The following is a 121896-nucleotide window of genomic DNA, read 5'->3' as shown; positions in this document are numbered from 1 at the left end:
GTAAGGTGCACTGTCTACTTTTGGAAAAATTAAAGGACTTATAGTGCACAAAATACTGTTAACTTTTGAATAAGAAAGAAGCGGTGAATGTGCAGGTGTCCCATTACTTCTGTCCATCTGAGGTAATGAACACAACCTTACACCAGTGATAAGGGTTAGTGAGAGAACACATACCCGGAGCAGTGGGCATCCAGCTCAGCATTCAAAAGCACTTGGAGTCCAAAGCTCACTTCTTCTCTAACCTTTAACCCTTTAGATGTTAATATGAGAAAAACGAGATGTGAAACACAAGACTTTACAGATAATTATTGATAACCCGTTCATTTATTGCATGAGAATAAGCTTTTATATAAAAACAAGATCATTTAAAAGTTCTGTATATCTGTATAATATATTAACATACATGGCTTAAGTTATTGCTAAAACCTACCCGAGTTCAGGTGATTAAAAGCATAAAATATACAATAATGATGAACTTTAGTCAAACCTTACATCTAGATCTTTCAGGAATATCTGTAAGGCAGTTATCATTGGCACGAGAAACACAGTGAAAGACAAGCTGCTCTGAGTACAATGGTTTACATGCATCTGGATATTTTAAAAATATGTTTTAAAAATATTCCTGAACACAAAGAGGACAAAACTTCATTAGACAGATCAGCTATTATTATTATTATTATTATTATTATTATTATTATTATTATTATTATTTGGGTGGTGGCTCACTATTCTCAGCACTGCAGTGATTAGCACTGATTAGCATGGTGGTGGTGTATGAGGTGTATGTTAGTGTGTGTTGTGCTGCTGGTACAGTGATTGGATCAGATACTGCAGCAGTGCTGCTAGAGTTTTTAAACACTGTGTTTAATCATCTTTCACTGTCCTCCACTCTATTACACACTCCTACCTACAGCTGAAACACCCTGTAGATAATGTAAAGCCAGAGACAGAAGCTAAACTCTGTAATTATAGAGCTACAAAGTGTTAATATATGTTCAGTGGAGCTGTGCTGTCTGTGGATAGCATATATCCAGATATATGTGAAAAAAAACATGCGTAAAACTGTCAGATATGGACTGTTGATATTCAATTTCGTTCTAATCTGACATTAAATGAGACAATCTGGATTGAACCACAAATAATAGTACAAATGAAAGCCAAAAGTTTGGACACACCTCTTTTTCTTAATTCAATGTGTTTTCTTTCCTTGTATGATTTATTTTTACATTGTAAATTTAATATTGAAGACTATATTAAAGCTATACAGGATCACATGCTGAATTATTTTAACACAAAAAGTAGAATATAAATAGAATATGGTTTAGGTTTTACTTCATACCATCTCAGTTGATAACACTTTTTTTTTTTTTTTTTTTTACAGTTTACTACCCAATTCCATACGTGCCCCTTAATTGTTTTTATGTCTTTAATATTAATCTACAAATGTAGAAAATAAATTAAATAAAGATATAAAAGAAATAAAGTGTCCAAACTTTTGACTGGTACTCTATGTGAAGGGATGCACTGAAACTGTTTGCCACTGATTTTTATGACTGCATGAATTAAATAGCTTAATTTTTTATTATTTTATTATTTGGTGAAAATCTGTCACAGCAAAAATAATGTTTTTTTTTTCTCCTACACATTTTTTCACCAATTTCTTTTTGACATGCGGTAATTAAGTAGCCTACATTTAGTTTTTAGTTACTTTTCAAAGACAATGTCAATGTTGATATAATTTATTTAGCATTTTTACCTATTTTTGCTGCTTTTTCCGGCCAAAATATTGAATTTCCTAATATTCAGTGCATCCCAATTGTGTAATTATATAATTGTGAAAAGTTAAAATTAAGGTTAAAACTGTTTAAAAAGTATTTAATTAGTTCATAGCAATAGTTAATTCATGAACAATGTTGTTATACAATATGAAAATGTGACATATTAAACAGAAGGCATTTGGGAAAGTTTTTTTTTTAAGCATTCTGTAAGGAAACGGACATTAAACAGACTGGTTTAACTTCTAATATTTAAACTGAATTTGAACTTTGAACAGTGAACTATATTAGTGATAAGTGAACAGCTTTAACACTATAGACATATAAACATATTAAACTACACCCTTTAACATATTCCCAAAAACATATCCCTGGTACAACCAACCAAACAATTATCATCATTACATACAAATTATTTACAATTAATAACATTTAGGTCCCTTTTAAAAAGAAAAAGCCTGCAGATCTTCATCAGATCTTGCATGTTTCAGCGCATGGCTGGAGAATTAATGAGCCTCGCAGTCAGCAGTGCAGTCAGCGCAGGCGTCGCAAGCAGCGCAGTGTGAAAGCCTTCCATTTTGTCCACGATGTCAAAGAGAGAGATATGACGAGATATGAAGAGTTTCAAAGGGTCTAGGCAAACAGTTTGAAGTGTGCACTCCAAAGCCGCGGCGTCTTTGAGAGACGCTTCCGTTCTCCAGGTGCCGAGACCCCGGCGGACAGCCCCTGAGCAAGTACTTCAAACGGGTGCAAGCCAGAGCTGCTCTGTGAAGTGTCAGTTCCAGCCAGTTCCAGAGAGCTGTCTGAACACCCTGGAAAGCCCTCCACCATCCCCTTCCATCCCCTTCCATCCCCTGCCCCCCATTCCCAACCAATATCCAACCCTTTACATTTATCCACTGTGATTTGCAGAGCCAGGAGTCTTCAGAGGGGACTGTGACAGTGCTGTGATCATCCTCTGAGCTGCTGATAATGAGAGCAGAGGAACGAGGAGGATGAGCAACATATGACTTGAAGAAGAGCTAACGACGAAAATATGAGCAGCGATTCTGCTAATCCTAAAAAATTATATATATTTTTATTTCTAAGCCATTTCTCCCTCTCAATTTAGAAGGCCAATTATACCCAACCCACTAATTAGGACTTCGCCTCTTTTCCAAACTTAGAGGAAAGCTCTGGAGCCCCAGCTCTGATACTTTAGCCAATAGATGTCAGTTCTTTCTCTGACTTCGGCTGCTGATGCAGCACGATGCAAGATTCAAACCAGTGATCCTCTGTTTTTTCATGCTTTCACAGGAATCGAGTGGGGTGGATGTCCATTATCGTCCATTATTATGCATATTAATATGCCTTTGTTAATAAAGGGGGTGAAGGAGGCTAAAAAAGACCCAAATAATTAAAATGTTTTAAAAAAATTATCCCATTTCTCTCCCTGAATTCAGAAGGCTAATTACACCCAACCCACTAATCCCGCCTCTTTTCCAACTGATACAGAATCACTGGGTAGCCGACGCCAACTTAGAGGAAAGCGCCAGAGCCCCAGCTCTCATTCTTTAGCCAATAGATGTTCAATAGTGTCCAATAGTGCTCTCTCTGACTTCGGCTGCTGATGCAGCATGATACAGGATTCAAACCAGTGATCCTCTGCTGTTTTCATGCTTTCACAGAAATCGAGTGGGGTGGTTGTCCATTATCGCCCATTATTGTCCACTATCGTCCATTATCATCCATTATCGTCCATATGAATATGCATTTGTTAATAAAGGGGGTAAAGGGGCTAAAAAAAAGACCCTCCCTCCCTTTTCGTGCTTTTACAGGAATCGAGTGGAGAGGATGTCCATTATTGCTCATTATCGTCCACATTAAGGGAAGGGGGGCTAAAAAAGACCCAGAACAAGTCAGGATTAAGTAAATCATCTGAAGCAGAACACACAGAAGAATGTCTCAAAATAGTCCTGTCCAAGCTTCTTCACTGTGAGCTGCTTCGTATTAAAACTCGTCGTCCGTATCGATCAGCATGATCTTGTCCGACTTCTTCGGGCTCTTGGTGACACTGGGGCCGGGCTTGCCGGGCTTGCCGTTCTGGCTGGGCTGCACCACCTCCTGAGTGGACTGCTGCGTGTACTGCTGGTAGGCTGGTGAGAAGTTGTGGATGGCGTCCTGGACCATGTCTCCGGGGTTGATGGTCTCCTTCAGTCCACTGGAGATGCTGTGCATGGGGGCGACGTTATCTGTAAGAAGTAAAGAAAAAAGGAAAATTATGTTTAGAAAAACATAATTGGATAGAAGCACCAAAAATCTACAGTATGTCTCTTTTTTCTTAGTACTATCCCTGATTAAATTAGGTAAGGGTTAGACCAGTCTCTCAATTTTATTACCATATTTTTCTATAAGACACACCATCAATAAACGTCTATTTTCTGGTCTATTTTCTTAGATTATAAGGCGCGTTTTGAGAGACACTATACGGAACTTATATATTGTATTAATTCAGCAGGTCTTGCCATTGGGTGTTGGTGGGGTGGGGTAGCTCACTAAGTTAAGTAAAGCTAAGCTAAGTAAACAAAACTGTAATAAAAAGTACTTTCTTTTAAAGTCAAACGAGCGCAGGATGTTAATTTACACAAATTTCTTTCCTAAAAAAAATTAATTGGTTACGAATGCGTTTTCATTTATTTACAGAAAGCTTAGATTCCCAAATTTCTCCAGCACTAAGGCTGGAGCATTAGCATTAGCGACTAACTGCTAGCAGGTAATGCTAATGCTGTTCCAGCAGTGCAAGCCAGGGTTAGGAACTGGCTACATGCTGATAATACTCACCTCTGAATAGGGAAAGGGCTAGCCCAGTTAACGGGTAATGCTAATACTGCTCCAGCAGTGCTAGCCAGAGTTAGGAGCAGGCTACAGGCTGATAATGCCCATTTCTAAATGGGGAAATAGCGGTTAGCTGCTAATGCTAATTCAGCGGCTTTACTGATCCTTACAAACAGACTGGTAAAACTCATACACAAGGCGCACTGAATTGAAAGGCACACTGTAGACTTCTGGGAAAATTTAAAGGATTTTAAGTGAGTCTTATAGAGTAAAAATGCGGTATTTGGGTGGTGGGCCACTCTCAGTGCCACAAAGTGTTTCAGCTGTAGGTTGGAGTGTGTAATAGAGTGGAGGACAGTGAGTGACTAAACAGTGTCTAAAAACTCCAGCAGCACTGCTGCATCAGGATGTTTACTCAACATTTACTAAAGAAAAGTCAGAAAAGTTATGACTAGTTTCTTCATGCAATGATCTCATTTAATGTAATTTGCATTATATTGAGTTTAAGCTGTGGTCATTTGGTCTTCTATGTCACTATGGAGGAACCTTATTTAATTTCACTGGAAGCTCATCTAGGATTATTAGCTCTTGTCTTTCAGGACCTAATGACGCAGAAGGGTTGGAGGGTTGGAGCCCTGGTCTTTGAAAGCATGGGAAACTTGAACAGGGATTGGTAAGACCCTGGAGGTATGGTAAGAGAAATTGAAGAGAAATTGAAGAAAGCAAAACAATGCAGTAGGGTTATGCTATTATTAAGGTGACCTGGAAACAGAACAATAGTAATTCTACTGGTTCTTCTGGTCCTGGAGTAGCCCTGTCTTAGACAATCTGGCATTTTCTCACTCTAGGACACTTGGAGCAGTACAATGTGCAGAGAAGGCTGCCAATACAGAAATCCAAAACACTAATTCCATTATAGCGAACATATGGCAATTTTCATAGGGCACATAGTACACGTAAGCTATACATTACAGTGTCCAAATGTTTGTGAAAATCCTTTCTAATGAATGCATTCAACTACTTATATATGCCAACAGAATGAGCAGATAAACATTAATTTACTGGCCTCATGCAATGCTCAAAAAATCTAGGAGAAAGCTTTCCCTATATTTTCTATATTAAGACACAAAAACACTTTAGTTTTTAAATCAGTTTCTCTGATTTTGCTATTTATAGGTTTATGTTTGAGTAAAATGAACATTGTTGTTTTTTCTATAAATTACAGACAACATTTCTCTCAAATTCCAAATAAATGTATTGTCATTTAGAGCATTTATTTTCAGAAAATGAGAAATGGCTGAAATAACAAAAACAAAAAAAAAAAACACAGAGCTTTTAGTCTTTAAATAATGCAAAGGAAACAAGTTCATATTCATAAAGTTTTAAGAGTCCAAAAATCAATATTTGGTGCAATAACTCTGATTTTTAATCACAGTTTTCATGCATCTTGGCATGTTCTCCTCCACCAGTCCTATACACTGCTTTTGGATAACCTTATACCCTTACTCCTGATGAATTTAAGCAGTTCAGTTTGGTTTGATGGCTTGTGATCCTCCATCTTCCTCTTGTAAGTAATCACAGTAGGCGTCAAAATGTCTTGATGAATAAAACAACAGTAATTATTCAAATTACCTGCAATAATCTCTTTTTACATAGACTTCCGCTGGAAGTAAAGAAACGTTAATCTCACTCCTGCTCTTTTTTTAAGATCCATTTTTTTTAACAGCAACAATATGTACATATATGCTAAAGGTTATAGGAAATAAGGATTTGAGAACTTCCACAGCCAAATAATTGACAACGTCTACGTCTTGGTTATATAACCCCAGTCAAAGCCCTTTCTGAGCGTACATCACAGGGCCTCATTACATAATCCCTCAATGTCACTAACATTCTGCTACGCACTGCAGCCCTGCCATTATTCACACGTTAGTGAGCATGTTCTGCCACAGGCGTTGCCAAGGTACAACCCGAATACTGTCAAATAGAAACTGCGATTTATATATATGCTATATTTATTTATATATATATATATTTATTTGAACAGATTTCATATGTGGCTCAGTGTTCCCTGATGTGTACAGTACATCACTCTTCTGCTTCATTTCTCCGTTACTGCCGGAGACGCTGTGCTCAGTGACGGGAGCAGAATCCCTGACCCCGCTGCTCCTGTTCAGCGCTCAGCTGCAGATCTATAAAAGGAGGTTACTCAGAGCACCTGATGTAGCGCTGCATGAGGATCTCCAGCTAACCGTGCCTCTGCTGCTGCAGGTGATGGATGAGGGCCTGGATAGAGGTTGCCAGGCACTGTTGCAGAGGTGACACCATCTGTCATGACTTCTATGCCATCTAGTGGACGGCACAGCGGGAAACCTCTGCAGCCTGCAGGGAGCCTTTAAATTTTTCCATACAACTGACACTGGGAGAGTAGCAATATTATGCAGTATTGTGTTTTGCAATAATGCATAGATTCTGAAAAAGACAGCATAAATTTATTGAATCAACACTATACATATACATGGGTCAGTCACCTGTCAATTTAGTGCAATACACACAACATTATGGGTGACATACCAGAGTTCAAAAGAGGACAAATTGTTGGTGCACGTCTTGCTGGCGCATCTGTGACCATGACAGCAAGTCTTTGTGATGCATCAAGAGCCACGGTATCCAGGGTAATGTCAGCATACCACCAAGAAGAACCAACCACATCCAACAGGATTAACTGTGGATGCTGTAAGAGGAAGCTGTCTGAAAGGGATGTTCGGGTGCTAACCCGGATTGTATCCAAAAAACATAAAACCACGGCTGATCAAATCACGGCAGAATTCAATGTGCACCTCAACTCTCCTGTTTCAACCAGAACTGTCCGTCACCACAATCAATTATAAAAAATAAATCAGGTGTTTCAGTTTCCTTGTACAACCCCTGTAATAGTATGTAAAAATTGGTGGCAGACATTGTTTTTTGTACATTTTGTATTGTGTTTAAACCCCAAGACCACTAGAGAGCAGTATTGTACAATTGCAATGTTGTACAATTCAGACTACATTGTTATGATTGCTTAGAAAATGTTACTTTCTGCAACTCAGCTGTATACCCCCATCACTATTAATGCCACAACACAAGAAGGGTGAAGACTAGTACACGCCTCCTTTGACACATATGAATTCAGACTCCGCCTCTTTTCAAACTGCAGTATTACAGAGTAGCATCACAGCACACTCGGAGGAAAGCGCAGCGACTTGGTTCTAATACATCAGCTCACAGACGCCTTGTGCTGATCAACATCACCCTAGGAGTGATGACGAGAAAGAGCGCCATCTACCCACCCAGAGAGAGCAAGACCAACTGTGCTCTCTCAGGGCTCCGGCAGCTAATGGCAAGCTGCATGACAGGGATTCGAACCAGAGATCTCCCGTTCATAGCGGCAATGCTTTAGATCGCTTGGCACCCCTTTCTTTTCTTTCCTTTTCAATATTGTTTTACTACTATTTGATTTGTAGAAAAAAAACCAATGTATTGCCTTGCTTACAATATCACAATATGTTGCAAAATATGGAATTGTAACCCCTGTATTGTGGTATGCATCATATCACCTGGTTTTCTCCAATATACAACCTTAATTTACATTAGCAGAAAACACTAGCAGTGATAAGCAATCACCAAGCTACGCAATTTGTAGTGCCAACCAGCATGAAGCAAAATGGCGACAAATGTTCAGGCACCTATGTTTTGGCATACTTTCTTGGCAACGGAAAACACAGAAGCACCACTGACTGAAACCAACCCAGATGTCAACATTCAGATGGTTATTGGTATCAGCTGAATATCATAGCAGAACCCTGTTCCTATTCTCAGCAGCGTGTTTCTGAACATGGAAGCGAAGCTTAGCCCCAGTGTTTCTTATTTTGCTGTTTTATATATTATTCGTTTTTTCGCACTGTATTTCCACTTGGGTCCCACTAGATCACTTGAATATCCACCATTTCGACAGTACACCGCAGGATAAGCCAGCCATACTTCGTCTGAGTGTAGGATCTGCACCTACTGTCCGTGCCAAGTCAGCGGATGAAGGAGAGTTTTGTGTTTCTATCGCATGAATTAGCTTGTTTGTGTTTTTTGCCATTTAGGACATGCTTTTACTTATATGTGGTAAACACTCAGCGTAAACATGGCGTGGCCAACAAAAGCTTATTTGCATAAAAGTGACAGAGCCTTTAAACGGCTCATTCTGAAACTGGCATATAGAGTATAGAGCTGGTGAAATCTCTTTATGTTAGAGATGTTTTTTTATAGCCCATAGACCTATTCTAACTCGTATAAAAATATGCATATATGTCACCTTTAAACTGACAGTATATATACACAGTACTGTACGAAAGTTTTTGGCACCAAAGCAAATTACACTAATCCATTTATCTCAGCAATATGAGTGTTTTTGTGAAAAAAGCACCACATATGATTTGAACAGTATGAACATGTAGTAAAACGTAACAAGGAATTCTCATTTTTAACTAAGTATGTTAAATCCTGTGAGCCAAGCTGAAGAACAAAGTGTAGATTCTCCAGATTTCTCCTGTATGCTCTTCCGCCAGCATGCGTATATGTATATGTTCAGTTCCGTCAGCAGCTCACCTGATTTACCACATTTACCAATTTACCAAACCAGGTGTTGATTAATATGATGAGAACTAGAAATAACTCTAATAAACTCAGATTAAGAGGAGAGATTAGATGTTTTAAGGAAAACAGGGCTGTAAAATGTGCTGCTTTTTGAAGAATTGCTGTCTGTATTTATTATAATGCTGTAATGTGTTTTACTGAGCTAATAAACACTTACTGCACAGATAAGAAGCTTTTTTCTTTACTGAAATTCCCACAGGTGCCTAAAACATTTGCACAATACTGTAAATATGTATACAGTACATGTCAAAAGTTTGGACACACCTTATCTCGTTTTCTTTATTTTCATGACTATTTACATTGTAGATTCTCACTGAAGCATCAAAACTATGAATGAACACATGTGGAGTTTTATGTACTTAACAAAAAAAGGTGAAAACACTAAAAAATATATAATTTATATTCTAGTTTCTTCAAAATAGCCACCCTTTGCTCTGATTACTGCTTTGCACACTCTTGGCATCATTCTCTCAATGAGCTTCAAGAGGTGGCCACCTGAAATGGTTCTCCAACAGTCTTGAAGGAAGGAGTTCCCAGAGGTGTTTATTACCATTTGTTGCCTCTTTGCCTTCTTCACTCTGTGCTCCAGCTCACCCCAAACCATCTGGAATGGGTTCAGGTCCGGTGACTGTGGAGGGCAGCTCATTTTTTGTTAAGTACATAAAACTCCACATGTGTTCATTCATAGTTTTGATGCTTCAGTGAGAATCTACAATGTAAATATTCATGAAAATAAAGAAAACGCATTGAAAAGGAGAAGGTGTGTCCAAACATTTGCCCAATAATGTAAATATATATCTAAAGGCACTGTGCAGGGATGTGTTCCTTCAGCCCTGGAAGTGCCTACACCTGCTCCAGAGGCTCATGTCTTCAGTGCTACTCAAGCTGACCACTCCAATCACCTGCTGTGAGCGTTTCGAGGGTTTAGAAACAGGGTTTGATGTGTGCTAGAGGGCTGAAACGCCTGAGTCAGCGCATCCTCCTGAGCTTTGGAGACATCTTAATAGAAACTCCTAGCACACTAGCCTAGAGGTGCGCCCGACCCCACGTCCCGCTGAGACTCACTCACTCACTCCTGACCTTTTACCACCCCATCAGTTAAAGGCCATCAGATCTCAGCAGCAGCATTTACCCTCTGGTTTCGGGGTTAGACAAGGCCTTACATCCAACTAGCAGGAAAGTGTCACCGTACTCAGCCATAATTGAGGGTTTCAAGGAATACAAATGGCCGGTCAAGGAAACTCTCAGATCAATTTGCCGGCAGCATATTCCATCAGATGGTTCGTCAATAATGTCTAAGGTACACAGAGTGACAGCGGACCACCCCCCGAGATTACATATTGGCATTCAGACCCAGTCGGACTCAGAGCCACCGTACAGATGGAGGGACTGGAGTGGAGCTATACGTCATACAGACCACACTGAATCATAATACAACTCTAACAGAGCGTTTAACATTCAGCAGCCGCCAGGTCATTAGCGCTCAAATTGGAGAATATTAAATAGTCTATTTCAATGCAGCCTTGGAAAGCGAATGCCACCAAACAGGACCGATTCGTTTCAAATTAAGATGCTTTTGATGCTCTCTGTGAGATGAGGAAAGGGAAGGTCGGTTAAAATGAAATGAAGACGAAACCTCTACATTTTCAAAGAATGTACCAAAATGATATTAATGCTGCTTATGCTGCAAGTGGTGGAGGTTCAGAATTATCATCACCCGTAGATGTGGAGATCTGTGCAATCGTAGTAGCCTGACGAAACTGATAAAATAATTTTTTTGTGCATAACTGAGACTAAAGGAAAACTCTGGTGTAAAATGGACTTGATAAAACGTGATAAAAAGTTCTTACCTTTGATGAATAGCACACCTTCGTTCTCCCACAGCGTTCTGAGATCCAGAAATTCTCGGTGACACGGGACATAATTTGGCCCAATAAATAGCTTTTTCCACCGTTATCCAGCTCAAAGTAGCTCCATACCTCCTTGCTAGAATCTGGAGAGCCCTGACATTTAAAACGAGGCTTCAGCTCCGAGCGTCGCCATTACTGAACTGAAAATAACATGGACATGTATATACATAGACTCCGCATAGCCGCATAACATGGACATGTATATACATAGACTCCGCATAGCCGCATAACATGGACATGTATATACATAGACTCCGCATAGCCGCATAACATGGACATGTATATACATAGACTCCGCATAGCCGCATAACATGGACATGTATATACATAGACTCCGCATAGCCTGCCTCCTGGTGCTGGCTTGCATGCCTCCTGGTGCTGGCTTGCCTCCTGGTGCACTATGCAGAGTCTATATATATCTAAATGTCTATGACTTTATCAATACAAATATGGCGGTGCAAGAAGCTGAAGCTAGTGTTATAGGATGTAAACAGAGGTTTTTAATAATGTTCTTGTGCCCTTTTTAAGTTATTAAGGCCTCATTTTAAATGTCAGGGCTCTCCAAATTCTAGCACAGAGTTGTGGAGCTACTTTGAGCTGGATAACGGTGGTATAAGCGATTTATCTGGGCAAATTATGCCCTGTGTCACCCTGTCTGAAGGGTGTTTGCACAAACTGTTAATTTCTGGATCTTGGAATGCTGTGGGAAGGCGAAAGTTGGCTACTCATCAAGGGTACTTTTTATCATGTTTTACTACAACAAAAGTCCATTTTACACCGGAGTTCTCCTTTAACTAAATGCTGAAACTATTAAAAACTTTTTTTATTCGATTTTGTCAGTGATTCATAGAGATAGGAGTCTGCTTCTGTGTACCAGAGATAATAGTCTAATGGCATTGTAAAGATGGTCGCAGGGTGGACTGCTTGCTTATAAAGACTTTTTTAGCCTTTTTTCTTGACCCAGGTGAGCTTTTTCTTCAAGGTTCATTTGGTAAAATGTGTAAGTTGCTTTGGAACCTGGAAGCAGTCCAGAGTACAGATGTAGCATTCACTTCAGTGAAGTGGACTCTGGTGCCATTAGTCCGCTGCTAGTATGGAAGCTATCCGCTCCCTGTGCCTCGTGTAGGGTTGAATGAATGGTTCTTTTTGAAACATAATGCTTATACTTATTGCCGTACTTCCCTTTCCAGCTTTTCATCAGTATACCCTAATAAACCCAACACTGTGATAGGACTGAAGTCCTATATATAGGGCTATCAATGTTAAAGCGCTAATACACACGATTAATTTGGAATCAGAAAAGCTCCAATACAGACAACAAAATGCCAGAGGAGATATCACAACTATTAAATATATTCCTTTTTATTTGAGCTAAACTTCGGATAAGGCACAGTTTAATCTGCTATATTAGCCAGATAATATACTGCTGTGAACAAATGCGGTCTCTGCTGCTCCATGCTGTTTACACACCAAGAGCGCAGTATGTGCAGCATTCACTGCAAACACTCACTGTTTTCAGTGTTCTGTGTTAAAGCAGTTTCACACTGCACAGATACACACTGGAACACACTATATTTGCTTTCTTGCTCCTGCACTAGACAGCTCTGACCAATCAGAGGAGACAATGTGGTCACATGGTTTATTAGTGCGCTTTTTGGTGCGTTTAGGTTTATGCCTGTGTGAAACCAAACCAAACAGAGGGAGAAACACTCCAAATAAATAAACTCATCAACTGATTCAGACCATAGAAACTTTCACAACTACAGGTGTGAAAACACTCTTTTATACTCAGCTAATCAAGTTCTAACTCAGAAATCTTCACAACCAAGCTGAGATGTTTACAATTAAAGTAAACCTAAAAAGTAAATCCTAAAGTTTCCTCTATACAATTTATCATGCATTCTTTATTCCAGCGCCACACTTTGGTTTTACCTCCCCTCAAACATACAAGTATATACGAGTATTTTGGTTGACACAATACTCGTATAAAAATATAATTGCATTTACTTTTTTTATATTCATTCTTTTATTTACATTAAAATATCCACTACAGAATCTTGCATCTTAAGAAAAACAAGTGTGATTAATCAGTTTATCACAGAATATTGTTCTGATTAATTTAAATATATTTTTTAATCGATTGACCCCACTAGTCCCATCATATCCAAAAGCGCTGATCCTCACTGATCAATGTTTGTTATATTCAATAAAAAAAAAAGCGATATACAGGATTGTGCAATCGATCCATGGTTCAGACTCACTTATTAAAAAAAAAAAAGGGTGAAAACACGGATCTAAACAGATCCAAATTTCTCCTCCCCTCAAAAAAAACACTCTCTGGTTTTACACCCCATGTTGTTTCACAGGTCTCTCTCTCACAGGTCAGAAAACAAAGCGTTTAGTGAAAACTCTGGGAGCTCCAGAGGAGAGCTGCAGTTTACAGAGCTCCTCTGAACCCTGACTCACAGCTCTGACTCCTGCTGTCTGCACTCTCCCCACTGAGACACATTACTCCCTGTCCATCTCCTCTGAAGCAGCCTGGAAAACCCAACAACGCATCTACAAAGCTGTGGAGGTGTGAACATGTGATCTGAGCACGAGCTGCTGCTGACCCTAGTGTGTACGGGGTTTAGTGGTTGGGTGTAAAAGTGGGGCGTGGGGTGTATATGTGTACTAGCTGTCTAGCTGGAGACAGCATGTTAAATTGCAAGTATATTTCTGAGGCTACTATGATACATTTTGGCTGGATCTGAAAGCAAACAAATGTTTACATTTGGCTAAAGGGTGAATACCAAATAAGTATTTTTTTATCATATTATTCTATGAGCTGTTTGGATGCTCCCTTATTGTCATGTCACAATAAGGAAACCTGAATAAATCCACCCTGGCACCACCCATTACCCATCAACCTCCACCCATTACCCGTCAACCTCCACCAGAGCCCCACCCATTAGATCAGTTGAAGAAAAAAAGTAGACTTTGACATAGAAAGATGTTCTGAATGATAACTGTTATTTTTTGTTTAAATCAATAAACATACAATTTAAAGGAAGAGATACAAACAGATACAAATAAAACTAGATTGCAGATTCCGCAGAAACTGAGTGTGATTGCAGTGCTAATTGTGGCTGGTTGCTATGGTATTGCTAAGCGAGTACTAAGCGGTTGCAAAGGTGTTGCTAAGCAGTTGCTAAGTGGTTGCTATGGTATCCATAGTGGTTGTTATGGTGTTGCTAGGTGGTTGCTAAGGTTTTTGTAGGTGGTAGCTAAGGTTTTGCCATGGTGTCGGTAAGTGGCTGCTAGGTGGTTGCCAAGGTGTTGCTATAGTTTCTGTGGTGATGCTATGGTGTTGCTAAGTGGCTGCTAGGTGGTTGCTTAGATGTTGCTAGGTGGTTGCAAAAGTGTTGCTATGGTATCTGTAGTGGCTGCTATGGTGTTGCTAGGTGCTTGCTAAGGTTTTTGCAGGTGATAGCTAAGGTGTTGCCATGGTGTTGCTAAGTGGCTGCTGAGGTGTTGGTAAGTGGCTGCTAGGTGGTTGCCAAGGTGTTGCTATAGGTGTTGCTATAGTATCTGTGGTGATGCTATGGTGTTGCTAAGTGGTTGCTAGGTGGTTGCTTAGATGTTGCTAGGTGGTTGCAAAAGTGTTGCTATGGTATCTGTAGTGGCTCCTATGGTGTTGCTAGATGGTTGTTAAGGTGTTGCAAAGTGGTTGCTAAGATGTTGCTAGGTGGTTGCTAGGGCATTGCTATAGTATCTGTTGTAGATGCTATGGTGTTGCTAAGGTGTTGCTAGGTGGTTGCTATGGTGTTGCTATGGTATCTGTGGTGGTCACTAAAGTGTCCGTGGTGGTTGCTATGGTGTTGGTAAGTGGCTGCTAGGTGGTTGCTAAGGTGTTGCTATAGTATCTGTTGTGGTTTCTATGGTGTTGCTAAGTAATACAAATAAAACTAGCCTTTTCTCTACACTGGAGGGAAATACCAGGCACAGTCACTGCTCTCTGATTGGCTGACTGGCCAATGCATGGTGTACAAAAGCTAAAAAAACATCAGAACTTTGCTTGAGCATGCGTATCAGCATAAAATCTATCTGCTCTGTGCATCCCATTGCACCCCAAATGTTGGTCGGCGCATGCGCAGTGCCGTAAAGATGCACATATTGATGGGTAGCATAACTCGACATACAGACCCCAGGCTACACACAGCGTCTCTCCCGCTAACCGTATTAAACACTGCTGGGCAAAGTTCAGCTGCGCTGCCATGGAGAACAAAACACTTTTTTTTTATTAAACAACTAAAAAAAGGAAAAGGAAAAGAAAAAAATTAAATTAAAGTAAATTTTTCATGTTTTTTCAGTGTGAAAGCAGCTTTACTAACCTGGGGCGTGACTCTTCTTCTGCTGGTATACGTTGTATGTGAAGGCATAGCGAAGAGCGATAGAGGCGAAGAACATCTCGATGCAGATGATGAAGTTCTGCCAGCCGGCTGCCACTGTTCCTGCACCCACCTGGTGGCCGTCTATGACCAGCGCCTCTGGAATCACCCCACAGCGCTCCAGGATGGCCAGAACCATGCCTGAAAACACAAGATAAGAAAGGGTTTTAACCTTCTCTCTCAAAGACAAGCCATGGAATATTCTCATACCTGGCTCTCAGCCACAGGAATGATCTCTGAATGCCAAACCAACACTTTTACCTGACAAGGACAATGCTCCTGGAAAATTACAGATTTTTTTTTTTGTCAGCAGGTTTAGATGAAATTATTAATTAAATATTAAATATTTAAATATATAAAGATTAAATATTCCTATAATAGATGTAGTGATAGAAATACAGTACATCTTGCAACTGCACATAAGCAATACACTCAGATCTTGACTTGTCTTGGTTAAAATATCATACAGTAATACATTATATAAGCAAATTTATATGCAGAGTACAAACACATAAAAACACAATGAAAGCAAAATATCTAAATTAAATATAACAGAATGAATCATTAAAAAGCAAGAAAACGAATCAATAAAAGTACTCAAATTGTGCAAGAGTGCATACTAGTGCATCTCAAAAAAATAGAACATCATTGAAAAGTTAGTTTATTTGAATAATTCAGTTCAAAATGTGGAACTCATATATTATATAGATGTATTACACACAGAGTGACCTATTTTAAGCGTTTATTTATTTTATTGTTAATGATTATGGCTTATAAAAACCCAAAAATCAGTGTCTCAAAAAAACTAGAATATTTAATAAGACCTATTGGTACTTTTGGCAGTGTGCCAAGTCCTGCTGGAAAATGAAATCCACACCTTATAAAAGTTGTCAGAGGTTTGGAGAGACATGTCATCTGCTGGTGTTGATCCACTGTGTTTTATTATCAAGTCTAAAGTCAGTGCAGTTTTGTTTTCCCACAAAACCCTACAGAACTTTATGCTTCCCTCTGCTACTGACAACCTTTATGGAGATGAGAATTTCATTTTCCAGCAGGACTTGGCACATTGCCCACGCTGCTAAACATAGCCTAATTCAGGTGTTTCAGTGGGTTAAAAAAAAAAAATCAAGCCCCTTTTCATCTGAACTCTAAATGACTATTAAAGTCATCACGCTGCAATTATATTAAAAAAAGCTAATGTGCTGAATAGTAAATGGTAACGAATGAAACGTTGATGCAGTGATGCTGTCAGAGTGTATTAAAAATACATATACAGATCAATTAAAACATATATTATAGATTTATGACATCCTTACTGAACACTCACACTTGATTAAAGAGAGATGATTCAATAGATGCCAATAGTTATTGAGCTGACAAATGAATGCTTTGAGCTACGACACATATCACAAATAATGAGAAACATGAACCTCACAGTTACTCACCTTGCCAGAAGGACAGGAAGATGACTGATTTGATGGTGAGAAACTTGAGCACAGGTTCATAAGGTCTCAGGAGGTCACTGGTGGCGGAGTAGAAGAGGAACAGGGCATACAAGGCCAGGCTCACAGAGACGTTATAGATGATGGTGATGTAGAGGTAACCTCCCGTCACGCTGAAGAAAGACAAATGAGAAATTCTCACTAAATGTTGTACATTATATTATCTTGATATGTTCATGTAAAAAAAAAAAAAAAAGTGTAGCTTACTTGAAATCCCCATCGTGATATTTCCCAAAGGCCTGCAGGAGGATGGTGATGACGGCCATGATTGGTTTCACGACACAGAACTGAAGAGTAGCCTATAAGACATCGTCACAATGGAACAACATTAAGAACTGCATGACCGTAGGTCTGCTACACTAATCAGCCATAACATTAAAACCGCCTGCCTAAGATAGCAAATGTGTGGACATCCCTGTTAGAGATTTAATCCTAAAGGCAGCATAGGTTTCTCTAAGATCTTAATGTATTACTCTGCATTAATTCTGCATCACAGATGTTAATTGACACACCCCCATATGAGGAATAACCCTGGCTTTCAGTCTAGCTGTGATAGAAGATTCTACAAGGGGCGCCGAGTGGTCCAGTGGTCTAAAGTGCTGCCACTATGAGCGGGAGGTCGCAGGTTCGAACTCTGCCATCAAGCTGCCAGCGCTCAGAGGGAGCAAAATTGGCCCTGCTCCCTCCAGGTGGGTTGATGGCGCTCTCTCCCCACATCACTCCTAGGGTGATGTCCACAGCACAGGGCATCTGTGAGCCAATGTACTGGAACCGAGCTGCTGCGCTTTCCTCTAAGCTCGAAAAGAAGCGGTGGCTGACTTCACATGTATCGGAGGAAGCATGTGTTAGTCTTCACCCTCCTGGTGTGTTGGGGCATTACTAGTGATAGGGGGAGTCCTAGTGAGTGGGTTGGGTAATTGGCCGGTAATTGGCCGTTTTTTATTAAAAAAAAAAAAAAAAAAAAAAAAAAAGAAGACAGCAGTGATCACGTTTCTCTGTCTAGAACGTGAAACAGTGCTTGACTGACTGCACTGTGCCTAGTGTAAAGTTTGGTGGAGGGGGGATTATGGTGTGGGGTTGTTTTCTAAGAGTTGGGTGAAAGGAAATATTATTGCTCATAAAACCAAAAGATTCTGGACAACTTCAGCCTATCAGCTTTGCAGGGACTAATTGGGGATGACCCATTTCTGTTCCAACATTGTTTGTGCAGCACTGCACATTGGTAGCCCACAATTGCACATACAAGGTTCATAAAGACATGGATGAGTAGAATTTGGTGTGGAACTCTACTCAGCAAGACAACTTTAAGATGAATTAGAGCAAAACTTTGAGGCACACCTTCTTATCCAACATCAGTGTCTGACCTCACAAATGCGCTTCTGGGAGAATGGTCAAAACTCCCCATAAACACACTTCTAAACCTTGTGGAAAGATTTCCCAAAAGAGTCGAAGCTGTTACAGCTGTAAAGGGTGGGCTGACATCATAATAACCCCTTAACAGGCCAAGATTTTAGTCAATTTTCTGCCTGCTTAGCACAGTTAGCGGCTAATGCTAATACTGCTCCAGACTCCTTTATAACGATGCATTTCAGCAGAGCGTATTTACTGTTACTTAATACCTGACTGGTAGAATTCATGCATGAAATGCACCAGATTATATTTTACGAACATCTTATAGTGCAAAAAACATGTTAAAAATTGTATATACATGGTTATTTACTGGGCACCTTTAATAAAATGCTGAATTCAATTCTACTACTTTAAAGCCATTCGTAATTTGCAATGCTGGAGATTATAATTATAATAATAATATTATTGGCACAGCAGTAAAAGCTCATGTCTTGTTGGAGATTCGCCAAAATGCAGGCAGGATGTCTTAGAGCTCATAATGAGGTTCGTGAGAAAAAGGTACTTTCTAATCAAAGTCTTTTCTCTAATGAGAAACAGAAATTATAATTTAAAAAACAGCCTCACAAAATAGACTGAGCTCTGCTGTCTGAATGTACAGCGAGAGGTAGACGAGCTTCTTTGAAAAACCTCCACGTCGGCATGCCATCAAACAGCAGCACATGTTTAGCGGTTCCCATTTCTCGACAAAAAAGTTCATTTCACAGACTCTTCACTGTTTTCTGAAGACAGAGCGCTCAAATCCAATTTCCATCAGTATTATTGTGTGAGTGCAGGCAGCTCCCCCGCTCCCTCAGCTCAGACAGCATCAGCCTGACAGCTCCTATTATTTCCCCATGTTTATTACTAAGCTGCTCACACCTAGTCCTCATTGTTTTTATTCTCCAGCTTTTTCTCTGCTAGATGTTATCTGAAAGAAAGTGGACGAACAATCGTACATGGCAGCAGTCTTTTAATTTAGGAGACGAACATGCCGGATGGAAATAAAAGGACGGGCCGGCCAAATCCGCGCCGATATCTACATGTAAACATTTCCTCTCCATTTTCAAAGATAACAGCGGAAAAAGAAAACAGAGACAGTCTGAGGCGGAGTCAGACTGACAGATCTTCACCGATTCTCTAACATCATTTTGCCAACAGCGCACTCTTCCCGATCAAAAGGTCCCTCTGTAATAGGCATGGTACAGACAGTGACAGCAGCCCTCCTCCAGAGATTAAATACTGGCATTTAAAACCAGACAGGTATTGAACTGTGTAGATCTACGCAGTCCAGCCAGAATATTATGACCACCTTCTTGTTTCTACACTTACTGTCCATCTTATTTTAGCTCCACTGATCGTATAGGACACTTTGTAGTTTTATAAGTACAGACTGTATACTTTATTTTTATAATATTCTCTATTATTATTATTTGGGTGGTGGATCATTATTCTCAGCACTGCAGTGATTAGCACTGATTAGCATGGTGGTGGTGTATGAGGTGTTAAGTGTGTGTTGAGCTGGTGGTACAGTGAGTGGATCAGATACAGCAGCAGTGCTGCTGGAGTTTTTAAACACTGCACCTTGCGTTTATACTGGAAAGCGACAAAGCACAAGACGATCATTCATTTTCTATGACAGGACACGATTTGTTGCCACGACTCGTGAAAAGCGGGAAGCAACAAGTAACACAAAGTTGCAAATATATTATATAAATATATTATGGAGGAGCGAAGCGATATTCTAACTCGATTGGCTACTAGCATTTCTTTGGACTTATTTCATACAAGGTGGTCCGAGGTCCTCAAGCTTCTGCTCTCAGAACATTTGGTTCCTTTCGCATTTTGTTCCTAACATTGTAGAGAAAACATGAACGCACAGGTAAATCATAGAAACAGCCAGGGGTCTAGCAAGCTTGGGAGTCATATCTGCAAAATAAAGTGGCCAAGCGATTCCCCATATTTATAAACAACTTTCCCTCCAAAATGTATGTTTTTCAAGCGGGACTAGAAATAACTGGATGGACAATGTTATTTAAAGAAACAAACAAAAAAAATTCACCATTTCTTATTAAAATCTATTTATTTTTAACCATTTTAGTGACCTTAATTTAGTTATCAAATACATATTTAACACAGAAACACATTTAATAAATAATATATATATTTCTTAGGGCCGTTGAAGCAATAACTGTTTTTTTTTTTTTTTTTTTTTTTTGCCTTTTTTCAAGTCAGAAGCTGGACCATGATACACACGCATGTTGAGCTTTGACACGCCCTCAAGCGACAAACACGGGCAATGCGAGCGATTCCTTGTTGTGTGTATAACCTTTTGTTTTGTGTGTGCACGGCTAGAGGTAGGGTGTCCTGATTCCTGTTAGGCTTGAAGGGTAGGAGGGGAAGTTTTAGAGCTACATGACTCTTAAAACAGCTCTCTGTTTAGAGTGTTCCTCTAAATAATCTCTATGAGAATCACTGGCACAAGTTACCAAAAAAAAACAACACAAATTATAGTATGTGAAAAATTAAAATAATCACTATATGACCATATTTTAATGTGTAGTTTCAGTGTTTTAAGGTAAGTTTCTTGATAACAAGCATAAAAAAGTAGTTCAGTATCTCAGTAGCTAGCTAGCTTACTTACCCGTTCCACCTTAAATAGCGCAACAGAAGACAGAGGCTGCATCATTTAAGGTGGAAAAAAGGAAAAATAAAATAAAAGCCAATTTGTAGCTCCCCATCAACGAAAAATAACAAAATAATCAATTATAACTAATTGCTGCACCACCTGCCCCCTTTCTGAAGGCACACGCTGACCATTGAAAAACAAGGTAAAAGGAGGATAATAAAAGTATGCAGAGAAACAAAGACAGGACTCCAGTCTGTACAGTAGAGCAGATGAGAGGAATAGTGAGTGTTAAAACAAGTAGGTGGTCACAATATTCTGGCCAGGCTGTGTTTGAGCTGAACACCATGTGGAATACAGCTCTATCTTTATTAAAGAGAAACAAACCTGTTTGCAGAATCTGAGGAAACCAATGGAATAACTCATTCCAGCCAAGCAGCAGGTACCATACAGGCAACTGGACCTGAGGACAAAAAAAATAAATACAGTTTTGTTTCAAAATGCATCAAATACCACTGATATATTCCTATATTTATGCACTATACCCTAAGGGCCCTATCATACACCGTGCACAAGGTGTGTTGCAATGTCCATTGCTATCTTAAACCCCATTAACAGTCTATTTTTACGTCTTTTGCCCGTGCCTTTAAGATAAGGACAGAGTTTAGGAATAAATCTACATTTGGATGGGTGTGGTGGTCTGGAAGTGAGGTGTGTTCAGGTAAATTTCTGGTGTGTTTCTTTTTATCTTGGTGGTGGGAAATACAGGTGCACCACTGCCTGATTAAAACCCTGACAACAGTCAACAACCAGCAGACCAGCTCCTATCTCACCCATGCAGAAGCGCTGTGCATGCTGCATGCCCTTAGCATGTGTACAGACCCACTTTTTACATTCAGACAAAACTAGGTTTTACATCAACTTTAAACAGAATAAAGAATAAAATAACATTACTGTTCCCTAAAATTAGCTGGTAATATACGAGCATGCCAAAGTTAGAGCGCACCTGGCTCTTAAAGGGAATGATGACTATAACACTGATTGGTTTATTATCCGTTACGACCAAAACACACCCATGATTATTTAAGAGAAATAGCTAATGCCTTTTGCATTCCAGCTGAGCAAGGTGAATATTTTGCTCCCTTACGAAACCAAAGACACACCAACATGCCTTAAATCCAGCTACGCGATACGCAATTGACCGGTCGGTGCACTATAGATCACTAAAATCTGGCCCTATATGTCCAAATGTTTGTAGACGCCCCCTTCGCTGAAGGCATTCAGATACTTCAAGTTGCATTCATTGTTGTTACTGAGGCGTTAATACACTAAGTAAACTAAGTACTGCCATCATGAACCTATAGGAATCATACCTAATGAGTGGGTTAGAGAGGTACAAAGGCCCCAGAAATAACCTGTGAAGCACAGCAGGAACTCTGATGAACTTATGCTGTGCAACAAAGGAAACTCTTGCTCGACCTTTCCTGGGACGGTCCTGATGAGAGCCAGTTTCATCATAAAGTTTTTGATGATTTTTGCATCTGCACTTGAGGATACTTTTAAAGTTTTTGCAATTTACTGACTGACACCTATATTTCTTAAAGTATTTATTTACTTAGTTGAGTATTTCTTGCCATAATATGGATTTGAACATTACTCAAATAAGGCTATTCACTGTATACCTGTAACCCCTCTTCTTCACTACTTTACAACTGATGCTCTCAAACACATTAAGAGGCAAGAAATTCATGTAATTAACTCTTGATGAGTTCAGCACAGCTGTTAACTGAAGGCCTGAATTCCAGGTGACTCTACATCATAAAGCTGACTGAGAAAATCCAGCAGAGATGTGCAAAACTGTCTGTATCTAAGCAAGAGGTGATACTTTGTAGAAGCTAAAATATAAAACATATTCTGGTTTGTTTAACACTTTTTGTTTAACCAATAATTCCATATGTTGAAAACCTCTGAATTTAAGGATGATAATATATTGAAATAATATATATATATATTTTTTTTTTGATCTGGTAATCACACAGTTTTAGTACTTGCCAAACAACCAAACATCCTTACCTTCTGCTGCTCTGTAGGATTACAGCAAACTCTATTCTAATTCATTCATAACTTTCATATACATAGTTCGGAATCAATTACATTCAAACCAAGCCAAAATAATTCACTTCCCAGTAGCTGTAGACAAAAAGCAAGAAGCAAAAATAAACCGGGGTTCTGACTTGGAGACTTTTACAACCCCCTGAACTGTAAACAAGCTGAGAGGTATCTAATTTCCTTCCAAATAACAAAATGCTAATTAGCCCCATCTGTGTTCAACTGTAGCGGTTTTGATTAGAGCCGAATAAATCCAGCTGTTGCTGAAGAACTCCTTTGGTGGGTAGCGCTTCTTAAAGTAAAGAGGGCAATGGGGAGCTCTTGGAGGCTCTCGGAATAATGTTGTGGAAAGGCACAAAAGAGGATACGGCAGCCAAAAGAATTTATAAAGCCCTTAAAACAGCAATTCCAGGATCTGATCACAGAAATCTACCATCCTGTCAGAGTTCCAAGACATACAGAAGTTAATCAAGGTCTTTCAGGAGGGCCTGGATGTTATTGGATTAGTAAGATATGGTGAAATGTTCTGTACAATTATGATTTAAACTGATAAAGCCAGTAAAAGGGCTTTTTTCGTCTATTATTTCATCAGCTCCTTTTACACAGACACCATCAAATTTGCACTGTATCCAACGGCACTGAATATATTAAAATAATTTTATTACCAAAATTAATGTTTACTTAATAGTAGAACTGAATCTATACGTTACTCAAAAAGTGAAGGCAAGTGAATCTGATGAGGATTGCTCTCATTTTCTGGTAGTGTGACTGTCAGTGTATTTACAGTGTTAATAGTGGTGTAAAGATCACACCATGTTTTTATTTGTCACAGATCATTTGACTTTTTGATCGGGAGACAAATGTAAGAAAGTAATGATAGCTTTTATTATAGATAGAAAGTATTGTCTTCTACTGCTTTATTTGTATTAGTGAATTTAATTTTGACATGGTCAGTTTGTTTCAATTAGTAACTTTTATTTTTACACTGTTTGTTCATGTGTTAGTGACCTATTCTGACACAGCCTGTTTAATTATTTCTATTAGTGTCTTTTATTTTGACACAGTTTCTTGGTTTGCATAAGTGTCTTACAGTGACAGTTTGAAGGTTTCTATTAGTTGTTTTTTTTACACAGTATTTGTAAATTTTTTGAAAGGGCCTGTATGTTTGTTTGTTTCTATTAGTGTCTTTTATTTTAACACATTTTGCTGGTTTGTAGTAGTGTGTTTGACATGTGATTGACATGGTCAATTTATTGTTATTATTATTTATTTAGTTAGTTTGACTTTTATTTTTACACTTTTTGTTCATTTGTGTTAGTGACCTATTTTGACACAGTTTGTTGGTTTGTATTAATATTTTAATTTTGACACGGCCATTTTGTTTCTGTTAGTGTCTTATTTTGACAAGGTCTTCTGGTTTGGTTTTATTAGAGTCTAAATTTTAAAACTGTGTAGCACTTTTACAGAATACAAACTAAACAAAATTATTTTTGAAAAATCTATTTAAACATACATATGCATGCAAAGTGAATTTAAGAGCATTTTTTAAAGAAACTGATATAACAACTACATGTATAAAAGTTACTATAATAAAATTAAATATTAAAGCTGCACATAATTAAATAATACCATGAAATTAGATATTTCTACATTCAGAGTACTTTAGTAAGAAACTTCTCTTTTTCCCCGATATAAAAGACGAGTAAAAAAAAAAGGGATATGCATCAATTATTTTGAATTAAAGTTTTATTTGAATTAATTTATGTTTTACAAGCTGTCCGTGACCCGTCCAGAATGTGTTTGTTATCCACTTTTGGGTCCGGACCCACCAGTTGAGAATCGCTAATCTGGAAAATGAAGTCCAAAAGTGTTCGGACGCCACCTTAAGCATGCTGTGTTTAAGACTGCTCACTTATTCCACTACCAGGGTCTGTTTTTGCTTATGCACATAATAAGACATCCCAGAATACTCTGGATATGTGTATAAGTGCACTGAGAAATCTAAATACTGAGCTAAAGTCCAGATCTCTTTATTAGATTTTTTAATCTGATTTCTTGACCTCACTCTGATCTAAGAAACTGGATCATGCTATTTACATTTCTACCTTAATAATCAGATAATTGCCAAAAATGAATTGCAAAGGGCATGAAAGTACTTTCAGAGTTTAACTCAAATTGTGTGCATTTCTATCCCACTTTATTCCACTTTAATGCCTCAATTCCCTAATTCTCTCCTGATTCTCTGCATTGCGGAAATGATAGGGTCTTACAGTATTAAACAAAGCCTGAATGCAATCCCATTTAAAGTGTCCAAAACGATGCTGCAGGGATTAAACATTGTATATTGGGTTTATTGAAAATAACATTGAACATAATACTGAACAAATGGTGCAATATAAGCAAAGTAATGCTTTTCGAAAAGACCTTAACACTTTTTTTTAACGTTTTATTGGTAGTTTTTGCTAAAAGTGCATGAATATTTAATACTGAAAAAAGGAAAAGAAGGATAAAGTTCTGTGTTGGATATTAAAGCTACAACTCTCTTTGATAGCTTGGTGAGTTTTGTGAGGCCAATTCTCAGAGGAGAAAAGCTGGGCCCACTTGTGAGAATAAAGGCAGAGCTGGACGCTGCAGACAGGGATCCTGAACGCTGCGGCACTCTGACTGAAAACTGAGATTAGAAGGGAGGCACGCTGCTAAAACAAGAGCGACGGGCTGAAGAACAGAGCAGGAGATGTCCTCAGGTGGCCTTGGCAGAGTTCAGACTTCAATCTGACTGAAAACTAAGAGACTGACCTAAAGAACAGCAACCAGACACTTCTGACTCAGCTGGAGAAGAAAGCCAGACTAAGGATAAATATAAATGATACAAACACCATGCTGTATAGATCACTGGCAAGCTGATAAAACACCAGGATTTTAACTCATCTCATTACTAATAAAATACTCACACTACTGACTAAAAGTCTTTTTACATCTTTTTACATCTGTAGTTGGTTTCTAAACCTAAAAGCACCAAAATGCGCACCAATAAACCACATCGTCTCCTCTGAGCAATAACGTAAAAAATAGTGAGAAAATTCTGTGTTCCAGCATTTATGTCTGTGCAGTGTGAAACTGCTTTAACACTAAATAACTGCACTTTTAAACACAGTGTTTTTAATAGGACGTGCAGCGCAGATGTACACGTAGTAAACGGTAGGGGTGTCACGATATCGATTTTATGGAAATCGATCGAAATTATGTCATGGTCTCGAGCCTCGAAGTCAAAAAGAGGATCGCGATCCCTCCCTCTAAGCTACGCAAGCACACACGCGCTACGCTAATGGCGCAGCGCGCTACGCAAATGGCGCATTGGACATTGTGACTGCTCAAAGAGCAGCCCTTTCTGCAGAGAATGTGGACATTCTCATCTCGAAATATAAAAATAACAGTTGTTTTGTCTAGCCTCAAATATGTTAATAGTTTTGGTACCTTAAGGAGCATCTTTCTCTTGGATAAAGTTAATAATATATCTTTATTAAAGAAAAAAACTTGTCATTCTCAGGGACCGAGTCTTATTTTTCATGTTTAACTGTTACAGTAGGATAGAGTTCAGTTTGTTAAGGCTCTAATTGTTCTATTATTTTGTACATGGCTGTTCCTGTATTTTTTTATTATTTATTTTGTTATGTTGCACATTGCTGTTTTAATAGTGCACACTGCTGCTACCACAAAAAGCCACTAGAAGGCATTACATATATATCTTAATTAAATTATTTAAATTTGACATTTAGTGCCTAATGTGGTGTATTACAGATCAGTTGTATCTCTTCGCATCACTTATATCAATCCCACCTTTTGAAATAAGATATTGTACATTTGATGAATCAATGACTGACCATAGACTAATCTAAAACTGGCATAGGCCTCTCTGCTGTAAAAAAATAAATAAGTAAAATCGAGAATTGAATTGAATCATGACCCTAAAATAAAATCGAACCGAGGATTTAGAGAATCGTGACACCCCTAGTACACGGAGTCACGTGGCTGCGAGCAGTGAACACAGCACATACCACACGTGTAAACAGCATGGAGCAGCAGCAGAGACTGTGCCTTATCAGCAGTTTAGCGCAAATAAAAGGAGTATATTTGATAGCTGGGTTGGATCGAGATCGCATTACGTTCTTACCACAAGCAAACCGCTCCAGAGAACATTTGTTCGTCTGTTTTTACACCTGCTCAATTGACCCGCACTAAGAGTACAAACGAACCAGGTTTTAACCGGACCGAAAAGTGCTGGTGTAAAAACGTCCTCAGAACACACATTTTTCAGGTCCTGTAAATGGCTAGAAATTGTACAAAATCCAGTGTACAAAATTAGGTACTTAAAGAAAAACAAATCAACTAAAAACTGAAAAATAAATCATTTTACTATTGCAAAGGTATATTGTAAAAAAAAAAACAAACAAACTGAAAACATAAATTATTGTTTAAAAAAGAGGGGATTATTAACACAGCTGGTAAGAAGCAACGGACATAAACTGAGCTTAGTAATAGATTTTATAAAAAAAATGTCTGTAGTAAACCAGTGCTGACACAGACAGTGTTACTGCTGTTACTCTCTACTGCAGCATTTACATCACATTCACAAACACAGAAACACAGAGAACTCTGTAACTATTAAAAGTAGAAATCATTTCTTTAGAGAAATTACAGATGAAGTCAGAGAGCGGTGAGTACTGTTTCCTACACTTTTAAAAGACTCTTAGAAACTGGAGAAAACTGATACAGGAAGAGTCACGTCTGGCTGACCCACATGGAAACAACAGCTTTAGCCTTTAGCTCTTTAGCTTAACATGTTTGGACTAAGACTCAGTTTCAGCAGTGAAGAGAAGAGTTGACCAATGCGGATGGGCACACATGTAAACCGCAGATTAACAGCTGAAGTTTAACCACAATAGTAATTAATACAGTTTTACTGCTGCTGCAGTCTTTCCTTATATGACTGAGGTAATACATTGAGTATAGGAGGACTGACATCTGAAGTGAAAATGCTCTGCTGTGTCACTGGAATACAAACTACATAAAAGCATTCGTTTTAAGGGGGTTCACATTTATTTATGCTTATTTATATGTGTAGTTACTTGGATATCCATTGGATAAGATGTTATTTAAACACAAAGCTAAGACAGAGCAGTTGAATCATCAAGCCATGGTATATATATAAAAAAAAAAAAATTAAACTTACTGAATTTGCTTCCCTCGTATTTCTGCCATGATGGCACTCTCTCCCCCCAGATACTCGAAGGACAGGCTCAGAAAATTGTAGATCACAAACGCTGAACAAGACAGAAACAAAAACACACAACAGGTAAATACATTATAATTATTCTTTTATTTTATCTCACTTTTCTCCCTAATTTAGCTATGCCAATTATCCCACCCACAACTGTAAAAAAGTGTACCCTGATGTGATAATTAGGATGACATTTCGGGGTATAATATCATTCACAACATTCAAAAATGTTTTTTCTTTATTTCTTTATTTAATCTATTTTCTACATTGTAAATTTCATAAAACATGAAAAACAGTTTAGGGACACATATGGAACTATGTAGAATGGACGGGACGAGCTGGAGCTTCACAGCGTGAAGAAAAGGCAGCAACTATTGTTCAGCACCTCCAGGAACTCCTTCCTTCAAGACGCTGAGAAAACTATTCCAGGTGACTCTCCCTCATGAAGACACTGAGATTAAAATTAAACGAAGCGTGTGCAGATCTGTCCTCAAAGAGAAATGTGCTGCTTAGAAGAATCTGAAGTAAAATAAAACATATTCTGGTTTGTTTAACACTTTTTATTGTGTTTACAGAATAAATTCTGCATATGTTCCTGTATAGCTTTGATATTTATAGTCTTTAATATCAAATTTATTATGTAAAAAATCATAAAAAGGAAGAAAACACACTGAATGAGAAAAGGTGTGTCCAGACTGGTACTGTACAGGTGTTTAAACTGAACAGAAAAAAGGCTGAAACTGTATCGTCCTCTATATTCTGAATGTAATACAGGTCAAGCTTAATGGAATAGGTTGTCCGTCCAGGAAAATCCATCTTAATCCTTTGTTGCTATTTAAAGAAGGCTTAGATAAAGCTAACAGAAGGACTGTTCACTCTCTCACTCGCGGTCTCTCTTTCTCTCTCTCTCTTTCTATCTCTCTATCCGTCTTTCTCTGCCAGAGCGCTACAGCAAAGGTTGTTCTACAGTCATACGATATGAGCTATTTCTGGAATCAGTCTGGTCATATCTGAAATTAAAACAGTAGATAATGCACTCAAACATTAAAAATGTCTCAATTTCTACTACATGTTACTTATATGATTCATTACTACCTTTATTCCTGCATTAAAAGCTCTACATTTCCCCTAACGCACCGGTGCATGCTGCTTTTATACAGCGCAAAATACTTCCAAGCAATTCACACAGCATGAATATTTTACGAAGAGCAGAAACTAAAAGAGCCTAATAAAAATCTGATTCATATTAAAACTACAACTCCCTCAGATGGCTTAACTATTTTGGATGATATTGGTTTAATAAAAAAAGGAAGAGAAAACGATGCCCTGAGAGGCGTAGTCCCCGAAAGATAACTCAGACTCTGGCTACAGAATTCAGTGTGAGGATTTTTTTAAACTGAGAAGGCAAAGCTCTGATAATACAGCATAATAATAATAATAATAATAATGTGTTCATCTTCTGCTGCATAAAACAGAAAAGGCTTGGCTTGAGGTGAAGAGTTCTGTGCAGCTCTGTGTGATTTTCTGTATGAAACATTTAATCTACAACATAAATTACCAACAAATACTATAAAATAAATTAGAGCTAAGTACTATATTTACTACTATATGTAACAGCCAAACAAAAACAGAAGTACAGAAAAAAAAAAAAAAAAAAAAATATATATATATATATATATATATATATATATATATATATATATATATATATATATATAAATAAAACATCCAATAAAAGTTACAACAACTCATGAGTAAAGCTCAAATCTATTACATGTAATTTTATGGACAATAAGGAACAACTCTCAGTGAATGTCTATTTTCTGGTCTATGTTATGAGGCATATTTTAAGCGACAATAATAAGGAACAGGGGTGTCTCCCCTGTTTTCCTACTAACTCAGCAGGTCTCGCTGCTGGGGGTGCCTAAGTAACAAAACTGTAATTCTTTATATATATATATAAAAAAAAAATCTTACAAAGTCAAACAAGCACTGTATGTTAATCTACACAGTTTTCTTTCCTGAAAACTGTTTATTTGGGTGAGTAAAGTGCTTCTGTTTACTTACAGTAAGCTTAGATTATTTTAGCAGCAGCACTTAGCGCTAGTAAATGCCGCCCGACAGCGCTTCACTGAGGAACCCTGAGTGATCCAGTAAGTCAGGGCACTATCAGCTAGCAGTTCTAACATGTAGGTTATTTTAATACAGCAAACTTGCAGACTACAGTCCTCTCCTCTCTGACCAGTGAAATAGCTAGTGCTGCGGTTAGCAGCTAATGCTAATACTGCTCCAGCCTTAGTGCTGAAGAAACTTCACTGAAAACTCACCCTTATAACTCTGTACTTCAGCAGAGTGGCTTTACTGCTCCTTAATATCTGACTGGTAGAATTCATACATAAATTGCACCAGATTATAAGGTGCAATGTCGATTCACTTTTAGGAAAGTTAAAGGATTTTTTTAGTGCGCTGTATAGTGCAAAAAATACGGTTTCTGTAATTGTCAAAAGTCTACATAAATGACTAATTAAATTTACTAAACATATTTTTAAAGCTGAACTGCTTAATTTTTTCTGCAGCAGTAGTGGCATAAAGTCACCCAAAAGCAGTGTGTAAGACTGGTGGAGAAGAGCCACTAAATACTAAAACATGAATATTGTTGTTTCTAAATGAATATGGAGGACAACATAAGGAGTAGGGGTAGGCGATATGGCTCTAAAATATATTTTTTTATATTTTTGCGATAACTATATACTTGGTGATATAGGAAAACTAAAATAATTCATTCATTTCAGGAATATAGTATAATAGTATAACAGTATAATCATAATGTGGCAAAATAAATAATATAGCATAAAATAATATAACGCAGCAAAAAATATTGCAGAAGATTTAGTGCATGCATATAAACTGCAAACTAAAACAATTATACAATAAATAAACCTAAAGCTTCACAGTAAATAATAGACTACTTTTAAGACAGAACAGCCCTATTATCACGATATGGATTTTTAATGTCATGATATTTCTGTGTGACGATATAATATTGCCCACCCCTAATAAGGAGGACAAATATATACCTACAGCTTCTCCCAAACAAACTATTACACACCTTCATAGCAGTCCCGCACCGAGTCGAAGTAGACGTAGTACTGGTTGTTACTGATGAAGAGGAGGCTGAGCCAGGAGTCGAAGGCATAGATGGGGACGATGAACAGGATGCGTAAAATGTATCGCTGCTCATTCGGTACTGTGTACGACCTCAGGTGGGAATAGATCTGAAACACAGACACAAACAAAACATTATTTTATTTAGTTAAAAAATAATCACTTTACTTCTTTAATCTACCAAAAAAGCAAATCCAGCAAAAAAAAAAAGAAAGAGAGAAAACAAACACATTACCAGCAGAGGCATCAAGTAATAAAGTACAAATACCTAGTTATCATACTTAAGTAGAAATGTTGGTTATCTATACTTTACTGGAGTAATTATTTATCAGATGACTTTGAAAAATAGCCTCTTTACTCCTATTTTCTGTTTCATTTCAGCTCATTTTTATTCCGGCTTCTCGTCGTTCAATAAAACCCCTATCCAGATAAATCTCTCCATCCAGATAGAGAGAATCTGATCGTGATTGGACGTAGACAAATATAAACATCTACCATTCTGACACCCTATTGGTTTATAATGTGATCCATCACACCCCCCCCCCCCAACACTCCAGCTAGAACATAGCAGACGTATGTAGTCTAGTATGAAAATGATCCGTGCAGAGACTCAAGAGAACTCCAGACAAACTCCAGTCCAACTAAACTTCTTTAATATATTTACTACTAAATATTCTACTAAAATATATTCATTTACAATCAGCATATATGCAGCTAAAACACAAGGGAGGATCCTAGTACAAAATCCCAAATTATATTATCAACATTAACATTTTAATAAAACATTATAGTCATTATGGCTTTTAGAAAAATGTGTTTTAGGGAGGGGGGGTGCACTATAGTGCACTATAGGACTCTGTGGGCGTGGCCTAAGCTTTTGTTCTTAATGGCTTTATTTTTCCTCCTTACATTACTTTTACTTTTATACTTTAAGTAGTTTTGAAATTAGTACTTTTACATTTTTACTTAAATGGCAAAAAGCTTGAATTGATTCTTCAACTTCTACAGAAGTGTTTTAAACCCTATAGTATCTATACTTCTACCTACAGAGTAATAAATGTCTCTACTTTTCACTCCTTTGAAAACAGTGTTTTTCCAATGTATTGGGGCAAATATACAGGGCCATCTCTTTGGCTTACAGCCAATGAAACCCAAAAATCAGTGTATCAGAAAATTTAAATATTGTATAAGACCAAATTGGTACTTTCTGCAGTGTGGGCAGTGTGCCAAATCCTGCTGGAAAATAAAATCTGCATCTACATAAAAGTTGTCAGTAGCAGAGGGAAGCACGAAGTGCTGTAAGATTTTGTGGGAAAACAAAACTGCACTGACTTTAGACTTGATAATAAAACACAGTGGATCAACACCAGCAGATGACATGTCTCTCCAAACCATCACTGATCAGCAGTAAATTTTACATTTCATTTGTAAATCAAGGGAGCAGAGTCTGGAGGAAGAGTGGAGAGACACACAGTCCAAACTGCTTCAGGTCTAGTGTGAAGTTTCCACCAATCAGTGATGGTTTGGAGAGACATGTCATCTGCTGGCGTTGATCCACTGTGTTTTATCAAGTTCAAAGTCAGTGCAGTGTTTGAAATGTCATCTAATACATTCACAGTAGTTTTATTAGTTAAAAGCTTAAATCTACACAATTTACAGACATATGCAAAAGTTTGGACAGTTCTACTATAGTTACATGTACTACTGATTCTCACATGTAAACCTATACAGCAAAGATCTCAAACTTCAGCAACTTGTGGCCCCACAATTAACCACAAAAGCTTCCGTTCACTTAAAGAAAAAAAAAAACCTTTTTTGGCTAGCTGTGCTCAACCTAAATGTGAGGTTTCACTTTTGTTTCAGTCTGGTTTATCACTGCTATACAGAATACATTTTGTAATTAATTAAGTTTGGGAAATGTATACTTTTTGTTCAGCTACTCCATATAAAATGAAAAGGAATTAAATGAAATATTGTATTGTTTTTATTTCACAAACCATCTCTAAACATGATTTAAAATGAGTTTTTTCCAGTGCAGTAAGTGAGGCTAAGCTACTGTTACATTTGCTTGTTCACTGGCTAATTCATGATCTACTCTGATGGACAACATGGTCTCAATTACTGTTATATGCAACAAAAGAAAATACAGGATTACCACTGTAATAGATGCAGGGCCTGAAAGAGTTAAAAGGACAATAATATAGTTTATTGCAATAATTTACGCAATGATATACAGCATCAGTTTCTGAATCAGTTTCTCTGATTTTGCTATTTATAGGTTTATGTTTGAGTAAAAGGATCACTGTTGTTTTATTCTATAAACTACAGACAACATTTCTCCCAAATTCCGAATAAAAATATTTAGTCATTTAGAGCATTTATTTAGAGCAAAAAATGAGAAATGGCTGAAATAACAAAAAAGATGCAGATAAAAACAAGTTCATATTCATAAAGTTTTAAGAGTTCAGAAATCAATATTTGGTGGAATAACCCTGGTTTTTAAATCACAGTTTTTATGCACCTTGGCATGTTCTCCTTCACCAGTCTTACACACTGCTTTTGGATAACTTTATGCCTTTACTCCTGGTGCAAAAAATTCAAGCAGTTCAGTTTGGTTTGATGGTTTGTGATCATCCATCTTCCCCTTGATTATTTTCCAGAGGTTTTCAATTTATATTTAAGTGGTCTTTTATTTTTTCCAGAGCTGTACATAGTACAAAAAAGATTTTTATCATGGCAGACCTAGATGGAGCTAAGAATATGGATAAAGAGTGTATAATATATATATATATATATATATATATATATATATATATATATATATATATATATATATATATATATATATGTCAGTCCCAGAAGTGAATGAATAAAAGATATTAAGCTTAACATATGAGTAATAGGCTGCAGTGTAAGGGGTTAAATGTAGTGCACTGATGACGCATCAGGTTTTGAATAAAACAGGTTATGAATAAAAGCCATTTCTCAGAATTTTTCCTTAGGTGAGATTCTGCACCACAGGTGGAGAAGAAGGAGCTGTGTGATAAAAGGAAATTTAAATGATTAAATTGTATAATCAGGGAGCATGCTGGGACTGGGGTCAGGGGGTGGGTGAGGATGTGGGGCAAACGGAAATAATCATCAAAAATTCCTCAGGTAATAAAGGAGGGGGTGAAGTGATCAAGGACAGGCAGAAGAGAGGAGAGTAAAAACGCAGAGTAATGGGTTTAATGATAACAGAAGAGAGAGAGAGGAGAAATCCAACAGATCTATTCCAGTACAACCACTTTAATTGCGACCGGTTAGCTTAGCTTATCTATTATACTGCTGTTATACAGCAGCCCAGATGGACTGTGTGGTTAATTATTACAGGTGAGGTATAGCTGGGTAAAGATGGCATTATTGCCTTCGTGTTAAATGTGAGCATAATAAATCAGACCATACTCACAACGTGCAGATATACTGTTTCAAGATAAAAATCTCTTTTGTCTTCTGAACAACTTTAAACACAATGGGTTCTATCGTACACCCTGAGCAGAGAGCGTCGCAATGCTCTTTGCTATCTTGTCCCTACCTTGTCACGCTTTGCACCTAGAAAATACATTTTGACAGCAGACAACTCCGGTGCGCCACTGACTAAAATAAACCTAGACAACAGTCAATCGTCAATTCCTATATTTGAGTCCAGCATGCATATACCCCCACTTGTTAAACACAAACACAGACGCGCTGCAGAGCACAAACCCGACATTTTACTCAACAATAAACAAAATAAAGAATAAAATAACATTGCTATTTCTGTAAATGAGCTGCTGGTGTATCTTCACAGCGTGAACGAGCAGGTCATTATCCTCTGCTGAGATGCACAAAGCACCACACTCTTAAGCGCACCTGCCTCTTAAAGGGAATGTCTAGTGACACACTGATTGGTTTATTTCACAATACGCCCAACATAAACCACACCCATGATTAATTAAGAGAATGAGTGCAAGGCATATTTTTCGCGCCCTCACAATACCAAAGACACACAGACATGCTCTTTTTGACAGTATATTGACAATGTTATTTTATGATCATAAAAAGAAAAACTTTGGATAGAGCTGTTCGGACAACTCTCCATTAAACTCTCTTAAGTTTACACTCCACTGTTCTTAATTTATCTTGTAGCTACATAAAATTTGGAGGTCTGTAGTGACTAAAGAAATTTGGCTTTTGGCAATATAATGTAAATTATAGGGGTGTGACGAGATCTCGGGGGAGGAGGGGGTGGAGGAGATACGTTCTGTCATTACTAGCCCACCGCTTTCCGCAAAACCAGCAAGCTGATTGGCTGTTTCTCCTGAGAGAAAATTTATTTGGGGCTTTCATTTGGCGCCCGCTTTAGTGCAGCTTTTTGGCTCCAGTGGAAACAATAAACGGAATTTTAGGAGATTTATGAGGAAAAAAAAAAAAAAAAAAAAACACAAACCATAGTCTTAATATGACTGGTTGTGGCTTGCACTTATTGATTGCACTATATAAATTCTTGAAAAGTTTTTTTTAATTTTTTATTCTTATTCTTATTTCTATTTTTTATAGAATCAATGTGTGAGAGAAACCAGTCTGTTAAGTTTGCGTTATATGATTGTCAAATAAAACTCATTTTTCATTTTTGACGTTTTCTTAAAAATGTTATTTTTAAATCTCGTCTCATTCTCGTGATATTAGTGTCTCGTCACACCCCTAGTAAATTATATTTCTTTTAGTGGTGTCAAATAATAACTCTGTTGGGAGTTTTGATACTTATTACATATTAGTTGTATCTATGGAAGATATTTAGTAGCAAAAAAATGTCCAGGAAGCTGAACTGAAGTTTTTGTTTTGTTTTATAAAGCATTATTAGATAATCTATACTGTTGAGGTTACCGGCAAAACAAAACGCAACAACTCATTTAAATGACATATCATTCACAACAATATCATTAAAGTCATAATTCATTTTTTAAAACTGGTACATCTCTTGTAAGCTTGTTGGGAGCTTAGGCTAAAAGCGCTGTACTTCAGAATGCTGGGGGTGAATGTAGGTGGGCTATTTGACAAAAGTTTGTACTGGTTATCCAGTTTCACTACAACCCAAGTACATTTCAAACCAGATATCTCTAGAGCACACATCATATACATTCTCAGAATAGCAGGTCGAATCTTTTTAATGTCTTATATACATTTACAAAAGCATCTTTAAAAGTTTCCAAATCCAATTTTACCAAAAATTGACAGTGTGCCTTATAATCCGGTGCGCTTTACATATGAATTCTACCGGTCAGGTGTTAAGGAGCAGTAAAGTCACTCTGCTGAAGTGCAGCATTATAAGGGTGAGTTTTCAGTGAAGTTTTTCCAGCACTAAGGCTGGGTGCAGCAGCATTAGCATTAGTTCTTACTAGAATTAGTACTTTTTTGTATTGTTTTACATGTACAGTTTAATAAACCCTAACAATACAGACTATATCTTCTTGATGCATTGTTTGTTTAACCTACGGTACTAAAAAGAAATAAAAGATAAATATAAATAGCAAATAATGTCCACAAGGTGTTATCTCTAAAAAAACGCTTTTTTTTTGTATTTTTGGGCAGTAATAAATCCCTCAAACAGTCAGAGCTCTGAAGTAACTTCAGATTGCGCACAGATTGTGACTCACATGAAATTAGCTGTGAGATTTTTCATGGCTCAGTCAGTGTGTGGGAGGAGGAGTGATGTATTTGGGCACTCTGGAGAAGCAGGGTGAGTCAGCTCCTAGACTGATGTGGTCCATTTCTCCTGTACAGGAGCAGGAGAGAAATAAGCCCACGGCCCCGCCGGATCACTGAGCTCCGTTCAAGGTAATGGCTCCTGTCATTGATGCGGCCTTTTTTCCTCCAAACTGACCGTCTCTAATTGCCAGTGTCTGTAAATGCCCGCATGTTACCGTGAGTCTTCCGTGCACCATGAGCAGTTCATTATGGTGGAGGCAATGTAATTTTAATTTGTAGTTCTGAGTCCCAGGCCACAGATAGCCCAAAGCCTAGGCTTTGAAATGCAGACAGCATGTGGCTAAACGTGGACTTCTATCTGTAATGCTAGTCACACTTTGACACTGCTGAGCCATGACCTTAACTACGGTACTCTTGCAGTTAGTGCTGGGCGATATGAGCTCGGATCAACATCATGATTAAACAATTATTTAATTTCATTTACAATTAAAAGAGCCAAAAAACCCCTAAACCCTAAAAATATTTTGTTTTTCCATTAATAGATGAACCGTGTTCCTTTAAAGTAATGAAAAACGCTTAAAAAAACGCTTTAAAAACACTTTTACTGTGGTAATTTCCGCCTCTGCAGCGCGGGTATTTTGGTACGCAGACACATCACAATATGCAAATCAGACAATCAGACAATCGTCCCAAGACATCAATAATACCTTTCCCTGCTGACGTCCAACCATCTGTGTTTCACCGTTATCAGAGGCACACTGCTGTTGCTGCAGCTCAGCCAATCAGCTCTCCCTACTGCCCCGCCTCTAAACCCATACATCACCCAGTGCCTCTCCCAAACTACCCCTTCCATTTAGTTTTTTTTGCCTTTTTCCAATTTTAGGGGGGTTTAGTATCCCTTTAAAGAACAAGTGATTAGTTCTTGCAACCAGTGGCACAAAAGGACAATGCTTGTCCACATACTGCTGCACTTGAGCTTGCCTTGATGACACAAATGCTGTGTCACAGCCAGAAGCATCATCAGACCCATCAATCACCAGACTTAAAAAGTGGGTGTGGGATGCTATTGATACACCGCAAATCTGCAGGAACTACACGAGTATTCCCAGGAGACCATTAAGAACCTGTACAACTTGATGCTGAAATATATGGCATGGTGTCTTACACATATTACACACTATTTAGGTATGTTTAGCTTAATAAATATGACTTGAGTTGATGAGAAGAGTTGACAAGACAATGTTGAATTTGAACTCTGCCTTTAACCCATCAGTGCAAAGGTTATTTATACTAAATTCTATGGTTGTGTATTGGCAAGTGTTCCATCACATTTTTTAGCAACATAACAACTCTCCCCTAGAAACAACTAAGCAACAAAATATCAACCACCTGGGAAGCCTTAGCAACTACTAACCAAATGTTAAGCAATACCATACCAAAAAATACCAAAAAAACATTATATGCACAGAATCTGAGCAGAAGTAAAGTTCACACATAGTGCTTTTCCAAAAGAAATCTGGCTTCTGAACCAGTTCCGTTTGGACTGTGGTGTTTTTCAGCAAACCTACTTTTGTGGGTGTAAACACAGCAAACCAGTTTAAAATTATGCTTGTGGACCAGAATGGTGCTGGTCCCATGTTGGTGAAAGGGTAGGTGCCTTTTCTACTATTCTGGCAAGATACTGGACTAGTTCTGAATGGACATTAATTCATTAATTCATATATATTGAATTCGTTCTGAATGTTGAAAGACTACTTCTGGATCAAACTCGATGATTAATTTATCCTCTTTTGTGTCCCAGGTATTCAATGCTAAACTGACATATCAGATAAACATCACACTGCTCCACATTAGCCATATTCAGTAAATTCAGTAAAGTCCTCTATGGTATTCCTCAAGCTTCAATGCTGGGCCCTCTTTTGTTTTCTCACTACTCTCTACACTCACTTTCCAAATGAAGAAATATCTCTATATGAATTTTTCTACCACTGTTCTGTTAATGATACTCAACTCATCCTTTCCATCTCTCCTTCTGACACCCAAGTTTGTACCTGAATCACTGCATATCTGGCTGACATACCATCTCATCTTGGATGACAGCCCACCACCTGAAGCTCAACCTCAGCAAGACTGAGCTTCCACCATCTGCTTGGAGAACTCCCTGGTTACTCCAGCTGTGGAAGCAGGAAGCCTTGAGGTAGTTGTGGATGACACGATATCATGCTTTACTCATGTTGCAAACCTGACTAGGTCATGCAAATTATGTTCTACAACTTCTGGTGAAGTTGACCCTTTCTCTCGTGGGAGGAAATCCTGGTGCTTCTTTAGGCACTTAAGAACTTAAGACTTGAGTGATTTAGTTTTTTCTAGGCTGCCATGACAAATGATCAAACTCAAGACCTAAAGAAAGCTTACCCTATGTTGGTAATCTTGATCAGCACAGATAATGATGTATTTCATTTTTGGTCATTTTTGGCCAAGATGGACAGATGGTCAGTTGACTAAGCTGACATATATTTGACAGATTATTATTACATCGATTATTCAATGATTATTTCTTGGTTACAAGACTGATGCAGGGTCTTTATGCCGGTCCAACGCGGACCAGCTGGGGCAGACCGGGCCTGCATGTCATGTTGTGGGGCCGACCCACGGTTTCCTTGCTTCCGCACATCGCAATGTGTATATATATATGAATGAAAAGTTTACCAAGTTTATTTGTGTAATTCTTTTGTTATAATATTAAGTTCTCATTATGCTAGTGCCATTTAATGGTCTTAAAATGCCAACAATATAGTTTACCGCTATAATTTCTGGGACATATTATTTAAAAAATAAAATTGTTATCGTGACAGGCAAACTGTTAAATAAATAAATAAATAAATAAAGTAGAATGCTGAGGGTCTCAGATCAGAAACTTCTCCTACTGATAGTCTGATCCTCTCCTGGGGCAGTGTTCCTAGAACAGCAAACAGCAGAAAAACTATTCTTGGATTAGCATTTGCACTTAAGCACATGGTGAGAGCTTAGAACCTGATCCTGATCTCCTGCTTGCCTACACTGAAAACTCTATGTCAGCACTGATCCTGCCAACAAGCAGCAAGACTGTGATGCAACCGCGGGTCTGTTTATAGATGCCCATTAAAAAGGGCTTTATTATTATGGTGGCAAAGCAATGTGCAATTATATTGATATTCGATCCTCCTTAGGCTTCCTATTCATCCTTCACACTCTGGCATCCACTTAGCAACACCGCAGCAACCACTATGAAATACCATAGTCACCATTTACGAACAATACATCAACCAAACTTGGATCCTATAACAAATGCTGAAGAAAACCACAGCAACCACTTAAAAACATCACAGCAACTGGCTTGGACACCATAACTAAGGCTTAAGAACACCAGAGTAACCACCTGGAAAACCACAGTAACCACTCTAAAACAGCACAGAAACCAGCTTGGATCCCATAACAAGGGCTTAAGAACACCACGGTAACCATCTAGTATTCTACTGCAACCACTTAAAAACAGCATAGCAACCAACCTAGTTACCATAACAAATGCTTAAGAACACCACAACAACTACCTGGAATACCACAGCAACCTCTCAAAAACAGCACAGCAACTGGCTTGGACCACAGCCACCACATAAGAATACCACAGCAACCACTTAAAAACAGAATACCAACCAAACTAGTCACCATAACAAATGCTTTAGAACACCACAGCCACCACATAAGAATACCACAGCAACCACTTAAGAACAGCATACCCACCAACCAAGTCACCATAACAAATGCTTAAGCAACCACCTGGAATACCACAGCAACTAATTAGGAACAACCCTGCAACCACTTAGGAACAGCACAGCAACAAATTTGGATACTATAACAAAGGCTTAAGAACAACCCTGCAACCACCTGTAATACCACAGCAACCACTTAAGAACAGCATAGCAGTCAACCTAGTTCCCATAACAAATGCTTAAGAACACCACACCAATCACCTGGAATACCACAGCAACTAATTAGGGACAGCCCAGCAACCACCTTGGATACCATACCAGAGTTATCAGTTAGGAATAGCACAACAACAACCTTGAATACCAGTGTTACCACTTAGAAATAGCACAGCAACCACCTTGGATACCAGAGTTGCCACTTAAAAAATAGCACAGCAATCAACGTGGATACCACAACAAAGGCTTAAGAACACCACAACCACCTCCTAGGATACCACATCAACCACTTAGCAACACTAATGTAACACAGTTTAATGCTGGGGGCCTCTAGCACACCTGGCAATAGGCATGATGCCAAGAGGTTCATGCTTATCTGATGGCAAGAAATTAATAACTTACAATGCAGGAATGGATATGAATTAATAAATTAAATAAAAGTTAAGCAAAGTTAAACCATGAAACAGCTCAAGCTCATACAGTCTGCAACCAAATAAAAGTCTGTAGAAAAAGAACTGAAACACACTGTTTTTATACCCTTTTTTTTACTACTCCAACATTTTTGTTATTTGGGGTTGTACTGTATATTAGCACACATGACCTCTGTGGCTCTTTTCATTTAATAAAAGTTTAGATACAATACAGAAAGAGAGACAAAACAGGATTCATAAGCGGAAATCTCTATCTGTGGGGCAGTTTCAGGTTATTAAAAGAATTTGTCTAAGCCTGTTATATTGCCCATTTACAAATGGAAAAAACACAATACACCACTTGCTTAAATTCTCTTTTTAGAATGGACTTTTTTTGCATTACTGCATTATGTGCAAAAATCGAATTATCCTATTGGATGAGGATTTTATTATATTATCAGCAATCTATTACATTATTATGTTCAGTAATTACATTTGAAGTTAGTACAGGCAGTAATTACAGTTAGTAAGCAGTAAAATAGGTTAACGAAAGCAAAACCGCCAGAACACAGAAAACATCAGCGTTTTAACCATGAAAAAGGATTGTTCTGTGGTTTGTGTTTACATAGCAGAAATTCAAAAGTGCAGAGAATTTCAGGGAAGACTTTCTACTAGACTTTGCCCTGTTACTATAGCATTGCCGTGAGGATCTTATTAAATTCAGTGAGAAGAGTGTTGGTAAGGTCAGGATGTTGTTCGATCTTCACAAAAACCATCCCAAAAAATGTATGAAGCTCCACCATCATTCCAGAGAACAATGTTCTGCTGATTCACAGCTCAATACTGGGGGTTTAAAAACTCTCTAGGCTAAACTACACCTGGCATAAGATATGCCAACAGGTTCATGTTTATCTGTGTGTGTACTTTAACTTGATATTAAAGCATATTATGCATGCAACATTATGTGAAAAAGCCTTATAATACATATTATATATTTATTATATATATATATAAATTATATATATATTTATTTATTTCCCATTTAACCCCTTAGCCCTACCATTAAGCCCTACCACTAAGCCCTTTCCTCTGTTTTGTGTGTGCACGCCTAGTTGTAGGGTGTCCTGATTCTTTTATAAGCTGAAGGGGTAGGAGGGGAAGTGTTAGGACTAATTGGCCCTTTCAACAGATATTTTCAAAGAAACATTTAAAACAGAGGGCTATGAGAATCACTTGCAAGATGGCAACTAAACAACAACTAAAGAAACCCACAAAACCCACAAAAGTATATAATGTAATTTCCTCATTAAAAATTATGATTAGCACTATATTACCATAGTTTAATGTGTAGTTACGAATCTTGCTAGTAGTTTGTATCGGTAGCTAGCTAGCTAACTTTCCCATTCCACCTTTAACTATGCAAAAGAGGAAATAAGGAATGGACAATAATAATTAATTCCTAAACCACCTGCCCCCTTTCTGAAGACATACGATTCGCTAAAGTTTACTAGTTAACTAGAAGCTAACGCTAGGTTGCTGAACTTTAGCGCTTCACTGCTAGAGCTAGCTATATCTGATTCAGGTGCTTGAAGGGTTGTCCCATAGACTGTGTGTAGCTGGACAGAGAATCGTCTCTCAAAAGTGAAGCCACCACAGGTCGGGCGCCCCCTGCTGTTCGGTTTCAGAAAGCTGTGTAACCCCACCCATCCCCATAGGTTTCACTGACAAAACAGACAACTTTCAATCACGTTTTTTTTACAACATACTGCAATTCTACCTCCTTTATTTAAATACAACAGCTAGTGTAACCTCTGTTTATATTGTCAATTTTTTATATCCCCACAGAACTCATTTTTTAAAACGTTATTCAGCTCTATTCAAAAAAGGTGTGGTTATTGTAAAAGGGCTGGTTATGGGCGGGACTAATAACAGACCGTCAGCTCCGTTCCGCCGCTCTGCAGTCTGTGACCGCGAGGCAGCCCTCAGGGGCGGGGTTATTTAAATGAGGAGGCTGTTTCTCCACAGTCTTTCTCCCTCCTCTGGTCTCTACTGCGCAGACTCGGGTTTCAGGATCGCCAACATGGCGGAAGATTTTGGCTTCATTTTCACTGAATGAATGGGAACGGCGACACGGTGTCCATCTTTTTTACAGTCTCTGGGTTGTCCCAATTCTTAGGAGGAGGATTTCAATGGAAAACAAACGGTAGGGGTACAAAAGAGAAATGGAACTATATGTTGGTAATTCAATTAGGCTGCAATTCAGACTCTCATTTTATTACACTTTTAAATGCCTTAAAATTAGTTCCTGTGATTCTGCTGGTGGAAATCTGTTATGGGTTCTAAAGCACTGGGATTTTATGATTGCTAGTTAATTATATATAGAAAAAAAAAACATGAATGAACAGTGGAATGTTTATACTGGTTGGTTGGTACAGCCATAGAAAATGTTTTTATATCGTAAGCAAGTTATTACATCACGCGCAGCTATTATTCCATTTTGAGTGATTTGCTACAGAGGGCTACAAAGCAAGATGCAAAAATGCTGACACACAAGAAAATATCAGCTTTTTAACAATGAAAAAGGTTCGTTTTTGAGACTTATGTTTGCATAGCTCGTATTTAAGAGGGTTTGGGCCTCTGAGTAGAAGAGCTCGCGTCCTCAGAATTCTGAAGTCTGCACCGTCGGCATCTCGTTAAATCGTGGGCCGCGACTGTAATTCGGTTGATCCAAATCAGCGTCTGGAGAACAAAGTGTTTGAGAAATACAATCTCAATCTCCTGTTTTAGTATGCAAAGAGAAGTGAACATCACTGCGGGAATCTTTCAGAGGGAAATCGGGAAAGACAGCAGAATACTAACACCAACGAGCGACGCTTTAATCTCCGCGCAATTTACATACGTTTTCCTCACACGGGCCCTTCCTCGCCTCTCGACGGGCAGCTGTTCTCCGTGCTTCAGAAGAAATGGCGCTGGACAAATTGCCTGGCTGCTGGTCTGAGAGGCGAGACGGGACTGCCAGGAATAAGATCGTAATTATGCGCAGAGGAACTCCGTTTCATGGAGATTTATTTTCAGTCGCCGAACGGAAGACGAACATTGTTTCGCCGCTTCAGAAGCTCCAGCCTCTCGGAGGCATTAGGGTTTCAGAGGGAGGAGCAGAAGATTCGGAAGCAATCAAAACATGTCCTCCAGGTGCACCGCAGGCATTCTGTGGAAGAAATTCTCCTCCTGACCCTCTTCTCCCAGCACCACACTCCCAGCAGTCCAATTACATAACACCCTCCTCCAGAACCATATTCTATATTACAACTTCTTCATGGGTCAGGTAGTCTACATCAAGAAGAAGAGCATGCGGGATGTGTCAGCAAAACCAGCTGAATTAAATTCCAGTCATCCTCTGACCCTCAGCTGAATCAATACCCTAACAGATAATCACTTCAGCCAGAAACACTGGGTGTCTATTAGGGCTGTTCATCTGTTGCCAAGAACTGATACACTGATAACAGCATAACATTATGACCACCGCATACAGGATGACCTGTAATCACCTGTAAACTACAGAGTGTCTTATATGATCACTGGAGCTCATAAAATAGATAATGGGTGTAGAAAACTGTAAAAAAAAATTATCAAGATCTAAAAACACATTTAAAAATGATAAAAATTGTAAATAAGAACAGTAGGATCTAATGACAGTAGATGAGAGTACAACACTGCTATCTAGTGGGCGGGGTTTGAACAAAACATTAAATCAATCAATATCTGACGCAAGTTTAAAATGTTCACTAATAATTAAAAAGCTGATACTGTTTTAAAACACTGCAACAGTATTGCAAAACAAAATATGCCATAATTATGATATATTCATACTTTCTTAACTCTTATTTAAACAATCTGTTCAGAAGAAGAATAAGAAGAATAAGAAGAATAAGAATAAGACGAATAAGAATAAAACAAATAAGAGTAACGCGAATAAGAAGAAGAAGACGAATAAGAATAAGACGAATAAGAATAAGACGAATAAGAATAAGACGAATAAAAATAAGACGAACAAGAAGAAGACGAACAAGAAGAAGACGAACAAGAAGAAGACGAATAAGAAGAAGACGAAGAAGAAGAAGAAGAAGACGAAGAAGAATAAGACGTCAAAGAATAATGCGACGAAGAAGAAGAAGACGAATAAGAAGAAGACGACGAAGAAGAATCAATTCCTTCCCCCAGTGTACAAGCCTAAATTCATCGCTCCTACAAGATTCTTGATCTGGTTGCAATCAATGCTTAAATTTTGATCAATGCATTCAGAAAGTTCTTGTTTTGAATGTCAGGGCCCTTAGAATTCTGCAAAATGGAGTTTGGAGCTACTTGGAGCTTGTTAATGGTGTAAAAATATGGGCAACTCTATGCCCCAATCACTTGCATTGTAAGCCTGTTGGGAGCATTGGCTAAAAGTGCAGTATTTAGGAATGCTAGGAGAGAATGAAGGTGGGCAATTTGACAAAAGTTTGTACTTGTTATCTTGTTTCACTACACCCAAAGCCAATGTCACACTATAGTTCTCTTTTAAATCCCTGCACAACATTAGAAATGAAATGCTCCATTCATCTGAAACACAACTAGGCCTCACTCCCATAATAATTTGTGGCACCTTTAAACACGGCTATCACATGACCCGCACTCCTTTATATTTGTTTAATACATTATGCATTAAACAGATCACACACTTACCTCACCTTACTATATTATATAATGTGCAAATATTTTATTACATTATTAGATCAGGATTTTACTACATTATCAGCAATTTATTGCTCACTATGAGCTTTTATTACATTATGTCACAAGTTGCTCCAGGCTCTCCTAAGCCGTCTACAGCGACAGCTCTTATCACTGGTTATCACTGGTTTCATCAGGGACAGTGAGTGAGTGTACTTTACATTTCCAGTATGAGATCATTCCAACACGTGAGACTGTGTGATTCAGTTACACCTACACCTACTAATCCTTTCAGACTCCATTCAGCAAGTCACTACTGCTCACAAAGATCCTCAGGGATAGTTTACCGCCCAGATTAAGCCCAGCTCAAAACCACAAAAGGCCTGTTTCAGTTTTTTTTAATGGAGATGAGACACTGATTTTGTAGCTCAGCCAAGAATACACATGATCTTGGGCTTGAAAAACAGTTGCTAGTGTAATTAGATATTTTTTACAGTCATTTTTAAACTGAAAACAGAAGCATTTCTGAGTGGAGAAGGGACAAAATATTGTGTTTAATGGTACCAGTGTGCTGGAACGACCATATATTAGCTAAGCATAATATATTCATTCTAAAAACTGGGGTGTCAAGTTGCTTTTCGTGCGAGTTCCTCTGGCCACGTCACGCGTTTTTACGTACTTACGTCACACGTACAGCCTCTAAAAGAGGATCCAGCTCAGTTTTACTAAATGCGAGTGGCTGGTGGAGCATTGGAGACTTCAGAAGGGGAAACTCAAGAGCTCAGTAGCTCCTCCATTCACTTATAGTAAAACCAAAGAAACAAATGAGTGAAGTTTCTGACTGAGCACTCTCTCCCTTTCTCTCTGACTGAACATAACCTGGAATCGGATTTACCCACTCTGAAAGGAGACTGCATCACACCCGCCCAGTTTAAAATGATTCTTCCACATTCTTGGTGCAATTACCCATTCTCACCAGAGAGGGCCTTAAATCCCCCAAATCCCAAAAAAACTTAGACATCAGCTTTAACATAGTCAAAAAAAATAAAAAATAGCTTACCCCTTTAAAAAATAATGTCTTTTTAAACCATATAGAGAGATGGAGATAACATGACCCACACAATTGAATAAATGTATTTAAAAGAGAACATATTATACCTCCTCCTACACAAGTTTAGAATAGCTCTATGGGCTATACAACGTTATTTGCACATAAATCACCTTCACATAAAAAAGAAAAGATCTCACCAGCTCTATTATTGCCAGTTTCAGTCCCTTTCAGATGGAGCCATTTAAGGGCTCTGTCACTTTTATGCAAATGTGCAGTTGTTGGCCATGTCATGTTTTGGCTTTTTTTCCCCTACATTGTAAATGAAGACTGAAGAGATCCAGACTATGAAGGATGATAGTATGAAGGATGAAAGTATGATAATACTTTTTTTATAGTCCAATTCCTGAAAGTCTGAATATTTCTAATAATTAAAGTTCACTGCTCTTTGAAATAGTGTAATTGCTTTGCTTTGCTATTATATTTTCATTATATCAGTGACATTAAATGGTCTTAAAATGACAATAATATCTTTTATCACAGTTATTTCTGGGAAAATAAATCCTCCAAAAAGGTTATTGTAATATGCCTACCACTAAAATGTCCAGGGCAGAGCGTTCTAGACTAATATTAAGGTTGCAACCTTTCTTTCATGAGAAATTTGTATTTCTTTTACTTATATTTTTAGAAATTGAGTTTAAAAGGCATATCTTCAGTTGGATATGATTAGTTATATGACTAATTTTGCTCACATGAATTTGTTTAAATGTCTATATAAAATTAGGGAATCTAATACACTATATAAGATTCCACCCATCCAAATCACTGAACTCAGGTTCCAATGACTCCTATGGCCACAGGTGACACAGTTAAAGACACTCATGGAATGGAGTTCCCATGGCCGAGTGGATACTTTTGGCAATATAGTGTTTTTTCATAAATTTGTACGTAAAGGCTTTCAACATTAAACTTTCATCTGAAAACAGAACTGAGATAAATCATCTCAGGCATGCTAGTGTTAACAGCGACTCTTGAACACACCAGCATCTACAGTGTTTACACTGTCCTCTTATCAGCACTCTCCGTCAGCTCTGGTTGCTCAAGGACAGCGAGCGGCATTCTTAATGGAGAACACTGCAATAAGGAAGTAACAATGCCCGCCTGGCACCAGCTGGCAGCTATTTATCGATCACTCAAATCAACTTTTGGTCACCTGGAGCTGCAGAGGAACAGGGAGAAAAGACTGGGAGGGGAGCGACGGAGTGTGTCCAGATTTAGAACTAATAAGTAACTAGTTTTTGAGCATGCAGTATGTAGTGTAGATAAAGGTGTACAAATACACGTGCAAGCTATTCTTTTCATTAAATTTTTTTTTACATTGTAAACTTGAATACTATATTAAAGCTATACAGGAACACATGGAATTATTTAATTAATGAAAAAAAGTTAAACAAACCAGTTTAAACCAGTAGATACTGGTGTATCTTGAAAATGAAGAATATCATTGAAAAGTTACTTTATTTCAGTAATTTACTTTAAAATGTGAAATGTGAAAGTGATCTTTTGTGAAAGTGTTTATTACTGTTAATGATTATGGCATACAGCCTCAAAAATTAGAATATTATCTAAGACCAATTGGTATTTTTGGCAGTGTGGGCAGTGTGCCAAGTCCTGCTGGAAAATGAAATCCACACATTCGTAAAAGTTGTCAGTAGCAGAGGGAAGCATGAAGTGCTGTAAAATTTTGTGGGAAAACAAAACTGCACTGACTTTAGACTTGATAATAAAACACAGTGGATCAACACCAGCAGATGACATGTCTCTCCAAACCATCACTGATTGGTGGAAACTTCACACTAGACCTCAAGTAGCTTGGAGTGTGTGTCTCTCCACTCTTCCTCCAGACTCTGGTTCCTTGATTTCCAAACATAATGCAACATTTACTGATGGTCAATGATGATAGAATTAAAGCATATCACCGCATGTAGTCATGTGACTAAAGAAAGATAATAGGCCCCATATTAGACCCTGCGCAAATCATTAAAAAGAAAGAAAAAACCTTGAATGATGATGAAGTTCAACTTATATAGCACCTTTCTAGAAACCCAAGGACGCTTTACAATTAACACGTTTTTACACACAAGCACATTACATCCACACACCAGTGAGAAGCGGCAGCCAATAGCGCACAGCGTACTCCTCAACCGGAAACGACCGTCCACCTGGAGGACTGCATCGGCACTACAGCATTTACCCAGGACAGAGTGCCAATCCATATCTGGGCACAGTCATGCATACATTTACACACATTTACACACACACAAACTTACATACATATCACACACTTTCTTTTTTCTGGGCAATTTAGAGTATCCAATTTACCTGATCTCCATGTTTTTGGACTGTGGGAGGAAACCGGAGTCCCCGGAGGAAACCCACGCAGACATGGGGAGTACATGGAAACTCGACCCAGATAGGGACTTGAACCCAAGACCCCAGTGCTGGGAGGCGAACGTGCTAACCACTTAGCCACCGTGCCGCCACGAATGAGAGGCAACGTATTCCAAACTTTTGACTGGTACTGTTATATTTCCTAATATTTACAATTCTGCATTAAAATATCATCCATATCTCGACTTCTTGACCTTGAAGAAATACGGGTCTGTCGACTGATGATTCGACTTATCGACTTTAAGGGAGCAGCCCAAGATTTCCGGTTATTTGCCCAGTGCTAGTATCTACCTTATATTATATTATTAGTGTATAATAAGCCATTGTGACACACCCAGTGTTTTCATAGTTGTTCTGAAAGGCAGGGAGGCTCAAATTACGCCGTATTATCCACACTTGATGTGGATATAGCCCGCTGCCCTGTAAGGGTGGAGGGAGGGGGGGGGGGGCTTAGGCCATTTGCTTTTTATTTTCCTGCGTTTTCAATGAGCCGTGGCCATTAGCGCCCCCGGCTCCTCCTGAGCTTTTCAGAGCTGAGATTTGTGCCTCACCTCTGTAGGAACAGTCTTTCACCCAGCCTTTCACCAGCTTCCCCAGACGCAGCTTTAAGAGCAGAAATGAACCAGTTATATTAGACTTGCATAAATTCAGGCTGACATACTGGAAGTTTAGGTGCTTGGTGGAAGTTTGTGTAGAGGTGCTGTGAGACCAAAGTAGATGGAAGTCAATAAATGGGAAGGGCTGGTGATTTTTCATTAGTGTTTATCTTTTAGAATTCCTGACTGTCTGCCCTACACTCCACACCTTCAATCTACACCTCAGACTCTTTCACACTTTTAACACTAGTAGTTCCTTGAGGAACTTTTATGTTTTTTTTCACACCTGCTTTGTTTGGTTTGGTTCTTCTGACTTGGTCTGAGTTTGTTCCAAACAAAAAATAGAGGTGGTCTCGGTTCAAATCAACTGAACCAAGCTCTGGTTCATCTGCAGTTTGAAAACTAAGGCTACAAATATTATCCTGATAATCGATTAATTTGATGATTATTCAATTAATCAATTATTAATCGCCTAAAAAAAGCTCAATTTGATTTCCAACTAGGGCTGCGTGATATTGGAAACAAAGCACTTTACCTGGTGACAAGTGATGAGCAAAGCAGACCAAACAAAAATCCCAGAGAGAGCCTGAGCTGCAGTCGTGTTCAGGAAGATCTGGTCCTCCTCCGGCGTCCCGTTCTTCGATATCACTACCGTCAGGTTGGACATGCGAGTGAAGTTCGACAGCAGCAGAGATGATGATGACTGAGGAGCTGAGTCCTGCACGCTGCTGTCTGAAGCCATCGTCCGTGTGATGTTACCGATCTCCACCAATGATTCATTCATCTGCGTGAAAAATAATAAAATGCACTGAAATTATGGGACATCAAGCAGCACGACTGTTTTTCACATTCTGATTACCAGTTAATATCTATCATTGTCCTGCTACCAGTGAGAAAAGGCTGGCCACCCAGCCTGAATCACTGTAATGGAAAACACTCTGAAATGAAACCATGACTCCTGTACGAGACGCAAGCGTTCAGTCGCTCACTGCAGACTGCAGCCAATATAAATGTTAATACAGAAACGACAGAACGGTGGAAAAACACGGCCGAGAGCCACTGGAGGATGTCTGCAAACCTGAGAGCACAGCGTAAGTGGCGAACCAGTTTTGGTCACAAGAAATGTGAGGCCAGTAGGCTACCAACTGCATCAGCACCAAACCACAACCACTGTCTGACATGTGCAGTCTCAGCCTGTAGCTGCTAGTGGTGTTACAGGCCACAGATAATCCACTGATAAAGGACTGGAGGATGACCAACACAAAAAACACTGTGCAGCAACAGATCCTTCAGAGCTTCTGTCTCTGACATTACTTTACCTACAAGGTAACATAGCAGCTGTAGGTAGGAGTGTGTAATATAGTGGAGGACAGTGAGTTATTAAACACAGTGTTTAAAAACTCCAGCAGCACTGCAGTATCTAATCCACTCACTGTACCAGCAGCACAACACACACTTAACACCTCATACACCACCACCATGCTAATGAGTGCTAATCACTGCAGTGCTGAGAATAATGTTCCACCACCCAAATAATAATTATTATAATAGCAGCTTCTCTGCTGTGTTTTTTTCTGTCCTGTGGGTTCTGAGTATTATAGAAAAGGGTGAAATGAGGATAATAATAAAGATATGTAGAGAAACAGATACAGGACTGTATCAAGTCTGTAGTCTGTCCTATATTATCAGTGCAGCAAGAAAAAAAAAAGAGAAGAATGGATGTAAAACCAAGAAGGTGGTCATACTGTTATGCTGTTTTTTTGGTTTATTATAAAAACATCTTTACATTTTACATAAAGCATCAGTTAAAGCGTCCCTTACATCCAGTATATCCAATTGTAGATTAATACAAAAGTCATCCAAATTTTAATGAAAAACATATGAAATTATATAGTACAAAAAAATAATATATTTTATATTTTAGATTCTTTAAAGCAGTACCTCTTGCTTAGATAGAGACAGTTTTTCACATCTTGGCTGGATTGTCAGCTTTATTCAGGCTTTCAGTTAACAGCTGTGCTGAACTCATCAAGAGTTAATTACTGAATTTCTTGTCTCTTAATGTGTTTGAGAGCATCATTTATAAAGTAGTGAAGAGGTAGAGTTACAGGTATACAGTGAATAGCTGTATTTGAGTAATGTTCTAATCCAGATTATGGCAAGAACTACTCAACTAAGTAAAGAAAAAAATACTTAAAAAAATGAAGGTCAGTCAATCTGGAAAAAAAAAAAAAAAAACAAGAACTTCGAAAGTATCTTTGGGTGCAGTTGCAAAGACTATCAAAAACATTATGATGAAACTGGCTCTCATCAGGACCGTCCCAGGAAAGGAAGAGCAAGAGTTTCCTCTGTTGCGAAGAATAATTTCATCGGAGGAAACAGCTCCCAGATAAGAGCACCTAAATGCTTCACAGAGTATTTTGGTTTGCTTAACACTTTTTAGTTACTACACAATTCCTTATGTGTTTCTTTATAGCCTGGATGACTTCAGCATTCATTTACAATGTAAGAAAAAAATTATAATAAAAACACTGAATGAGAAAAAGGGTCTAAACCTTTATTTGTACTGTATATATTAGTGCATCTGTGATAAAAACGGATCACACTCGTTCACATTTAGATTCCCTACTGCTGTGTTTCAGACTGTTCTGTTAGTGAGAACAGCTGGAGCACTTATAGCTGCTGCTCACACCTTTTACTCTGAGCCAAATTAAGCTATTCACTCTTTAACCCCATCTGTTTTTAGTGAAGTGCTACCGGTATGTACACTTTAATACAGTTTCAGCACTATCCCACAAAACCTAGCTCTAAGACAAAAGTCTATAGTCAATTTACAGGATAATACCTGCTTATGTACACCCATAGATACTGGGAGGCTCCATTTAACCAACATTTAACATGGGTAGGTGATGCTGTTCACATTTTTCTGATGCTGCAATAACATAATGACCAAAGGAGTGAAAACTATTCCCATTCATTACTCTGTAGGTAGAAGTATAGATACTAGGGTTTAAAATACTTATGTAGATTGAAGTATCAACTCAAGATTTTTACTCTCTAAGTAAAAAATGTAAAAGTACTGGTTTTAAAACTACTTAAAAAGTATAAAAGTAAAAGTAATGTAAGGGGAAAAAAGTGTGTGATGGATCACAGTATAAACCAATAGGGTGTCATAATGGTACATGTTTATACTTCTCTACATCCAATCACAATCAGATTCACTCTATCTGGATGGAGAGATTTATCTGGATAGGGGTTTTATTGAATGATGAGAAGCCGGAATGAAAACAAGCTAAAACGAAATAGGAGTAACAAGGCTGTTGCTTAAATGCAAGGATTAGAAAGTTCAGATAATTGTGTGAAAATGTAAGAAGTAGAAATCTACTTAAGGTAACAAAGTATTTGTACTTAGTAGTAGTTCTTTAGTTGAGTCATTTTGTAGCAGTTCTATTTGTGTATTATTTAAAATGTTGAGAGTACACCATATATATATATATATATATATATATATATATATATATATATATATATATATATATATATATATATAAATGGTGTACTCTCAACATTTTAAACGTAGTAATGAGAAAAGCGGTTTGATATCTCACTGCCTTCTACATTTCCTGCCAGAGGAAGTGACATTGCTAATAAAGGTCACATGTGTTTTTATAGAACAGTTTGCACTGGTGAAAGAACAAATATTTATGTATCATACTGTATTTGCAATACTACTTCCATAAATATTACTAATAAAACCACTGTACTGATATTTAATTATTAGTTCACATGTAAAACTTGTCCCCACCCACCCGAGCCACAGCCTGTTCTCACAGCTGCCGAGCAGAAGGAGGTTTAGAAGCAGAAAGACCAGAACCTGCAGGTTCAGAGACAGCTTCTTTCCCCAAGCCATCAGGCTGCTGAACAACCTCACCTGAGCCTACCTCACCTGACCAAAGATGTTCTAGACGCCCCTGTAAATAGCTATGTACATCTGTATATTTACAGTTACATATTATACAAGAACACTCAACAGTGTAATGTACAAAGTATGTTCACAGTGTAAATTAATCTGAATATTGTCTATATATTTTTTTATTTATGTTGTACATATTGTGTTGTTTCCGCATACTAAGTGGGACCATGCATTAAAATATTCCCCCACCTGTACTCATGTTAGAACCCAGTGCTCTTTTCACCCAATCAGAGCAGTGGGTTCTAACATAAGTATTTGTAGTGTAGTGTAAATATTTACATATTTAAAAAAAAAAAAAAAAAAACTAAATTAAACTAATCAAATTAAAATGCCTTTCAGTTGTTGACCACATAAAATTATGCTAGAACTATTTTATAGGCTATTCTAACATACAGAATACGGCACTAAATGTTAAATAAAAGTGTCCGTGTAAAATCTGGAACATGTAGCTTTGTCTTAGAAGTATCCTTCTGTTATTACCTTATGTGATAAAAAAATCTTGAGCAAAAAGTATCAGAAAAAATCTTGAGACATATATTGTATATCGCAATTCCACTAAATAAAACAATTGGAGTTATATATTGTATACACCAATTAAACTAAAAATATCAAGATACATATAACGGATACCATTATTTAGCAAAAAAAAAAGAGAGATATATTTGCTTTTAGCAAAAAAAATAAATAAATAAATAAATAAATAAATAATATAAATAAATATTATATATATTATATATATATAATTATATATATATATATATATATATATATATATATATATATATATATATATATATATATATATATATATATATATATATAAATGGTAATATATGGTAATATATAATGGTAATAAATATATATATATATATTACCATTTAGCAAAATAACAAAATATGGAGCTATATATTGTATATCACAACTAAACAAAAAATATTGAGATACATATTGTATACTGCAAAAAAAAAAAAAAAAAAAATATATATATATATATATATATATATATATATATATATATATATATATATATATAGTGTATTAGAAATAGAGATATATTATAAATCATCATTCAGCTAAAAATATAAAGATATATATAGTATATCGTCTTTCAGAGGAAAAAAAAAATATTGAGATATTATTTTTGCTCCATATCACCCAGCCCTATTAGTTAGTATTATCTGTAGATTAGGCAACACTAGGTTCATTAAAGCATTTTTTTTGTTGTTTTCCTGTATGTAGGGCTGAGTGTAGGACTAAATGTTACAGACTAAATATAACTGGTTTCTACCCACAGCTGATGGTAATCACTAGTTTTACAATACAACAACCCAAACCAGTTGAGTGCTGTCTGTGAGGTGGAGCTCCATGGCTTTGTTTTTGAGTAGTTTAGTTAAACTTACTAAAAACATGCAGTTCCTCAGCAGCGTCGGGCTGTATGAGTGAGATCAAGAGTTTAACAGCAGTTCAGCTCGATAATAAAACATTTAAACAGGACAAACAGCGACACAACACGATACTTTATATATTTACCTTCAGCTTCAGAGAGCCGGAGACACCTGTTCCCCTCAGCTCTCCTTCCTCCAGCAGCTCTAAAACCTCTCAAAACTTCCTCAGAACCTCCTCAAAACCTCAGAAACACCGGTAACACGATAAACCCAGAGTTCAGGCTTTAACTTTCACCCGCAGAGAGAGAGAGAGAGAGACAGAGAAAGTGTAAACAGCGCCCTGTCCGCAGCGCCATCACTGGCTCCACTTCCGCTTTACTGCTCAGGTAGGGCGAAGTCCAGCGCGAGCCCAGCTCAGCCAATCAGCGCCTTCATCACCTTTCAACACCTGAACCGGTGATCCGCTCAGTGACCAGCCTCAAATCAGCCTTTCCTTCATTAATATCAGTTTAATTAATATTCTTCAGCTCCCTCTTACACACACACTCATACAGCCAGGTATACACTGTGTGCCCACACCACGTGACCCACAGCCGTTTATCCTTATAGTCACGTGGCCCCAACAGGAGTGCACCTGTTGCTTCCAAACGCACACACCCTATAATAAACCAGTCATTATGCTTCTCTATGGCAACAGAGCTGTCATGTTGTGTTAGTTTAAAACCTAAAATTATTATTATGTTAAACAAACCAGAATCTCTTTGTATATTTTACATTATTTACATTACTAAGACAGTTTTGCACATCTTGGCTGGATTTTCTCAGTCAGCTTTATGAGGAAGAGCCACCTGGATTCAGGCTTTCAGTTAACAGCTGTGCTGAACTCATCAAGAGTTAATTACTTGAATTTCTTACCTCTTAATAAAGTGTTTGAGAGCATCAGTTGTAAAGGTGTGAAGAGGTAGAGTTTACATTACATTACATTTCATTTGGCAGACGCTTTTGTCCAAAGCGACTTACAATAATGAAGTACACAGGTATACAGTGAATGGCTCTATTTGAGCAATGTTCTCAACATAACATACATAATAAACATAAATACAATTATGCAATATGTTTGAACTGTTGCTATGACGGTTGTTTCTAAAATAAATTAAATCAAAATAAAATAAATTAATAAATACAATAAATTAGTAGATTAATACTCAATAAGTCATCCAAACTTTATTTATATTTAAAGTTTAAACTGATATAGCACCAAAATAAATCATGCCCAAAAAGATTTAAATTCTATAAGTATTTGGTCATATCACTGAGCTAATAAGCATGTCTGAGCCTGTCTGTGTAAATTATGTAATCTTGTACTTAAAATAGTCAAAGCGTTTCAATCAGTGTATTTTGAAAGCTTTGTGAATTGTCTGTATCATTTAATTGTAATTATTATTGGCATCTTTGGTTTAGAAAAGGGCACTAATAACGTTAAAAAATAAAAAAATATTGCCCCGCCATCGCTCTCCCCCTCTATAATTTTTTTTTTTTTTTTTTAACATTTATTTTTTACTATCTCTACTACATGCTATATTAATAATTCTTAATAATAATCCTTATATTAGGGCATATATATATATACTTTTTTTACTTTTAACATGGGAAAAAAAACACCAAAACATAGTCACATGACGTTATAGTAATTCTATTAACAGGAGTGAGTTCCTGTAACGCAAGTATTGTCCACTAGTTGACTATTGACTTATTAAGGCAAATAAGTTAATGTTAACCACTTTTTTCCAATTCTGTTTGGTTCATTATTTATCTATTTGTTCAAAAAATTGCTTTTAATTTGGAAAAGTTACAAGCAAATGGCATCCATTCGGTGGAATGGCCCTTTTAACGGTTTCCTGCTGATCATAATTTTTTTTTTTACAGTATTATCACACTTTTCCAAGCCAACGTTTAAAGCGTATTCACACACTTTTCTTCCTAGTTATCATTGTTGTTATATCAAAAAGTAACAATTAGCCAAAATGGAGAAGTTGTACTTTATAAGTATCAACATAAACGCACTAAATGCAATGTTGCATGAAATAATACATTTTAATATAAAACCATAAGCCGTTCTTAACGCTAAAATTCAGTAAATGCATATTTTAAATCTTCATAGTTGCCAGGTATAATTCAATATCATTCAGACAAATTGAATCAAACATTTTTTTATTTAACTGTTCACCAAGTGTATTTTGTATGGACATCTATTATAGTTAGAGCTGGGTATTGTTTTAAAATTTTTGATACCGGTACAGTACCTTGAATTTTGTACTGATACCCAAACTGTACTTTTTTGATACCTTTTTCTAAATTGCAACCAAAAAATATAAAAAAGCATTTTATTTTTTAAGAGGTCTTTTTAAGGAATAACAACAAAGATTGGCAAAATTATATATATATATATATATATATATATATATATATATATATATATATATATATATATATATATATATATATAGTGGTATCAATCACTTAAAAATGAATTAAAATCATGATAAAATTTTCCCAGTATTAATGTGCCAGTATTAATGTGAGGGGACAGTAATAGAAATGTAGTGTAGTTTTGGTCTAGTAGACTAGATCTTTTTTACTGTACCTATTTTTTTTTTTTTTAGATCTTTCAGTTCTCGGTAGTACCGAGACATTTTGGTCATTCCCAGCCCCAATTACAGTGCTATGCCCTTTTTTCCCTTTTTCAATCTAAGATCACAAATCCACTCAGTACATCTGTAAATAAACAGCTTTAATAAAACAGTGAGAAACTGACAGTTGTGAATGCATTCAGTATTACGGTGGTGATCCTGGTCCTACTACATCTTCACTACAGTCCACACCGTTCTCATATCCAGCAGCAGCCATGCTTTCATCATTTGCCTGGAGGGAAATATCCAAACTGTGTACACTCAGGAGTCTGGAGTAAAGACGTGGGTTATGTCAAAAAGATGTAAAACATGAATTACAAAAAATAAAAAATAAAACAGACAAGACAGTTTTGTATAAAAATAAAAAAGCAGTCTTTCTAACATTTCTAAGCAGTCCGTTTGGTCACCACACTTGGCAGCTTTTGATCATTTCCTTCAGAGTCTTCAGGTTTTCAGCAGTGCAGTCTTTCAGCGACAGTCCCAGAAGAACGGGACGGTTTCCTGCTTCCTGACAAACAAATGTTGCAACGTTTTTTGCATAGACATGTGTGAGAGCCTACAAAAGAGAGAAAAAAAAATTATTGATATAGATTATAACAATAGTGATAATAAACATACAGAATGAGTAGTATACCATACTCAGTCAGTCAGAGAGAGACACTGTAATTAGAAGAAGAGTAGAAGTTTGATTGAACATCAGTGTTTTAAATACAACACAGAAAGGCTGCAGTTTATAAAGGTCTAATTTAACTTCCACCCACCACCTTCCATAGAAGAAAAGCTGCGTCTGGGATTGAAGGAACTAATTTTTAAAACCCACCTAAACCTACATACGTCTGTTTTAACCATTTAGTGGAGGGGAAACGACACCAGAAAATCCTGACCAACAGAAACTTATCAGTTCTAAAGCTACGGTGAAGTAGCACAATTGGTTTGACTCGTCAGGTTTACCTGATACACACACTCTGTACTCCCACACTTGAAGATCAGCTCTGAAGCTAGCTAGTTTAGTCTCACACAGCCTCACTACAGCCCCAGCATATCTGCTTTACTGGGAACAGGGTTTCCCCCCACATAATTGTAAAAGCAGAGGTTTGGGAGTTTGGATGGATGTATAAATGTAGCTTCTTCAATCACAGATGCAGCTTCTCCTTCTTAGAAAGGTGGTGGATATGGTGGATAACTAGTTGACCTAGCTATAGATATGTGGGGTGCCCACAAGGATTCAAGGATTCAAGGAGATTTTATTGTCATTCGCATCTTATGTGGTACATGAGGTGGAACGAAATTGTGATCTCACGATCCAGTTTACACCCAGGAGCTGTTATTAAATAGATATATAGATAAAAGTACAATTCTAAGTCAATATAAAAAGAGTTGAGATGACAATATTGACAATGGCAATGCTCACTTTGTGTGTAATACATTTATATAGTATGAGTTTCACATTTTGAACTGAGTTCCTAAAATAAATAGAATAACTTTCCAAAGATATGTTTTTTTTTTTTTTTGAGATTCATCTGTAGCAAAAGCAGATGGAAATTTGGATGAATGTTCTAAATTTAGCTCCTTCAACCACAGACGCAGCTCCCCTCTTTTGAAAGGTGGTGGATATGATGGATAACTAGATAACCTAGCTATAGCGATGTGGTATCCACACATATCTCTGCTGTACAATACAGAAACTTTACAGAAGAGAGAAAAAAAACTTTTTAACTTCCAATGGAAGAAAATGTAAAAAGAGTTCCTGTAATTTTGGAGAATTTATTTTGGTCCAAGAAACGTTGACACAGTATATTAAAAATATGTAGTAAACTGAAGCAAAAACACCTGCTGAACAGTTTGATTTCCATATCTAGCTACTTTTTAAATATGTATGTGATTTAGAATTCCACATAAACAAATGTGGCATAAGTCTGATTTGGGAAAAAAAAAAAAAACGTGTTACAATAGGCCAATAAATGTGAGAGTCCATTGCAGTTGGTCTGTAATCTGGAGATCTGTACTTCATTGTGTAATTAACGATTTCCAATCAGGTAAATCCTCAGTGATTCGCTGAGTGTTTCACACCAAATGTAACTAGACAAACAAATCCACCAGTTACACACAACAGGAAGTTTAAAAACTGTGCCGTATTATTACAAATACAGTCATTGGAAAATAAAGAAACTTTTAAAATGGACATGTCAGCATGTTGTCAACCCCAGAAAGAGTAAACATTCTCAGTGACAGAAATTTAAACCAGGGGTGATTTTCATCAGATCAGTTATAGCATTATTTACCTCATCCTTTCCCAGAAGCACTTTCGTAGTTATCACAGGGGCGCTGACATCACTGCATCTGGTGTCAGGGGTTACAGACACAAGCGTCCCGATCTTCCCATACTGCGTAAGAACTATGAAGATGTAGTTGCTGAATTCCGTGCAAACAACTTGAGTTGATATTCCGTTGATTATTTTTTCTGTTTGTTTCGTTTTGATGAGTGGTGCCATGGCAAATCCAGTCACCTAAAAACAAATAAAAACACACAGAAACACAAATAAATGAAAGGTACCGTATCTTTCAGATTATAAAGTGCACTTTCAAATAGCGTCTATTTTTTGGGCTATTTTCATACATAAGACGCACCAGATTATAATGCGCATTAAGCAACACTACTAAGGTGTAACTGTGCATTATGTGTTTCTGACTATTAAAAAAAACTTTAAAACAAGAATCAGCCCTGGCAAAACAAGCAATTTTCATTCATTTTTGCACACTATACGCACATTATACAGTACCAGGCAAAGCTTTGGACAAACCTCTTCTCATTATTATTTTATTCTTTTTTACATTGGACATATAATATTTAAGACTATATTAAAGCTGCACAGGAAAACATGCTATATTATCCTGTAAACAAAACGTGTTAAATAAACCAGAATGTGTGTCCATCGTTTGAATGGGTTTGTAACTAAATGTACAATATTATTAGCTAAAAATAATGGAAATAATTTTATACTATGTCGTAGTTATTAGTACAACCAAGGATGCGCTGCGTTTTTACACAAAAAAACAATTAATACTAATTATAAAAAAACACTTCTGTTTGCATTTGTTTAATCTGCTCAAAAAACACCATAAAGCAATAAATTCTAGATACAGCATGTGACTAATTCAGGTAAAAACTTATGTTTTTAAAGCAGACACATTTCCATATAAAATGCTAACTAACAGTATAGCTATCATTAAAAAAAGACCTTTTGGTGGTATTTGTCTTTTATTAGGAACCTTTCTGGCTACTGGTGTAAGCAGTATATGGCTGATTAATATAAGAACGATAAGATATTAATCTTATATATCCCCATTCTTTTTCTCACAAAACACCCGCTAGCTAATGACACAGCACCGCTACCCCGAGTAGGCCTCACTTTCTCCGCGGGAAGAAACTGCAACAGCCCGGTACAGCGCTCAGGAAACACCGAGGCTTTCCTCTGAATAAACCAGCGTGAAGAAGAAGAGCTAAAAGCCGAACTTTTAACTAATTTCTGCAGCAAATAGATACAATTCCTCCCCAATAACAGCATAAATATTCTTACCTCTGTTTTAACCGGCTAGTTCAGCTTCTCTCTGACACTCCGCGCTCCTTCAAAACAGAAACTGACACTCGCTTACATGCTGCAGCTCCGCTGATCTACATACCATCCGGCACAGGAACCCGTCAGTATATGTTCTAAAGATCAGCGAATATGCGCAGCTCAATACCGCTCATGCGCACTTGCTTTATACAGTGGATTACATGGAATAAAACGTTTACTTTTTTGATCAAATGAAATTCTGTCAGCAGCCGTTTACCTACATATTCATATATGTCTCAATCTAATGATCATAGATTTACAAAAAATATATTAAATAAAAAATACAGTGACTTTTTACATTTTACTTGGGCATTCAATAAATAAATACAGCAGCTTTTTTAGTTTAATTTGACTTTTTTTGTGAATTTACGGGGGTTACCTTTTTTACCTAATTAAAATCTGTAAGTTGTCATTTATGTTAAAATTTAATGATGACTATAAAATATAAAATAAAAAATTTAACTTATTTTATATTTTATGGGGTTGTTAAAAACAGAAAAAAATAATATAGTTATTTCTTTTACATTTTACAGTTCTATAAAAAAGGAAAAGATACAAAAATACAGTAATATTTTATTAGTAAAGTTTTTTTTAACTAATTAAAATTTGTCAGCAGTCACTTACGTTATATGTTACAATTTAATGATGATCATAAAATATAAAATAAAAAATAGCTTATTTTACATTTTACGAGGATATTAAAAAAGAAAAAAAATAAATACAGCAACTTTTTTTTGTTGCATTTTACAAGGTTATAAAAAGAAAAGCTAATAAAACACATATGTCAGCTGTCATTTATGTTATATGCTACAATTTTTTATGATGATTATAAAATATAAAATAAATAAAAATACAGTAACTTCTTTAACATTTTATGGGATATTTAATAAAAGAAAAACAATACATAACAAAATACAGTAACCAGTAACTTTTTTTTACATGTTACAGAGTTATATAATAAGAGAATATATATAAAAAAAACAACTAATAAATACAGCAATTTTTTTTTTGCATTTTCAGGGTTATACAAAAGAAAAACTAATAAAAAAAACAATTAATTGCATGGAATGCTAAGTTATAGTTTAAAGATGACTATAAAATAAAATAAAATAAAAAACATTAAAATTTTACAAGGATATTAAAGAAAGAAAAAAATAAATAACAAAATAAGGTTACTTCTTTTACATATAAAACGTTATATAAGAGTTATATAGAAAAAAGAAAAAAATATATAAATACAAAAACACAGTGTCTTTTTTACATTTTATAAAAAAAAGACAAAAATCATGGAGAAATACAGTTATTTACTTTACAGATTACGGGTAATTTAAACAGTAACAATGCTTTAAAACCTTAAAATCCTAGAAGTGAGAAATCTGATTTTGGGGAAGTATTACTGGTCATTAAATTTATTATTTTCTGTTTTCTTACTTATTTATGCACTGTCCAAATGTGTGTGGACACCCCTTCTAATGAATGCATTCAGCTTCTTAAACCTAGACTCATGATGTCTGTGCTAGTTGCCATGTAAGTTAAAGATAAAAACTTCCTTGAGCAATTCATTACTTTATACAAAATGTGAAAAAAATTGTTACCATTTACATTTTTTATTATTTTTTTAAAAGTTCTTTATTTTAGCTTTTAATGCTCAGCTGCATTAAAAATGAGGGTTAATTTCAATGTATTCCAGAGTGATAGTAAAGGTAGGTTGATTGATTGATTGATTGCTCTGAGTGTCAGGTTTTTAGTATCTACATGTATCCTAGAGGTGTGATTATTGATTATCAAGAAAAATAACTCCGCCTGATGCTGTTTCTCCATGTATTTGGTCAAAGTAATAAATAATAAGCCATGAAATGAACTCAAATCATCAATATTCTTATGCTTTCAACTCATAAACACTGTAGTCTAACCATTTTTGAAAATATATCTTAGGTGTGGATATATATTTAAAGTCTATACATTCAAAAAGATAAGAAAAAAAAAACTTGGCACTTGGTAAAATTTTGACTAAAACATAAAACATGATCAGTTCCAGGAAAATATAACAATTCTGCTTCCTTTTACATTTTAAATGATTATATTTTTGAGCAGCCGTATGTCTTCTGGAGTAAAAGAGATCAGGGCACGTGTCTGTCTGATATAATTACTGTGTTATAAGACCTGAAAGAGGAACTGACAGCTGAAAACGGAGAACAAACACACCAAAACAGGTTAGGGGTTCTAAGGGTTAATAGGTATGATAGTTAAACTCACTGAAGTGTCAGCTGTGTGAGGAAGCTGTTGAATGTGCGGCTCTGCGCCGAGGCTATTAAAATAGCATGTTGGTGAACTCTTAATCTCTCAGTGACAGCATTGACCTTTCCCTGACTGCAGGGTAGCCATAAAAAACTCTTTAAAATTTAATAAGGCTCTAATTGAAGCATCTTTAAGTAGATGAGCACCGTTTTCTGCACAGAGCTGCCTTTTAGCTAAAGATTCCTGAAAACCCCCTTCCATAATTGGAACATCTCTCACTGCATAATATTTTTGCTGGGCCGATTTAGCCGCACACTCGAGCTGTCTCCTCACGCTTTGAAATAGGTGATCTGATTTCACACTTATTTAGACTCAGGTGAAATGGAGGGCTGCGGAGCGGAGGAGGAGGAGGAGGAGGAGGAGGAAGAGGATGGAGGAGGATGATGGAGGGATGATTGTGCTTCTGTTCTCTTAAACGCAGCTGCAAAGTTTTCCTCTGTCTCTGACAGGTAGAGTTTATCGAATTTTAGTACATTTTATTTGTCCTATTCATAATCTTCTCCATCCTTAAATTTTCCATAAAATCCCCTTCAGCGTATTGTTATTACTGTGTTTCCATGGTGACAGTTAAGAGGTTGATTTATAAGAGGTAAATTTAATTAAAGGTGCTTAAAAAAATCTAATTTACTGCTTAAAACAAATAATGGTATGAAATATCAAATATTTATTTGTCACCAAATTGTGGAGAGAAAAGAAGCATCTCAGAATGTGCAACATGTGAAACATCAAAGAGATGTTCGCGAGTTAAAATCCACCAAATGTTTGAGTCAAGTCATGATTATCTACAGCTCTGGACAAAAAAAAGGGAACACATCAAAATAATCAGTTTCTCTGATTTTGCAATTTATAGGTTTATGTTTGAGTAAAATGAACATTGTTGTTTTATTCTATAAAATACAGACAACATTTCTCCAAAATTCCAAATAAAAATATTGTCATTTAGAGCCTTTATCTGCAGAAAATGAGAAATCATCTAAATAAAAAATAAAAAAAGATGCAGAGCTTTCAGGCCTCAAAAAATGAGAGGAAAACAAGTTCATATTCATTTACAAACAACAATGCTGAAGTTTTAAGAGTTCAGAAATCAATATTTGGTGGAAAACATTTTTTTTAAATCACAGCATTCATGCATCTTGGCATGCCCTCCTCCACCAGTCTTACACACTGCTTTTGGATAACTTTATGCCACACCTGTTGCAAAAAATTCAAGCAGTTCAGCTTGGTTGAATGGCTTGTGATCATCCATCTTCCTCTTGATTATATTCCAGAGGCTTTCCGGGAACGCCCACATACACCTGTATAAGTTGTGATGTGTTATCTTGTGAGTAAGGGGGGGGGGTTATCACTTCCCAGTGTGCTCATGGTAAGGCATTGTGAATTAAAAGAGTTAGAGCAAAGCAGTTAACAATCCCTGATACACAGTGTCACGTGTGTACCAGACATATATAGTCATATGTCATATAAGGCATTACCACTCACAGTAGACAGAGCATTGACAATGTGGTAATGATTGTGACCTGTGGTGTCTGGCTAGAATTGTCCATATGCGGACAGACAAGTGACCCACAAGTCAGCGTAGTGTTCTTTTGCTTCCATGTGATGTGCCAAAAGTCATGGGACATGATACTAGTTCTTGTCCCAGCGAAGTGTACTGGATATTGCTAGTAGCCCACACTTCTCATATTTGTGCATTCATAATTAAAAGCTTACCGCATTTTACAGACTATAAGGCACTCTTTCAATGAACATATATTTTCTGGTCTATTTTCATACATAAGGTGCACTGGATTATAAAAGCCCATTTTAAATAAAAAATAGTAAGGAACAGGGGTGTCGCCATGTTTTCCTTCTAATTCATCAGGTCTCGCCGTTTGGGGAGAGGCAGTTCGCCTAAGTAAATAAAACTGTAATTCATAAAAAAAAAGTCAAACGAGTGCTGGATGTTAATCTCTCCTTTAGATTTCTTTCCTGAAAACTGTTTATTTGCGTGATTACAGTGCTTCCATTTATTTACAGTAAGCTTAGATTACCAATATTTTAGTGTGGTTAGCAGCAGCGCTAGCCTCAGTTAGCAGTGCTTATCGCTAGTAAATGCCACCCGACAGCGCTACACTGAGGAACTCTGACTCTTCCGATAAGCCAAGATGCTATTAGCTAGCAGTTCGTCTCGCGTAGCTTGTTTTAACACGGTAAACACAGACTACAGTCCAATATACTGGCCTCAGAGCGGCGAAAGAGCTAGCACTGCGGTTAACAGCTAATGCTAATGCTGCTCCATCCTTAGTGCTGTTGAAACTTCACTGAAAACTTACCCTTATAACGCTGTACTTCAGCAGAGAGGCTTTACTGCTCCTTACAACCTGACTGGTAGAATTCATACATAAGGCACACCAGATTATAAGGTGCAAATTAAATTAAAGGATTTTAAGTGCGCCTTTAGTGTGAAAAATATGGTAATATATGCATTCATTAATGTACTGTGTTTTGGTAGTTCAAACTAAAGTCGTTACATTTTTCTCCAGCTTTTTGCTACAGCCCTGTGCTGTCCTCTGGTCTTCTGTGGATGTCTCAGTCTCTTGCCAGGGCTGGTTGGTTTGACAGAGTGTGTCATGTTCACAGAGGGTTTTCTCTTTGTGCCAGGCTGCCGGTGCTCCAGCAGACTTATTCTGAAGGCTCAGCCACCTGAAGAAGTTGCCCTGTCTGCACTTTCATCACTCGCCCTGCTTCTCCTTTCATTTGACTAACCGTGGCAGGTCTCTCTACTCTCTGTCTGTCTGTCTCTCTCTCTCTCTCTCTCTTTTTATTTGGGCCTCTAGCTCTCTTGCTTTCTGTCTGAGGCTCTCTGTCTCCCACCCAGGCGGAGTAGTGTGCAGCATCTGGAGGCTGGAGATGACAGGCGAACGGAGATTCACCCTGTTTTGCAGCATTTAGCCTCTGCCTTGTTTTACAGATACAGCAGATACGGGATCATCCGTTGTCTGAGACTGATGTTTAAAGTACTGCACGGGTTCTAGTGCTCTCTCTTATCCTCTGATTTATTATCAGTGCAGCATTCAGTTTCAGATCAACACGTCACCTTCGGATCACATAATCTCACCCAAGACACAAATCTTATTATCTTGGATGAGGGCAACACAATATAAAACTCAAAGATATGGATTCTCTTTGCTTACATATTCATTCACACTGGGACAGCTGGGACAGTTAAAGTGGAAAATAAAAAAGGGTGTTTCAGTATGAACCCAAGATATGTCATATTTTGTCTGCTAAACTTGATTTAAAATAGAGTCAGAGTTTAGGAATAAATCTACACTGATGGGTGTGGTGGTCTGTAAGTGAGGTGTGTTCAGGTAAATTTCTGTTGCGTTTTTATCCTTGCGGCAGGAAATACAGGTGCACCACTGACTGTTTAAAACCATGACAACAGTCAACAGTCAGCCACCAAATCCTATCTTATCCATGCAGGAGCACCGTTCACATTGCGCTCGCTCATCAATCACTAACCATCAGTAAATTTCTCATTTATTTGTAAATCAAGGTTTGGATAAAGAGACATGTCATCTGCTGGTGTTGATCCACTGTGTTTTATTATCAAGTCTAAAGTCAGTGCAGTTTTGTTTTCCTGCAAAATCTTACAGCACTTCATGCTTCCCTCTGCTACTGACAACTTTTATAGAGATGCAGATTTCATTTTCCAGCAGGAATTGGCACACTGCCCACACTGCCAAAAGAACCAACTGGACTTATATAATATTCACATTTTCTGAGACACTGATTTTTGGGTTTTTATTGTCTGTAATCCATAATAATCAACAATAAAAGAAATAAACATTTAAAATAGATCACTCTGTGTGTAATACATCTATATAATATATGAGTGTCAGATTTTGAAGTAAAATACTAAAATAAAGGAACATTTTTTATTGATATTTTTATATTATATTATATATATATTTATATTATATTGAACTTTTTGAGATGCAATAAGAGACCACCTAGAAATGATGAGTTTCTTCGATTTTACCAAATTGAAAACGTATGAAATATAATCAAGAGGAAGATGGATGATCACAAGCCATCAAACCACCAAACTGAACTGCTTAAATTTTTTGCACCAGGAGTAAAGGCATAAAGTTATCCAAAAGCAGTGTGTAAGACTGGTGGAGGAGAACATGCCGAGATGCAAGATGCATGAAAACTGTGATAAAAAAACAGGGTTATTCCATGTAATATTGATTTCTGAACTCATAAAACTTTATGAACATTAACTTGTTTTCTCTGCATCATGAAATAAATGCTCTAAATTACAATATTTTTATTTGGAATTTGGGAGAAATGTTGTCTGTAGTTTATAGAATAAAACAACAATGTTCATTTTACTCAAACATTTACTTATAAATAGCAAAATCAGAGAAACTGATTCAGAAACTGAAGTGGTCTTTTCATTTTTTTCAGAGCTGTATACAGTATATACATAATTCACATCAATTTTTTTGTCCATATTGTACACCTGTAGTACTAAAGAGTTTTTAGTAAAACTGTTACCATCACTTTTTTATTTATCTGTTTTGCATGACTCCACACCACACCAGTCCTGTGTCGTCTCTGTGTGGAAATAAATGGGTTCCTCAGCGTGAAGGTATACAGTCATTGAGCTTGATTACCACCCATTTATTGTCCTTCTCTCCAGCCCACAGTCGAGCATCCCCTGCTCCCGTGCAATTTCTTTAAAAGGTCCACGAGGCGTGTTGTAGGTCGTTTTCATTTGTAACAAGCGCACGGCCTTTTTTCACTGAGACACTTTCCCTAAGCTAATTCTCCCTCCTCCTCTGCTCCCGGCTATTTGCATGTGCTTGTGCGGGGCTTTGTGCAGCGGCGGCGGCGGCAGCAGCTCCACTCAGTCAGCGATGGTGATTTGTGAGTATGCATAATTGACTCGCCTGGTATCCCTTTTATGACAGAGAGAAATCAGCCTGCCGCCGCGGGCCGTGCTCAGCTGAGGGGTCTGTTTGCTAGAATTATTAGCTTGTGGGATAGCTAAAGGCCTTTAAGAGATGGGCCGCGCCCAACGTGTCAAACACAACAAAGACGACCAATTCGTCAGCAAATTAAGAGGCTGACAGAGGAGGAGGTGACGGAAGGGTCACGCACAACAAAATGCAAACTAGTTAGAGCTTCTCTAAGTAGCAGGCTCAAAAAAAAAAGAAAAAAAGAAACCCACTCGCGTAATTGATCATCTATCATCATCATTCACTGGGCGTCATGATGATTAGTGATTTCAATTACAGTCAATGCAGAGTAATTGTATCAGCCTTGAGGAATAACACTACACAACTTGGGGCAAAACCAGTTTAAAGCCCCAGCAACCTAAATCTGGATTTCTTTCTAATCTGGCTCAAAAGAGCCTCCAGTGTGCACAAATATCATCTAAAACACATTTAATGTTTCACAAAATCAGATTTTCACACATCATAAAAGTACCAAATTTTTTGCACTTATAACGTGCAACAGATTATAAGGTGCACAATCAATAAACGTCTATTTTCTGGTCTATTTTTGCACATAAGGTGAGACCTGTAAAGCTAAGCAAAGTTAAGTAAACAAAACTGATATTCTGATATAACAAATATATATTTTAAGACGAATCAGACAGGTCAAACTAGCGCTGGATGTAATCTACACAGATTTCTCTCCTGAAAACCATTTATTTACATTAAGCTTTGATTTCCAGATTTCCACTAAAGCTGGAGCATTAACATTAGCAGTTAACCACTAACGGTAATGCTAATGCTGCTCCAGCAGTGCTTGCAGGGGTTAGCAGCAGGCTACAGGCCGACAATACTCACCTCTAAACAGCCAAAGAGCTAGCACTTTGTGCGTTTAGCGGGTAATGGTAACGCTGTTTCAGAAGTGCTAGCCAGGGTAAGCAGCAGGCTACAGGTCGATAATACTCACCTCTGGACGACCAAAGATGTAGAGCGTAGCATGGTTAGCAGCTAATGCTAATACTGCTGGAGAGCTAAACTGAAACTCCTGTATAACTCTGATGAACATTATGAACTCATGAATATTATGATTAGCCAGTGTGAGAGAGGCCTTCAGTTGCTTAGAAGTTACCCTGAATAATGCACACCTTGCTCTTGGAGTGGGCTAATCTTTTTTGTTTGAACACTCCTGAGGAGGGTAACAGGGTTCTTGAATTTCCTCCATTTGTACATCAATCTGTCTGGCTGTGAATTGGTCCAAACTCTTTAGAAATGGTTTTGTAACCTTTTTCACCCTGATGAGTCCCAACAAGTCTTTTTCTGAGGTTTGCTCATGCCATGATAATCTTCCACAAGAGCACACTTTAATAGATCCGAGTTCTTTAAATAAAACAGGCTACACCCATGGTAGAGCTTTACATACGTTTTCCACTGTTGCCAGTTTATGTAAAACTGGATAATTTTCCTCAAAAAATAAATGCCCATGTAAGCTAGCGTTTAGCGTGGTTAGTGGGTAATGCTAATGCTGCTCCAGCATTGCTAGCAGTGCTACTTGAGTCTCAGTGCTTGAGAACTAAACCAAAACTCCTGTATAAAGCTGTACTTCAGCAGAGTGGCTTTACTGCTCCTTAATACCTGACTGGTAAAATTCATACATAAATTGCACCAGATTATGTTTAGATTATGAGACGCATTGACAATTTTTGCGTAAATTAAACCATTTTAGGTGTTACTTATAGTGTGAAAAAACACAGTACCCTAAAACAGAGCCCTGTGGGACCTCTGCATTAGTGATTTCTGCAGTAGAAATAATTACAGAATTATAAACCTAGGGTTTGAAAGGTGAAACTTAAATTTGATACATTAATAAAATCTATTAGAATTTGTTCCCAAGGACATTAAAGCATCAGCACTGCAGTAATCTGTTTCTCCAGTTTCTTTATTGGCCATTCCTGTTGCTGCTGAACATGAGAGTCTTTTAGTCATGTGAATCCCAAAGCAGCCATGATTTTCAGGCCATCAGCTCCGGGTTAAACTCCATCAGTGCTGCAATCCGAGGGGGAAAGAGAGAGAGAGAGAGAGCTGCCTATCATGCCTAATAAAGGGAAAGAACAAGCGCATCTATTGTTCATGAGCTCAGCCAGTGGAAGAGGGCTATCGTTTTAATATCTGTTTTATGTTCTGCTGCCATTCCGACTGCCTCTCCTGCTCCCGTGGGAGGGAGATAAAGGCTGATTGGCTGGCGGGATTTAATTAAAAGCACATTTCATCCTCCATACAGTGGTTGGTAGAGACTCGCAGAGCTAGTAGCACCGTATACCGCGGCTCTTTTGTCCTGGCTCAGCTCCGCTCCTTTTCCAGCCATCCCTCTAATGAGGAGAGGATTATACAGGCATGATGGACATGGCCAATTTACTCGACGACGGCGATATGACTTGAAATGGGCTCATTAAAGCGGTTTTGTCCCATAACTGTGGCGAGTAATTATGTGCGCTGATGAGACATGAGCGGAAAGTGTGCGAAATTAGCAGGAATTGAAAGGTTTGCCAGGGTTTGCAAGGTTCTGCCTTGGGCTGGTTCTTCTACGTCTCATACAGGGCTAACCTGCAGCCAGCTGTACCCGCTGAACTTAAGACGGAACTTAAGTTTGCAACACATTTCAAGAAAAGTTAGCATGGAGCAAGAAAAGGCTGAAAAAATTAAGAAGTAGTAATAAAATACAGCTGCTATAGGAGTGAAAAGATTTTCACTAATACACTGTAAGCCTGGATAAATTGAATTAACTCGCCTTAAAAAAGTTAAGTAATGGGTAATGAAAACTTAAGTTAGCATAACTTAGAACATCAAGTTATTACAACTAAAGAGGAAGTTGTCTTAACTTTTTTTTTTATTTTTGTTATACTGTAAGACCGGATAAGTTGAGTTTACTTTTTTAAGGCAGCTGGTTTGCTCAATTTTTTTAGTTGAATTTACTAACAAAATTTGAGGAAACCATTTGCCTTAAAAAAGTAAAGTAATGAGAGACTAAAAACTTGAGTTAGCATAACTTAGAACATCAAATTATTACAATTAAAGGGGAAACTTGATTTATTTCTATGGTAACCCAGGGGGAATCACTACACACTGATGGTGAGTGTGAGTCAGAAACTGTTGGACACACCCAGTATGCAAATCGATTGCGACATAAGCCAATGGAAAAGAAGCTGTTAAGGACAACAGACTTAGTTATTATAAGTTGGTTCAACTTCAAAGATCTCAGTTTGAATGTAATAAATGTGCCCACAAATGTTCAACTAACTCAAAATAGTTGAGTAATGTTTAGAAATATCCAATTTTTAGTAAAACAGACTTCAATCATTTGAGTTTAAACAACGTATGGGTTTACAGTATGCAAAAAAAAAAAAAACTGTGTGAAATGATTTTAGAAAAACGTTCCTCAATGTAAAATTGTAAAGATATAGGTTATCCCACCATCTTTAGTGCATAATTGAACTATTCAAAGAATTTGAAAGAAATCCCTGTGCAACACTGGATGCTTGTGATCTTCTGGCCCTCAGGTGGCACTGCATACTGGAAATCACTACATCGGCTCAGGACCACTTCCAGAAATCACTGTCTGTGAACATACCAAATTAATTATATATTCTGGCCTATTTTCATACATAAGGTGCACCTGATTATAGGGCGAATGAAGCAACACTAGTAAGGATGCCTACATTAAAGTGAACAAGGCTGTCGCCATGTTTCCCTTCTAATGGGGAAGCTTTATTTACAGTAAGCTTAGCTTTCCAATAATTTGTCTAAAGGTAAGTTTTTAGTTTCAAGTTTCTTTAGCACTAAGGCTTTTGCATTAGCATTAACCGCTAACCTCAGTGCTAGCAGGGATGTAAATGCTGCCCAATAGCACTATACTGTGGAGTGTTTTGGTAACCCATGGCACTATCAGTTAGCGTTTTGTCCCATATAGCTTGTTTTAACATGGCTAACATGCAGACTACAGTCCAATATACTATCCTCTAAACGGCAAAATAGCTAGCACTGTGGTTTGCGGCTAATGCTAGCTAATGCTGCTGCACCCAGCCTTAGTGCTGGAGAAACTTCAGTGAAAACTCACCCCTATAAGTGTCTTTACAGCTCCTTAATATCTGACTGGTAGAATTCATACATAAGGCGCACCGGATTATAAGGCACACTGTTGATTTTTGGGAAAATTCAAGGATTTTAAGTGGGCTTTACAGTTCCTAATTTGTGTTGCGAATCACGAGCCTGAGCTATGGTGGCCCACAAGTGATAAAAAACACAAAACATCCTGGATTGATTAAATGATTGCGTGTCCTTCAGAACTTGGAGGGTTCTTATTGGTTGTTTTGTAATCAAGTATGCTTTAAATCGATTTTAACTCTTGTCTTTTAACCCTGAAGAAGGCCTGAGTGCCGAAAGGCGTTGGTAATTTTTTTTTTGTCGCTACTAAATTTGTTGTGACGAAAAAAGTTGTGACAGATCCATCCACTTTTAGGACAACATCTCATGCAGGTATGTCTTTCGTGCGGGCCTCACTAAACTAAATTTTGATTTTAATTATCAGACCACAAAATATTATTCTGTGGGCCATAATTGCACGTTTGAGACCCCTGGTTTATATATAAGTTCAGCGTGTGCAACTGGCTACTACTGGTATGTAGTTAAGCATAATTTTAATGCATGGAGGCCTGGCAGCAGCTGTTCCCCAGCAAGTCCTCGCCTGGAGCTCTCACAGAGCTCTTATTCAGTGTGGTTGTGTCTGAATCAGGAGGTCTAGGCTTGGGGCAGGCAGAAGGCCAGGCAGAGGTTAATAGGAGGCTCTACGGGTCGCTTGCCGCTCGGTCGCTCCTAGATTATGTAGAAATGCACTCAAACGACAGATCACCCCCCGTGGACAGCCACTTCTCACCCACACTCAGACGTTCTGACACACAGAAGTGAACAGGGGCGTAGCGAATCCTGTATATAGTGAGAGTAATTATCCATCAATTATAAAACGACTTCCTTCCTTCGTTTCAGAGCCACCGTGAGGCTCTGCGACGCACATTCATGGCTGTTTACGTCACGAGAAATAGTTCATCAGTGTCTTTGATATGATCTGAATGGACCGCTATATCCATTACGTCTCCGGGATAAATTGTGTCTCGGTCCCTTAGGATGGAAATCTTATTGATTTGTAGGACTGGATTCATGACTTAAGTGGAGCGCAACAATACAAGTAATGAAAATTGCTCTTCTGCCATCTGGATGCCACTGTCAGAGATACATTCCGCAGAGGAAGAGAAGCTCCCTATCAGTAAAAAGCACACGTCTATACAAAAAAAAAACACATGTCAGCATGAGTAAGACTAAACACACATACACACATCCACAGATCAAGCATAACATTATGACCACCTGCTTGTTTCTACACCCATTATACAGTTTATCAGCTCCATATATAAATATATGATACATTGTAGCTCTATTTGCTCCTCTGTTTCTATACTAGTGCATCTCAAAAATGATAAAAACATCATTGAAAAATTACTGTATTTCAGTAGTTTAGTTCAAAATGTATATATATTATAGATGTATAACACACGGAGTGATCTATTTTAAGCTTTTATTTCTTTTATAGTTGATGATTATGGCTTACAGTCAATGAAAACCCAAAAATCTGAGTCTCAGAAATATTATATAAGACCAATTGGTACTTTTGGCAATTTGGGCAGTGTGCCAAATCCTGCTGGAAAATAAAATCTGCATTTCCATAAAAGTTGTCAGTAGAGGGAAGCATGAAGTGCTGTAAAACAAAACTGCACTGACTTTAGACTTGATAATAAAACACAGTGGATCAACACCAGCAGAAGACATGTCTCTCCAAACCATCACTGATTGGTGGAAACGTCACACTAGACCTTGAGCAGCTTGAACTGTGAGTCTCTCCACTCTTCCTCCAGACTCTGCTCCCTTGATTTCTCAATGAAATGTAAAATTTAATGATGATCATTGATGGTTTGGAGAGACATGTCATCTGCTGGTGTTGATCCACTGTGTTTTATTATCAAGTCTAAAGTCAGTGCAGTTTTGTTTTCCCACAAAATCTTACAGCACTTCATGCTTCTCTCTGCTACTGACAACTTTTATGGAGATGCAAATTTCATTTTCCAGCAGGATTTGGCACACTGCCCACACTGCCAAAAGTACCAACTGGTCTTATATAATATTCTAATTTTCTGAGACACTGATTTTTGTTTTTTTATTGGCTGTAAGCCAAAAACAGACAATAAAATAAATAAATGTTTAAAATAGATCACTGATGAAGGACTAGATGATGATAAACACTGTAAACTGTGCAGCAACAGATTCTTCAGAGCTTCTGTCTCTGACATTACTTTATCTACAAGCTGTTTCAGCTGAAGGTAGGAGTGTGTAACAGAGTGGTGGACAGCAAGTGATGATTAAACACAGTGTTTAAAACTCCAGCAGCACTGCTGCAGTATCTGATCCACTCACTGTACCAGCAGCTTAACACACACTAACACCTCATACACCACCACCATGCTAATCAGTGCTAATCACTGCAGTGCTGAGAATAGTGTCCTCCTGAGTACTGAAGAACAGGGTGAAAGGAAGGAGGATAATAATAACAATGCATACAGAGCAACAGATACAGAACTACAGTCTGTAATTATATTATAGAACTACAAAGTGCCCTATATATACCAGTGGGTGGTCATAATGTTATGCTTGAACTGTACACACACACACACATAGGGACACAAACTGAATCCACAAACAAACACACATACACATATGCATTCCCCCAGTGACCACTAGAGTGCTGTGCAGCATTGCGGATAGAGGGTTCATGTACCTGTTCAGTGAGCCTCGCTCTGTCAAATGAGAAACACTGCTTTTTTTTTCTTCAGAGGCCTTCACAGCACAGCTCTCCAGCCTGGAGTTACTCAGCGCCAAAAAACCTTCCAACCGATGGCTGGCCATGAATATTTCCCAACACTAGACTTACTAGCAGCTGCCTCCTCTCGTTCCTCTCCAAAACAATCGCAGTATTTTTATTTCAACAGCCTTCCAATGACAACCTTATTTCAGATGCTTCATTCTTATGAATGACTTCGAAAGATTATATATATTTTTTTTGTACACTGTAAGCCCAAATAAGTCAAGTCAAGTCAACTCAAGTAGTTTTATTGTCAATACTGCATATGTACAGGACATACAGAGAATTGAAATTACGCTACTCTCCATCCCAAAAATCACAGCAAGTACATAAAGTAAGTTATATAATATAAAGAATTGGAGACACTATATGTACAATAACAAGGACACAAAAAGACATACGTGAGACAGAAGACAATAGTGCAATAGTAATGGTGGGTGAAAATAAGATATATAATATAAAAAATGGGAGACACTATATGTACAATAACAATAAGAAGGACACAGTAGACATACGTGAGACAGAAGACAATAGTGCAATAGTTATGGGGGTAAAAATAAGATATATAATATAAAGAATGGGAGACACTATATGTACAATACAACAAGGACACAGTAGACATACGTGAGACAGAAGACAACAGTACAGTAGTAATGGTGGGTGAAAATAAGATATATAATATAAAAGAATGGGAGACACTATATGTACAATAACAAGGACACAAAAAGACATACCTAAGACAGAAGACAATAGTGCAAAAGTGATGGTGGGTGAAAATAAGATATATAATATAAAGAATGGGAGACACTATATGTACAATAACAAGGACACCAAAAGACAAACGTGAGACAGAAGACAATATTGCAATAGTGATGGGGGGTGAAAATAAGATATATAATATAAAGAATGGGAGACACTATATGTACAATACAACAAGGACACAGTATACATACCTAAGACAGAAGACAATAGTGTAATAGTGATGGGGGGGGGGGGGGGGGGGTGATTAAGATGGGATGACAGTACAAGTATAAACAGAACCCGTATAAAACAGTAGTGCAAATATGGTATAAAAGCTTAAGGCTGGTAAAGTGAATGAGTGCATAAAGTTCACAGTTTATGAGGAGTTAAAGTGAGTAATGCAGTTTCGGCACCCCGTGTTTTTAATGAGCTTCTTGTGCAATTTTTTTAAAGTTATTATTGCCTCGTTTTAAATGTCAGGGCTCTCCGGATTCTTGCACGAAGGTGTGTAGCTACTTTGAGCTGGATAACGGTGGAAAAAGCGATTTATTGGGGTAAATTATGCCCCGTGTCATCCAATCTGAAGGGTGTTTGGACAAACTGTTAAAATTTCAGGATCTTGGAACACTGTGGGAGAACGGAGGTGTGCTATTCATCAGAGGTAAGTACTTTTTATCACGTTTGGGCTCCGAATGGTCCAGTGGACTTAGGTCCTGCCAGTATGATCGGGAGATCGGTGGCTCGAATCCCACTCATGTAGCTTGCCATCAGCTGTCAGAGCCCTGAGAAAGCACAATTGGCCTTGCTCTCTCTGGGTGGGTAGATCAGGCTCTTTCCCGTCATCACTCCTAGGGTGATGTGGATCAGCACAAGGCTGCATCTGTGAGCTGATGCAGTTCAAATCAAATCTATATCAGATACATCAGGAGAACTGACCAGTATCCACTTGATTTCCTTTATATATTTTAATAAATAGTTTTTCAAATTGCCATTTAAAGAATAATGCAGTGTTAAAGAGCTTTATTTATTTACACACACACACATACACACACACAGCCACAAGCTTCTGACCACAGCACCCTAACCACAGAGGTCAGCCGTGTGCACCCACTGTCCTATTTTTTGAAAATCAAAATGTGGTCACCCTCGAGATTCTCAAAATGCAAAACCTGTGCAAATCAGCTTGGTGCGGTTAAAGCACGCCCTTTCTCAAAAACAAGCCTTTGACATCACATTTAGCACATTTAGTGGCTCAGCGATCAAGTACTATGGCAAAGAAAAAATATAGGATTAATAAATTAATTTTTACTTTTATTTGTCCTGTAAACAACGTACAACATGTATGTACATATATATGCCATATACTGTAAGCTTTGTATATACTGTTAATACTCATATCATGTGTCATGGTGAGCACAGAATTGCAGACACGTGCAGATACTGATAAAACAATACGTTTATTATAAAAATAAACAGATGTAAGACGTGGTTGATACAGAAAATGGGTAATCACCAGAAACCAGAGCAATGTAGACAAAACCATACCATAAACGAGAGACAGTGCAGAGTTCATACACGAGATATCCAATGTCAGAGGTAATCCAAGAGGCAGTAGTGAAAACACAGTCCAGGTAATACACAAGCAATCCAGTATCAGAGGCAAAGGCAATAATCAGCGTCGAGAAAACAAAAGCAAGGTCATACACAAGATAAACTGAGACAAGAGATAAAGTAACGCTTTGTAAAGAGGAGAACCTACAATACGCGGCGTGAGTGTTTGTGTGGCGTGCACCTTTATAGTGCCAGTAATCAGTATTCAGGACTTCCTGGAGGAAGCAGGTGAGGTGTCACGTGATCAGGTGAGTGCGTGATGTCAGCGGGTGGTGCATTCTGGGTAATGTAGTTGTTGACCTGAGAACCTCCGTTGTGGAAGGGACAGAGGAGCTAACAGCACCAGACATGACATCATGTCTATTTATTGCACATTTGTACTGTTATTTGCACCATTGCTATTATTTGCACTTATGGCAGATGCTTACTGTTGTGTACCTGTACTAAGCAATGACAATAAAGTTGAATCTATATGTCTATGTTTATATTAATCTGATGTTATTTACTTTTGAGTTAAAATTCTCTGCAAAAAAGGATTATTTTTTAGTATATATAATCACTTTAAACATTGCATAATATTTCTACAACAAACTCAAAAAGGAAAAAAAAAGGTAGGTAAAGTATATGTTCAAATGTTTGGGGACACCTATTTTAATGACTGATATCAGCTGCTTTAATTTGATGAGCAGTGGAAGAACTACAGAGGTTGGACAATGAAACTGACACACTTACGTTTTAGACCACAACAATTTATTGTCCCAACAGACAGTTCCGGTGGAAACAGGAGAGTTGAGGTGCACATTGAATTCTGCCGTGATTTGATCAGCGGTGGTTTTATTTATTTTTTGATACAATCTTGCGTCCACAGTTAATCCTGTTGGATGTGGTTGGTCCTTCTTGGTGGTATGCTGACATTACCCTGGATACCGTGGCTCTTAGTACATCACAAAGACTTGCTGTCTTGGTCACAGATGCGCCACCAAGACGTGCATCAACAATTTGTCCTCTTTTGAACTCTGGTATGTCACCCAAAATGTTGTGTTCATTGTAATATTTTGAGCAAAACTGTGCTCTTACCCTGCTAATTGAACCTTCACACTCTTACAGCTCTTACTGGTGCAATGTGCAATTAATGAAGATTGGCCACAGGCTGCTCCAATTTAGCCATGAAACCTCCCACACTAAAATGACAGGTGTTTTCAGTTTCAGTTTTCAACTCCTGTATGTTCTCTGCAATGATGGAGCTCCGTCCAATACTTATGAATGGAATGAGTTAAGGTGGTTAAAGATGACCTCTGCAATGCTCTTGTTGCAGAATTCAATCAAATCCTCACAGCAATCCTTCTATTAAAATCTATTAGAAAGCCTTTCCTAGACAGTAGAGACGGTTACTCCAGTAAATACAAGATAAACCCTGTTTTAATACCCTTAATTTAGCAAGAAACATTGAATGAGCTGGCGACCCATTACTTTTTGTACATATATTGTATTTAGACCACATTTAAGCTGATTAAACTTGTTAAGATGCACATTTTAGAGCATGGTCTGTGAGATGCAGTGTCACTGGCAGTGGCCTAACCTTGCTAATGCAAAGCAATGAGTGCTTCAGTGAGTTAGCTGGTGTTCTGGCAGTCTGATGGAGAGCAGGGCGAATGGAGGTGGCTGTAAGCCCACTGAGGGGAGTGCGTGATGAAGAGCCTCTGCAGAAAGAGAGAGAGAAAGAGAGAGAGAGACAGAGAGAGCAAGAAGTGCACGACAGTCTGCTCCTACCATTCTCTCTGCATGCTACAGGCTGACCTTGCAAAATCCAGCTCCAGGAAGTCCGGGGCTTGGCGCTCCAACTATAGGAAAAAACATGTTGCCCATAGAAGCCATGCCAAAACGTTACCCCCTCCCCTCCCCACCCCAACAACCAACCACCCCCACCCCTTTACAGGACCCGCAAAAACGCACATGCAGCATTTCGTGCTGCACGGCCTGTGAATGCTTTGCATCAAAGGGACCAACACAGGACTCTGAGGAAGCTGGAGATTAACATTAACATTATCTTCACTAAAGCCTCTTTTTGTGGTGGTGTGGAGGGCTTCAGGGCACCCCAACGGCATTACAGCAGCATTATGTGAGAATTCCTGTACATCTGTGAAGTGGAATTCGTGATTTCAGCCAAGTCTAACGGACATACTTTACACATGCATTTCTGGACAAGCTAAAAGAGATACAGAAACAGTATCAGTAAAAGTAATAGAAGCATGTTGACTATGGTGATCGAGTAATTATACAGCACTTCTCGCAAACTATGCTTTTTTTTTTTTTTTACTTCCAGAGCATCCAGAAATGTACTGTTTCATTTTTCATAGTTTTCTTCATACTGCCTGACATGCAATGCATACTCAGCAATTAGCTATTGCTACACTAATTCCAAACATTTCCCACTACCCTATATTACACTTTATTCCCTACACTATTCCCTTATACTTCCCATACTACCTTAAACAACAATATTGTATATTCCATATACTACTCTATATTTGTTTTACTCCATATACTGCCCAATGATACCTCAATTACCTTCTACTACCAATGCTATGCTACAAACCCTATATCACCTATATTACCAAGTCCTTATACTATCCAAAACACACTAAACTAAACTACACTCTAATACCTGTACTCCATAAGCTACCATTCCCTATGCTCCTTTACGTTTCCTATATTACCCATAACTCCCTATACTTTCCTATAAAAACCTGTAGTACTATATGCTATCACATACAGTACTTTCTATACTCCATATTCTACCCTATACTCCTTTCCCTTTACTACCTTAAATTCCCCATACGGCTCTAAACTAACTATACTACTATCTCTACGCTACCTGATGTTCCCTAAAGGGTAGTAAATATACCATGTATGCCTATACTACCCTATACTTGCTACACTACCTTGAATCATTCAATATTTCCTATATTATCCAAGATTACCTATTACTTTATACTAACAAATACTACCATATATTGCTATACAATACATACCACACTACCCTATACTACCCTATCCTCCCTTTATTACCCTATACTCCCTATCCTACCATACTCTCTCTTTATTACTCTATACATCCTATACTACACTATACTACCCTAAACTCCCTATACTAGCCAATTCTTCATTTAGTACCCTATATGCCCTATATGTCCTATACTACCCTTTCCTCTCATTTTTACCCTATACTACACTATACTATCCTATTTTCCCTGTATTTCCCTACACTGCCCTATTCTCCCTTTATTACTCTATACTCCCTATACTATCCAATACAATCCCATACTACTCTACTCTTCCTTTATTACCCTATACTCCCTATACTATCCAATACAATCCCATACTACTCTATTCTTCCTTTATTACCCTATACTCCCTATACTATCCAATACAATCCCATACTACTCTATTCTTCTTTTATTACCCTATACTCCCTATATTATCCAATACAACCCTATACTACCCTATTCTCCCTTTATTACCCTATACTACCCTATTCTCCCTTTATTACCCTATACTACCCTATTCTCCTTTTATTACCCTATACTCCCTATATTATCCAATACTACCCTATACTACCCTATTCTCCTTTTATTACCCTAGACTCCCTATACTAACATATTCTCCCTATCCTCCTTTTATTACCCTAGACCCCCTATACTACCCTATTCTTTATTTAGTACCCTATACTCTCTATACTATCATATTCTATCCTATACTTCCTTTATTAACACATACCACCCTATACTCCTATATTACAATATACAATTCTACAGTCCCTTATACCTCCCTATACTACCCTATGCTTTTAACCATCATTTACGAACCTATACTCTCTATACTACCCAATTCTACCCTGTACTCACTATATTACCCCTCTACCTGTGAGGTTAGAATGCTACATATTGTTGCTTTAAAGAACAACCTGGTGTGTATGAACTTTTTTTCGTCCGGGCTTTTCCTCAGGGACGCTTCCTCTCCAGAAATAAACAGCTGCATTTATTTGGCTCCCCCTCCAGCCTGGCCCGGTATGGGCAGATCGTGACAGCTCAGCTGATTAGTTTGTTGGTCAGTGCATGTGTGAGAGGGAAGAAGTGGAACGGCATAATCAAAGCCTGCTTCCCCTGCACGCTCCTCTGTCAGCGGACCCCCTCATTACTGGAGAAAAGCAACACCAGTGGTGTCACTATTCCCTCATCTTCTGGGCCAGCTCGCTTTGAGTGCTTCCCAGCAAAGCAGGGCAGAAAAATCCATGCGGTGACGAGTGCATGCGAACGCTCGCTCACGGTTTCCTCCATTACTGGGCTGCACTGGAAAATCCCCCCCCCCCAGTTTCAGTCCTACCCTCTGTCTGTAATTGCATGGTAACTCCAAGCTATTATTAGACCCCCTCTTTGTTTACTTTGTCACTGTCTTTGTTTATTTGGTTTTTTGCTTTGTTTTCAGATTTTTTTTGCTCATGGTGCTTCGTGGTTGGTTGCCCCATGAGCTAACGTAGCGTAGCGTCACCATCGCAAGGCCATAGGTCTTCCTGACACTAATGGTAGGGTCAGGTCGCATGAAGAATGCAGAGATAATTTATGAAGATATCTAGAAAACTGTATTTCCTGAAGGTTGCATAGTCCTTCTGGCATCCCCTCTATGCTATGCTAGTACTACGCTATAGAGCAGTTTCCTGGACTAAGATTATGCCTAGTCATTGACTATTTTTTCCATTAAACTAGGCTCAGTCCCTGTTTGGGAAACTGATCTTACAGGTACAAATGTTTCTAGACACCCCTTGAACCAAGGGTGGGCAAGAGGGGTACAAAGCCCCCCAGCAATGAGCTGTGGAGCTGTGGAGGAGCAGTGGAAGAGCTGTGTTCTCTGGATCGATGGAGCTTTATCCAATACTTTTGAATAGGATGTGTTGGGGAGTTGGAGATGAGCTGGGGTGGTGAACATCCAACATACTGACCAACATTCTGATTTCAGAAGATACATTGAATCTACAGGTGTCACAATGAGTTTGTCCATATATGTGTTTGCTCAGTGTTTGCTAGGTGGTTACTTTAATGTTGCTAGGTGGAATTTTATGATATCCCAGGTGGTTGCTACTGTATGTTGTTGTTTAGTAGTTGGAAGAACATTACAGGGTTTCTATTGTTTTGCTTGGTGGTCATATTGGTGTTGCTAGATGGTTACTGTAATATCCCTGTCGGCTGTTATAGTGTTTCAACTATAGTTGTTTTAAATTGGTTTATGTGGTCTCCCAGGTGGTTGCAAGGATGGTACAAAGTTATATTGTTATTGTGTTGCTTGGAAGTTGCTGTGGATCCCCATTGAAACGTGCACTCAAAGTGTAATTACGGTGTGTGGCAGTGGACAAATAGCTATAGTTATTAAATGCGAGGTGATTGGATAAGCTCCTTCTTTTAGATGTAAAATCAGAGACAGAAGGGCTAAATAAGGGTGTTGGTCAGTTCCTAGTCCTTCATCCGACATCTAGTCCATCACCACAGGATGCTGTTTCTAGGGGCACTATTCTCAGTCCAGCAGTGACACTGAGGTGTTTAAAAACTCCAGCAGCACTGCTGTATCTAAAGACCCACCACCCAAATAATAATAAATATATTAGCTGCTCTGTAGTGTTTTTTTTCCTGTGGGGATCTGAGTATGGAAGAACGGGGTGCAAGGAGTATAACAATAAAAAATGCATATAAACAAGTGTAATCGTAGAGCTAAAAACTGCTACTATAAAAATGGATAAACGTTATGGAAACAAGAGGGTGGTCATAATGTTATGCTTGATCAGTGTAGAATTGCAAATTGATGATTTTCAAAACAAGATTCTAAATAAAAAAAAATGCCAAATGCACACTAATGCTTATGAATCCCTAAATTAATATTAGCATTTTAACTAGTGACAGTAGATGTGTGTCTGATGTGTCTGATGATCAAATGCACACGCCTGCTGCATTCAGTCCAAACCACTCTTTCAATGCTTTGGTGTTTGTGCTGAAATATCATTAAACATTCAGCAGGACTGACACGCAGACCCAAAGGTAAACCGTCATGGCTGTATTCTATTATTGATTGATTATACACTGAATTAATCAGTCTCTTTAATTATTTACTGGCGGAATGGACAGATTGATCATCAGACAGACAGTAAGTAAGTGCAGCGGTTAGGTTATGATTGTGGCTGCAGACTCACGCTAATTAAAGCGAGTAGCCGAGAGGAAAAGAGGTATATCCATCTTTATTGACTGAGCAGTATATGGGATGTATGTGTTTGCAGTGGCCGCACTAAACAAGCACTGTGTTCCGCTTATTACTGGATGCCCTCGCTGATTACTCCAGTCACAGCCACCCATCAGGAGACGGCCCCAGCTGAGTAAGAATATCGATAAAAATTGATCACGCGTGAGGGGAAATATTTGGGGCCCCGGGGTGAGCTTAATAACTGCGTCTCCTGTGCAATTTAATAATCGTGTTCTTCCATTAGATTCCTGCCCTCCGTCATCCCGACCGTCCGGACCAGCACCACAGTGTGTGTTTATGTAAATGAAGCAGATATTGATTTTTAAAGGACCAGTACAGGACTTGTTTTTATTTCGTGTTTGAAATCCAGACCGACTAATGCGTGTGCACATTATCGGCAGGATTCTGTTATTAAATATTTTAAATATGTTTAATATGTTTAATGATGTGTGCAAAATGACCTCTGGAGATAAAATAAATGTGTATACGGCTCCCTAACCACCTTTTTGGAATTACACTTAAATGTGGTATCATAAATAGACAGACAGACAGACAGAAAAATAGGTGGGTAAACAGATAGATGGTAGGAAAGGCAGAGAAAGAGAGACAGAAAGACATATTGACTGTCTGACAGATGGATAAATGGCTAGATGGTACAATAGATAGACAGACAAATATAAATAGATGGCTGCACGAACTGATGGACAGATCAACAGATAGATAAAGATAGATGGTAGAACAGGCAGAGAGAAAGACAGACAGAAATATGGGTAAATGGATAGACAGATAGGCAGACAGACAGATAGACGGGTAAATGGATAGTTGATAGATAGATAGATAGATAGATAGATAGATAGATAGATAGATAGATAGATAGATAGATAGATAGATAGATAGATAGATAGATGGGGAATATATGGATAGATGATAGGATGGACAGACAGACAGACTGATGGGAAAATGGATAGATAATAGGATAGACAGATAGGCAGACAGACAGATAGACAGCTAGGTAGATGGGTAAATTGATAGTTGATAGGGTAGACAGACAGTCAGTCAGACAGATGTATAGATTGATGTATAGACAGATAATAAGATAGACAGATAGGCAGACAGACAGACAGACAGACAGACAGATAGATAGATAGATAGATAGATAGATAGATAGATAGATAGATAGATAGATAGATAGATAGATAGATAGATAGATGGGTAGTATATGGATAGATGATAGGATAGACAGACAGATAGATGGGTAAATGGATAGACAATAGTATAGACAGTCTGACTGACTGACTGATGGGAAAATGGATAGATAATAGGATAGACAGATAGGCAGACAGACAGATAGATATATGATGTTAATAGATAGATGATAGGATAGACAGACAGACAGAGAGGCTGACTGACTGATAGATAGATGGGTAAATGGCTATAAGGGTATAATAGTAGGACAGACAGACAGATATGTAGTAGATGGATGGACAGACAAATTAGATAGACAGTCACAAAAAAAAAACATTGGTATAATAATTATATATAGATGAATGAATAATTACATTTATAAATAGATTTATATTACAGTAAATTTATTAACTATTATGTTATTATTAAACATGCAGCAGCAGAAACACTGGACATTATTAATAGCTGTGTTTTACACTTCTTAACACCACCAGTATCTTATGTTAATTAGCACCACTGTTGGATTTCCTGGTGTTATGTAAGTGTTAAGCTAACCATGCTGTTAATACACAGTCCCTGAGGGTTTACTGCTTCTTATAGCGGCTGTAGTATCAGAGACAGGCTGCTTACAGGTTAGTTAATATGTGACCCTAAATGGTGTTGATTTTTTTTTCTAAAATATTAACTCTAATGGAAAAGTTATTTTAACATTGCAGAGTTTAACTATATGTAATACATTTTAGTGTATTAAAAAACAACAAGTTTAAATTGTCTATAATCTCCTTCAGTCTGAGAAAGCTTTTTTTGGAATTTGAAAATCTAAATAAAATCACCATAGAAATTTAACACATGAGAAATAAGAATTTATAACATATAAAACAAACAAAACATTATAATAGTAAAAGTAAATGACAAAATAAAAGGACACGAATGATAAAAAAAATGATAAAATGAATAATAATAAACTAAGATGATAAAAATAAAAATAAAAAATAATAAAAATACAAATTAAAATAATAAGATAAAGGATAAACTCAGTTAAAACAGTCACAGGCTTTTTAATGGTGATTAGAAGCTAAAAGTCTAAAATGATTCAGAGAATTCCAACCAGCTCAGTGTCAATGTTTCCTGTAGTGAATTCCAGCTCGCTGGTGCTGCTCTGTAGCTAAATGCAGATTGTCCCTGTGCCTGACAGGTGATCCAGCTATTGTATTGGTATTTATTGAGATCAGAGAAGAGGTATAGGTTGGCAAATGACCAGGAAGTGATTTAAAAATAAAAATTAGGCAATGTGATTTTCTTTTTTGCAGCTAGTGAAGACCATCCAACTCTTTCATGTAGTGTGCAGTGGTGAGAACTGTGAGGGTCACTAGTAATGAATCTTAAAGCAGAATGGTAGATTGAATCTAGCAGTTTGAGAGCACTGGTAAACACTTTTTTAAGATGGTGAAACAACATTGCAGTAATAATGTTGTATAAACTGTAAATAAACATTATAATAATACTTCTTAATAATGATCCAGAATTCAGCAGCACGTCTGGCCTTTAACCAGCCAAAACAGGCACGTCACCCCACTGCTCATTGAGCTCCACTGGCTACCAGTTGCTGCTCGCATCAAATTCAAAGCTCTTACAATCGCCTACAAGGTGATGACAGAACAGCTCCTTCCTACCTGCACTCGCTCCTGAAGGCTTACGCTACCTCCCGGCCGCTGCGCTCCTCCAATGAACGTCGCCTCGCTTTACCAAACAAACATTCACACAAAGCAATCCAGACTGTTCTCATACAGAGTTCCCCCATGGTGGAACAAACTACCTTCTACTAGCAGATCAGGAGCGTCTCTCACTATCTTTAATAAACTCCTGAAGACAGAGCTCTTCAAAGAGCACCTACTCTCCTAACACCTCTAACTAACTACCTTCTACTACCAGATCAGGAGAATCTCTCACTATCTTTAATAAACTCCTGAAGACAGAGCTCTTCAAAGAGCACCTACTCTCCTAACACCTCTAACTAACTACCTTCTACTACCAGATCAGGAGAATCTCTCACTATCTTTAATAAACTCCTGAAGACAGAGCTCTTCAAAGAGCACTCACTCTCCTAACACCTCTAACAATCTTACAACTTCTAACCTCATTTCCTTCATGTCAAAGCAGTCACCAAATCAGCATTTTATCACCTCAAGAACATCAATAAGATCAGAGATTTTCTGTCTAAATCAGACCTGGAGAAACTCATCCACGCCTTTATTTCTAGTAGGATTGATTACTGTAATGGACTCCTAACTGGACTCCCAAAAAAGACCATCAAACAGCTTCAGCTGATTCAGAATTCAGCAGCCAGAGTTCTGACTAGGAGTAAAAGAAGGGAGCACATCACCCCCATCCTTAAATCCCTACACTGGATACCAGTCTGTTACAGAATAGACTTTAAGGTACTGTTACTGGTGTATAAATGTGTTAATGGTGCAGGACCAGCATATTTATCTGATGTGCTCCAGCAGTATGAGCCGAGCAGAACTCTCAGATCATCAGGAACTGGTCAGTTAGAGCCGCCTAAAGTAAAAACTAAACACGGAGAGGCAGCGTTTAGCTACTACGCTGCTCTTAAATGGAACCAGTTAACAGAGAGCATTAGAAGAGCTCCAACACTCAGCTTAAAACACTGCAGCTCCACACACTTTTATTCTGTAACGGCACTTTTATATTATGTTTTATTCATGCTTTATTCTTATTAATTCCTTGTTGTTCTTTTACATGTTTTTAATTTAATTCTCTTTGTTTTAATCATGTTTTAATCAATCATGCTTTATTCTTATTTTAGTTTTTATTTCCATTTTTACTGTTAATCTTTTACATGTTTTTTTTTTATTTCTCTGTGTATTTTCTAATTTGTAAAGCACTTTGAATGACCGTTGTGTATGAAAGGTGCTATATAAATAAACTTGCCTTGCCTTGCCTTCTTCCCCTCCTTTACTCCTCTATCCCACTGTTTCCCTTCGACCTCCTTTAGGCCCTGTCTAAAATGTTTTACCTTTAACTTCTATTACTTTTGTACTTCACTATTGTAAGACGCTTTGGACAAAAACGTCTGCCAAATGTAATGAAATGTAAACTTGCTGGGCAGGTTTTGATTAACCAGACTCAGTTCTGTGGTTGTGTTCTCTTTAGACTTTAGACTTGTAACAGTGTTGGTTTAGCATGACGTTCAGCATCCTGCTGAGGCTCACATCCACACAGGGTAATTACAGCCAGCTTACAAAGAAAAAGGAAAGCATAAACCCTGTTTTAATAGCATTAGTGAGAGAAATGGCTGAAATATTTTGTCAGAAATTAAAAAGCAGCTTTAGTTCTATACTTTAAAGACCAGTGCCCATGCTACATCCTTTTCTCTGAGGATATTAAAATGTATTAACTCATTCATCTCAAACAAGCAAAGAAGGATTAAGAGCTTTAAACCTTTCTGACCAGAACGAGTGACCAGACAGTTCTGCTTGATGTTTTAATGAAACTGTGAGAACTACGGTTGACTCTAACAAGCTTTGGTTTTAGGAAACGGTGCTTTAAAAAGTATTTTTACCATATTTTTCACACTATAAGGCACCCAAAAAAATCGCTAGTGCACCTTATAATTATTTATATTACGTATTTTACCAGTAGGGTTGTAAGGAGCAGTAAAGCCACACATGAGTTTCAGTTTAATTTCTCCAGCACCAAGGCTGGAGCAGTATTAGCATTAGCTGCTAACTGCACAAAGCAATCTCTTTCGCAATTCAGAGGTGAGTATTATCAGTCTGCTGCTAATCCTGGCTAGCACTGCTGGAGCAGCATTAGCATTACCCTCAAACCGTGATAGCTCTTTCGCCAAGGTGAGTGTATTGGACTATAGTCTGTGTGTTTACCATGTTAAAACAAGCTACGTGGGACAAATGGTTAGCTGATAGCGCTCTGGGTTACCGGAACACTCAGGGTTTCTCAGTGTAGTGCTGTCGGGCGGCATTAGCCGCTAACTGCAGCTAGCCTTAATGGAAATCTGCAAATCTAAGCTTACTGTAAGTAAACAGAAGTGCTTTTCTCAGCAAAATAAACAGTTTTCAGGAGAGAAAACTGTGTAGATGTAGTTTTATTTAGTTTAGCTTTATAGCTGAATTAGATGGAAAACATGGCGACACCCATGTTCTTAACCAGTGTTACAAAATGTGCCTTATAATCCAGTGCGTCTTATAGTGTAAAAAATACGGCAAATATTTTAGATCATCTATCCCATTCAATCTACCCCCATCCACGTACTGCTATAAAATGTGTGGGATGCTATCGGACACTCTATCAACACGCTCTATCAACACAACGCTCTAACACCCCTACCAAACAATCTGCAGGAACTGTGTGAGAATATTGGAGCTGTATGAGATAAATTATCACAGGACTCCATTAGGAACCTCTACAACTCCATGCTGAGACGTTTGGCATGTTAAGGCCAAGATCTGCACAAATATGTCTAAATTATAATAATTTATAATTCCTGGTAACTTTTAATCTTTCTTTTGAATTGCAGTTTATCACTTCTTTCTGGGTGCAACTACTTTTTAATGAGTTTTTATGTTGAGCCTCCCCAGCTTAACATTTTTGGCTAGTGAAATATATATTTTTTGAACATTACAACTAACATTGATAGATTATTTAGTCTTTCAAATGTTCTGTACAGTCTTACAAAGTTTTCATTTAAATATTTTAACATTGCTGCAATGTCGCTGCAATGCCAATTAAAACGTCAGTGTTTTAATTTTCAGTTTCGGGAATGTTATTTTAAACATTTCCATGATATCAGTATTTGCCTAGCTGTGAACATAATGTGAAAAACATTCTATTAAGGTTGTAATACAAACCATTATTGTCAAAGGTACAGTACCAGTCAAAAGTTTGGACATACCTTCCATTCAGTGTTTTTCTTTGTTTTTCTTTCTTTCTTTAATTTATTTTCTACATTGTAGATTAATATAAAAGACATGAAAACAATTAAGGGACACATACTGAATGGAATTACGTCATAAACAGTAAAAAAAAATTGTTATTCCTCCACATTAATCCCCTGATCTAAACCTGATGAACTGAGATGGTGATATGAGGTGATTTAATTGGGATGAGCTGGAGCTTCACAGCGTGAAGGAAAAGCAGCAACTATTGTTCAACACCTCCAGGAACTCCTTCCTTCAAGACGCTGAGAAAACTATTCCAGGTGACTCTCCCTCATGAAGACACTGACATTAAAATACCCAGAGTGTGCAGATCTGTCCTCAAAGATAAATGTGCTACTTAGAAGAATCTAAAGTATAAAACACATTATTTTTTACAGAATAATTCAGCTTGTGTTCCTGTATATCTTTAATATAGTCTTCAATATTAAATGTACAATGTAAAAAGAAAACACATTGAATGTGACAAGGTGTGTCCTCTTCTTTGTTGATTATTACTTTATCTGGAACAGTATTTCTATTATGTTATATTCCTAAAACCTTTTTTAAATGTTGCTAAACTTTCTTAAAACATTGTCTGTTAACTCCATGTTTAACCCTTGTGTGGTGTTCGGGTCTGTGGGACCCATTTTCATTTTTCATCAAATGATGCTAAAAAAAATATTTTTTCTAACTCAAACTCATTGGCATTGGCTCATTTTTTGTGAAAAATATATATCAAAACACATTTTCGATAAACACACACTGTATACCCCCCCTCAAACACCCCCCCTCCCACACATACACACATTTATATTACATACAGTATGTTTGGCCAAGGGCTAATAAACATTGCTTCATTTGTAAATTTGAAACTAAACAAATTTTCTACTCATATCTTGAGTTTAATTCATTTTCTTTTACATTTTATTAAAAAACGAATAAAAAAAGAGTAGCACTTTTTGAAAGAAATGTAACATAAGAAAGGTAAAGGGCAAATATTAACCATGTAAGCTGTTTATATTGCTTGCAATTTAGGTGAAGCGAGCATGTGTAAAGTATTTTAATGTAGAATTGCTTAATTTTGCTGAATTAAATACAAACAACAAAGTAAACGAGTAACAAAAATACGAACACCACACAAGGGTTAAGATTGGGATTATGAAACACTAAAATTCTCTATAATTTGCTTTCTGAGCAATCACCAGATTCCCACACTGTTTTATTCTCAGATAGACTGATGACATTTTTGTTATTGTTGCACTTTGAGAACTTTAAAAAGTTTATTTCTTTATTATTTCTTGACGTCTGACTCTAAAATATATTTAGACATGCCAGTTAAATCAGAGAAGTCTGCTTTTGACTTCTTTATGCTTTCAGATTCGCATCCCTTTCTTATCATATGACTCATCACATCCATCGAACTGCAGAAACTCTGCTCTTTATTCACAGCCGTTAAAACTCCAACACATTTATAGTGAAATAAACAACTTCCTCTGCAGAAGCCAGGAGCTGCGTCTTCACGACTGTGAATTTCCCCAGCATTTTATAGACAATATCATCGTCTATTTTACCATTACGGAGGGAACGAGCCTTCCGGTCAATAAACGGCGCTCTGTTAAGACCCAGAAGGGTAAATGTGGGTACAGGTTCAGTGCAGTGAGAAATCGGTCTTGGCACTTCCAAAATATGTTCTCACAATGTGTCTAAAATGAATGTTCATACATTATATTTATTATTACGGCTGTAGAGAATCATATAAACTGCAGACTGGCGCGTCTACGATCTGTGAGAGTGGTTTAAACGAGACAATGAAAGAGTGGAGCTGTCAACAAGCTCGAGATACAACAGAAAATAAAATGAAAAGAAAAAGTAATTTCTCACAAACTATCACACCGTGGTGTAATTCTGAATGACTGACGCTGATCGAACATCCCTTTTCCTGATTCACAGCAGGAGCACATTGTTTTATCTCATTGTCTCAGTCAATCAACTCTACAGTGAATAAAACATAAAGAAAATAAACTTTTCCAGATGCTCACACACAAACACAATCAATCAATCAACCTTTATTTTGACTCGGAAGTACAGGGGTTGGACAATGAAACTGAAACACCTGTCATTTTAGTGTGGGAGGTTTCATGGCTAAATTGGAGCAGCCTGGTGGCCAATCTTCATTAATTGCACATTGCACCGGTAAGAGCAGTAAGAGTGTGAAGGTTTAATTAGCAGGGTAAGAGCACAGTTCTACTCTAAATACTGCAATGCACACTATAACATTACGGGTGACATACCAGAGTTCAAAAGAGGACAAATAGTTGGTGCACGTCTTGCTGGAGCATCTGTGACCAAGACAGCAAGTCTTTGTGATGCATCAAGAGCCACGGTATCCAGGGTAATGTCAGCATACCACCAAGAAGGACCAACCACATCCAACAGGATTAACTGTGGATGCTGTAAGAGGAAGCTGTCTGAAAGGGTAGTCCGGGTGCTAACCCGGATTGTATCCAAAAAAACATAAAACCACGGCTGATCAAATCACGACAGAATTCAATGTGCACCTCAACTCTCCTGTTTCCACCAGAACTGTCCGTCACCACAATAAATTATTGTGGTCAATTGTGGTTTCAGTTTCATTGTCCAACTCCTGTACATGGAGGGCAACCTTCATTTTCAATGTAGTTGAGCATTTACAAAAAAAGGAATTGACAAAGGAATCATTTTAAAATAACAGTAAATAAAAGATAAAAATAGAATTTGAATAAAACATGTTCAGCAACATTTTTAATAAATAATATTATTTTGTGTTAATATTTATCATATTGTCTTTGTATTTAGCATAGCTGAGGTTAAGCTTAAGCTGTCCACTTGGCTAGACAAGCGGAGATGATAAAATGAATACTTTATTGAATAAAGCACACGGGGATGGTCAAAGCAAGCAGGGTCAATACTAGTAAACAACAGCCAGAGAGATACAACATACCAATAACGGGTAACAGTACAGCGGTCATACATGATAAGGCAATATCAGAGGGCAGACAAGAATCAGAATTGGTAAAAAACAAAACAATCTTGTAACAAGAGGCAGAAACAGGCAAGGGAAAATGCTTTGTTTTTGGGTAAACCAGGCAATACTCAGCAAGGTGAGTGTGGAGTATGTATGAATAGTGAGATGAACAGGTGAAATCAATATTCTGGTGATTGACTTTCTGGAGGTGCCATGTGCAGAGTGATGTTATTGGGTGAGTGACTGATGTCAGAGAAAAGTGCATTCTGGGTATCGTAGTCCAGAGGCTGAAGATAGTAAATTAGTCAACAAAATTAAAACTCTTCAGTCATTTTTTTTTGTTTTATTTTTTATTTACCATTTTATAGGTATTCTGATAAAAACTCAACCGACAAACAGCCAAGCCTGACTCTGATATAGCATGTGCTCTAGTTTCTAAATTGCGTCAGAAAATAAAAACCTTGGGTTCAGCACTGTGTTCACACCATATTAGTGTGTATTGTGTTTTTGCTTCTTTTTCTAACATGTTTATTTTCTCACACAGAGCCCGGTGTGTGTCTCAGGTGTGGAAAACTCAAGACGAAGATGGTAAAACTCAGGATGAAGTGTATGGCGCTGTTCAGCGCTCTGGAGGGGGGCTACATTTTTAATGACTTTTGGTTTTTAATTGAACATGTTGAGACATTCAGCGAGTCCCTGAGAAGCCAGGGGTTGAGGGGAGTCCAAATACAGAGCGTCGCATAATCACTCCTACTGTATTCTCTCTCTATTCAGCAGACATTTGAATACATCCCATAATTCCACTGAAGACTGTCAGAATTCTTTATTCTGCTAAAATAAGGCTGAATATTTCACATGGGTTTTTATATTTCATGCGATATAGCAGATCAAAACAGACGTGAACAGAACATACATATTTCACACGACCCAGAGCTGAGATTCTGCTATTAAATGAAAATCTGAATCTGATTGCACTGCATAATGAATGTATTTCCACCCTGTTAAGGTAAAATCTCAAGGTAATTTGAATTATTTAAGAAAATTCAACTCTTTGTATTTTTAAAACAGAACAAAGTCACCATAAACTATTTAAAAACTCATCAAATGAGTCAGCATTTTAGGTATTCATCAAATAATTTTTTTTGCTAAAAATGGCCACCTTGTTATGGCAAGCTGCATGAACAACATTAGTTTAAATGGACCTTCTGTCGCCACGATATAGTTGTCCATCATTTTTGTGTCAATTTTTTGCCTGTGGATGCAATAAAAGGACTTCAATAAATAAAGTTAATCCAAAATCGCAGTCAGAAACAGGGTTTCAAAATCAAAACCAGAAAACACAAACACAAAGGACAGAGAACAATCAAAGAACGATGAGACAGTCCAGATTGATAACAAGGTTAGACAGTATAGAAGGGCAAGGGAAAATCATAGTTGTAAACACAAAAATGGGATAAAAGCACAGAATAACCCAAACATGGGCAAAATAAACGCTTTGTGTGGACGGACAGAACCAGATATAATACTCGGCGGGGAATGAGTGAAGTGCAGGGGTATAAATAGTGAGGGGTACAGGTGAAACCAATACTCAGGTGATTGTGGTCTGGGAAGTGTCATGTGATCAATAATGTGAGGGAGTGAGTGAGACCAGGTTTCATGTTTGATCTAAAAACTTCAACCATTTCTTTAATGACTTCAATAATTCAACTTCAATCATTTCATTTCAGTCATTTCCCAAACCTTTTGTTTTGTTACAGTTATTTTTTTCAAAATTAAAAATTTGGTGTTGATTCTTGTTATTGATCAGCATAATTAAGTGGAGTAGAGAGTGGACAGGCAGCATCCCCAAGTGTCCTTTAAGAGTCTCCAAAGCCCTCAAAGTTTTCAATATGTGTAAACGTATTTACTGTAGAGAAAAATGGTTTTGTATCACATTTCATTCAAACACTGTGTAACATTACACTTATATACTCTGAATAAATTTACTCTGAAAGAACACATTATTACACATATAGAAGAATAAAGGTCATTTTTCTACATCTTAAGTTGTCAAGTTAGATTATCACAGTATTTCAACTAAAATAATGATCTTTGAAAGAGATCAAGAACAAGGGGCATCATAAACAATTCAACATACTGAAGTTGTCCATCCTGAAAATATATAAAGTGATTTTCTTTGTAGCCTTAAATTTTATGAATATATTGGTTAATGAAAATATTTTTTTATTTAAAGTTTTGAAGGCCAAAAAGCTCAGCATTTGGATAAAGACCGAAATATGACTTTCTTTTCAGACTTTACTTTCTTTATCCAGTTAAAATTATCCTAAAGAATGAAACCCTTAAAATAAGGCTGAATATTTCAAGTGTCTTTTTTATATTTCATGCGATATAGCAGATCAAAACAGATGTGAACAGAACATCCATATTTCACAGTTCTCCAAAGTCAGATTGTGCTATTAGGTGGAAATGTGAATCTGATTACGCTGCATGAAGAATGCATTTCATCAGGGTACTGTTAGAGGAGTGTGCTGGTGCAGTCTGAGATTTGAATGCAGGCTGAAGCCAACACGTGCCGAGGCCTAAATCAATCACTGAATAAAACAACACTGCTGCTTTCTCTCTGGATGGACGCTTTTAATTTTCTCCTCCAATCCAGCCTCCATGCTCTCTTCAATTTTTGAAGGCCAAAAAGCTCAGCATTTGGATAAAGACCGAAATATGACTTTCTTTTCAGACTTTACTTTCTTTATCCAGTTAAAATTATCCTAAAGAATGAAACCCTTAAAATAAGGCTGAATATTTCAAGTGTCTTTTTTATATTTCATGCGATATAGCAGATCAAAACAGATGTGAACAGAACATCCATATTTCACAGTTCTCCAAAGTCAGATTGTGCTATTAGGTGGAAATGTGAATCTGATTACGCTGCATGAAGAATGCATTTCATCAGGGTACTGTTAGAGGAGTGTGCTGGTGCAGTCTGAGATTTGAATGCAGGCTGAAGCCAACACGTGCCGAGGCCTAAATCAATCACTGAATAAAACAACACTGCTGCTTTCTCTCTGGATGGACGCTTTTAATTTTCTCCTCCAATCCAGCCTCCATGCTCTCTTCAATTTTTCAGCAGTCAGCTCGGCGGGGAGTAAGTGAAGTGCAGGGGTATATATAGTGAGAGGTACAGGTGAAACCAATACTCAGGTGATTGTGTTCTGGCAGGTGTCATGTGAGGGAGTAATGTATATGTGTGATGCATTCTGGACAATGAGAGAGTCTGGAGCTGGGAGATCACTGGTAGACACAGGTGTAGGAAGAAAAGAAGTGACAATATGGACGCTTTTAATTTTCTCCTCCAATCCAGCCTCCACGCTCTCTTCAATTTTTCAGCAGTCCCTCAAAATCCGCTGCTTAGCAGGAGTGTCTCCTGAGATCAACTGCTGTCCCCCCATCCTCTGGGAAAGAAAGGAGCTGGAGGAGCCGATGAGAATGATGAGACAGTCCAGGTCTATAGCAAGGTTAGACAGTATAGAAGGGCAAGGGAAAATCGTAGTTGAAAATACAAAAATGGGTCAAACACAGAATAAACAATACTTGGATAAGATAAACACTTTGTATAGACGGACAGAACCAGATCTTATACTCGGTGGGGAGTAAGTGAAGTGCAGGGGTATATATTGTGAGAGGTACAGGTGAAACCAATACTCAGGTGATTGTGTTCTGGCAGGTATCATGTGAGGGAGCAACGTATATGTGTGATGTATTCTGGGCAATGAGAGAGTCCGGAGATAGATGGGAGATCACTGTTAGAAACAGATGCAGGAGGAAAGAAGTGACAATATGGACGCTTTTAATTTTCTCCTCCAATCCAGCCTCCACACTCTCTTAAATTTTTCAGCAGTCCCTCAAAATCTGCTGCTTAGCAGGAGTGTCTCCTGAGATCAACCTTTGTCCCCCCATCCTCTGGGAAATAAAGGAGCTGGAGGAGCCGATGAGAATGATGAGACAGTCCAGGTCCGTAACAAGGTTAGACAGTATAGAAGGGCAAGGGAAAATCGTAGTTGAAAATACAAAAATGGGTCAAACACAGAATAAACAATACTTGGATAAGATAAACACTCTGTATAGGCTTCAGCTTCCGGCGCCGACGCGAGTGGCTGCCTGTTCCAGTAGCTCCGTCTCTTTGTGTGTTTTTCCGAGTCTAGAATTTCCCCTCAGGGATCAATAAAGTATCTATCTATCTATCTATCTATCTATCTAGACCGACAGAACCAGATCTAATACTCGGCGAGGAGTAAGTGAAGTGCAGGGGTATATATAGTGAGAGGTACAGGTGAAACCAATACTCAGGTGATTGTGTTCTGGCAGGTGTCAGGTAAGGGAGTAATGCATGTGTGTGATGCATTCTGGGCAATGAGAGAGTCCGGAGATAGATGGGAGATCACTGTTAGAAACAGATGCAGGAGGAAAGAAGTGACAATATGGACGCTTTTAATTTTCTCCTCCAATCCAGCCTCCACACTCTCTTAAATTTTTCAGCAGTCCCTCAAAATCTGCTGCTTAGCAGGAGCGTCTCCTGAGATCAACCGCTGTCCCCCCGTGCTCTGGGAAAGAAAGAGGCCGGAGGAGCCGTTTGAGAAGACGCCCGTGGAAAAAGACGAGCCTCTATTAATTACCGATGTGGTCTCAGAGCAGGGACATGACAGCAGGTAAATGAGATCCAAGAGGAACAGCTGCAGCTCCTCATCTCCTGCGTCTGCTATTCTTAGAAGATAAAGCGCGGGAGGGCCGGACCGCCACCTCGCCGAACGGGCCGGAGGAATTAGCAGGTTTTGGAATGTGTGTCGTTGATTAATGGACTTTTTTCACTCTTGTCAAGTGCCTTTATCTCTGATCTCTGATCTGATATACTGCGTCACAGACAGGGCTGGGCTGGGCTGGGATGAGAGGACTGGATATAGAACCGCCCGGGGATGGATTCCTGAGAAAATCGTCGATTCCAGAATGCAGTTGTACCATTTGATCTTCTGGTTCACCACCTGAGAGTTTATTTGAAGACTTTCAGCCTTGCAGTTCTTAAGCAGTGCTTCCATCTATTATTCATCAACTCACTTTGCTAGTTCTGTCTGAGCAAAGGTTCCAAAAATTGATTGGAGCATGCAGTAATTTAGAAGCTGTAGAGTTAAAAAATGTAGTGTAAAAGTTCAGCATAAGTCCCAAAAGTAAGATACTCTCAAAGCTAGCAATGGGAAAACTGGAAAATGTGCTGGAGGGCTATATTACTGTTGTAAAATACTAAAAATACACGTATCTTGCACCCTATCAATTATTATGCATGAACTGACCAATGGAAATGCTCTAAAATGACTTGAAAACACTCTTAAATTGGCTTTCATTCAATACTTAAAAAACTTTGCACTGTATATGTATTAAGTGACAAGCAAATCCCTAAAGAGTTTATTTGGAACTGGACCAAACCATCACTGATTGGTGGAAACTTCAAACTAGACCTCAAGCAGTTTGGACTGTGTGTCTCTCCACTCTTCCTCCAGACTCTGATCCCTTTATTTATAAATGAAATGTAAAATTTACTGATGATCAGTGATGGTTTCAAAGTGATATGATGGTATAATTTTCTCTCAAAATCTTACAGCACTTCCTGCTTCCCTCTGTCACTGACAACTTCTATGAAGATGCGGATTTCATTTTCCAGCAGGACTTGGCACACTGCCCACACTGCCAAAAGTAGCAATTGGTCTTATAATAATATAATATTCTCATTTTTTGAAACACTGATTTTTGGGTTTTCATTGGCTGTAAGCCATAATCATCAACAATGAAATAAATAAATGCTTAAAATAGATCACTCTGTGTTTTAATACATCTATATAATATATGAGTTTCACATTTTAAACAGAATCACTCAAATAAAGTAACTTTTTTGAAATGCACCTGTAGTAGACTTGGTTGACTTGGTTCTGCTCATGTTTGTTCATTTTACATATTTCTTGAAAGATTTTTTTTCGGTCATGTTGACAGAGGGCACTGCAATGCCATATTCGCTCATTAAACACTCCACCATCCATCAGCTTCACCTGATGAATCCAGTGGAATATCATTCTTTCTGGTTTTGAGGGGGGTGGGGGGATAATGGGCTTATTTGTGGCACCAGGTGATGTTTTTGTGGGCGGACTGAGCCGAATTCGGACATCAATCTCCCCCTCCCCTGCTGTTGATTGGGCGATGCGGGGCCGGAGCCGAACACAGGTAAACTGACAGGTCCTAGATTCTGCCGAGGCATTATTTACCGAGCCAGGAGACACACACATACATTACACACATCTGGGAAAAGGTCATAGAGAAAGATGGAGAGCTGCAGCAAATTGCCTCTCCATCACATTATTGGGCTTTCATGTAGCCAAGTCACTCAGAGCGGTTCAGCGAGGGCTCAGACCCTGACTGAGTATTCATCAGACTGCCTTTATTAATCTCTATAGCTGCTGGATCTAATTGCTGGCAGATGTGTCGAATTAGACGTCTTTTGGTGCGTGCTAACGATGATGTCACTGAGTGCAATTACTGAATCTTACTCTGAATCTTCAACCTATTACTGAAAAACCTTAAAATACAAAAATTAATCTTAAAGGACTTTGCCGACATCAACTTCCCCAGAAAAAAAAAAAATAGTGTTTGAAAATGAACAGATGTTGGTGAGAAAGTTTGTCGTGTTCTTATTTCTATAACTAACTTATATAAATCGTAACAAACTTAAATAGGTTACTTTTCCAACTCAAGCATTGACAGAGGTATTGGAAGACTTGCTCATTCATTCTTTCTTGAGAAATAATTAAGTTAAATTAGGAGTTTATGCTGCTTTTGTTGCAGTAACTGTCTCTGCCGTCCAGGGAAGGCTCTCTGCTAGACCTTTCCTGGTGAAACAGAAACATTGCTGTGAGGATTTATTTGCATTAAGTGACTTTTAAAGCAGCGTTTTTGCTTTAGTCAAGTTGCGTGCCGGCCAGTACAAATCAACAAAATGATTTCAGCGAACTTTAACCTAAAAAAAAATTAAAGTAATTGTTGAGCCAGTAAAAAAAATGGGATTTCAACCCTCATTTAATACACTACACATGTGGGTAACACTTTATAATACAGCTTGTATTTTAGAGGGTAAGGTCAATGTACTTATGGTGTAACTTCTCTGGATGAACCAGTACCTTCAAAATACTTACCGGGTCCTACAGGTACTTTAACTGTAAATATAAATAAAGTACAACCAGGAACAAGAGTGTAAAAACTACTGTAGGTAAGTTTCTGAAACTTACCGACTACTTTCCCAACACTTATGCTGTAACTGTCTCTATGAATCAGTAAATACTAAATACTTAATACCAAATAAATACCAGTAAATACCAAATACCAAAGCATTGACAGAAGTATTGGAAGACTTGCTCATTCATTCTTTCTTGAGAAATAATTAAGTTAAATTAGGAGTTTATGCTGCTTTTGTTGCAGTAACTGTCTCTGCCGTCCAGGGAAGGCTTTCTACTAGACCTTTCCTTGTGAAACAGAAACATTGCTGTGAGGATTTATTTGCATTAAGTGACTTTTAAAGCAGCATTTTTGCTTTAGTCAAGTTGCGTGCCGGCCAGTACAAATCAACAAAATGATTTCAGCAAACTTTAACCTAAAACAAAAATTAAAATAATTGTTAAGCCAATGAAAAAATGGGATTTCAACCCTCATTTAATACACTACACATGTGGGTAACGCTTTATAATACAGCTTGTATTTTAGAGGGTAAGTTCCTTTTACTTATGGTGTAACTTCTCTGGATGAGAAATACTTCAAAATACTTGCCGGATCCTACAGGTACTTAACTGTACATATAAATAAAGTACAACCAGGAACAAGAGTGTAAAAACTACTGTAGGTAACTTTCTGAAACTTACCTACTACTGTCCCAACACTTATGGTGCAACTGTTCTCTATGAATCAGTAAATACTAAATACTTATGGGGTTCTACTCGTACTTAAATGTAGATACAAATAAAGAACACGAGAACCTCCAATTTCCCTAAACATGTGTTTCAATTTCATATAAAATAATATATAAAAATTTCTCCCTTTTGTTCATGGCAGTTATGAAGGTTTCATTACAGTCACACACCAGCAAAATATTATTATTCTAATAATTTAATTATTAGAGTTTGAAAAAGAAGATGAGAATCTGATTTATGCTTTTAAAACTGTCGAGGGTGAAGCAGCTAAAAACAGTCAGGGTGGAGCAGAGCAGGAAGAAAACGTATAGTTGGTAATACTAAAATACAATAATGTATATATCTTCAATAACACAATCAGAAATGCTTAGATTTTAAAGAAACTTATTCATTAACACACAAAAAACAAAAGGTTTTATATTAATGGTTAATAAACCCACACCTCACCTGTTTTTACTGTTCTTACTCTCTAACTACACAGTACATACTCAGTACTTACTCAGTACTCAGAAACAGCAGGAAGCGACAGGCTGTATTATGTAGTGTACAGTGTTTACCGTTCTTACTCTATAAGTACACAGTACTTACCCTCTATTATAAAGTGTTACCCATGTGTCAAGGCTCTTTCATCAGTGTTGAGTCATACAGCTTTCCTATAGGCTCCTGGCACCATATATTTGCATATTGGGTGTGGCCTCTCTCACACATCTCTCTCTCTCTCTCTCTCTCTCTCTCTCTCTCAATGACCTCTTTCATGTCGTTCCAAGGAAGATTGATTATAGTGTCGATATGTACACGTTTGCCCACCATGTTGAGGCAACACCAACTTTTTTTTTTTTTGGTGGCCAGTCATTTTTAAAAGTAGCCCAAAAAAAGGCTACCCGCCTCCCTAGAATTTTCACCTATGACAGGACTTTCAAACAAGCCCAATTTGCGGGGAAATACAGAAATCGGCGTCGAAGAAACAAAAAGCAAGGTCATACTCAAGATAAACAGAGACAGAGATAGTAACGCTTTGTAATGAGGATAAACCAAACAATACTCGGCGCAGGTGTGTGCGTGGAGTGTCCTTTAATACTGCAGGTAATCAGTTTTCGGAGCTTCCTGGAGGAAGCAGGTGAGGTGTCACGTGATCGGGTGTGAGTGTGTGTGTGTGTGATGTCAGCGGGTGGTGCGTTCTGGGTAGTGTAGTTGTTTAACTGAAAACCTCCGTTAGAGCTGTGTGTGGGAGAAACAGGAGCGCCTACAGCACCAGATGTGACACAGAAATACCAAAAGTATTGCAAAAGTACCAAGTCTCTGCCTCAAAGAGTTTATGCTAAAAGTCATGGGACAGCAGTATGCAAATTGGTTATAAAGCATTTCCCTCATGTGGATATTGGAAACACCAAAATAATTTTTGAGGTGTTATCTTGTGAATAAGGTTGAGCATTGGCCAGTGTGCTCATGCCATGGTGATGTGAATTATATAGCACCAATAACACTGATGTTCTGATGCTATTTCCTCTTGGTACTGTACTCCAGAAAAGAAAGGTGAATATTATTTTATTATATGTTTTATTATTTATTATATGTACTCTGAGAAGATCTTGATATCTTCTAACAGGACTAAATGGATTCTGTATTGGTCTGTCTAATCCAAATCCAAACCAAAACAACCATGAAAGACTGATGCCAAAATTCTGACCAATATCTTGTTTTCCAATCAATTGTTTAACAATTGCTTTACCAACTGAAGAAACATCAGGTCAGCATGTGCTAGAAACATGTTCTCATGTCTTGTGTCCCTGAATCTCCATGGGAACAGCAGCTTTACTAGCTGTGGACTAGTGGACCCTGGTCCCAAGAAGGAGCCAATTGCTGAGGTGAAGATAGCACTAATGTTCCGATGCTATCTTCTGTTTGTACTTGAGGAAAAACATGGTAGAAGTTAAAAACACATCCTTCATGGGTGTTTATTCAGGTATATAAAGGTCACTTCAGTTAGATAGACTTTATTTTTTTATTGCTCAGAGAAGATCTTGGTATCTGCTGACCTGTCTACCACATTGCAGGTTAATTATGAAGGACACTTTATTATAACACAGGCATTGCTTATAGTATGCATCCAAAACAGCTATGAAAGACTGGTACCAGCAATCTGCCTAACATCTTTTTTTCCCACTGTACTAGTACTTCTCAAAAAAAAAAGAAGAAAATGAAAAAGTTATTTTATTTTAGTAATTCAGTTTTAAATGTGAAACTCTATATGTTAAACGATGTATTACACACAGAGTGATCTATCTTAAGCGTTTATTTCTTTCATTGTTTATGATTATGGCTTACAGCCAATGAAAACCCAAAAATCAGTGTCTCAGAAAATTAGAATATTATATAAGACCAATTGGTACTTTTAGCAGTGTGAGCAGTTTGCCAAGTCCTGCTGGAAAAGAAAATCCGCATCTCTATAAAAGTTGTCAGCTTTTGATATAACACAGTGGATCAACGCCAGCAGATGACATGTCTCTCTAAACCATCACTGATTGGTGGAAACTTCACACTAGACCTCGAGCAGTTTGGACTGTGTGTCTCTCCACTCTTCCTCCAGACTCTGCTCCCTTGATTTACAAATGAAATGTAAAATTTACTGATGATCAGTGATGGTTTGGAGAGTCGTGTCATCTGCTGGTGTTGATCCACTGTGTTTTATTTTCAAGTCTAAAGTCAGTGCAGTTTTGTTTTCCCACAAAATCTTACAGCACTTCATGCTTCCCTCTGCTAATGACAACTTGTATGGAGATGTGGATTTCATTTTCCAGCAGGACTTGGCACACTGCCCACACTGCCAAAAGTACCAATTGTTCTTATATAATATTCTACGTTTCTCAGACATTGATTTTTAGGTTTCCATTAATGCTTAAAATAGATCACTCTGTGTGCAATACAGCTATATAATATGTGTGCACTAGTGTATGATCTCCCTTTAGAATGTTGGTCATATTTAATTTTCTGAATAATTTTCTAATAATTGAATTCCCAACTACTGTACAAGCTCAAAAAACCTTAGGCAGAGGGTTGTGAATAACATGTTCTCAGGTCTTTGATTCTCCATTTGACCGATTTAAGTAGCTGTTGACTTTAAGAGGTACTCTGGTCCCAGGAAGAAGCCAATTGATAAGGTCAACATAACACTACATGTTCGGTTGCTTAGAACTTAAGAAAAAAATGATGGTATAAGGAGGAAACACATCATTTGTTGGTGTTGAACTGGTTTTTAAAAGCTGCTTCTGGTGGATGTACTTTTTCATCAGTGCTCTAAACAGATATTGGTATCTTCTAACAGCTTCTGGATAAAAAAAGAGTAAAAAACTGGTCCCAAAATCTGCTAAATATCTTTTTTTTTTACTTTGTAGTCAAGTAGCTTCTCTTTGGTGTTCTGGTCATGCTTGGTTTTCTGTACAAATCCAATGCTAAGGTGTGATGAGAACATGTTCACATGATTCTGAATCTCCATGGGAACATCTTTACTAGCTGAGGACTTTCAGTGGTACCCCGGTCCCAGGAAGACTCCAATTGACGAGGTGAAGATAGCACTAATGTTCTGATGCTATCTGCTCCTGGTGCTTGAGAAAGGAAAGGTAGGAGGTGATAGCACATCCTCCACATGTGGCGAACCAGTTATTAAAGGTTGTTCTCAGTGGACAAGCTTTATTTCTTACAGGTGATCTGTCTACCACATTGGTGATTGTGAAGATTAAAGCATACTGCATTGGTTTGGTGGCTCATGGATCCCAAATAGCCATGAAATACAGGGGTTGGACAATAAAACTGAAACCTGGATTTAGAGCACAATAATTTATAGTCCTGAAGGACAGTTCTGGTGGAAACAGGAGTTGAGGTGCACATTGAATTCTGCCGTGATTTGAACAGCCGTGGTTTTATGTTTTTTGGATACAATCCGGGTTAGCACCCGAACATCCCTTTCAGACAGCTTCCTCTTACAGCATCCACAGTTGATCCTGTTGGATGTGGTTGGTCCTACTTGGTGGTATGCTGACATTACCCTGGATACCGTGGCTCTTGATACATTACAAAGACTTGCTGTCTTGGTCACAGATGCTCCAGCAATACGTGCACCAACAATTTGTCCTCTTTTGAACTCTGGTATGTCACCCATAATGTTATAGTGTGCATTGCAATATTTTGAGCAAAACTGTGCTCTTACTCTGCTAATTGAACCTTCACACTCTGCTCTTACTGGTGCAATGTGCAATTAATGAAGATTGGCCACCAGGCTGCTCCAATTTAGCCATGAAACCTCCCACACTAAAATGATGACAGGTGTTTCAGTTTCATTGTCCAACCCCTGTACTATCTCCCACTGTTAATAGTCTCTCTCTGGTGTGCAGTTCATGCTTGATTTTCTAGACAATTTGCTTGAACTTCCAACAATTTTACAAGCCCATGAATCTGTAGGCCAAGCTTTGTAAATGTTCCCAGGTCCTGAGGTCTCTATGGGACCAATTTAAGTCTTTAACTGTTGACTTTCAGTGGTACTCTGGTCCCAAGAAGCCTCCAATTGCCAAAGTGAAGATTGCTCTAATGTCCCAACGCTGTTTTCTCTTGGTACTTGAGAAAGGAAAGGGAGGAGGTGAAAAAAAAAACATGTCCTCCATGGGGGTTGAACCAGTTTTTAAGGGAGTTCCCAAAGCACAGGCTTTATTACAGTAAAGATGCTCTGAGAAGATCTTGTATTGACCTGTCTACCAAGCTCCAGATAAATTCCAAAAGATACTGCATTGATTTATTTGCTCATGAACCCAAAACCTTCATGAGGTTGGTACTGTAGTTCTTGCAAATATCCAACTAAAGAAACTTTAGGCCAAAATGTTCTCCACTGAATAGTTTCAACCAGCTTAGGGTACCAAGAAGCCTCCAAAGCTGAGATGAAGTTTGCACTAATGTCCTGATTCTATCTGTCCTTGGTACTTGAGAAAGTGAAGGTACATAGTGAAAACACATCCTCCACACGGTGAGACCTGCTGAATCAGTAGGAAAACATGGCGACCCCCCTGTTTCTTACTAGTGCCTTATAATGCATCTTATAATCTGGTGTGCCTCATGTATAAAAATAGACCACAAAATAGACATTAATTTATAGTGTGACTTATACAGTTGCAAGAAAAAGTGTGTGAACTCTTTGGGATTATACTTCATATATATCTATATCGACAGTAAAATGTGCTTTAAATGGACAAGTTTGTACAGTCTATAAATAATCTTTACAATTAATCTGTTTTTCATATATTTTTTCATACATATTTCATCTATATGGTGCACCGGATTACAGTTGCCAGAAAAAGTATGTGAACCCTTTGGGATTATACTTGGATTTCTGCATAAATTGGTCATTAAATGTATTCTGATCTTTATCTAAGTCAGAACAATAGATAAATACAGTCTTCTTAAACTAATACCACACAAAAAATTATATGTTTGCATGGTTTTATTGAATGGAGATGATGTGGCATGACCTCAAGAGAGTGACTCACACCAGATATCCCAAAGAAAATTATAGCTGAACTGAAACAGTTTAGTGAAGAAGAATGATCCAAAATTAATCCTGACTGTTCTGCAGGTCTGATCTGCAGCTACAGGAAATGTTTGGTTGAGGTTTTTGCTGCCAAAGGAGGATCAACCAGTTATTAAATCCAAAGATTCACATACTTTTTCCCTCCTCGCTGTGAATGTTGTGTTAAATAAAACCATGCAAACATATATATATATATATATATATTTTTTTTTTTTTTGTGGTATTAGTTTAAGAAGACTGTGTTTGTCTATTGTTGTTAAATGTGATTAGAACACATTTAATGACCAATTTATGCAGAAATCCAAGTAATCCCAAAGGGTTCACATACTTTTTCTTGCAACTGTAATCCGGTGCACCTTATAGATGAAATATGTATGAAAAATTATATGAAAAACAGATTAACTGTAAAGATTATTTATAGACTGTACACACCTGTCCATTTAAAGCACATCTTACTGTCGTAATGTAAAGCATTTGCTTAAATATAAAAGATAAATGAGGAAAAACTGATTTCTCCCAAAATGGAAAATGGTTGATATATGTTATTTATTTATTTGAATAAATAAAAATATGCTATTTATTAAAAAATGAACTTCAGGCATGGTTCGCAGTCCGAATACAGATAGATAGAGATATTGACATTGCATTACAGCCCCAGTGTGTACTCATTACTGCCTCTGATGCAATGAGATCAGGACGATTGCCCGTGGGTAATGTTTTCTTCTAGACTGATTCATTGATTAATGATAATGTAGCCGCTGTATCAACTTCAGTGTTTACCTTTTTCTGTGGACGAGGAGTTCCTCTATAATTGTTTTTGCTCCCTGGGGCTCGGTACTCATGTTAAACACGCTGTTCTCCTCCTTATCTTCCTCCGCCATGTGCATACGCACCTGTCTGTCTGTTGGTTGTCCCACCTTGCAGTGTCCGGTGTGGTTTAATGCCCTTGTTTGTTGCACTAAAACTAAGTAACGCTTTTGACCCCACACATTCAATACCTGCACATCTGAAGCGTAGCGGTTTACACAGGTGTGTGCTGAGCGTGTGCATGTGTGTGTGGATTTTAGCTAAGCTTTGTTGATAAAGGCTGAACAGTACCCTTTTCTTTTGGCCCACTCGAAACGAGTGTGTGCTGAATTTCGCGCAGCATCTGCATGCCTGTCCTGATGTGGAGTGGCTTATTAAAGTGTAACGAGGATCCGCATAGCAAACACTCTTTATCATTTATTCCACAGAGCAATCAGCCCCTCAGCCGGTCATCAGCATGCGCTCTACAAACAAACGCTGCACAGAGGACAGACACAAATTCAATTTTTAAACCAGTGTTTCATAATCCCACCCAACAAGGCTTTCTCACACTCACCTATCTTGTCACATACATTCGGATTCACAAATATCCAGCTCTCATTGCCTTGCATTGATCTCCACTGCATGCATCTCTCTACACTTTACTGTTTTTGATCTAATCTGAAGCTACATGAAGTGTGGAGGTGTGTAGTGATGATCTAATCTGAAGATACATGAAGTGTGGAGGTGTGTAGTGATGATCTAATCTGAAGCTACATGAAGTTTGGAGGTGTGTAGTGATGAACTCTGAAGCTACATGAAGTTTGGAGGTGTGTAGTGATGAACTCTGAAGCTACATGAAGTTTGGAGGTGTGTAGTGATGAACTCTGAAGCTGCATGAAGTTTGGAGGTGTGTAGTGATATAGTAACTCTGAAGCTACATGAAGTTTGGAGGTGTGTAGTGATGATCTAATCTGAAGCTCCATGAAGTTTGGAGGTGTGTAGTGATGATCTAATCTGAAGCTCCATGAAGTTTGGAGGTGTGTAGTGATGAACTCTAAAGCTACATGAAGTTTGGAGGTGTGTAGTGATGTAGTAACTCTGAAGCTACATGAAGTTTGGAGGTGTGTAGTGATGTAGTAACTCTGAAGCTCCATGAAGTTTGGAGGTGTGTAGTGATGATCTAATCTGAAGCTACATGAAGTTTGGAGGTGTGTAGTGATGATCTAATCTGAAGCTACATGAAGTTTGGAGGTGTGTAGTGATGATCTAATCTGAAGCTCCATGAAGTTTGGAGGTGTGTAGTGATGAACTCTAAAGCTACATGAAGTTTGGAGGTGTGTAGTGATGAACTCTGAAGCTACATGAAGTTTGGAGGTGTGTAGTGATGTAGTAACTCTGAAGCTACATGAAGTTTGGAGGTGTGTAGTGATGTAGTAACTCTGAAGCTACATGAAGTTTGGAGGTGTGTAGTGATGATCTAATCTGAAGCTCCATGAAGTTTGGAGGTGTGTAGTGATGATCTAATCTGAAGCTCCATGAAGTTTGGAGGTGTGTAGTGATGATCTAATCTGAAGCTACATGAAGTTTGGAGGTGTGTAGTGATGAACTCTAAAGCTACATGAAGTTTGGAGGTGTGTAGTGATGTAGTAACTCTGAAGCTACATGAAGTTTGGAGGTGTGTAGTGATGATCTAATCTGAAGCTACATGAAGTTTGGAGGTGTGTAGTGATGATGAACTCTGAAGCTATGTTAAGTTTGGAGGTGTGTAGTGATGTAGTAACTCTGAAGCTACATGAAGTTTGGAGGTGTGTAGTGATGATCTAATCTGAAGCTACATGAAGTTTGGAGGTGTGTAGTGATGATGAACTCTGAAGCTATGTTAAGTTTGGAGGTGTGTAGTGATTGGTGTAGTGACTCTGCAGAAAGTTGGTGAACTCTGTGCACTATGCCTCTCAGCATCCGCTGACCCCACTCTGTTATTTTACACTGACAGAGCACAGAGTCGCTGTCGTTCCCAGTCTCTTCCACTGTGTTAGAATATCACTGACAGTTGGCTGTGGAATATTTAGTAGTGAGTAGTGAAATTTCACGACTGGGCTTGTTGAACAGGTGCTGCATCCTATCACAGTACCACAGTGCTGGAGTTCACTGAGCTCCTGAGAGCCTGAGACCCATTCTTTCACTAATGTCTGTAGAAGCAGTCCCAGCATGCCTAGCTGCTGCTTGCTTTTATTCACCTGTGGTCATGGAAGTGATTGGAATATCTGAATTCAATGATTTGGATCAGTGAGCAATAGGGGTGATGTTGCCCTAAAAAAATTTCACGATATTTTAAGGAATTTTTATGATAACAATATTCTTAGCAATATTACAAAACACTTAATTAAAAAAAAAATAATTTAAATTTACTTTACAGTGGTGTAAAAAAGTATTTCCCCTCTACATATTTTTTTATTTGTTTTTGCTTTTTTGCCATACTAATACTAGTATATATATAAAAAAATTAAGCCATTCAGAGGTGGATTTGTGCTGTGTGTTTGTGTGCTTTGGTTCATTGTCCTGCTGCAGAACCCAAGTATGCCTGAGCTTGAGATCATGAACAGTGACTTTTTCCAGACTGATAGATGATCAATTATCATTTCTAATTACTTAGGTTATCTTTTGCTGATATTAAAGTTTTTTTTTATCTGAAAAATGTAAGTATGACAAAAATACAAAAACAAACAAAAAAAATCACACCACTGTAAGTGATATACACTATGTCTTTTTTTCCTTTCTGAGTAGAGCACTGTGCTTCTTGGAAATGACCACCACCATTAAAACTGCATTTCAATATTAAAAAGCAAACAGCCTGTGGTTACGTAACACCTGATACATTATGTAGCGCTGTGTTCTATACACATGCTCTGTGAATGTTGAAGGGTGACAGCATTAATTGAAAGTTTGATGGAGTAAGTGCCCTAAAAGGCTGGGGGGTGCGGAGGGGCGATGGGGCATATGTAACGTAACCAAATGGAGGATTTATCACCCGTGGCTCTGATGATGTATTGTTTACAGCGCTTGAGTCCTGCTTGAAATAAAGTGCTGAGAATGTTTTCTCAGGACATGTAATTTCAGAGATGAATGGCTCCGTCCTCATTTGCACCCACAGGTTGGTGATCTATAGCTCACCTAAAGGCATGTAGCACACTGTGCATAACTTTATAGCAGCAGCTATTAGACATGAATGTTTATCAGAAACTCTCTGTTCTAACAGGTACAAAATAACTTTCATTAGGGACTGCTGGAGCAGCATTAGCATTAGCCGCTAACCGCACTAAGCTCTAACTCTTTGACACTTCAGAGGGGAGTATATCGGACTGTAGCCTGTGTATTTACCGTGTTAAAACAAGCTACATGGGAAGAACCACTAGCTAATATCATCCTGGTTTACCAGAACACTCAGGGTTCCTCAGGTCAGTGTAGCTTTGTCAGGTGACATTAGAAGCTAACCACTAGCCGTTAGCGGCTAATGCTAAAATAGTGAGGTGTTTAAAAGCTCCAGCAGCACTGCTGTATCTGATCCACTCACTGTACCACCAGCTCAACACACACTAACACCTCATACGCCACCACCATGCTAATCAGTGCTAATCACTGCAGTGCTGAGAATAAATGATCCACCACCCAAATAAAAATAATAGTAGCTGATCTGTGGTGGTTTTGTGGAGTATTGAACAACAGGGTAAAAGGACGATAATATACAAACTATTATTGTACATGACAAACATTACTCTTTTCTGTATTAAAAAAACAATGTTAAAAACAGAATGTGTTAGTCAGGAACCTGAGCAACTATCTGAGACACCACAGCAACCACCTGGATAATACTGCGACTGCCTAGCAGCTCTATAGCAACCACCTCAATAGCAAATTACTATAGAAAAAACCTAGCAATCACTTAGAAACCTAGCAGTCACAACATGAAACCACATGGAATACCACATAAACAACCTAAAAACATCATATCAACCACATGAGGTACTGTAGCAACTACCTAGAAACACTATAGCACCCACTCAGCATACAGTGCAGACAATGCAGGAAAATACAACAACCCTGTTATCAGAATCCCCCTCAAGGGGGCATCTCCCACTAGTTACTGACAGTAGAATATAACCAGACTGGAACATGTTCAGCAGTATCTCTGCACATCAGCTTAAACATCACTGTCTTTAACACTAGAAGGGATAAAACTACTAACTGACATTAGTTTCTCTTTCAAATCATGGAAACAACACATCAAAACCTCAAACTATCCTTTTTATTGTGCAGTCAATTTTGCTTGGGCCCCCCAAAGGCCTTGTATCAGCCCTTCTTGGATGCTGCAAGGGTTGGTTGAGAATTGTTTGAATTACTGGAGGAAGTGATTTGATGATTCTTTTTACATCCATTGAATCTTTTATTTTTTATTTTTTTTTTTTACTAAGATTTAATCTCTGTAAAGTTACATTTGTGCCACTCTGCCTCACACCCACAGATTTAAATCCAATACAATTTCATCATCATCATCTTCTTCTACAGCATCGTACTCATCACTGAATGGTAGAGGAATGCACACATCTTCTCACGCTCAGCAGTTATCTCTACAGAGATGGAGTGACGTTGTTGAACGACCTCCTGTATTTGCTTGGCCCATCTTTATCTAATAGTGAATTATTTACACTGAAGAGCTCTGAAATCCCACATTCCAGATATAGCTCCAGCGATTCCAGCATTTCTATACATGTGTCCCTGAATGGACTTTATCTGCTGCACTGGGATGCTGTGGATTTGTGTTACTCAGCAAATCGAGCTCCTCTCAGGACGGGTTTCCTGTGGAGCTCTGGAAAATTATCAGCAGCACTTGGGGATGGGAATTACAGAGGCAAAGGTCCATCAGTATGTCCGTGTAAAAGTGTTTTCAGGGTGTTTTCACACTTTTCCCTAACCACTGCAAAGCCAAATGGTTACCAAGACTGTGACGTACCATTCAGTGCTGCTTTCTGTTTCCATTTTTCCGTTTAATCAGGACCAGGAATCGCATTAATTATATACTAGCTAACTCTAAATAATTCTGCTACCAGCCTCATCCCACATTACTACCGGCATTTTCCAAAGTTTTTAGTAATATAAGCTACAGGGCTCAATGTTGGTCAGATATTGAGATCCTCGGTTTTTGTATTGGTTTTGTTTTTTCCTGCTTGGTATTTCTGACTCTACTGAAGCTCTTTTGCTTTTAATAGTACCGTAACTCCGAATTCCTGAAACTTAACCCACCGTCAAACCAGAGGTTTATTGGCTTACCAGAATAAAAAATGTATATTTTAGATAATTAGTCAAATAAAAAAAAGGAAAGTCTTGCTGTAAGAATCTCTTTGCTATCTTGTGTGATCTATCTTTTCTTCTTTTCTTTTCTTTTCTTTTCTTCACTACCCTTTGTTAGCAGTCACCCCTCTAAAAACCTGTGACAAGCATGTGCTGCTAGCCATGGCCAGTGCCCACAGGTGTGCCTGATTTGCACTGATCACCTCTTGGAATTCTGGGACTTGTAGTTTCCTTGGGTGACGGTGCTTTTTTGTATTTGCACAGACTGACACCTTAGACTCCCTGTCTGGGAAACTACCCCTATATGTGCTGGATTTGTTTTACCTGTGATAATGCTGTAAAGATCTGTGTCTGTAAACAAGAATGATGAAGGTGTTATGAGGTGTTATCTTGTGAGTGAGGTTGACCAATGGCCAGCATGCTAATAGCAAGGCAATCTAAATCTTTAGAGCTTGAGTGAGGTCTGTTAGTGGGTACAAACATTCTGTTCTTGAAGTTTTTGTAGTTTTTGTGCAGATTTGTATCATTTCTTGATCCACAGCATCACATGTGTACCAGGATTACTTCATAAAATGATAATATAAACACCAACAGTGGACATAACAGTGCAGTGGGTGGTAATGATCATAACCAGCGGAATCTGGCTCAAATTGTCCATGTGAGTGATGCAGGTAAAATGCACCATTTCTTAGTTTCTGTGAGATATGGTAAAATTCATGGGATGCAATACAATTTCCTGTCACGTGACATTTAGATTTTTTTTTATTATTGTTCTATGAAAAAGGTCTAAATGTTAAATGTCTAAAATCTTTTTACTCCTTCCTCAGTATTTAGTGTCTGTCTTCCGGGGTTTGGTTCACTTGTCTAATTGAATTAAGTTCTTGTCGTTTTAGGAGAGCGTCAATTAGAACACGGAAAATCATAATGGCCCTTAAGAGTTACTACAAACAGGTGAAATCAGACATGATGTTCCTGTTCAGTGGGCACATTAAACTGGCAGATTTCTCCTCCTTCTGTCAGACGTGCCCCGGACACCGAGTACACTCCAGAAAATCACAGCTTGCCTTGTTTAGCTTAGCGGAGAATCTTTTCACAACAGACCCGGGACTAAAGCAAACACGGCAAATGGACTACCACACAGATCCCACAGCAACAGTACATCACTCAGGCGGAGACAGGGTGTGCACACACACACATACACACACACACACACACACACAGGGAAAAACATCTACTGTGCCTTTATAGCAAATTAAATTAATACTGCAATAGATAAAAAAAAAAAAAAAAACTAACTACAGAACCAGTCAAACGTTTGGACACACATTAACCCTTACAAACCCTACAGACAGATTCTCATACAAAATCGCACCTTGTGTTCTCAGCTTAATTATTCAGGAATCCCTTCAAACATAAACATAATCCATATATGTTTAAAAAGAGCAGAACTTACTCTTTCTAAAAATAGCAATGACATTCCAGTGCGGTAAAGCTAAATCTACAAGAAACTCATTGAGAAAAAAAAACACCTAAAAAAAGTGTGATCTCCTTCCCCAACCAATACTATTTACCTTTAGTGCTTCAAATATATTTATATGATGTTTTAAACCAAATAATATCAGCAAATAAAGACTCAAAAGTGTCCACAGAAAAAGTGTGAAACTTTATCTTAAAAAAAAAAAACCTTAAACTAAAGCTAGTGTCAGGGTTGACCCAGGCAGAGAGACGAGGAGGCGGACGTAAACACAGGTAGGGCGAATTTATTAAATAAATATAAACAAATAAACAAGTAAACAAGAAACAAAGAAAAACAAGAAACAGAGGCTATAAAACTAGACAGGATGAACTTAAACAGGGCAAGGGAATAAACTAGAAAACTAAACAGGGAACTAGAAAATAAACAGAGATAAACACAGAACAAGGGACTCGGGTTAAGGCTATGGAAACACTGAGATCAGAGAAACGCAGAGGGACAGACAACGGGAGACAGTGCAAAGACCGACAGAGGACAAGTAACAGAGGAAGTCTTTTTAACATAACAGGAAACACACTGGGAGTGGAAACACCTGGGGAAGGGGTGGAGCTACAAATGAGACATGAGGTAATGGAAAATCACAGGCAGAACACAGGGGCACGGGTCACGTGGGACAACACAGGCACGAGGACAGACAGGAAACAGGGCCAGGCGTGACAGAAACCTCCCCCTAAACGCGCAGCTCCCGAGGCGCGTAAAAACAAACCCCGGGGGCTGGCGGCAGGGAGAGGCCGGGGAAAACAGGAGACCGAACGGGAGACTGGACAGGGAACTGGACAGGAGATGGAGACTGGACAGGGAACTGGACAGGAGACGGAGACTGGACAGGGAACTGGACAGGAGACGGAGACTGGACGGGGAACTGGACAGGTGACGGAGACTGGACGGGGAACTGGACAGGTGACGGAGACTGGACGGGGAACTGGACAGGTGACGGAGACTGGACGGGGAACTGGACAGGTGATGGAGACTGGACGGGGAACTGGACAGGTGACGGAGACTGGACGGGGAACTGGACAGGTGACGGAGACTGGACGGGGAACTGGACAGGTGACGGAGACTGGACATGAGACAGAGACTGGACGGGACCGGACATGGGAACAGGGACTAGAACAGTGACGGGGACGGAAACAAACACAGTAACAGGGACAGGAACAGAGAAACCAGCGGGGACAGGAACTGGAACGATCACAGATACGGGGACCAGGACAGGGAGAGACAGGGGTACAAAAGACATAGGTGGGTGCCCAGGACTGGTAAAAGTGGGGACAGCCTGGGCACATAACTAGGGGCAAAGTCAGGAGGCCTAGGAGCAGGCCTGGAAATACGGGGCCTGGGCCCAAACATAGTTCTGGGAGCTGCAGGTGCTTGAGCTGGAGCAGCTGGAACTGCTGGTGCTTGAGCTGGAGCAGCTGGGACTGCTGGTGCTTGAGCTGGAGCAGCTGGGACTGCTGGTGCTTGAGCTGGAGCAGCTGGGACTGCTGGTGCTTGAGCTGGAGCAGCTGGGACTGCTGGTGCTTGAGCTGGAGCAGCTGGGACTGCTGGTGCTTGAACTGGAGCAGCTGGGACTGCTGGTGCTTGAACTGGAGCAGCTGGGACTGCTGGTGCTTGGGAGAGCGGCGCGGCCGCCGCTGAAAACTCGGAGAGCGGCGCTGCCGCCGCTGCAGTCTGTGAGCGCGGCGCGGCCGCCGCTGAAATCTCGGAGAGCGGCGCTGCCGCCGCTGCAGTCTGTGAGCGCGGCGCGGCCGCCGCTGAAGTCTCGGGGAGCGGCGCGGCCGCCGCTGAAATCTCGGAGAGCGGCGCGGCCGCCGCTGAAATCCCGGAGAGCAGCGCTGCCGCCGCTGCAGTCTGTGAGCGCGGCGCGGCCGCCGCTGAAATCGCGGAGAGCGGCGCTGCCGCCGCTGCAGTCTGTGAGCGCGGCGCGGCCGCCGCTGAAATCGCGGAGAGCGGCGCTGCCGCCGCTGCAGTCTGGGAGAGAGGCGTGGCCGCCGCTAAAGTCTCGGAGAGCGGCGCGGCCGCCGCTTGTATCAAGGGGTGCAGCGTTTCAGACGCGTGCTTCACGGGGCGTGGCATGAAGAGATCCGCTGCAGCAATGCTGGAGCCTAAAGCTGCGGTTGAAGAAAAAACCCGGACTGGAGTCCTACTCTCTTGTGCAGCGTCAGGTGTGAGTAGCGCGGGGAGCGCTGGTTCGCCGGTGAAAGCTGGCGCGGGGAAAGTCTTTGACCGCGGCTGGCTCGCCGCGCAGGGGGTCTCGGAGCGCGGTTCTGCTGCTACCGCGGGAATCACGGGCTGCGGTTCGGCTGCCACCGCGAAAGACACAGGGCGCGGATCGGCAGCTACCGCAGGAGGAAGTAGCGGCTGGCGGGCTGGTGCAGGAGGGCAGTCCTCAAACTCCTCTTCACTGGACGCAGGTGTGAGGAGATCGGAGTAGTCCCAGGAATAGGACTCCTCACAGCCTGCATCCATGCCACCCCCGTCCTCGTCGGGGCGAGGATCGAGGCTGACCGCACACAGCCCAAGCGCCCCCCCAAGAAAATCCTCCCCGGAAACGGGCTTCTCCTCCGGCTGGCGGGACCCCTTAAAACGTCTACCCCGAGGCCTGCGGCGTCCTTGAGGCCTCGGGGATTCCAACGCCGGGGTCCCGAATGGAGCATGGCGGATCGCCATCCTGGAGCCAGTCCACGGGATCCCCTTGTGGGTCTCGGTGGGCGCCACTGAAGCTGGGCTGACGGGCTCCAACCCGAGGAAAGGCGCTGGGAGCGGTTCATCTCCTCGGATTTGCTCGGCGAGGAGGCGGAGAAATTCCAGGTCCGCCTTCCGAGCAGCATGCCACTGGTTTACATCCATATGGTCGGTCTTTTTGTCAGGGTTGACCCAGGCAGAGAGACGAGGAGGCGGACGTAAACACAGGTAGGGCGAATTTATTAAATAAATATAAACAAATAAACAAGTAAACAAGAAACAAAGAAAAACAAGAAACAGAGGCTATAAAACTAGACAGGACGAACTTAAACAGGGCAAGGGAATAAACTAGAAAACTAAACAGGGAACTAGAAAATAAACAGAGATAAACACAGAACAAGGGACTCGGGTTAAGGCTATGGAAACACTGAGATCAGAGAAACGCAGAGGGACAGACAACGGGAGACAGTGCAAAGACCGACAGAGGACAAGTAACAGAGGAAGTCTTTTTAACATAACAGGAAACACACTGGGAGTGGAAACACCTGGGGAAGGGGTGGAGCTACAAATGAGACATGAGGTAATGGAAAATCACAGGCAGAACACAGGGGCACGGGTCACGTGGGACAACACAGGCACGAGGACAGACAGGAAACAGGGCCAGGCGTGACAGCTAGGTATGGTGTGCGCACTACTTTAGATAAGTTTTTATGTTACTTGCACATTTTTACTAAGAAGTTATTTTGCACTAAACATTTTTATTTATTTAGACTAAAAAGTTGACAATTTGTATGTAGTTTTCTTTGTGTGTCTCTGATTAAAATACTGAAAGGCATAGGCTGCTCTGAGTGTCAGATTAGGTGTGATTATTGATTATCAAGAAAAATAAATCCGCCTGATGCTGTTTCTCCATGTATTTTGTCAAAGTAATAATGAATAAACCATGTAATGAACTATATATCATCAATATTCTTATGCTTTCAACTCATATACTCTCTAGTCTAACCATTTTGAAAATATATCTTAGTTGTGAATATATTTAAAGTCTATACATTCAAGAATAATTAAAAAAAAAAAAAGAAACAGGCGCTTGGTAAAATTTTGACCAAAACATGATCAGTTTCAGGAAAATATAACAATTCTGCTTACTTTTACATTTTAAATGATTATATTTTTGAGCAGCCGTATGTCCTCTGGAGTAAAAGAGATCAGGGCATGTGTCTTTCTGATATAATTACTGTGTTATAAGACCTGAAAGAGGAACTGACAGCTGAAAATGGAGAACAAACACACCAAAACAGCCTAGAGTTCAAAGGGTTAACTAAAAAGTGTTTATTTATATCCAAACTATGAAGGAAAACATATGTATATATAACATATTATAACAAAAAAGTGTTAAACAATCCAGAATATGTTTTATATTTTAGATTCTTTAAAGCAGCACCTCTTGCTTAGATTTCAGTTTGATTGGTAAAAGATTTATGCTGGATTTAAATAAATCTTGTGACACAACAATGAATGTGTGCCGCAATTAAAGCAAAAGACAGTCAACTGCAAAAATATTAGAGTGTGTGACTTTATTTTTGGCTGTGGCTTTTTTTTTTTTTGACCAGGCAGTGTATTAAGCCTCCAGCAATGAGCAGTGGAACTATCCAGTACTTCTGAATTTTACTAAAGATTATTACTAAAGTCGTCCAAAATATGAAGAAAAAGATGGAATTATTTAGTAACCTAAAGTGTTAAACAAACCAGAATATGTTTTTTTTATATTTTACATTCTTCACAGTAGCACCTCTTGTTTAGATAGAGACAGTTTTGCACATCTCTTCTGGATTTTCTCAGTCAGATTTATAAGGTAGAGTCACCTGGAATGTTCAGCTTTCAGTTAACAGCTGTGCTGAACTCATCAAGAGTTAATTACTTGAATTTCTTGCCTTTTAACGTGTTTGAGAGCATCATTGGTAAAGTAGTGAAGAGGTAGAGTTACAGGTATACAGTGAATAGTGAATATTTGAGTAATGTTCTAATCCAGATTATGAGAAGCAAAAACTACTCAACTAGAACTTTGAAAGTATACTCAAATGCATTCCAAAGACCATCAAAACGTTATGATGAAACTGGCTCTCATCAGGACCACCCTGGGAAAGGAAGAACAAGAGTTCACACTGTTGAACAAGCTAAGTTCTTCAGAGTTACCCAAATGCTTTACAGAGTATTTTGGTTTCTTCCTTATGTGTTTCTTCATAGTCTGGATGACGTGAAGTCGTTGAGTCATTGCTCCCCCTGTTGGAGGGGCAGGGGTTGACGGCTACAGGCTGTAGTCATTTCTGTAAGCCCCTGAATTTATGTGGTTGCAGCCTCACAAACAAATGGCCTTGACTTTGATTTATCATTATTGACCTCAGCGGCTGCTCTGAGCCAACAACAAGCAATCCCACTGGCTCAATTTTTCTAAGTATACAGATGATGATCCCACACGCTGTTTGCAGTGCATATACATTTAAACAAAGAGCTGCAGGCCAGCGTCGGCTCGCCGAGGCCCGATGCTCGTATTCGCTGCTGATAAATTAGGAGATGGCATAGTGCAGACTTGCATCTCTCATGTGCTCTTCATCAGGGCTCTTATGAGCCAGCAAGCTGAGGGGCTACAGCTAATTCATCATAACTACTGCAGGAGGATTTACTCACTCCTCTTTCATCCTAACATGGGAAGCAGGCCATTCAGTATAAGTGTTTTTTTTGGATAAAATATATATTGTTCCAAAAATAGCTGCAATAAACTATAATACTGCCATTTTAAGACCCTTCATGCTTCTGATTTATTGGTAATACCATAAATTACACCATTTTAATTCTTCAAATATAAAGAAACTACTCTACTTTAACAAGGCAGAGTGTTAGGCTAGTAAAATCCACTATGCTAGTGCATCTAAAAAAAACAGAATATCATTGAAAAGCTACTTTATTTCAGTAATTCAGTTCATAATATGAAACTCATATATTATGTAGATGAATTAAACACAGAGTGATCTATTTTAAGTGTATATTTCTTTTATCGTTGATGATTATGGCTTACAGCCAATGAAAACTCAAAAATCAGTATTTCAGAAAATGTTAATATTATATAAAACCAGTTGGTACCTTTGGCAGTGTAATCAAATGATGGACTGGCCAAGTATATCTTTAGACGTAAACCCCATTGAGCATCTCTGGGGCATCCTCAAATGAAAGATGGAGGAGTGCAAGGTCTCTAATATCAACCAGCTTAGGACCTAAATAAACTGACACATTGGCTCAATCATTACTGCTTACCATATTTTTCACACTAAGGTGTACTATCAACGAACATCTATTTTCTTAATAATTTTATTTCAGATTTTTCCCCATTTTCTCCCAATTTGGTTATCCAATTGTCCCACCCCTTTGTGCGTCCCCATCATCAGTGGCACCTGTGACCCTAGGAGGATGTGGACGAGCACACGCCTCCTCCGACACGTCTGAAGTCATTCACCCCTTTTTTCAAGCTGCTGCTGATTAATCATTGCCTGAGCAGCTAGCGCACTCAGAGGAAAGCACAGCGGCTAGGTTCCGATACATCCGCTCACAGATGCCTCATGCCGCCCGGCACCACCTTTAAGCGTGATGAAGAGAGAGGTAGCAGGGCCAATTTTGCTCCCTCTGAGCGCCGGCAGCTGATG

General features: G+C 38.4%; 2 protein-coding genes and 1 long non-coding RNA gene across 5 annotated transcripts; 1 reads left to right on the top strand and 2 right to left on the bottom strand.

The window, feature by feature from the left end:
* Positions 1–305: 305 nt before the first annotated feature.
* tmem184a (transmembrane protein 184a) lies at positions 306–56513 on the bottom strand. Its single transcript, XM_022683371.2, has 9 exons — positions 56092–56513; positions 51124–51372; positions 31626–31791; positions 28469–28559; positions 21517–21592; positions 17325–17416; positions 17061–17230; positions 15559–15756; positions 306–4006 (listed from the first exon to the last, which is right to left on the bottom strand). Exons 2-9 carry the CDS (start codon positions 51370–51372, stop codon positions 3765–3767), a joined length of 1284 nt encoding a protein of 427 aa, XP_022539092.1. The 5' UTR covers positions 56092–56513; the 3' UTR covers positions 306–3764.
* A 2207-nt stretch (positions 56514–58720) lies between these two features.
* Positions 58721–62333, bottom strand: psmg3 (proteasome (prosome, macropain) assembly chaperone 3). 2 transcript variants are annotated; one of them, XM_007259710.4, is made up of 4 exons: positions 62215–62333; positions 60919–61143; positions 59019–59192; positions 58721–58905 (listed from the first exon to the last, which is right to left on the bottom strand). In XM_007259710.4, exons 2-3 carry the CDS (start codon positions 61126–61128, stop codon positions 59040–59042), a joined length of 363 nt encoding a protein of 120 aa, XP_007259772.1. In that variant the 5' UTR covers positions 61129–61143; positions 62215–62333; the 3' UTR covers positions 58721–58905; positions 59019–59039. The 2 variants fall into 2 exon arrangements, with proteins under 2 accessions (XP_007259772.1, XP_007259771.1); XM_007259709.4 differs by having other exon boundaries at positions 58721–59192.
* A 47039-nt stretch (positions 62334–109372) lies between these two features.
* On the top strand, positions 109373–110254 carry LOC125799265 (uncharacterized). Of its 2 annotated transcripts, none has more exons than XR_007438100.1 (4): positions 109373–109503; positions 109802–109887; positions 109971–110054; positions 110185–110254. It is a non-coding gene; the product is annotated as an uncharacterized LOC125799265 (long non-coding RNA). The 2 variants fall into 2 exon arrangements; XR_007438099.1 differs by lacking the exon at positions 109373–109503 and adding an exon at positions 109581–109757.
* Positions 110255–121896: the final 11642 nt, after the last annotated feature.

The sequence above is a fragment of the Astyanax mexicanus genome, chromosome 3, assembly GCF_023375975.1.
Source record: "Astyanax mexicanus isolate ESR-SI-001 chromosome 3, AstMex3_surface, whole genome shotgun sequence".
Lineage (NCBI taxonomy): Eukaryota > Metazoa > Chordata > Actinopteri > Characiformes > Acestrorhamphidae > Astyanax > Astyanax mexicanus.
Note: the sequence above shows the minus strand (reverse complement) of the source record. Positions and strands in the feature narration are given on the sequence as shown.

Excerpts from the sequence above, each read along its gene's own strand:
- tmem184a (XM_022683371.2), bottom strand. The coding sequence starts at position 51,372 with ATGAATGAATCATTGGTGGAGATCGGTAACATCACACGGACGATGGCT. Across the intron at positions 15,757-17,060 it reads CTTCCTGTCCTTCTGGCAAG|GCATGGTTCTGGCCATCCTG; the intron begins GTGAGTAACTGT and ends TTGTGTTTTCAG. Across the intron at positions 4,007-15,558 it reads GAAGAAGAGTCACGCCCCAG|ATAACGTCGCCCCCATGCAC; the intron begins GTTAGTAAAGCT and ends TACTTCTTACAG.
- psmg3 (XM_007259709.4), bottom strand. The coding sequence starts at position 61,128 with ATGGCACCACTCATCAAAACGAAACAAACAGAAAAAATAATCAACGGA. Across the intron at positions 59,193-60,918 it reads TGCTTCTGGGAAAGGATGAG|GCTCTCACACATGTCTATGC; the intron begins GTAAATAATGCT and ends TCTCTTTTGTAG.